General features: G+C 40.7%; 2 protein-coding genes and 1 long non-coding RNA gene across 7 annotated transcripts; 1 reads left to right on the top strand and 2 right to left on the bottom strand.

Annotated features, from left to right (window-relative positions):
- Positions 1-45,842: 45,842 nt before the first annotated feature.
- LOC132018176 (uncharacterized) lies at positions 45,843-48,513 on the bottom strand. Its single transcript, XR_009404470.1, has 3 exons — positions 48,332-48,513; positions 47,035-47,167; positions 45,843-45,997 (listed from the first exon to the last, which is right to left on the bottom strand). It is a non-coding gene; the product is annotated as an uncharacterized LOC132018176 (long non-coding RNA).
- A 69-nt stretch (positions 48,514-48,582) lies between these two features.
- Positions 48,583-104,122, top strand: SLC2A12 (solute carrier family 2 member 12). Of its 3 annotated transcripts, none has more exons than XM_059400752.1 (5): positions 48,583-48,916; positions 67,395-68,726; positions 86,958-87,080; positions 90,897-91,029; positions 100,961-104,122. In XM_059400752.1, the coding sequence occupies exons 1-5, from the start codon at positions 48,802-48,804 to the stop codon at positions 101,016-101,018; spliced, it is 1,761 nt and encodes a 586-aa protein (XP_059256735.1). In that variant the 5' UTR covers positions 48,583-48,801; the 3' UTR covers positions 101,019-104,122. The 3 variants fall into 3 exon arrangements, with proteins under 3 accessions (XP_059256735.1, XP_059256734.1, XP_059256736.1); XM_059400751.1 differs by having other exon boundaries at positions 99,783-104,122; XM_059400753.1 differs by lacking the exons at positions 90,897-91,029; positions 100,961-104,122 and adding an exon at positions 99,783-99,875.
- On the bottom strand, positions 103,764-139,713 carry TBPL1 (TATA-box binding protein like 1). 3 transcript variants are annotated; one of them, XM_059400756.1, is made up of 8 exons: positions 139,159-139,713; positions 133,797-133,879; positions 112,733-112,911; positions 110,430-110,512; positions 110,206-110,269; positions 106,472-106,575; positions 106,278-106,372; positions 103,764-104,297 (listed from the first exon to the last, which is right to left on the bottom strand). In XM_059400756.1, the coding sequence occupies exons 3-8, from the start codon at positions 112,865-112,867 to the stop codon at positions 104,218-104,220; spliced, it is 561 nt and encodes a 186-aa protein (XP_059256739.1). In that variant the 5' UTR covers positions 112,868-112,911; positions 133,797-133,879; positions 139,159-139,713; the 3' UTR covers positions 103,764-104,217. The 3 variants fall into 3 exon arrangements, with proteins under 3 accessions (XP_059256739.1, XP_059256738.1, XP_059256740.1); XM_059400755.1 differs by lacking the exon at positions 133,797-133,879 and having other exon boundaries at positions 139,159-139,709; XM_059400757.1 differs by lacking the exons at positions 133,797-133,879; positions 139,159-139,713 and adding an exon at positions 130,469-130,636.
- Between the last annotated feature and the right edge of the window lie 4,466 nt (positions 139,714-144,179).

Raw genomic sequence — 144,179 nt, 5'->3', positions numbered from 1 at the left:
TCTTTACCCATGGTTACTTCCAAATTTCCTATTCCAGACTCTTTTCTTGATTTTTCCGTTTTTCTCTAACTTCTCCTGAGATCTTTATTTTTTCCTTTTCGTATTATTGTATCAGAATCTATGCAATATTATAATTATATAGAAAGTTTCTGAGGCCCTGACATAGTATAATAATGCTAATATGGTGTTTTTTAATTTTTTTGGTGTTTCACTTTTATTTTTCCATTAAATTTTTGTGTAAAAATATTACTTCATTATCTGTCTCATCTCCGCCTCTCCGTAAATCATTAACCTTCTTCCTCTCTAACCCCTTAGGTATAGCTGGGTAAATGCTTCCAGGAAAAAAATTCTGTTTGAATCTTGTAAGTGGTCTGTATGTCATCATTTCCAGCTCTAAACTCTACTAAGGCTTTCCCTTTGCTCTTAGTATCTGCAAGACTGTCAGAATCTTTGGAACTTCTGGATATCTTTCAAGTTCTTGTCATTTTGGCTAGGATTACTACATGACCAAGTCTGGCTGAGAAGGAATAAGAGGAGGCTCGTTTTACCACAGAAAGGTCATCCTGATACCACATTTTATCCTCCTCTCATTGCTAACGAAGGACATAGGGAAGATTTAAGGTAAGAGGTGGGCTTTCCCAGTCAACATTGGTTTTCATTGAATATCTTTAAAAACTTAACTCATATGGACTTGAGGAAAAAAGATGAAAAAGAGCTTCATAACTTATATACCTAAAAAGGTCATCAGATAGAGCTTGAACCAGGAGCATAAAAAAGGTTCTAAGAATTCTAACACTGTGCTCTGTTTCTGGCTCTGAGGGCTTTTACTCTAACGCACAGTATCTCCCTGTGTGATGGAGATCCAGGTTTAAATGCTCTGAGCTCTAGGTTTCCAGAAAGCAGAGAACTTCCCCAAACTTCAAACAAGGGTCTTGGCCTTGATTTGGTTTGGATCACTTGCCTACCAATGAGCAAATTGCTGCAGTCAGAGAGCTGGGGTATTTGATGGGCTTAAGCTGGCCCTTCTCTGTGCCTCTCTCCTTGGTTTTCTGGATGTTTAGAAGAGGAGCAATATGAAAAAGGAAACCAGGGGCTCCCTGAAAGGAGGGGAAGAATACCATAATCCTCTCTCTTTGGAATATTAAGTTAAAGTTTTCTCTCAGGGTAGACAGATGGCCTGTGGACAGAAAGGTCACCATTGGCCCCACCTGCGAACAAATCTTAAGGGGAAAGTTTGGGCTCAACAGTAGAACCTGGGGGTTGGTGGCTAAGCTTTGGAAGCTCCTCTGGACTTCAGAATGCTTTGGGAATAATGGCTGAGCAGTAGTTATGAACCAATAGTTGTCCTTAGACCCCGTAATGAGCTGAATTGTGTCCCTCACCAAAATTGTATATGTTAAAGTCCTAAAACCCAGTATCTCAGAATGCAAACTTATTTGGAAATAGATCATTACAGATGAAATTAGTTCAGATGAGGTTATACTGGAATAGTATAGGCTTCTGATCCAATGTGACTGGCATCATACAGAATGAAGCAGTCTAGAAATGGATACACACATAGGGAGACTGCCATGTGAAGACTGGAGTTACGCCATCACAAGCCAAAGAACTACCTGGCCTGGAACAGATTCTGGGAACCTTCAGAGGGAGCACAGCCCTGCCAACACCTTGAATTTGGACCGCTGACCTCCAAAACTGTGAGACAAAACATTTCTGTTATGCTAAGCCACCCCGTTTGTGGTCCTTTCTTATGGCAGTTCTAGGAAACAAATACAGAGGCCAAAGTTGGGGTACCTCAGTGACCTATGAGAGACTGAGATTTAGAACCAGTGGCCATCACTGGATCTGGGGATAAAGGTCCTCTGATCTGTGCACAGTTGGTGCTTAACAGGTAGCATGTGACAGAGAATCTAGGGTACCTGTGGGCTGAACATCTGGTGTTTGAAAGACGGATGACTTCTTTTACCATTGAGTAGGTGAGGTGATTAAATATAATTAAATATATTAGATTATATTAATTGGAAAATTGCATTTCCTTATCAAAATGTTTGCTTGCTTGCTTATTTATTTATTTATTTATTATTGAAATCTAATTAACATATGGTATTATGTTAGTTTCAGGTGTACAACATGATTCCAATAATTCTGTACGTTACTCAATGCTCACCACAATAAGCAGAATCACCATCTATCACAAAAAACATTATTATAATATATTAACTATATTCCCTATGCAGGGTTTTTCATCTCTGTCACTTATTTATTTTAAAACGGAAATTTGTAGCTTTAATCCCGTTTATCCATTTCATCTCCCTTCCCACCACCCATCTTACAACCACCAGTTCGTTTTCTGTATTTAAGAGTCTGGGGTTTTGTTTGTTTGTTTGTTTTGGTTTTTGTTGTTGTTGTTGTCTTTAAAGATTTTATTTATTTATTTGTCAGACAGAGAGAGTGTAAGAGAGCACAAGCATGGGTAGTGGCAGAGGGAGAGGGAGAAGTAGGCTTCCAGTTGAACCAGAAGCCCAACATAGGACTTGATCCCAGGACCCTGGGATCATGACCTAAGCTGAAGGCAGACACTTAACTCACTGAGCCACCCAGCCATCCCAAGAGTCTGTTTCTTTGTTTGCCATCAAAATATTTCTTGAATATCTAATATGAACCAAACACTGTTCCACTTTCTGAGAATGTGGTTTAGAATAGCATCGATGAGGTTTCTACTCTGGTGATGCTTAAAGGCTAAGACCCTATTTCCCCAGCAAGTTATAAAGTAGGATTTGCAATCCATGGTCCCTCCAGCTCCATGCAGGTGATGCGCCAATGTCATTGTAAGAATCTAGAAAGCCTAGTTCAGATTTGAACTTGCCTCTTGATTTCTAAAAGTAAAGCCATCTATGTTAACTGTAATGTATGTCGTTTTTCATTTATAGATGGAGCATGGAGTTTTCATTCTTGGTTCCCATTTAGTTAAACCACCGTAATCAAGCAATAGTTTAAAAAAATTAAAGATTTTATTTATTTGGCACAGAGAGAGTGTGAAAGAGCATAAGCAAAGGGGATGGCAGAGGGAGAGGGAGAAGCAGGTCTCCTACTGAACAGGGAGCCAGACAGGGCCTCGATCCCAAGATCCTGGGAAGGCACTTTACTGACTGAGCCACCCACGTGCCCCACTTTTAAAATTTTTGATCTGGTCAAGTTATCTTTAATTAGTCTAGGCTAGTGGCTCTTAATAAGCAGCAACAGAGTCCTATGTGGACCTTTAGAAAGGACAAAATGCCCAAGTTCATTCTTAGGATTTGTTATCTCTTAGCTGGAGGCAAGAAGAAAGAGAGGAAACAGACATCTGTAGTTGTTAAAGCTTCACAGACAGGCTAAAGTTACCTCTAATTAACCATTCTTCTAAGCCTCACATCTCTACCTTGACTACATTGGAATTGCCTGGATTGTTGTAAAACCACTAATGCCTGGGCTCATTCCCACCCCAGTCTACTGCTGCAAGATTCTGATCTAATTAGATTGGAGTATGCCTTGGGTATCCGAATATTTAAAAGCTCTCCAGTTGCTTTTGATGTTCAGCAACACTTGAGAACCACTGTTTTAAGCCATAGAAATTCATTAAGCATTTTTCAGTTGTGGTTGACAAGATCAGAACTTGGCTTGAGGGAAATTAATTTGGCTGCACTACATATGGGGTGGATCGACATGCTGAAAGAAGTTTCAGGGAAAGGATAGATAGGAGACCAATGGAGTAGACTAAAGTTAGCTAGGGAGGCCTGTGGGGAGAGAGTGCAGCAGACAATGCGGATGGACAGAGAGTGGAACTTTGCAACTGGTTTCAGAGGAGCGAGTCTCATCATTTAAAGTCCTTTTTGATCCAACAACATTGCAATGACCAACACATCTAAATAAGAAGATGCTTTTTCAACTGATACACTGATGAGTATCTTCAAAGAAAATTTCTTGTTACTCTTAATGCCTAAGCGAATTTGATGTGCCCTAATGCAATTCAGAGAACCTGCTCCTCGTTTACTGTACCAGAACCGTACTGCTGAGCTCTCAGCTCAAGTCTACAAGTATTTCCATTGTAAGTGATGTGACTTATGATATGGTAACTATTAATAATCAATAAATAAGAATTACATAGACATAAATGAAAGATTATAATATATGCTAATAATAGCCATTGGTTTTTGTTGCTATGGACATTTCATAATCATAAAAAATAAAATAAAATTATTTAGCATTACTTAAAATTGAGAAATTATTGGGGAGAAATGCAGAGTTGGTGCTTAATGGGCATAAATTTTCATTTTGGCAAGATAAAAATATTCTAGAGACCTGCTGCTTGATAATGTGTATATGCTTAAAATTTCTGAACTATACACTTAGAAATGATTAAGATGGTAAATATCATATGTGTTCTTACCACATTTAAAATTTTTTAACTGAAAAAATACAACAAAATCTAAACTAAAATACTAAGCTTTTATATTAATTATCCTTCAATGTTAGAAAGAAAAATATGCCAATGTAAAGATAATTAGAAAATGGAAAATAGCCATTGGAGAAGAAAATGGAATTTTTTTATTATTATATTATTACTGAACAAAATTTTGGAAAAAAATTGTAAAATTTAAACTGCGGCAGTTAGGCTCCAAAGATGGCCACTAACAAACCACACCTCTTAGAGTTTTCTGCATTGTGTAGTCTCCCTCTCATATTAGTTCTGGGCTGGTCCTATGACTTGTTTTGACCTGTAGAATATGGCACAAGTGACACAATGTAAGTGATTTGCAACTTCTGCTTTCTCTTCTGAAGATGCTTCTTTTTGGAAACTACTACATACTAGCCACCATGTTGTAAACTAAGCTTAAAGAGCAAGTTAGAGAGGGTAACAAAGAGGAGAACAGAGGCCCCCAGCTAAACTCCCAACTGACGGCCAGCACCAACAGCCAGTCAAGGTAATGAGATCACTTTGGACCTTTCTCTCATCCCAGCACAATCTACCACAGCCTGCCTTCGATATAACGTTCATGTATCTCTTATGTAGAAACTTACTCCCTCCCTCTTTCTAAACTTTCTTCCCATCATGGTATCAGCTTAAATTCTAGATCTCGTCCTCTAAATCAAGGATCTCCTCAGGTGTTGACCGTTAGATATAGCTCTTCAGATGAGGTCTCTGGGTCCACATATCCCTGCGAACTTAATACACAATGTACATGGTGAAGAAGTGATGGAATAATTACATTGTATATACCCATTCAAGAAGAGGAAGAGGGATGGGAAGCACCTAGCTGTTACCATTCTAAAATTCAAAGAGACACATGCTGTCACTTCCTCTAACTGTGGGGACAGAAAACAGTTCTTATTTGGATCCAGTCCTTCTCCTTGGGAGTAGTTCTCCTTGACTCTTGAAGTTACCCTTTGATTTATTCTTCTGATTCTTAAGAAATAGCTTGTGTTTGCAGCTGAGTGATTCCCTGCTTCTCACTTGTACGAAGTTGGGGGCCCAAATGCTTCTTCTTATTTTGAACTGACTTTTTTCCTATATTCCAACTTTGTATAAAACTGTGGACTTGGGGCGCCTGGGTGGCTCAGTGGCTAAGCCTCTGCCTTCGGCTCAGATCATGGTCTCAGGGTCCTGGGATGGAGCCCTGCATCCGGCTCTCTGCTCAGCGGGGAGCCTTCTTCCTTCTCTCTCTCTCTCTCTGCCTGCCTCTCTGCCTACTTGTGATCTCTGTGAAATAAATAAATAAAATCTTAAAACAAAACAAAATAAAACTGTGGACTTTCCAGGACAGTTAAAAACCTATGTGGGTTTCCTGTATATCAAATTATAATGCACCCCTTTAGCAGAAGCCACGTTCACAAGTCTCTTTGACATATACTTCTCTCTCTTCTTTGGGCTGAGACTCAAGCTGCTAAATGAGAAACAACCTTCAGAATGTGGGAAGCCCTATTGTCTAATTGAGGATCTCAACAACTGAGAGGGTCTCATGGCTACACCTTTCATCTGATCTTTATTTTTTATCCTGAGAACATGCTTTATAGGGTACTCCATGAAGTAGAATTTTTTTCTTCAGAGATCATTTCTTAGTTCAAGAATCTTTTGCTCTCTAAACAACCTGAGATGAGTAATAGTTTGTTTCTAACCCTACATGTCCCAGGATGAAAATATTTTCTCTGAATTATTTTTTTTAATAATTTTTTATTTTTTATAAACATATATTTTTATCCCCAGGGGTACAGGTCTGTGAATCACCAGGTTTACACACTTCACAGCACTTACCAAAGCACATACCCTCCCCAAGGTCCATAATCCCACCCCCTTCTCCCAAACCCCCTCCCCCCAGCAACCCTCAGTTTGTTTTGTGAGATTAAGAGTCACTTATGGTTTGTCTCCCTCCCAATCCCATCTTCTTTCATTTATTCTTCTCGTACCCACTTAAGCCCCCATGTTGCATCACAACTTCCTCATCTCAGGGAGATCATATGATAGTTGTCTTTCTCCGCTTGACTTATTTCGCTAAGCATGATACGCTCTAGTTCCATCCATGTTGTCGCAAATGGCAAGATTTCATTTCTTTTGATGGCTGCATAGTATTCCATTGTGTATATATACCACATCTTCTTGATCCATTCATCTGTTGATGGACATCTAGGTTCTTTCCATAGTTTGGCTATTGTGGACATTGCTGCTATAAACATTCGGGTGCATGTGTCCCTTTGGATCACTACATTTGTATCTTTAGGGTAAATACCCAATAGTGCAATTGCTGGGTCATAGGGCAGTTCTATTTTCAACATTTTGAGGAACCTCCATGCTGTTTTCCAGAGTGGCTGCACCAGCTTGCATTCCCACCAACAGTGTAGGAGGGTTCCCCTTTCTCCGCATCCTCGCCAGCATCTGTCATTTCCTGACTTGTTGATTTTAGCCATTCTGACTGGTGTGAGGTGATATCTCATTGTGGTTTTGATTTGTATTTCCCTGATGCCGAGTGATATGGAGCACTTTTTCATGTGTCTGTTGGCCATCTGGATGTCTTCTTTGCAGAAATGTCTGTTCATGTCCTCTGCCCATTTCTTGATTGGATTATTTGTTCTTTGGGTGTTGAGTTTGCTAAGTTCTTTATAGATTCTGGACACTAGTCCTTTATCTGATATGTCGTTTGCAAATATCTTCTCCCATTCTGTCAGTTGTCTTTTGATTTTGTTAACTGTTTCCTTTGCTGTGCAAAAGCTTTTGATCTTGATGAAATCCCAATAGTTCATTTTTGCCCTTGCTTCCCTTGCCTTTGGCATTGTTCCTAGGAAGATGTTGCTGCGGCTGAGGTCGAAGAGGTTGCTGCCTGTGTTCTCCTCAAGGATTTTGATGGATTCCTTTCGCACATTGAAGTCCTTCATCCATTTTGAGTCTATTTTTGTGTGTGGTGTAAGGAAATGGTCCAATTTCATTTTTCTGCATGTGGCTGTCCAATTTTCCCAGCACCACTTATTGAAGAGGCTGTCTTTTTTTCCATTGGACATTCTTTCCTGCTTTGTCGAAGATTAGTTGACCATAGAGTTGAGGGTCTATTTCTGGGCTCTCTATTCTGTTCCATTGATCTATGGGTCTGTTTTTGTGCCAGTACCATGCTGTCTTGACTTTTAAAACATATCTCTGAATTATTTTTTTAAAACTAAACGTATCCTTCTTTAGCTCGCTAACCCTTCCTGTACTTTATCATTGGCGGCCAAAAAATATGAGTTGACATTTTCAACATTTTCTTTAACTATATCCACAGTATAGTCCATATTACTACAGAAAACAGCTTTGTTCATTTCTTTTGTCTGCATTTAATTTATATCACCCCTTTCTTGCCTCTGGTAGTAATTTCCTCAGTGGTCTTTTAGTCTTTGTTAGTCTTCTAAAGCCTCTACAAACTTCTACCCATTTGTTCAATCCCAAAACCAATGCCACATGTTTTAAAATTCCTTTATGACAAATTCAACTTTCAGACACTAATTTTGTTTTGGATATCCATTGTTATAACAATAACTGTCCCAAAAATTGAGTGGTCGACTACAATTTATTAGTATCTCTCACAGTTGAACAGGTGGATTAGATTTATTTGGGCTATTCTTCTGCCAGTCACCTGAATTCCTTCAGGTCAGATGCTGGGCTGGAGTTCTCTGAAGGCTTTGCTGGGCTGGGCGTCCAAGGTAGCTTCTTCAGTCATGTGCCTTGCTGCTCTTCCACATAGCCTGTCTCTTCAAGTGGCATCCCAGCCTCCAGGCCTCCATGTGTGGCTTCTTTCTCTTGAAGAATAAGTGTCTTCTCATAGTTGATTATTAAGAGAAAAAAGACCAAGTGCCAGACCTTCTTAAATGTTAGTTCTAGAACTGGCCTAATATCAGTTCTGACAGTCTGTTGATTAAAGTGGGGCTTAGAATCAGCCCAAATTCTCTGTGGAATTCATACAAAATGGGATCCTGGGAAGTGAGATTCACTGGGGGATGTATTTTGAGACTACCAAAAATTGAAAAGACTAAAACTACTAGTTTCAACAGCATGGGACATGCTATGTGACTGATGGGGCAGAATGTAAATTTACTTTTGCTTCACGTCAACCAGAAATGAATCTCAAAAAATTTGAGGGGGCAACACCTGAAGAATCCACTAAACTTAATATATTTTCCCCTGATCCAGTCATATAACCTTGTAACTGAAATAATAAACAATAGGATGTTACTCAGAAAACTAACTCTATCAGTCAAGAAAATTAATTCTTCCAAGTTACAAATATGATGTTTTAGAAACCTATTACACACAAATCTCTTAAGTATCCAGAAAACTACTACACTTGCTTTCTTTATTTTACCTCCAAATATTTTGCTAAATTGCAAATTCCTTGAGGATGGAAAAAAATTAACTGAAAAATAAGAATGTATAAAAAGATAGTCACCATTATCATAAAGTCTTAGTAATCATAAAGAAAGTAAAATGACTTAGAGGAAGGCAGAATTCTAAATAGTCTCCAAGTTTGCACCCTGGTGATATACACCCCCAGTATAGTCCCCTCTCCTGCCTTTGAGTGCGAGCATAGACTATGAATGACAGACTAGTTTCTCCATCATTAGATTACTGTAGCTGAATTTGGGGAAAGGAGATTCATTTCCCCAATCTCATCAGGTGAGCCCTTAAAAGGGACTGAGCTCTTCCTGGGGATGGAGATTTGAATGGGAGGGCCATTTGACTCATAGAAGAGTCTCTAATGATGGCTTTGAAGCCAGAGGGGACCACAGGCTAAGGGACTGAGAATGGTCTCTTGGAGTTTCGCATAGACCTGTGTAACAACCAGCAAAGGAACAGGGTCATCAGTCCTATGACCATAAGGAACTGAATTCTTTTTTTTTTTTTTTAAAGATTTTATTTATTTGTCAGAGAGAGAGAGAACGCGCAAGCACAGGCAGAGAGAGTGGCAGGCAGAGTCAGAGGGAGAAGCAGGCTCCCCGCAGAGCAAGGAGCCCGATGTGGGACTCGATCCCAGGACGCTGGGATCACGACCCGAGCCGAAGGCAGCTGCTTAACCAACTGAGCCACCCAGGCGTCCCAGGAACTGAATTCTGACAACAACCTCTGGAAGCTGGAAGAGGACCCTGAACTCCAGAGGAGAAAGCAGCCAGACAATAGCTGCTGAATGAATTCAGCTTTGGGAGAATGAAAGCAGAGAATCCAGGTGTGCCATATTGGAACTTCTGCCATACAGATCTGAGCTGATAAATGGGTATTGTTTTAAGCCACTTGGTGTGTAGTAATTTGTTATACAATGGTAGAAGACAACTCAAAAATTAGTTTTCATAAGACTTAAATAACAGTGGTATGTATTTGAAGTTAAAATCTGATTTGAAAACACATGAAGGCTGCAGAGACAATGAGAGATGATATTTGGCTATTCTTGAATATACTTACACACAACACAGAGTTTGGCAAAAAAAAAAAAAAATGTCCAACACAAGACACAAGAAGATCATCCAAGAGACCTCTTGAGTATGATACTGGGAATTTTATTCCGTTGGCAGAAACCATAACAAATTTGCTAACACATGGCCTAAAAGATGAAATGCAAAACCAAGCAATTAGAGTTATAGTAGATGAATGAATGAAATAATTTTGAAAAAGACAATGCATACTAAATATTGCTTAATTGTTTTTGATAAAACCTCTGATGTATGGAGGGATTAATCCAGATAATTACATCTGGATTTGTGGATTCCTTAAGCGTAAAAATTTCTATATTTATGTATTTAGAGAAATGTGTCTGGTAGATAATATGGTTTATAGTATAATGTTTTTATATACCTATAATTGCCTCAAATTTGTTGATTCCTTAGAAACACAAGACTCAATAGCCAGTTGTACTTGTGGCTGAGATTTATTGTGATAATAAACACAGAGCAAAAACAGCAGAGAAAAGGTGCACTGGTGGGATACAGTTATGCCAGGAAGGGCTTCTGAGTCTTTCCTCATCTGAGGCCACATACAATGTGTGATCTCTCTGATGGAGAGCTACAGTGACATGAATGGAGAGTGTCTACAGCCAAGAAAGCCTATCCAAGTTCCAGGGTCTGAGGAATCCATGAGGTGCTAAAAACATAAGTATACCCTGCTAGTCAACCAGTCATAGTAACTGAAACTCAGAACCTCAACAATGGAAATAGGTAAACCTTATCCATCTTGCTGTTTGTGCAAATCAACATGACCAGCCAATACAGGATGACCCACTGCTCCAGATATAAACAAAAAAAATCATCAATCACCAATGTAAAGAACATTCCAAGGGCCACATGCCCAGAGGTTGGCCAAGGGTCAATCATGATTCTAGGTCTCCTTGAAGGCATGCAGAGTAAGCAACCAGATCTCTGTTAACCCTTTCCTCATACATACTTATATATATGATACATACAAATATATAAAATAATGCTGTGTATATACGTTACATATATATACATATATACAGACACATATACACACACACACACAGAATGCTCGAACTGTGAAAGGGAATATATATATAATATATATGAACACACGGTATCTGTATCTTGCTGGAAATGTGAATTAAAAACCAGATTTCAATAGAAGATATATTTTTTTAAAGATTTGTTTATTTATTTTAGTGGGGGTGCAGAGGGAGAGGAAGAGAGAAAAATCTCAAGCAGACTCTCCCACTGAGCATGGAGCCCTATATGGGGCTAGATCCCACGACCCTGAGATGATGACAAAAGCCGAAATCAAGAGTTGCGTGCTGCTGAATCAACGGAGCCACCCAGGTGCCCCTCAATAAAAGATCTTTAAAAAGTATTAATTTAGGCTACAATGAAACTATCTGGTATATGAAAACACTTGTAACAAACACACATTTAAAAACTTTACTTAAGGGATGCCTGGGTGGCTCAGTTGGTTAAGCAGCTGCCTTCGGCTTAGGTCATGATCCCAGCATCCTGGGATCGAGTCCCACATCGGGCTCCTTGCTCCATGGGGAGCCTGCTTCTCCCTCTGACTCTGCCTGCCACTCTGTCTGCCTGTGTTTGCTCTCGCTTGCTCTCTCTCTCTGACAAATAAATAAGTAAAATCTTTAAAAAAAAATAAAAATAAAAATAAAAACTTTACTTAAACCACAAGAGGAAAGTCAATAAAAAACTCAAATAATAGCAGTATGCAACCATCTTTTAGAAGTTATTGATGCATTAATAAATTCTAGAATACAAGCAAAAAGTATATCTTTGAAAAAATAGATGTTATTAAATTCATCTTATCCGTATTAGTCTGACATGATATTTTAAGCAAAATTAATGTTATAAGCAAAAGAGGGCAGAAAACAGAATTCAGGGTAACAAAGCCTTTGAAATCATCAAAGGCCCTAAGAAAATCTTTGAGGAAAAACAAACTGTGTTTATGAGAAATGTGTAATTGGTATTAAAGGACAGAGTACATTGATATTAATGCTGACTTCTCCACATAGAAAACACTAGAAATATTAAGAAGATTTATTTTAGCTCAAAATCACAAGATTTGTCCCAGCTAAGAGCCAAAATCAAACTTCAAAATCAATTCTTTTCCTATAGTGGATGTAAAAGCACTAGTATTAAAAGAAAGGGTCACTATATCAAAAGAACATCATGGCTTTTTCAGTGCCAGATTACCAAAGTAATTTGCAGAATTACTGGAACATGTAAACACTTCTAATTTAAATAGAATACCAATCATAGTAAGAAAGGTGATCTTGATGGGCAACAATATGTTAAGTTTTTTCCTAAAATCTATTTTAAGTCCTATTGTAATCCAGCAAAATTGATTTGAGTTATGTTTGACAAAATTGATTTATGTTTGACATTATGTAAATTTAAGGGATACAATGTATTGATTTGATATATTTATATTGCTGAATACAGCAAAGTTTTGGAAGAGAATTTCCTGGATGTATTTCTGAAAACCTCCTTTGGATATTACAGAATATATGTAACTTTGCCAACGTTGGTCAGCAGTGGAGAATGTGGTTCCTCAAAATGAAAATTTATCAAACATGACATAATGTCTACAGAGTCCCATGAATGTCCAATCTACTAACTATTTCTTTAGGGAACCCACAGCACATAACCTCTAGCAACAAGCTTAGGAATAGTCAAGGTCAGGAAAGAACTGGGCACTGGGTAGTCTTCTCAACCCACTCTTCTGCTACCAGGACAGACTGAATATACAAACAGACAGTGGCCAGGTCATATTTAAATACAGAACTCTGATCCACAGTTTGCAATAACCTACCCAGGAAACCAACCTCCTTATCTACAGTAACCAGCCCAGGAAACCAGCTGGCTAGAAGTCGTACTGGGAGGAAGTTGGACTGCTATGTTTAGTAACAATCCAGGAAGTAGAATAATAACTTCTTTACCAATTGGCTCAAAATGTCTAGAACTTGAATAAGAATTGACCACTCCCCTAATTCTTATCCCATTTCCAACTTAGGATAAAGCAGAGAAAGCCAAATTCATACCCCCAACCAGTCACCTGGGATGCCCCACTTCTAGTTAGCCTGCTCATAGTTTCCCCAGTGCAACCACCCCTCAGCAGGGCACATCTGAAGCTTTCTCTCTCTCTCTCTCTTTTTTTTTTATTATAAAGCTTGCCCACTCCTCTGCCTTAAAATCGCTACCAAAACACACGTGTGGGTGGCTGATTCCCTTGCAGCTCTGAATAAATAGCATTTGCTTTTCTCATTGGGTTGATCTTCATTTAATTCCACAACCCCCAAACAGCTTTTGAAGAAAAGTGGGTGCTTACTTCAGAGAGCTCCAAGTAGGGACCAAGAGATGTGGATGAAAGCCTAAGCAAACTTTCCAGCTAACCACGGTCCCGGTGGGAACAAAGGTAAAGACAGCTCCCTCCAATTCTGGATGCTGTACAACCTTCAACTGAGAGAAGTCTTCCTTTGGCCACTGAGGGCTTCATCTTCTTCATCTTGCCTGTCGGGGTCTAGGAAGGTGTCACGAAGGTGCCCCCAGCCTTGGGCCCAGCCTGCCCACGTGCACGCACAGCCTGGGGACTGACCATCCCATGGAGAGTCTCCATCATTTATAATTCCCCTTTCAGTACTTTATCTTGGAAAGTGTGATGTAAAAATGAAGTAGGAACACTCGAGAATCGGTTACTTAACATTCAAAGTGTATTTTCTCTAGTCAAGAGCACACACTCCAGAAGTACTTAGTTAGCATTGGAAACACTCTAATCAGGAGATCTCACTCCAGAGGCCACAGCTCTGGGATCCCACTGTTTCTAGCAGTCCTGTAAGGGTTGTTCATCAGCGGAAGAGTTGTTAGGATTAATTTTACATTGTGAAAATGAGTGGTGTTCAAGTTTGGGGATTTGCTTAAACCTATTGCACAGGAGTGTTTGTCCCCATGTAAACTGGAATCCTAGGCTCAGATGAGCACCACAGCCCAGACCCTTGAAAACTCATTCTAAGCTTCAGATAAGACCGGGCCACCCCACTTCACAAAATCACCTGATCACCAAATCACCTGATCTGACTAGATCAGCTCAATCCTGCTGCCAGGATATCGTCACATCCCGTGAATCTCCTGGGCAAGGTAGTCACAGAGATTTAACAATAGACTGCATGGCTATTACTGTGACAGCTTGCTCAAAGCTGTTTGTGTAGCATAATTCAACCTGCATCTTGCTTTCATGCTAACATACACTGATAGCAAAGTTGCGGAGTGCACCCCTAACTCTGTCTTCTACCTCATCGCTGGAGACTACTGGTATGTCCCAAAAAAGAAGCTATTTCAAATGGACAGATGAGCTTAGACTGGTTTCAAGGGAGAAAGGAGTGCCTTAGAACCCTATCTGCACAACGTCACAGAAAAATCTATTCCATTCGTCAAATGACGAACAACTTTCTTAATTTGTGGAAATTCATAGAAAAACAAGGTTATCAGGCAGAAACACCCAGGTTTCTTTTTGCATTACTGTGAGGATTAAATCAGACAACATTTATCAAGTGCCTAGTGTCACATCTGTCCCTTGGTAAGTTTTCTGAGAGGTAATTAATATTTTTCATAATCAAGTGTGATGTCTGAGAAATAGTCAGCGGAGACTCTGAAGTTGCATTTACTCAATAATTCTCACACAAATTTAACATATTTTTGGAAATGCCTCCCATGTGGAGGAATGGGTGGTTGCTTCACCCGGCATGTGTGGAGAGGCCTAGCTGTGGAAGTGACATGTGAGCAGGGGCCTGACTGAGGTGAGGAAGCACATTGTTGCGACATCTGGAGAAGGGTATGCTGGGTGACTACCACAGCAGGTGCAAAGGCTCTGATGGGGGGAGTGTGCTGGAATATTCAGGAAGAGCTGCTGGCAGGTGGCGCCAGGCACAGTGATGGGGGTCTGGATGGAAATGAGTAAGGTCATCACCAGCCAGTTTCTGTAGCTAAATAATACAGTAAGATGCTGAAGAGTCAAAACAAAGAGGAGGCATGATCTGGTTTATATACTTAAAAGATCCATTCAAAGACATTTCAGTCGTCCCGGGAGAGAAGACTGGTTTAGCACAGGATGTTAGCAGTGGGGGAGATTTTTAAAAAGTCACATGTATTTTGAAGGTAGAGCTGGCAAGTTGTCCACGGACTAAATTTGAGATGTGAAAGAAAAGAGAAATTAAAATGTCTCTAAGATTTGGGGCCTGAGCCAGGAGATGAGAGGTGGTGTCATTGAAGACGATGGGTAGAAACCAAAGGAAGCTGCTGTGGGTAGGACAGGAGGACGTGTGGTAATGCAAACATCAGATCTGGATGGGTTTCAGGGATTCCCTGCAATTAGTGTTCAAGTGTTGATACAAAAAAATTGACTATTCAAATTGAACAAGAGTAACTGGCAGCAAAGGAGACAATGTGGGAGTCAAAAGTCCAGAGCATTGGATCCTAACAGGACTAAGGCAAAAACTTCTGGTAGCACTTCTACCAAGTCTCTGACAAGGAGGAACATGAACTATTGTTTAAACTGCATTGTATGTTAGCTGTGACTTATATGTCTGTGGCTGGTCACAGAGGCTAGCATGGAACTATCCCCAGGGCTCCTCCCCTTGACCTTCTGAGGAGAACTCTTCCGGGGTCTGCTGTTCTACTGGGCCTTTTTAATATTGATCAGGGTAATTGATGAAGAGAATATTTGGCAGGAGCTGAGAAAAGAGAGGCAAATTTACATTGGAAAGGGCATGAGCCTACAGAACAAATCTTAAAGCAAAAAAAAAGGGGGACAAGATACCTGTTGGCAGAAAAAAAAACAAGGTATACATGTCACAGTAGCCCTCAGTCAGTTCCCAATCCAAGAGAACACGGAATGACTCTTACTGCTTCCCTTCTGTGATAATACCCACATTCTAGACGTTGTTTTTAGTAAGTCTATGTTGCATTTCCAAAAGCACGACTCCTTTTTTATTTGTTTATAGCTTTCTTTTGCAAATTTTGTCACCATCATAAATTAAGTTTACAGAAAAATGTGAAAATTCAAAGCAAAACTAGTGCTTCCAAAAAAAGAAGCTGTCACCTGAAATCTCTCTCAACGAAGTAAATTTTAAGAGCTTGAATAATTTCAAGAGATGGAAATAAAAAGTTCAGTAACATTTGAGACTTTCTATTATGTTCTGCTATTGCAGAGATATTGAAACAAATGAACAAACAAATGAGAAATATCTTAGAAACCAGGAATATTCCTAGAAAGCAATCAAGAAGCTTTCATTCAAGTTTGCCTTAAGAAGGAAACAATAATAATCACTAACGTTCACTGAGCACAAGTAAGCCCCAGGTACTGTGCTAAGTAAGTCCACTCTATGGATGAGAAAAACCCAGGGAGGTTAACTTGCCTTGTTCACACCAGTGGGAAATAACATACCCAGCGTCCTTCGTCAGTAAACCAAATTGTGAAATTATTCGAAAAAGAAGAAGATTCCTTCTCTTTCTATGCCAGCTTAAATAAAATTCAGAAAATAAACCAAAGCGAAAGCAAACACAAAGCCTTGACCATTTATCAACCAAAATTACATTTTGTAAACTCCGTATTAACTTCACCAACAGATGGCAGCATTGGCTCGGAAACGTCTGACCAGCCCACTACAAAGGACCCTTAGAGAAAATTCTGGCGCTGGAGCAACAAGCAGCTCTTTATGGCTTTTTCAAAGAGGGTTTTGCTTTTGTTTATAGAGGGACGCTGTTGCTTTATTACTTTATGATTTCTCTCGAATCTCCAAACGTTAAATTTAAACTTGGAGCAAAGGAATATTCTAGAAACTTTAAATTTACAAGATTTCTGTAATAATACTTTGGTTGGACTCATTTTATCAGAAAGAAACCATGAATGTATGAAAATAAAAATTAGGTTTGTTTATCATTTTGAAAACTGAAAACATTTATTTTTATCTCATTTAGTTTAAAAGAGACATGAATTGTCCCCAGGATTGAAGAGCTGTAAAATCACAGAATGTAAAGACTGGGAGGTAATTAAATGTTAAATCCCTCATCGTATTGCAGATTTACTGAGGAGAAGCACCATAAAATAAGATAAATTAGATCATTTAACAAAAAATCCAGTAAATCCTTTGTCTTACATAAATATTGTTTGTAAATATCTACTTGCCTGATTGTCCCAAAGGACTTGGTTTTATTGTCCAACCTATATTTTTCACTAACAGTAGTTTAAAAGACTGTAATGAACACATGGCAACATTGCTGTAAATGCTGAATATTTCAGAGTCACTTCACCAAAATTAAAGGAAACTTCACTAAGCAGCTTTGTTTCAGGGCTCAAGTACTAATTTAAATGGAATTAACTACTGTTAATGCCCATCATGATCTTTTAAATAAGGAACAAGTTAGACATGGAATATTTCCTTTGACTTAGGAATAATTTCATTTTAGCTAATTACACCTATTTTGAGCTTAATCGCTCTACGGTTTCCATTACCTGTGTTGGTGCCACCAAATGATAAGCTTGCGGAATGACTCATCAGTTTCTAGTACACATTACAGTAATTCTTGGTTAATATTCCAAAGAGGATGTCAGGGAATTTAAGTCTGGATGTGACTTGATTTGTGCATTCACTAGTGCATTCTTTCATTCACTCACTCATTCAGTAAATGTGTACCAGGCATCTAGGTGCTAGGGTTACAGGGTTGAAGGAAACCGTTAAGGCCCTGCCGTCAAGAAACTTACATTCAGAGTGACTTATAATAAAAGCTAACATATATGTTTAGGGGAAGACCCATTTGCTATTATGGTGGAATTCTACTGGTTGCTTTAAGCAATACTCCACATTTCACAATAAACTTACGAAGTTGGTACTAATTTATATGAATTATGAATTGTGAATTGGCTTCATACCTAACAGCCTATTTTGACCTTGGAAAAGGCTATGGAATTCCTTTTTCAGTTGCCAAAAACCGCCAGCTGGGTAATTAAGGATCATCCATGATTTAGATCACACTGATTTTATCCATCAAAGAAAATTTGCTGAATGCAATGTGCTGATACTATGCTATAAATTAGTTAAGAGAAGCACAATCAGTCTCTGCCCATAGGTACATATACTCTGGCTGTATCACTGTATTCATTTGTAGTCCATAATTCAAAATGGCATCCGACAAGGATCCTCCAATCCGTCTTCTTTCTGCTTATTAAAATTCTTGGGAAAAGAGAAGTACATGAAGAAATATATGAAAGCTTACAACACTAAAAACTAAGACTAAAAGAAATTTTCCTTAATTCTATGGGAATTCCATTTCAACCTGGGTTGAAATGCCTTGCCTGTACCGTGTTGTTAGTACCTTCCAGATCATGTGCCCCCAAGCCAGAAAAGCAAGTCCTGATCTAAAAAAGAAATCTGGGCTTCTCTCCCTGTCCCTTGTGGCTTTTTTATCAGAAAGAAACCATCCTCCCCTCTATCCACCATTCCCATTCTCCATTCGGTGCCTTTCTTCATATATCTGTTTAGGAACCAGGGCTTGAGGTAGACAATTGGACAAGGAAGAAATGCATTGAATCTAAGGATGTGTTGTTTTATAACTCAAGTGCTATCAGTAGTGCCAGGTCCAGAGGGAATCACTTTTTATAATCTTTTTGTGTTCAGGGTCAGAAAACTGGTAGAGTAGAATAAAATCCCATCAGTTCCGCAGAACAAAGATAGATGAACATAATTTGTAAACTGCTAGAATTTGAGCTAGGAGTTGAGATTGCTAACCTATTAAACAGCCACAGATCTAAACAGAAAATTTATCTAACACCCAACTGTCAGAAATTGAAACCAAGGGCACCATCCACTCCATTAGGCAAATTCTAGATCTGGATACAGTAATTATCCCATCGTGGGACTTATGAATATCCAAACAAATAAATGAGAAAACATGATGCATCCATTAGCTATTATTGCATAAAAAACAGCCACAAAATCTTAACATGCACCAATAAATATTTATTCTCAGGGATCTGTGCCTCAGCTAACGGTTGGATGATCTGGGGTGGACTCGATTGAGTGTATTCCACAGAGGTGAATAGTCTTTAGCAATAATCGAATCTAACATATACACAAACAGAAAACATAGAGATTCAAGAAATGTCTTTCAGAATAAGAGAAGAGACTTGTGGTATTTAAGACACAGAAAGAAAAGAGGAAACCTGTGAAAATGATTTCTTGTCGAACCCACCCCCAAAAGTTGAGAAATCTGTTTGAAATTTTCAGTAAAATTCAAAATGACACTGTCTATGTCAAACAGGACGAGAAAGTTATAAGGAGAGGAAAATCTGAAATTTAAAAAAAAAAAAAAAAGGATGCTAGGATAATAAAAGTAGAAAAATCGTGAGGCATTTTAAATGAGCTAAAAAATGAAGAAATAGTTAAAAGTCCACATTTAAGCCAATAAAGAAGAGACTTGATATCAGGTAAAATCCAGCTGGTAATGTGTAGGAGCCTTTGTATAATGTACAGAAGGTGACAGAAAATAGACATTCATAATATGAGGTTAAGGGTTCCCTGAAGAAATAACTCAAGCAATTGAAATAAGAAATAATTATCCACATACCGAAAAAAGGTTCCTGAGTTGTGTCAATGTCCCTTAGTGGAAGGCTGCCAGGAATTCACTCACAGTTAAACAAAGTCTGTCTTATCTGTTTGTTGCAGGAGGGAGGACACACATGGTGGGGAACTGTGGTAAAAGGATAGAAGAAAAAAACTCAAAGGACCCAGGCTTGTGTTAGGTGATTCTGAGGAGAATTCAAGGAAGTAAAGTTTTGTTCTGGATTTGATTCTGTGGGGGAAGAGGGTTATTCTATGATTGGCTCTTCATTAGTTTCTAGTGTCGCCACAACAAAGTACTATAGACAAGGAGGGCTTAAACAAAAGAAATGTATTGTTGGGTCACCTGGGTGGCTCAGTGGGTTGGGCCTCTGTCTCCGGAACAGGTCATGATCCCAGGGTCATGGGATCCAGCCCCGCATTGGGCTCTCTGCACGGCGGGGAACCTGCTTCCCCCTCTCTCTCTGCCTGCCTCTCTGCCAATTGTGATCTCTTTCTCTGTCAAATAAATAAATAAAATCTTTGAAGGGGGGAAAAAAAAGGAAAGAAAGAAATGTATTGTCTCAGAGTTCCAGAAGCTAAAAGTCCAAGATCAAGGTGTCAGAAGGACCAGCTTCTCTCTGAAGGCACTAGGGAAGACTCTGTTCAGACCTCTCTCCTGACTTATAAGCAGTTCCTTGTCTTGAGACAGCGCAATACCAATCTTCACATAGTGTTCTCCCTTGTGTGCATGTCTGTGTCCAAACTTCCCCTTCCTACAAGAACACCAGCCATATTGGGTTAGGGGCTCGGCATGATCCCATTTCAACTTCCTTCCATGTGCAACAAACTCATTTGTGAACAAGGTCACGTTCTGAGGTGCTGGGGGCTCGAGCTTCAGTACACGTAGGGTGGCACAATTCCATGCGTGGCATCTTAGTGAATCTTACCTTGACAGAACAAGACAAGGAGGCTAAGGCTGTGCCTGGTAAAGAGGCAGCAGTCAAGTTCACTGATCAGGCTAGGAGGATGTTTGGTCATTTTTGTGGTTTGGAGAATGTTTGTGTTTCTCTGTGCTGAGGCATGATTAAAGAGCAAACTTGTTTTTCTCCTAATCCATCACCATCCCAGCTGGCCTTGCCTAGTGTTGATGTTCTGTGAATCTGCTGTCATTCAACAGTGAGAGACAGAACTTAGATAGGAGCACCAGCTTCCAGGGCTGGCGAAACCCGGATCTAATTAGTAGTCTGGGCCAGCTCTTTGCTCCAGGGGCTGCTTGCCTCATTCCCACTCTACCATTTTGGTTTGTTTGTTTGTTTGTTTGTTTTGTTTTAAAATATTTTAATTTTATTGTGTTTATATGACACAGAGAGAGAGAGTACAAGCAGGGCGAGTGGCAGGCAGAAAGCAGAGGGTGAAGTACATTCCCCACTGCGTGGGGAGCCCAATGCAGGGCTTGATACTAGGACCCTGAGATCATGACATGAACCCAAGGTAGATGCTCAACCAACTGAGCCACCAGGCGCCACCCTTAACCCACTCTATCATTTTGATCAAGGGTAGATGAAATGAGGTCACAGGACACTAATTTATGATTTCCAGATCTTCACCCTGATCAAAATTTCGCTGATTAGGAGGTATTCCCAAGAGCATAGTGCCTATTTCTCTATTTGAACTATTAAAGTCTTCAACATTAGCTCTTATATAACTCTCCTTTGAAGAGAGTGGAGTTCTTTTTCATTCTTGCCCCCAAAAGCTAACTTTACCCTAGTTGAAATTTTGCCAGTAGAAAGATAAACTAGAAAATGTACTATCAGAATATATGAAGTAGTCAATCCCCATGTTTTATATATAAAGGCAGATTCCATTCTATGGAGAGTCAAGGGCAGAGAGCTGTGCTAACTATCCCTTGGATATATGGAGCTTTTGAAAGCTCCATATATTTTTGTTTCATTAAAGAAGTTCTGAATTACTGTGACAGTGAGAATTTTTTCATTCTAGTGTTTCAGCAAGGGTGAATGGATAGATGCTAGGTTTGGTCATTATTGAGAAACTTTTAAATCAAAGCTGTGCAAAGCTCCAGATTTATCTGTGGCCGAAGGATATATAAATCTAGTCTAGATCAGAATTGTGAGAATGAGCTTTATTTTATTACTAAGTGCTAAACCAGCTGCCTCATCACGTTTCAGCTGTAGATTAGACAAAAAATACAATTCCTGACATAAGTCTTTGGTTTGATCATGAGATTTATCAACATGAAACACTTTATGAATAATGGCCAAGTTTAGGATTAAAGAACATTCATACTCAAAACAAGGTTTCTGAAGTAAACTTCATTGTTTGTTGAGTTGTGTTCAATGTTCCCTTTATGTTATGTATGTGTGCTTGTGCATAGAGTTGTGATATTTATATTTATGAATATATACAATGAACTTTATATATATATTATATATATATGTAAAGTGAACATATATATGTCTGTATATATATGTGTGTGTGTGTATAGTGAACTTCATGAGGCTCTAAAAATCAGTTCCCAGTCTTTCAGTTATGTTGCATTCCTTTCCCATTATTGCTAATTAAGAAGCCAGTACCACTTCAGTAAGATATAAAATAATGGCTTATCTGTTTAATCCCACTGCCTCACCCATCTCTCTAAGGAAGCTCCATGAGTTTAAAGAAGCCAGAGTGCTTTTTAGTCTTCTCAAATGTACTTCTGTGGCTAATGAATTTAAATTCCAAAAAAAATAAAATAAAATAAAGCAAGATTCTGCAAAATCCTAATCCCCACCCTTTTACCTTTAATTAATTTTTAAATTGAGATATTATCTGATATACAATACTACATAGTTTTCAAAGGGCCAGCTTTGAAAATTGCTTCCTGTTTCTTTCTTCCCCTCCTCCTCTTTCTCTTCCAATTTTTTCCTCTCTCTCCCCTCTTACCAAAATGTAATTGCTTGTGCTCTATTTCTTGAAAGTCAATCTTGTGATTAATTTGATTTAATCAACTTAAACCACCAAATTTGTGGTGGGAAACAGCTAAAGAAGTTACCATTTCTTTAAAAATTTTTCTATCTACTTATTAGCTCAAATAGCATGGGTCAGTGTAATTCAAAAGTTCAAAGGCAGGATAGGATCGGTTTGATTTACAGGTACAAAGGTGTTATAAGGAGCAAGCATCTCTCCTTTTATTATTTTAACTGCGTAAATCTGGCTCTGCTTTGTGTTGACAAGATGGTGGCAAAAGATATCTGGGCGACCTGCTTCTTCATCCATGTCCAGGGAAAAACTTGTCCGTGCTGTATTTATAGTTCTATTTCGATGCTGGCCTTCCTGGAGGCAGATCTGTTTGGAAAGACCTATTGACTCAGGCATATCTGTTAGCAGGCAGCTGCCTCCACCACCAGAAGGCCCACTTTGAAGGGGAACATTCAGAATTGATGACTTTGTAACTGGCCAGAGTTCCATCCTTCCAAAAAAAGATTTCTTTCCGTCACATACAATTTGTCCCCTCCCCCCACCCCCGCCCCCCCCCCCCCCCCAGCTAAAACCTCAATGCGCCTGAGGGGAAGGAAGTTAAACTTCACTATCTTTCATCTCCCTTAACAGTGTTGAATTTTAAACCGATCCACCAGAAATGCCTAGGACTTAAATAGCAAATACGATTTTTTAAAGGTGAAAAGAATACATATTTAGACCATTTATTTGCATTTTCTTCTTAATATATAGGAAAACTGAAGAAGGAGAATTGTTTTTTCCCCTTTCTCATCCTAAGAAACTAGATTCTGACTAGGGGTTCCATGACTTCAGGGATATTTTTATGGTGAATAGAAGGTAAGAGACACTCAGAGTTGGCCGTTCCCAGCCCTACCAACCTTTTTTGTTCTGGAAAATGGTCCACTGAAGGAGGCAGTGGGTGGAGAGCCAGGACCAGCCAGAGGAGCCTGCAGGAGTGCTCATTCCAGAACCAGAGGAGGAACAGGTAGTTTGGGGTTCACAGTGGGTGGCTGTTTGTGCTCCCAGGGGACATAGGGCCTCCCACATGAAGGGGATCCTACCTGAAGGAGGAACTGAATACTGATGTCAGGGGGAGCGTGCTTACTCCCTTTCTTCCCTTGACGAGAGACCTCCACAGAAGTCAAACCCCTGATCTCTCTCTACCACCACCACACACACACACACACACACACACACACACACACCCCTTACCCTCCCATCCTCCCAGGAGAGAAGAACTTGCTCTGGTGAATGAGATGGGAGAAAGAGAGGCCTGCACACCCAAGCTCTTCTCCACTGTTTTCTGATCTGTTTTGCTGTTTATTTTCCAGGCTCTGCCTCTACCGGAGGAGGACTGCCATTGCCCACAGCAGCCTTGGCTGGGTCAGTGAACCAGTCTAGCTTGGTGGGTAAACCAGTTGAGCTCTGGAGCTTAGTTTCAACAAACCATTTGGCCATTCTCTGATGTAGCTTTACCGTATCTGAAGTGGTCTTTCGATCTCCTTCTGCATGGTTGGTGTATCTCCCAGTTCGCCTTGAACTCAAGCGAGAAGAAAAGGGGGTCCTGGGTATTGACCCCTTCGGATACCAACAACTAAGAATCATGGCCTTGGACACTGGAGTTACAGAGCTCTTGCCCGCTTTGAAAAACCTTTCAAGCATTCATTCAAATTCACATCGGTATGCTAGGCACAGTTCTAATGGGGAGGGGGATATGGCAGGTGGGTGTCTCAACCATGGCGATGTTGTTCTGAAGACTAGAAACCTTTTTTCTATGTCTGAGGGTTCCATAAGAAGCTTCAGATCCTTAATGTCACCCCCAAAATATGACTGATGTATTTAATTTCGAGTAAATAATCCAACCTTTCTTACATGTAGGAACTATAGATCATGTTAATAACTGCTACTAATAATTTAAATATATTTTTGAAAGGGTGGCTGTTATTGAGACATTTGGAGGGTAGGATAGGAAGGGAAATGATGGGGCCTTCCCTCAGGTGGTATCAGGTGGTATGGCAGTTATACAGTGTAAAAGGAGATCGTCTTTTTGCATAAAGCTACTCTATTGCTTGGGGAAAAAAAAATCCTAAACTTCAGGTAAATTCGTTTCAAAAAGAGAAAGGTTGAATGTAAAAAAAAAAAAAAGGCCAATAAAAAGCAGCTATATTCTCTGTTCTTTCTATACCAAACAAACAAACAGACAAACAAAAAGTTCAAGTTATTGTACAGAGAAATAAATCCAAATATGTTAACCCAGTGGGTTTCCAGTTTAATGTAATCTGTACCTACCTGCGTGGCCAAAATACCGTATTTCTGAGGAGTGAATGTTATTTAATGTGACAGAAGAATAAAAGAAAAAAAATGATGATCCTTAAGACCTTTGAAAAGAACATTGTAGTCCTCGTACTTTGCTCACTTCCGAATCTCCAAGGGAAAAGTATTTGAAGACTGAAATGCTAATGATTAGTATTCTTCTCACTTTCAATTCTTATCTTTGATAAGGGCTAAATGCCACAAGCTCTTAAAATTTTTCCATTTTCTCCTCATTCGCCACATTCGCCAAATCCAAAAGTGGTGCGCAAGAAATAGCTTTAGCTTTTTTAAGATTTTTTTTTTAATATGATAGAAAAAAGACATATCACTGTGCCAATTCCCACCATGCGCTAATCACAGAAAGTTGGGTTTAATTTGTATAATAGCTGTCACAAAACTTGTTTCCTGGCAAGGTGCTCTGGCTTTCAGCAAAGTCATGAATTGGGCGAACACTCTTTGGGCTCATCCAGTTCAGTCTGTCTAAACCCGGGCCCCACTCCACCTCGGATTCCACTGAGGCCTCCTTCTCTGCTTCCTGCTAGGAAACTCCACATTTAGGGTTAGTGGCTCTCCCCTAGTATATTTTAATTTTATGACTATGCAGATAAGAAATGCAAATGAGCAGAATGAGCTATGAAGAGGCTTCCGTATAATTCTGGGACTACGTCTATAGTATGATATGACATTGTGCCCCAATTTGTTTATACACCTGACTCTCCCACTCGACTAAGAACTGTGCAGGCTCACTCTTATTCACATTTGTATCCCACATGCCTAGCTCAGGTCAAGGTGCACAGTAGGTGGTCCATTTATTTTTAATGAATTAATAACGAAAGAATGTTCTCACATTTGGAAGTTTCGGCAACGTACCAGCTGTTTCTATTCATCTAAACTGCTACCTCTCATTCCAATTTCATTTTTCCTCAAAAGGTACATACGAAAATTGGATCTGAGTGAGAAGAATGGAAATGTAATTTCCATGGCATGCAAGCAGAAAAAACAATTTTCTTCTTTCTCTTCGTTGCCCTTACCAACCTGCCCTTATAGAGATATTTCTTCTCCATCTGTTGGATAACATCTGAGGCAGGCCCCAAGAATCTTATAATAACTCTCAGAAAATAAAAATGACCTCCAGTTACTTCTAGTCATAGTAAAAGCTTTATTTCAATCATCAATGTATCTACTTCCCCGTGTTGTAAAAATTCCAGACTTTATTAAGTAAAGTCTTCTCTCTTAGCCAGCCCAGGCTGCCTCTGAGCTGGAAACCTGCAGTGAGAAAGAGGGACATGGTCAGATTCCTTTCTATTTCCTTGAGCTTCTTTCTCCTTTCTACCAACTGATGTGACACTCTAACTCAGGACGCTCTAACTCATTCCCCGTTCCAAGATGACCTTGTTGTTTCAGTGCTCCCATGGGGGTTTTCAGAGGCCCCTTATGAGACCTCACATCATATAGTCCTCTGATACGGGTGTTGCAGTACCTAACTGATCCTTCATGCCAACCCCTCCCCTTAACGCCAGAGCCAATGTGTTCCCTTGACCTGATACTGATGGCATTACCTCATTCACAGCTCTTCTGTGTGGGGCTCCTTCCAGATGCATCCAGGATCAGTCCCCACTGTCCACTGGGTCTGTGGTATGCTCAAGCATTCTTGACTGTACCACCTCCCCAACACAGCCCGTTTTCCTTTCCCATCTCCACAAATGGCTTCAGCTTAGCCTTTTAGCTTTGGTTCCATAGGAATGGCTCAAATTGATTCCTAAACTCAGAAGCACCCATCCAGCTTTCCAAATGTGTCTCTGAAACCGTTGTCACCAGCTTCAGTAGAGAAGAGGCATTACTAGCTACCTTACTAGCATTTTTTCAAAGTTACCAGCTACCTTACTAGCATTTTTTCAAAGAAACTTCTTTTGCAACCTCTACCTCTCATACCCTTTGCTAGATGTTAGGGTAGAAGGGTCATGAAAACAGCTTTTGATCACCAACTTTGCCAGCCCTGCCTAGGAGGTGCAATACCTCTCTTGAGAATATAGAACCATTTGCTGCAGATTAGCCTCTACTCAGCCTTTTGAAGCTGTAGCCAAAATTGAGGGCAAGTGTCTATTTTAACATCCTGTACAAACACAGAAGGCAGAGTTCATAGTAGCCTGTTAGTTCATACCCAGAGTCTTTAAAATAAAGGTGTTGGCTTTCTTGTTCAAAGGTTTGGACGAATGTATGTGCTACAAGAAATACAGAGGGGAAAACAACCACAACAGGCAAACCACAGTGGTGGTTTTGACTGATTTCTGGAAAATGGAAAGAAGGTTGGGGAGTTCTTTCCAAGCACCCCCAGGAGAAGGCTGCAGGAGAGGCGGCAGCTGTTCCCATTTGCAAGCTCCAAGGAAGTGCTAAGCTTAGCATAGGCAGGTTCCAAGGAGTGGGAGGCCTTCATTTGTTGGAAGGCTTTCTCCAGAACATTAGTGCTAGTGGCTGCCTTCCCATCTATCATCCCTCACCTCACACTTAACAAGTAATTGGCTGCTGTCTTTAGCCCAAAGGGGGAAAAGCCACAGAGACATGGTAGCTAAAGAAAGGGAGTGATCTGCTACACAGAGTTAAGGGCTCCAAGAGTGGATGTCGCAAATCAAACTAAAACTTTAGCCTTTTTGTTGACAAAATGAGCCGTGGGGCTTCCACCCAGTAGTAAACCCTGTCGTTCAGTCATGTGTATGCATGCACAGATGTGCGTGCGTGCACACACACACACTCACTCACACACACACACACACACACACACACCTTCACCTGACCATATGCTGGTTTCAGGAAAATTCTCATTGGGACAATAGACCTAGGCAATAGCTTTGGAAACCATGCCAGTCTCCTCCATTAATTAGTCTAGCCCTGCATGCAAAAATAGGAAAGGGCAGCCAAGGATCACCAGACCATTGCCACAGAGATCTAGGCAAACACCAGAAGCTATTTGTGAGGCCACTTGAGAGGATTGTGGTCTCTGACACCCTCCAGGGAGGCATGCTTGATCTGGGAGCAGCGGAACACGTGGTGGGGCTGGTCTCCAGGAGGAAGACCCTAATTCTTGTTGCTCTTGTTTTGTATAAAGTGAGCATGACAGTCATCTTGGATGAGGAAAAATAAACATTATGGTCTAGGGTACAAAGAAGTCTGAGCCTAGACATCAATGATTTAGGACCCTCCTAGGAAATGCAATTATTCTCATCTGGAGATTTTGAGGGTGCCTGTAATTGTGAAACATTGAATTTCAGTACCATTCCTCCTTGTGAAGGCCCTTGATTACAAAGGAAATTTCAGACTGTGCCCCTGAGAGGCGTGAGCCATCATTCTCAACTAGCTTGTTGCCAAGGAACCAAGAACAATTTCCCAAAATTAGTCATCAGGAGAAGGACCAAGAGGAATAAACAGTATGACTAATCCCAGAGAAATCAAAGTTTACCCAAGAAACCCAAAAGGAAAAAAAAAAAATAGAAAAGATATTGTGCCCACCACACTCCCACATTAACATCTGCCCACCTACCTGCCTTCTGAGTAGAAGTGTTGAATTGTCAAAGCAAACTCACTTGAATAATAGAGCTCACCCAGCAGCAAACTTCACTGATAATTTGAAGACTATGGGCAAGAACTAGGCACACATGTGGCATTTCTTTTGGGAGGAAGGAGGAGCCCAAATCTGTCAGACTCAGCTTTTTAAAAAATGTCTCTTTCTCCTTCATCAGAATGCATTTTGTTTTCAGATCAACAATTGGTTTTGGAACAATGTTTGTGGTATTAGGGCACTGTCTACTCCCCACCCTGTCACTAAGCAAAATTCCCTGAAGTTCCAGGCTTCTTTATAATAAGCAATCTTGATCTGATATTTGTTTCTTTCTTGGATTCACTGTACGTTTGGCTGAAGTATAGCTTCAGTGTTCTTTTCTCAGAAGGGCATATGTAGAAAATCTTCTGAGGTACCCATGTCTTAAAAATGCCTTCATGTTGAAATAAGAGTATGGGTTGTTATATAACTAACTCTATTGTCATTGTCTTAATTGACCACCTTGACATGGGGCAGCTCTCTTTCTGTGTGTGTGTGTGTGTGTGTGTGTGTGTGTGTGTGTGTCCATCTAACAGTAAACATCGTTAACATATATATAAGGGGTGTGGTTAACATATTTATAAGGGGGTGTGGTCCACCTGCCCTGTCTCCTCAGTAGGAGGAGGTCACAAGGTCACATTCCTAGGTACATTTCCCTTCCCAAGCTTTAATCCTGCTTTTTACTAAAAAGTCTCTACACTGCTGTTTAAGGCAAACCTTTCCACTTGTGCATCAGATCCTGTTGTCTTTTATCTGTTAAAAGCTATTGCTCTAGTTATTGTTCCCTTTCTCTCCTGTATCCCTTAATATTTTTCTCCATTCTTCCAGATCACTGCCACGAGCACAAAAGCATGCAGTAACTTCTCACATGTTAAATAATCTCAATCGTTCATCCTTGTCCACCTCCTGCCCCATTTTCTCAGTTTCTCTTCATAGAAAAACTCCTCCAGGGGTGCCTGAGTGGCTCAGTCTGTTGAGTATTTGACTTCTGATTTTGGGTCAGAGCATGATTTTGGGGATTGAGACCCTCATCCATGGGCTCTGCACTCAGCACGGAGTCTGCTTCAAGACTCTCTCTCTTCCTCTGCCTCTCCCTCTGCTTGCTTGCTCGCTCTCTCTCTCTCTCTCACACAAGTAAGTAAATAAATCTTTAAAAAAGAAAAGAAAAGAAAAACTTCCCCAGTATATCAATTATTTCTCAATAAAATTAGGAACAAACTTCAAAGAAAAAAAAAATTCCATAGAGTTGTCTAGTTCCTACTCTAGTTCTTTCCCTCCCATTCTCTTTTGAACCCACTCCAAATGGCTTCTACCTTTATCATTCGACCATAACTGTTCTTGCCAAGCTCACAATGATGCCATGTTGCTCAATCCAATAGGGAAGTTTTCAGTCCTCATTTTTCTTGACTCATTAGCAAATAAAACATAGCATTGACATTGTTAATCATTCCTTTCTTTTAATCATATTCTTCACTAGACATCCAGTACATCACATTATTGTAATTTTTCCCCCTACTTCATGGGAAGTATTCTCAGGAATAACAGGCAAATAAAGAAGAGGAAATCTTAAAAAGCATAGATTAAAAGATGAAAAATATTAACAAATAAAAACTGCAGGAGAAAGACAAGGCAGGTGAGGGGTGATTAAGAGACATGGGATGCAGGGGACAAATGATAGGGTGGCTCTTCCATGATCCCCACTTTCTGGTGTTCATTCTCTGGTATAGTTCTCTCCCCTTGAGTGTGTACTGGACCTATGACTTTCTTTTAGTGACTTGACTATAGCAGAGTTGACAGATGTCACTTTTGTGGCTACATTACCTTATATAAGATCTTTTCTTGCTAGAAGACAAATGCTAGGGATTCATTCTCCCCAGCTGGTTTGAAGAAGAGAATATTTGTGTTGGGAGGCCTATGTGGCAAAGTATTTGAGGGTGGTTTTGGGGAGCTGAGGGCAGTCTCTAGCCAAAATCCCCAATAAGCTAGGGCCCTCAGTCCTATAGTTGGAAGGAAATGAATTCTCCTAAACTTGGAAGCAGATTCTTCCCCAATCAAGGCTGCAGATGAGACAGCAACCTGGTTGATACTTTAATTACGGTCTTTTGAGACCATGAGCAAAGGACTCGACTGGACTGTGCCTAGACTTCTGAACCATGGAAACCATGAGATAGTAAATGTGTTTTAAGCTGCTGAGCCTGTGGCATTTTGTTGCACATTAATAGATAACTAGTACATGAGAAATCAACCCAAAGTCTGGTAAAGGAAAGTTCTAGAAATTAAAAAAAAAATACAGAAAATAAAGGGGAGGAAGTAAATTATGCAATATAAGAATTCCTAAAATATAAAAAGATTAACAATTCTGACTGAAAACTGCTGAGAGGGATGAATGGGTACAGAGGAAAAAAGATTTATACCAAGATAGGAAATTTCAAAAATCCAGGAGTAAGTAAAAGAGCTTAAGAGATTTTGAGAGGAGGAGAAGAATACAGTTTCTCTGGAAAGAATGAAAATTAGATGGCCAGCCTATTGCTGGATGCCTTCAGAGTTCTGAGGAAGAGTCATGTTAACCTAGAGTTATATACCAACCCCCACCATTACGCCAACATGAAGGCAAAACAGAGGTATTCTGAAACATGCATATCTGAAAAGTCTTTCTACTATTTCTCTTGGGGGAAAAAATGAGGATTTACTTCAGAAAAACTTAAACTGAATCCAAGAAAAAAAAAGTATGAGGTCAAGAGACAGGAGACTAACCCATGATGAAGTTTATATAGCAGAGCTGAAATGCAACATGTTCATATTAAAACACGAAGTCAAAGAAGGTCAGTGAACTCAACTCCAGAAATATCTTTAAGAAGCTAGATGATCTTAGTGAAAAATATGGTATCTGTTTCTTTTAGGAAAATAAAAAGGCAATTAGAGACTTAAAAACAAACATCCATAAGAAAATCAAGGTTCAAATATGAAGCAATAAAAAATGTACAATTTCAAATAATTGGTAGAGTATAAGAAAATAAATTATTTGATTTTAACATTTGGACATATCTTTCCTTTTAATATTACAGCTTTTAGTGACACATGAGTACATTTCTGTATGTATCCCACCGCACCACTTCAGTTAGTTTTGTAGTGAATAATGTATTTACAATTAGTATCTTGTTATAAACGTGGTATGGTGAATAGCAGTTTTTTTTTTTAAAGATTTTATTTGTTTATTTGACAGACAGAGATCACAAATAGGCAGAGAGGCAAGCAGAGAGAGAGGAGGAAGCAGGCCTCCGGCTGAGCAGAGAGCAGAGAACCCGATGTGGGGCTCAATCCCACGACCTGGGATCATGACCTCAACCGAAGGCAGAGGTCTTAACCCACTGAGCCACCCAGGTGCCCCGGTGAATAGCAGTTTTTAAAAACAATCTATAGGTTGGGGCACCTGGGTGGCTCAGTCCTTAAGCCTCTGCCTTCTGCTCAGGTCATGATCCCAGAGTCCTGAGATCAGTCCTGGGATCAGTCCTGGGATCCTGTGATGAGCCCTGCATAGGGCTCCCTGCTCTTTGGGAGGCCTGCTTCTCCCTCTCCCACTCCCCCTGTTTGTGTTCCCTCTCTAGCTGTCAAATAAACAAAATCTTAAAAAAAAAAAAAAAAAAAACTATAGGGAAAGTATGAAGAAATTAATTAAAGCCAAAGAGACTATAAACACAGATGCTATAAATATTGAGCATGTAAAAATAAGTTTAGTTTTAGAAGTTAGAAGGTGCTATAGTGAGAATTGGAGGCATGTGGAAAAATCCAATCAAAGCATAAAAATAACTCTAATGAATTGGGAACGGAGACTGGTACTGACAGGTTTGTCAGAGTGAAGGAGCCAGTAGGAACTAAAAGCCATTCTGCAGTCTGTTCATGAACCCCTGTGTGTGAAAGGGACAGCTGGGTCCCAATTTCCACAAGGACTGGGTAGGGAGAGGAGGAGCCGCCTCTTAGTGAACCTAGAATCCGTTCCTCTGAGCTTTCGGACAGTCCTGCTCCAAAATACTCAAGACAGTGTGGATATGTTGGGACGGCAGAGTTTTGCTTCTCTAGGTATAGAAATCACAAAAGCCCCCATTTCCTTCTCAGTTCTGGAGGGGAGCTCTGGAGAAATGTTCCTCCCCTGTAGTTGCCTTGAGTCTTTTCAATCCTGAGCACTCACTTCTCCTGATCTCCCTCTTAGGCAGCATAATTCTCCTCCAGCAGCTGAGGCCTCCGCAAAACAAAAGCCAGGATGGGGGGTGTCTTCTGGGTGCCTGGCAACCGCCACTTCCTGCCGGGAGGCACAAAAGCATTGAGTCTGGCTTGGAACACAAAGGCCTGGCGATCTTCTGGGAGGGGGGGAATAAACACTCCCTAGCAGCAAGACAGAAACACCAACTGATATTTTCCAAGAATGATCTTATAACATTCTTGTCTACCTCCCATCTCCCCACCGGATCTTGGAGTCTCTGAAAAGAAAACATTTCCCTGTCCCGTGGTCCATCCAAGAGGACCAGGTCTAGGTTTCCTAGGAGGTTAGCTCCCCGGACTGAAGCAGCTTCTCAGTTGGTGAGGGATCTTCCCCATGTTCTCTGGACTACTATCAGGGGTATCCGGGTCTCCAGCAAGTGGATCAAGAAGCAACTCCCCAATTCATTATGTGCCTGATGCATAGAATTTTCTTAGGCTCTGAGGCCCCTAGTAAAACCTTAATTTTGGGAAGCGATGTTTGGCTCAAAGGCAGCTGGAGAGGAAGAGAGTCCATTTTTGACAAAACGAGATCCTGTCTCCTAACTGGGGATTGTGCCCTCTTCTTCCTCAGTATTCTTTCTCTCATTTTTATGATATCTGTAGTGTGGAGTAAAAGGGAAAACCAAAGAAGACAGCTTAGCCTAATTTCTTACTGTGTGTAGTGTCTCCATTCTTTGCTCCCTCCCAGATTCTACACAATTAACACAAACACACCCTACTTTCCTCTATTTAGTTGTACATTCACTCCTGGGTACAGCCCACCACAAGAAAGGCAAACACAAGCCCATTGGGCTTCCCTAAACCCTCAGTGGCTTGCTTTGGATCTTCCTACCATGGGGGTCCTTGTCTCCCTGGGAGCCACGGCGGGGGGTGGGGGGTACTTCATGTTTCAATGGCTTTGTTTTGGTTCTAGGCTCCATTAAGGACCAAGTAAGACCCATTTGATGGGGTACCAGACCAGAGGGTACTCTCTCTAGGGTGCTTCAAGACCCACCTTTCTTTTTTTTTTTTTTTTAATATTTTATTTATTTATTTGACAGAGAGAGATCACAAGCAGGCAGAGAGGCAGGCAGAGAGAGAGGAGGAAGCAGGCTCCCTGCTGAGCAGAGAGCCCTATGCAGGGCTCGATCCCAGGACTCTGAGATCATGACCTGAGCCGAAGGCAGCGGCTTAACCCACTGAGCCACCCAGGTGCCCCAGGACCCACCTTTCTAAGAGGGCATCCACACCAACTTCCCCAAAGCCTGCCTTTTGGGAAGTCAGGGCTTTTTGTTGCTGTGGTAAATTTCCATCTATTATAACAGGCAAGATATGGGCCACTGAAGTCAACCTACTCATGCCTTGCTCTTGTACTCAGGTAACTGAACAATAGCTTCCTCACTCCTTACCTCCCCCCTTTCCTTCACCCATTTCAGTGGGTAGGAGAGCAGTTGGGGTGGGAGATGGAGCAAGGTGAGGCCCTCTGTTTTGCACATACCCTGTTTTAATGAGCAAATTCCCAGCTACAGGTGTCTAAATCTCCTGGGCCATCTCCTTCTGCACCAGAAACTCTAATCTCAGTATAAAAACAGACCCCAGCCTTTTCGACAGCCTTCAGGTGGGTGTTTAGGAAACTGACCTGCAGTGTCCTCTGGTTTTCAGTGGATTCTAAATCCTCTTCTGAAGTTCTTTGACATTTTAGTGCAATATCTGCAGAAAGGTTGCTCTGAGAAGAGTTCCTGTTGTGTCCCCGTCCCCAAATTAATATACTGAAATCCTAAACCCCAGGACCTCAGATGTGACTTTATTGGAAATAGAGTCTTAACAGATGTGATTAGTTAAAAAGAGGTCCTACTGGAGTAGGGTAGGTTCCTAATCCATGATGACTGGTGTCCTCTCTTTATAAGACGACAGACACACAGGGAAAACACTAGTTGAGGATTGGAATTACAAGCCAAGGAACTGTCAGAAGCTGGCAGAAAGGTCTGAACAGAGCCTTCCCTAGTACTTCAAAGAGAGCATGACCTTCATCTTGGACTTCTAGTCCCTTGAACTATGAGACAATACATTTTCCTTTCTTACGCCCTTCAGTTTATGGTCCTTCATCACAGCGATCCTAGGACACTAATGCACCTGAGCTATTTCATAGGTGATATCATTTCCGGCCTGGGACACCTGTCACTGTGAGACCATTTACTTCCTACCCCTACTTCTGTCAGACTGGTAACTACAGCCACTCACTTACTGATTGATTTCCATCATGGGCTGTCCCCACCCAAATTCCAGCAGCTCAGCCTGTAACTCAGGAGGCATGGCCAGGTTGGGTTACACTGGGATGTTCTTAGAATTCATACAAGGTGGAGGGAAAATGAGTTCTTGGATGAATCTTTAGATGTGTATTTTTCTATCTCCAGATTTATTTGAAGCCCGCATATCTGATGTCATCACCCACTCATGACGGCTCAAACTTGGAAATAAGCACCCAAAAAATGACTTGGGCTACTCAAAAGAGATCTCACCAGGAGAAAGATGGAGTTACCCCTTCCTTCCTCAGGCACAGAGCCTATTAAATTATATAAATGTTTTCTGGGGAGCTGTTTTCCTTAGTTCCATCCTAGATTCCAAGTGGAGATGTAGAGAACCTGTGATGTGGGAAAAGAGGGGGTGAAGAGCCACAGCCTATCAGGTCCCCCCAGGAACTCAGCAGGCTGGTCACAGATCAGGATTTACGAGGAAGGAGAAAAGACTGCTCCCCTTTCTCTGTGTTGGTCCTAAGCAAGTGCACAGATGATTGCCTCCACTCCTCCCAAAGTAGCTGAGACTGGCCACTACCGTTTGCCAAACCTGTGGACAATGTAGACGCAAAGAACAACAGCTCAGAGGCTCAGGGCTAGTCTGATGTTAAGTTGCCTGCTGTGCACCGGCCTGCCTCCAGGTTCAGGTGCCAACTCTATCCCCGCTGGGCCTCCAGCAGGGTTTCCCCTGGGGTATCATTCCTGAGCCCTTCTTTCTTAAAGCCCCAAAGAAAGAACATTTCCTTACCTCCCTGCCCAACCTCATCCCAGTCCTCCAAGTTGTCGTTTTTTGGTTTCTAGATCTGCCCCTTTCACAGGAGTGATTGTGGAAATTTCCACTTGCTTCCTGGAATTGCATTCCCAATCCAGAGGGGGTGGCTTTCTTCCTTGACTCTGGCAAGATAACAGTATCCAGACACAGCCAACCGATGTCAGCATACTTCTCCAGGCCAGAGTGATTTAGGCTGGTAGCACAGCACCTGCCAGACACACACATAGGTCAGTTCAGACTGAGCTTGGTCAAATCTAGTCCAGTTGCCTTTTTTTTTCTTCTTCTTCTTCTTAAGGCTTTATTTTTTAAAGTAAGCTTAGGTTCACTGCAAAATTGAGCAGATAAAGATTTCTTTCTTTTTCTTTTTCTTTTTTAAGATTTATTTATTTACTTATTTTGACCGAGAGAGATCACAAGTAGACAGAGAGGCAGGCAGAGAGAGAGAGAGAGAGAGAGAGAAGCAGGCTCCCTGCTGAGCAGAGAGCCCGATGTGGGACTCGATCCCAGGACCCTGAGATCATAACCTGAGCCGAAGGCAGCAGCTTAACCCACTGAGCCACCCAGGTGCCCCGAGCAGATGAAGATTTCTTATATTCTCCCTGGCCCTCCCATCAACATCCTCCACCAGAAATGGTACATTTGTTATGACTGATAAACCTACATTAACATCATTACCACCCCAAGTCCATAACTTACATTAGTCGTCAGTCTTGCTGTTGTATATTCTGTAGATTTCGACAAATGGATAAAGACATGTATCCATCATTATATTATTATCATACAGAGTAGTTTCACTGGTTTAAAATTCCTCTCTGCTCCACCTGTTCATCCCTCTCTCCCCTCAACCTCTGGCAACCACTGATCTCTACCATACTAGCTTTTCCAGTATGTTATAGTTGAAAAAGCCTGTTTTTATGGCTTCTTTCACTTAGTGATATGGGTCTAGGGTTCCTCCATGTCTTTGTCATGACGTGACAGCTCTAGTTGCTTTTTAACAATATCTTTATCAGGAGATGGGTGGGGAGCATTCCCACTCCTCATGCAAACTTCAGGTCTCAAGTTCCAACTCAAGGGAAATGCTCTTTTTTCTTTCCATCTATCATAAGTCTATTTTCCAACAAGAATTCAGAAATGTGAAGACCGTCACAGAAAGGTGAACACTAATGTGGTTATTTGAACTCAAAAATGAGTTTAAATATTTCCTGGTGGAAAATAAGTATTATTTGACTGTTCGGTTTGGCATTGAGGCCCATCATGGTATGTGACAGGTGTTATTCACAGATTGAATCTAAATAGTTCCTTGCTTTTAATGAATATATCCAAAGAGTATATATATTCTGCAGTATCCTAGAAAATACAGACTTTGCAAGGATTTAAATTCATGGTAAAACATTTAGACGTCAGCTTAGAAATATATGAAGAGCTACTGAATTTCTCAAGAGTTTTTCAAATTCTTTTACAGTATCCTTGAGCAAAGATGTTTGAGGGTCACAAGCTCGAAGCAAATAAGTAAAGGAGCAAAGGCAGCTTCATATTTTCACGTTAGTTACTCTTCAGGACGTCACTGCATGACAACTGAACATAGTCATTATCCAGGATAACCCAGGAAACCTTCCATCTGGTTTCTACCCTATGTCAGCTAAGGCAGGGAAGCATATAATACAAAATCGGCCTGATGATTCAAGTGAAATATCTTTCAGAATGCTCATCAAGAGCCTCATTCATCATCTAATTGCCTAGCCACCTCAAATCTGGCCATTCTTTAGGTTTCTTTCTTTCTTTCTTTCTTTTTAAGATTTTATTTGAGAGAGAGAACTTGAAAGACAGAGAGAGCCCAAGTGCATGAGCCGGGGGAGGGGCCGAGGGAGAGGCAGAGAATCTCAAGCACATTCCCCTCGGAGTGCAGGGCTAGATACCAGGACCTTGAGATCATGACCTGAATCCAAACCAAGAGTTGGATGCCCAACCAACTGCGTCACACAGGCCCACCTCTTTGGATTTCTCGTTGCCCTCCATGGTGTTTAAATGTTTTGCAAGGTAGAGAAGGAAATGGAAAAGAAACCCCTTGAGAGACTGAGGACAAGGAAAGTTCTATTTACTAGGGCTTGACGTGAATCTTCGTCCTGTTCTTCACCTGCCCCTTGGCCTTGGATAAGACTCTCTCCTTGTCAGTCCTTTGCCAGGGGTGAGACAATGGGAGAGTGGCATCCACAGGGCCCTGAGCACAGCAGCCTGTCTTCGGGCACAGCACCCAAAGTGACCCCAGGTTACTAATGGTTTTTGATAATTATAAAGATCAAAGATGACATGAAGTTAGTAATTCTACCATATAATAATTAATGGCTTCATTTATATACTAAAGCGACTGAGTAGGTTACAACATGGTTAGTTACTTAAGCACTTAAGGCCTCAATTTCTCTACTTGTCAAAAAGGCACCATGAACTTGATAGTCTCTGAGGTCGCTTTCAGTTCTTACATGTTGTGGTTCTTAATGATGTCATTATAAAGCTGAAGAGAAGAAATGGCCAGGGATCAGTTTACTTATTCAATGTCTGTGCATCAGGGAGATCTCTCTAGAGCCCAGAAAAGGTTAAGCTGTGGGCAGAACCCTTTAGAAAAGTGCAAATCTCCTAGTCTTCTAGAAATAAATCAATAAAGACATGTGAATGGTGCTCATCTTGTGAAAGATGCTTGCTCTTTGAATTAACATCTCTGCTAATTCAATTTTATTATGTTTCTTAGACATACAAATCTTCAAACCTGGGTTTTCTTCTCTTTCATCCTCAAATCTCTGCTTTAGAAGTAGGGAATCCATTGAAGACTCTTGAGTAGGTTACGTGGGTTGTGGAAAGATTTAAGTTGAGTTTGTGATGCACCATTTAAGATGAGTTGTGAACCCGAACTCTGCTTGCTGCTGAGTATGGTGCTGGTAACAGGGTCCGGGGAGGGGAGGGGGGTACCACTGCTGTCCTGCCCATCAAAATACACAGATCTTGGTTCTTCTACCTTTTTCAGAGGGCAGATATAAGTTCTGGCAAAAGTTCATAGAGCAATAAAATAGAACTATTTTCTTCCAGCCAATGAATGATTGAATTACCATACAGTAAGGGTGATTGAAGTGACAGTGTCTCAGCCTATCTGGGCTACTCTGTGGTGCTCTGCAGGGGGGCAAGACACTAGAATTTGCCAGTAGATTCTTTATGTCACTTAGAAGTTTCTATGAGGATAGAGGTCCAGGAAAGAGATGGAGGGGCTAGAAACTGCCTCATAAATGTTCCTTACAGAGAAAATTTTTTTTAATTATTCCATTTGCTGTAAACCATGCTCAAGAAGATGACACATGTATCTTAAGAATTCCATTTGTATTTATTCCCAAAGTGAATACCTTTTCATGACCAGGGTAGCTTCAAGTAGACTCTGTGACCCAGATCCTGCCTCAAATATCAGTACAAAACAGAATAAAATAAGAGTTCTGGAGACAGTAAAAATTATATGAAACTAAGGAGGTCATTTATGACGAACCAGCAAAATGCCCTTACAAACATTAGCTGGGATCTGAAAAACTGAAAAGATGGCTGTTTTCTGAGATAAGAAAGAAGTCCCTATCGGCAGCTGCAGTCTGAGATTCACAGAGAGAAAGGAAGGATATTGGACACCGAAGGAAGGTCAGGTACAGGCACAATGAATCCAGTCACACAGCCTGGAAAAGTCTTTGTTACTCCCACAAGAGTGCCTTGTTCATGGTTCTATCCCCATCCCTTTGTACCGGATTATCACTGTTGTATTAGTAAGCACGTAATAAATATTTGTATGGATGGATGAGTGAGATTTTGAGATTGCCCATATTCCTTTCCCTCCGGGGCCCAAGGACACCTGAGGAGGCACAGATGTAGCATGAACCAACAGCTTACCAGAGTCACAAAAACCACACAGAGCAGCTGTCAAGACCAACTCCCACCGTTGGTGAGGAGCTCTCTCTTTTCCTAGCAGACCCTGGGGGCAACTTGTTTCAATCTCTTCAGCCCCTCAAGGAGGTAGACCTGCTCTTCCCTCTACCTATCAGGAGGGGGCAGCAGAGAAGAGCAAATTCTGGTCTGAGGCCTCTGGACGTAAAGCCCACCCCAATCCCACAGATAGTTCAATGTAGATTTTCCAAGCTGTGTTCTTCTAAAAAGTAATGGTTTTGTTTTGTTTTGTTTTGTTTTGTCTTGTTTTGTTTTGTTTTGTAGAGAAATTACAGATCTAAAAGGTAGCAGAAATCTACGTTAAAAGTGCTTAGTGTCTATATGGAAAAATTTCTTAAGAGTGTGGGTGTTCTAAGAACAGCATACCCTATTGGACAATTTCTCAAATCTCCGGATAATGGAAGACACCCCCCCCCCACATTTTTTAAATTCTTCAGACTACCTATTAACCTCTCAGAGGACACTTTGTAGAAAACAAATTAGGAAGCTCTGTCCTAGCAAATCCGTTCTGTCTTGATGCCCAGGTTGACTCTCTGAGCTTTAAAGGTGAGAGAACTTTTTTTGGCAGCAGGGAGGGAAGGACCACAGGGCTGCCCTTGCTATTTCTTAGAGTGAACTGTCTAAAGATGGAGCTTGAAAAATGTAGATACACCTTCAACCCTTTATACTTGGAGCTTTCCCTTCTCACTTTTCTCCTAGGAAGCCAGGCCAGCCCCCATATTTTCATGTGAAAGGTAAAGATCTCACCCAGGGCCTCCAGTTGGGTAATGTGGCTCTGTGAACTGTTGAGTCAGGTCATGCTATTGTAAAAGCTGGGGATTCGTAGACTTTTCTGGTTTATCACCACTGTATCTCTTGCCAATCTACCATCATATGCTGTTTCTGTCCTTATTTAGAAATGGAGTGCATGATCTGGATGGATAAACAAATAGCTTCTCTTCTACAGTTACTGTTGCTGTGGCATTGGTGAATAAATTGTATTTAATGTAGCACCTTAACAGTTTTAAAAGTGCTTTCAAATTCTTCATCTGATTTTATCTTCACTAAAATCCTTTCAGAGAGTTCATGCTCAGAATTTTGGACTCTGGCCAGCATTAGTCAGAAATGAATCTGTTGCTTGGTTTCCGGAGTGGTTTGGTTTGTAGAACTGAGGGGGGCAATTGGGAGAACAAAGTCATGGGGACAACCAGGAAAGTTCTAGAGAAATGGGTAATAGGAATTATTGCATGTTCTTTCATGAATTCTGCCATTGGGAATGACTGACTTACAGTCCCTGTGTCACCTCTGAAAACCTACATTCCCAAGACAGAACATCTCATTGTCACGGCAGGCAGTTACGAGTCTATTCCTTGACTAAAGGGTGGTGTGCATTAGCTGGCAGGTCCATCAAAACAGCATATAATTTTCCCAAAAGAAAATTACAAGGGTATTGCCAAAAGAAGGGAGCTTGGCCACCTGGCAAAAGTAGCTTTGGGCAAAGAAAATATATGTCTCCCTATCCAGATAAGGAAACTGAGCCTAGATGGATACTGTGAAATGTCCAAAGTCATCTGGATTAAAAAAAAAAAAAAAATCCAGCCTTAGAGTTTATATTATCCTACTCTTGAACTAGTATTTTTTTCTCTTATTACTCTTGACTATTATACTTTTCTATTATTCTATTATTTCCTATATTTCTGTGGAGTCCCTTGGATGCAAGTAATAACAACGGCTATGACTTATTAAGGATCACTGTGGTCAGATATTGTTCTAGATACTTTCTGTATATGAATTCATTTCATTCATATAGGAAACCTAGGAGATGGATGCTATTATTATCTCATTTTAGAGACAAGGATATCAGTCTCAGTTCCCAGACTTCCTTGCAATCAGGTTATAGATTGTCAATTACACGCATCTGCACGCAGACAGATACAGATTTTCTCTGTCTCTTTGGGGAGTTTCTGCTAGCCTATGGGATCAGGCAGTTGTGAAATTTTCCTGAGGCAGCATTCCAGCATCAACAGCTTCCTGAAGAATGCAGTGGTGGTGGCAGTTATGGTCTGATCCCTAGATTTAAGCAACACATTCTTGAACTCACAGATCTATTAGGTGGCCTTGGATACAGGAGCTCAGCTAAGTCAGCTCTGTATTATTCTGGGAGTCATTGCTTCTTGCTTGGAATCTGATCTTTCAGGCCTTCTAATGATTTTATAAGCATTCATTTCCCTGTGTTGAGTTTCTTCCATCTTAAAATTCCAGCACTGAACCCTGACTAATACCAGCAGTCCGTAACTGAATTCAGAGAGGGAAGATGTGAAAGGCTCATCCTGTGGGCTCCCTGGGCAAGACAAGTCTATTCCTGGTTTAGTGAGTTGTGCTGAGTTAGGACTGGAACCTCCACAGTGATGACTGAGACAAGACCCTTTGCAAGGGGAACCAAGTCAAGAAGCTGCTGATTGGGGGGCCCCACTGTAGAATCTGAAATGGGAGGAGATTGCAGAGTTCAAGTCCAGCAGGGACAGGAGATGGGTCTGAATATGTCAGCTCAGCTAGAGTCAGACTGTTCAGGGTATCTTAAGCCTCATTAAGAAACTTAAACCAATCCTCGGAACACTGGAAACGGATGAAAGGTTTAAAAGGGCTGGAATTCATTTAAGGGTCTAGATGTGAGAGAAGAAGTCTTTTTGGTGCCCTATGGAAATAGCCCTGGGGAGCAAGAACACAGTCAGGGGAACCTATTAGAAGTTCTGCCCACAAGGCAGGCAGTCAGGAAGCCTGGATTCAGAGACCAGCAGCGGCAAAGAGAAGAGAAGGATCAGAAGAATGTTTATTAAGCATGTTCATCTGGAGAGAACACTATTTCTCAAATTCAGAGTCCGATCCAAATTTTGTGGGGCCAGAAGGTTTTTAAATTTGGGGGGCTCTCACTTTTATAAAATAAAAATGCAAAATTAAGTATGAAAGGAAATATTCATTTAACTAAATTACAAATACTAAAAAGCTGCCAAGAGTTCCAAACATCACAGTATCCCAGATTGCCTGATACACCTCACATTACTTTTTCCCCATTTCCTCTTCATACACATGTTTTTGGTGACATTATTTCCTGCAGAGAGAATGCAAAGAACCCAACCCATCCTCTAGCGTGGCCCCTGGTGCCAGAAGCCGTAAGACAGATTCCCATCGAGAGACACCCTCTAGGTCTGGCCCTTTCCTCATTGTGCCCCATGACTGACAATGTGGAATACGTGCCACATGAGGTGGCACCGTGGGCAGCAGGAGAATTTCTGGAAGTCCTTTTACAAGGAGAGCCAGCAGGAGTTTAACTAGACACAAAGTGCCTGGGAGCCACAACGACCACCACCATTATGGCCTGGACCCCTGTTGTTTTTTTTGCCACTGTCTTCTGAAGGAAAATCCGGGCTGTGTGAGCTGAGCTTGTCAGCAGAGCCTGGCCCTATGTGTAAAGGAAGCCAGGACGGGGCCTTCCCAACTTCTGTGCAGTTGATTTTCTATTCATTGCCCTCCTCGGTAATATAAGGACCATGTGAATGTGATGTAGACCAGAGCTTCCAAACCAATAAAGGCTGCTGTTGTCACACAGGATGAGCAACTTTTTCTGACATCAGGGTATGAAGGAAGGATAAACTAAAGGAAAGGCTGAGTCATTGAAAAAAATTTGCGATGCCTCCATCCAGAGGCCATGTAAGAGTAACGGAGGAAGATTTAAATATTAGAACTAGTTTATTTGGGAAAAAAAATTGAATGAAGAAAGGGGCTCATTTATATAGCTAAGCAGGACAAAGCAGATATGAGCTGACAAATCAATCAGACAATGTCATTTAAAGGAAGATTATAAGGGGTACAGCCCTCTTCGTTGTTCAAGTGCATCATTGTGCAAATTAGAAAAAGCTGCCCCTGACTCCTGACATTTTTAGTATCATTTTCTGGAAAATTGTTTTACAATTAGTTGTACAATGTATAAATCGTACAGTAGTGTATGGTAGCACTAACTTTGAAAATTTTTCTTCAGATTTATACTCAGATATACAATATTTTAACAACATTAAGGGAACATTTTTTTTCTGAAGATCTTTTTTCTGAAAATACTCTTTTACACGATTTACACATGATTAGGATTGGTCTAAATTTCTTAATGTGGACTAAGATTACCTTTCCAACATTACTCATGATTTTCAATTTTTCCAAGTTCCCTTCTAGTGTCTACTAATATGCACATATATTTTGAAAAATTATCATAATGGTAGTCAGCATGCAATTTTCTACTCTGATTTCCCATTTACAATAATAGAATAACATTTTTATTGCTATACTGTCTTTCTTTTAATAATCTACTCTATCATTTTATATTAAACAGACATATCATAATAAATTCAACCATGCTTCTTCTGTTACTGGAGGAACTTTAACCCATATTTTATGACTGGCTATATTCTACATATAGGAAACAAAGTTACACTGAAATCTTTTAGAGAAAGAAGTTATCTAGATAGTATAAATAGATAAAATGATAACTACCCTTCAAAAAAATCATAACAAGATGAATATTTCATTGGATTATGGCTAATGAAGAGCTGAATTTATTTTTCTTTTCTTTTTTCTTAAGAGGTGAATTTCTATCTGGATTTTTTTTTTTTTTTTTGTCTAAAGATCAAATTTCCCCATTTGTGTTCACACTGTAATGAACCATTTTAGGATTAAAAACTCTGGAGGTACATTCCACATAAACAGAGTGCTGGAAGATACACCACAGAGAAGCAACGGGGTGTAGTGGAAAACATGTGGGTTTTGGAATCAAATGGACTTGGACTGCTGTGCTTTGAAATTGTACATTCCACAAAAAAGACTTGCATAAGGCGGCTCATAACGGCTTTATATATAACAACACAAACTGGAAACAGTCCAGGTGAACATCAATAGGAAAACGCATAAACTGTGGTATATTTGCCCATGAAATAGGATTCAGCAATAACAGAATGAACTCCCATTACACACAAAAACATAAGTGACTCTCAAAACTCTGGTCAGAGAAAGAAGTCTTACACAGCGCCACATACTTTATGATTCTGTGATGTGATGAGCTAGGACAGGTGAAGTTAACACACACACACACACACACACACACACATCAGAACATTGGTCCCTTCCAGAGGTTGAGGTGGGAATTTGCACAGGGGAGACAGAAAAGAACTTCCAGGGATGAAGGGCATTTCCAGTAACTTAATGGGGGTGGTATGTGCTTTTCTGAAATCATGTCATGGGACCTTTAGGATTTGTGCTCTTCATTGTATGTAACATGTCTCTAAGAAAATAAAAGAACTTAAACAAATATTAAACTCTAGTTAATGATACACATACCAAAGTATTGCAACTTACTTTGAAATTCATAAGTGCTAAGATGGATTGATGGCTAGATAGAGGGATTGAGGAATAGACAGGTAAATGAACGAGCATTGATTTCAGACTCTCTGTTTTCCGGTGTTGTTGAAAATGTTTATGATAGAACATTGGAAAGCCTTTTTGGATCTTGAGCATGCTCGTTAGAATTTGAAAGCTTCTCAAATTCAAGTTCTGCAAGAGGGGGTGGTCATATATACCTGATGAAGTTGTGAAGGTAAAAACAAAAACTGCCACAAAAATAGGCCTATTGTAAGGTAGACGTTCATGTGCCTGGCAATGCTGTTTGCCTTCTCTCTGGCCCCCTCTTATTTGTCTTGCCAGTTTATAGTATGTAAAAGATATGTCTTCTAGGATTCCATAGCACTGCCTATGAGCAGGTGGTCTGAAATGGCCTGTAGCGCAGTTACTGGGGTGATGGGGGAATGAACTGTGTGCTGTCCGTGGATGATCTATTTCTTGAGTGGAGGGACAGCTTTTATGGATGGCAGTGGCTCAGACTCCATGAAGGAGGGACAGCCTGTGGTGATATTTGCTCTGAAGAGACTGATGGAAGAGAGAGGGATGGACAGAGTATCACAGGCAGTCATCAAATGGGTTTTGATATTTAAAAACTAAATAGTTCTTCAGGTCACTAAAAGCTCCATTTGTGAACACACACGTATTTCAGAAATACTTACCCAGGGGCATCTGGGTGGCTCAGACGGTTAAGTGGCTGCCTTAGGTTCAGGTCATGATCCCAGCATCTTAAGATCAAGCCCTGTATCAGGATCCTTGCTCAGTGGAAAGCCAGCTTCCTCTCACCCTGCTTCTCTCCCTGCTTGTGTGCTCTTGCTCTCAATCTCTGTCAAGTAAATAAATAAAATATTTTTTAAAAAGAAAAGAAATACTTATCCAAGGTCTACAGCATGCCCGATATTGTGCCAGGAACTGGGGCTGCAGAGATGAACGAGGGCTCACACAGACATCGGTGCCTGTCCACTTGGAGTTGACAATCTAGCAGTGCTAAAGTTGGTCAGACTTACAGGAATCCGTCTGCTAGCCAGCAAATATTTACTGAGTACTAACTCTGTGCCAGACTTGATACCATAATGAACCAAACATACTCCACACTCTCACAGAGCTTACTCCCTAACAAAAAAGCCAAATTTGATCAATCCACACCAAAAAGTCCGCTATACATTGGAAATGTGTAAAATACTATGAAGGAGAAGTACAGGTGACTTCAGAGAAGTACAGGAAGAGAAAGTTATTCCCCTGTCATCTGGGTGAAAAGAATTTTCCCACTAAACTTTGCCTGGAGTTAGGAGAGTAAGCTGAGCAGAGAGCGGACTGGGAGAGCCATGCCACATGCCACGTCGACAATGGAACGAAGAACAGAATTCGTTACACCAGGAGACAATGTAGTCAGTCACGCTGTTTGCTCACTCTTTTTGATTTTTTGTTGGTTTATGCCTTAGAAGTCCCAGTATAGTTCGGCTACAGAAAGTAAAGTAAGAATGGCCTTTAGCCGTACCGAGGAATTCTAGAATTAAGTTTGTCTTCAGTCCGATCCGAGACTACAGCAAATACCCCAACACTTCCATGGTGCCAAAAAGCTGCTGGAGGAGACACAGGGTCTGGGATCCTTAAATGAAGCAATTACACGATTGACCTACTGCAAGGACATTTTCCCTGCACCCCAGCTGAGATCACTGGCTCTGAGCAGAAAAGGTAGCAGCAAAGAGAACATGGAGAACTGATGAAAGGTATATGTGTGTCACAAAAAATGCTGCTCTTACAATCATAAAACATTCTGGGAGCAAATAAACACTAAAACATCGTCGTACTACACATTCTTCTGTGGGGACAGGCTGATCTGGGGGATTCTGGACCACTCACCTCTGAACCAGGAGGGGGCTGGGCTAAGTTTGCAGAACTTCCCTTTCCCGGCACCATCCACAGACATACAACAGGTGCGCAACCAATACTAGTTGAATTACTCTAGGTTTCTTTGCATTTGCTCCACGATTTCCTGGACGGAAAAGAAAAATATAGAAGTACCCAGGATGAGCAAAGGAAATGTACAAATGATACGTTCATTTAGAGCTGTGTTTTGATCCAGCCAAGAAGTCAAAATAGGTCCTGAATGGTTCAGCTTCTGCCTACAGCACAAATCTGCCTCTCTGTCTAGGGAAATGACTAGGACAAAAGGGCATGTTTCATGGCATCCTCTTAAAATCAAGAAGGGCTGAAAGGGAACAAAGTCAAGAAAACTAAAGAAGAACAAGGCTGGGAAGTTAGGCTGTAGGAGAGCTATGGCATTAGACTGCCTTAGCTTCACACTCTCATCTCCTCCACTAACTGCCAAGCTATGACACTTAGGCAAACTGCTCAGCCTCCATGGTCTCTTCTGTATTATGGGGGACCTGCTCACAAATGTGTTTTTGTTTGTTTGTTTTTAATGCAGAAGAATCATCTTTTTTAAAAAATCATCTGAGTTAATGCCCTAAGCACAATTTCTGGCACATAATAAGTACTCTGTAAATTTTAGTTTTCACTCTTAGTGATTTTCTAAAATAATTTCAATTTCTTCTCTAAGGTTTTTCACTAAACATGATTTGTTAACTATATAACTAGAGGTAAAATGTCACAAATCTCAAAGAGCTTTGGTATAAATATATTCACAAATCAGGGGAAAAATATTCTACTTCTCACTCCCTGATTTGTGAATATCTAGGGCCCCTCACGCCCACATACTGGGGTCATTAGTCTGGTCTCTCTGAGTTGGAAGTAGCCTCCTCCCAAAGGCTATCAGGCTATCTGTACACCCTGACAGTAGATTGAGGGTTGGTTCCTCTCTCAAAGACAACGATGCACAGATAAACTGGATTGCTTTGCTGTAAAAAGCCAAAGAATCTCATCGGTCTGGGGCTGTGCATGCTTGGTTTCTGGCCTGGATTGGTCCGCCAGGCCTTGCAGAGAGAGAGGGAGGAAGAAAGAGAGAGAGAGAGAGAGAGAGGACAGACCTCATCCACCTAAAACAAAATCAGGCTGACACAGGAAAGATGGCTTATGCTTTGTTTAAAGGCAAGTGTCACGACTTTTGGAATAACAGTCGTGCTGAAAAACTGACACACTTTTCCTCCTGGTATGGCTTTGCATAAATTGTTCCCCTCCCTGCAGGAGTAACCGATACCATCTGTGAGCGTTCTGGGCCCGTCACTCTCCTGATTCCCTTTCAAGCTGCATATTTCTCTTCTTTGCCTCTTTTCAAAGGTGTAGTTACACAAGAGTGTCCTCCGCCACCCCAACCCCCCACCCCAAGCTCTTGGCCAAACACTGGGTCTGAGCGCCTTCCCCAAGCCTTTTAACCCCTTGCCTCCAGCCCGGCATCTGAAGGCGAAAACAATCCTCGGAGCCCGGCCCTCCCACTGCCTGTGATAGGCTGCCTGAAATAGCAACAGCCCGTGTCACCGAAAAGGGCAAAGCCTTCGGAAATAGAAACAAAGTTGGTTACAAATCACACTGGTGTTTCTTTCTTTTTCTTTTTTTTTTTTTTTTTCACCCTTCTTTAGCAGGCGACCATGGGGAAAGTGACCACTGCCGTCAGAGCCGGCAGCCCGGGTGGCTCGGGGCCGCGGGGGCGCCTGTAACTTCTTCGCGACCATGGTACCTGTTGAAAACAGCGAGGGCCCCGGGCTGCTGAGCCCCGGGAGGACAGCAGCCGAGACCGAGGGCAGCGGCGCAGCGAGCGGCAGCCGGCATCCTCCCTGGGCCAGAGGTAAAGCGAGGCACAGGCCGGCGGCGGTACTCGGCTCTCGCTCGTGTGTGTGTGTGTGTGTGTGTGTGTGTGTGCGTGTGTGTGCGTGCACGCACACGTGAGCCGGCGAGGTGCGTGGAGAGAAGGGGACAGGATCCGGTGGGAGCAGGAATGACAAGGAGCTGAAGTGTGAAGATCCAGGTCCCACTCCTGGCGGGATGGGTCCATCGGTTGTATTGGCGGAGTGGAGAACGCTTACATTTTGGGAAAACTGACCCACCAGAGAGTCCCGTGTGTAAACACACACACACACACACACACGCACACACTTTTTCATTTATTGGCCCAAATGGGCAATCTGTAACAAGTGGACATTTAGAAACCCCGTGTTTTACATCAGTGTTTTCAGGAGGCTTCACATAAGTATTAGTTACGTAATTAATGAACACAACTTTCTTTTTTACGCTCCCAGCCTCCATTTGTGAAGAAGACTTTGTCATGAATTCAAGCCTGAAACCGCTGCTTGATTTGCTCCTGCTCTCTTTCCAACAGGCCTTTCAAACTGAGGTGCCTTTAATATTCTTTCCTTTCTGAGGTGAAATCTGAAAAAGTTTTAATTCATTTCAGTGATCTTGGCTCTGCGGAATGCTGTTCTTCACCTCCACGTTGACAAATCCCACAAACACGCTGCAAGCTCTTGGCTGTCCTTTCCTACTCTTCCAGTTGGTTCCCAAAGGAATAGAAACCAATCATGATAGGAATAGAAACAAACACAAATAATTCTCTCTCTAAGGTTTTCCTCAGCTCTTCTCCCCTTCACCATTCGATAGGTTCCCAGGCCAGAGATTGGAATTTCATGAATAATCCAGAACACTAAACGATACAAAAGGCACCTACCTTTCACCTTGCAGTGGATCTATAAAGTTATGTTTGCACCCTGGGTTTGTCTGACCTTGGATTTGAATCCACGACCCCTCTGTTGGAGGCGTGGATTGGGTCCTCGGCAATGAGAAGCTATCGGCCTTCCCTTCCCTGCTCCCTGCTCAGCTTTTCTCCTGCTTTCCCACTTCTGGTCAAGAATGAAGGTCTGGGGTCGTCCTTCAGGATGGCTGAGTCCCTCTCTGAAGCAGAGGTGCCCCTTCCTCCACATGTGTTCTCTGGCTCATTAGTGTCAGAGCAGCCCAGGGAAGCTTGTATTTGAGGGTTCAGGGAAAGAATCGCAATGTTCTCTCTGAGTTCCTGAAAGATTGAGCTGCAGTGTTTGCTGAGGTGGCCAAATCAACAAGAGTTCACTAAATAGTCGTGATAATGTCACAAAGAAGAAAAGAAACTTTGTCCTGAGGGGGCCTCGGCAGCAACAATTAAAAAAATGTACTATTTAATTTTGATACAGCTTTGAAAGCATGGTGTACTTTTAATAGGTTAAATTGTGCAAGTGCACAAGTATCCTGAAGTAAGGTCACAAGTATGTGTGTTTGGAAATATTGAATATATTCACAAAATGAATTTAAAGTACAACTGTTTGTGTTCTAAAGAAATGATAAGTGGGTAAGTACCGTAAGTTATTTTTTAAATTTAATTCTAAATGAATCTCTGTTATATAGAAAAGGAAGCCGAAATGTTTCAACTAAATCTTAAATAAATACAACTGATTTGTGCTATAGTTTACATTTAGATGAATACATATATTTTAGTGTCACTTGTCAATTTTCCCAAGTTGTCTGACACATCTCTTGGTCCCCAAAGGCAATTATATGTCTACCGAATTCATAGTACAGGCTCGCTGTGTGGTTTGGGATGATACTTTAGTCTGTTTTATGAAGATGTTGAGGCGTCATACAATAATGCTTGCCAGATACCTCTTTTGACGTCTTTATATTTCAAACTTTCATAGTTTCATCCAGGAAATTCAGAGTATTTAAATATGCTCAATAATAATCATTCTAATCCTACCTTTGATGATTGAAGTTTTTGTATATTCCTAGATGGGAAAATTAAAGCACAAGGAGGAACTAGTCATACAACCCAGGGGAAGATAATTAAGTCATTCGAGAGACCGAAAAACAAACAAACAAAAAATTCCCAAACTCCATGATTGCACATCCAAATGCTTTTCTGCCCAATGAAGAGTGTTGGCAGATCTTGTTTGGCCATCCTTCCTTCAGCTGGTGAGAATGCTTTATTCCAAGAAATTATGACACAAAGTGCATATATCTTCAGTAAATTTTTTAGTTTATAATCTACAGACATGTTATAATTGACCTCATAGGAAGGGTTGAGCTCAATCCTGGTGCCGACCCTAACATACATGTTATTGGAAAAGTGCAGTACCAGAACATCTCACACAAGAGAGCGAAGATGCGCAGTTGGCTTGAGTTCACTCAGTGCTGGTGCACAACTGAGTGTGGTGTTTCTGGCTCGGGAGGCCAGATGCCTGCTCTTCCATCTCAGGAGATGGGTCTCCCAGGCTCTTCTAATTTCATGTTTCGAATGACTGGCTGAGGGGATGGTTTCCTTAAGGCCCCCTGTACCCCAGCAGCAACTGCCCCAATGTTCCGAAACCAAGAACAATATTCATTGTATGAATGCAGGTTCTCAGCACATTAGATCCAGCTATCGAATGCACTGGAATTCAGGTCACTAGAACTGGACTCACTGACCCAGCAGAAAGGGCTGGGCTCCATCCTCTTAAGACCCTTCTCAATCCAAAATGCCACAGCCTGAGACATAAGAAATGCATACTTGGGCTAATCAGATGAGTGTTCGAAGGCATTTTTCTCAGACTTGTTTAAATCTGTGAAACTCCTTTTGATAAAGGAGAAGCTGAATAGGTGATCGATATGTAAGAGAAGTCATCATGTCGCTTCTCTGGAGATAAGAGGGGAGGTAGAGAAAGGAAAAACTTGAGGCCGGGGGCTTCCTGCTCCCTTCTCACCCCTTGTATCCCCGAGCAGACTCCTGGGTGGGACCACATTAGCAAACCACAAGTCCATCACCTCTCTGCTCATGCAGGCCATGCTTAAAGAGGTCAGGGCATTCTTACTACGCTCCCACTGAGTCTTGGAGTCCCATGGTTAACCTAAACCAGGCCTCCTTGAATTCAGTCAGGCCTAGTTTTCTCAGGCTTCTTTAGGCAGCCCCATAGGAAGTCTACTTTTCAGAGAGCTGAGGAGACTTTTAGAAGCAAGCTCATCCCCAGGGAAGAGTAAGTCAGACCAACCGGCTTGACCTCATAACAGAGCCTTGGTTGTGAGAGGAACAGTTCTAACAATGAACCAGTCATTTTGGGAAGACCCAGGGCCTTAGCCATTACCATTCCTCCAGGCTTTCCATGTATCAAAGAATGACAAAACCTCTGACAAAAATTATTGTGTTTTAAAAACACACGTATTTAATAAATTAATGGCTGATAACAACAAAAAGTCATTGTATGAAGCTTGATATTGCCAAGGGAGGGCCAGGATTTATAGACATGTGAATCTATGAGGTGCTGTAGACTCTTTTGTCTGAAAATAAGACCAGATTTAAAGATAACCACCTCTCTTTTCTCTTCAGTCAAATTTTCTCTATGATTGTGCATAACACATCACTTGGAAATGACATCAAAAGTCTTAATTTGAGGCTTTTTGTGACTGTGAGGCTCCAGCAGGGGGCTTCTCCAAGATCTAGAAAGAGAGAAGGCTCTAAACAAACATGGCGGCACGGTGTTTCACCACAAACACTGGGTGGTGTGTCGCTCACACAGCAGGGCTCTTGTTTCCTCTGGAGATCAGTCTGACCTAGAGAGGGCAGAGAGGTTGCCACTTGCCACAGACTAGCTCCCAGGGGCCACTGCGCAGCAGACACGCATTGGTGGGAATCGGCGGGTGGCAAGGCCTGACAGACATCGACAGAGCCTTTATGCAACGTGGCTGACCTGGTGGGACTGAAATTAATCAGTAGGCACCAGTGTGCCCGAGCTGGTTTTACAGCTCATGTCTCTTCCAATAGGTCAGTGCCCCTTTCCCAGCTGTTAAACATTTGTAATATCACCCTTCTTTCTGGTAGGACTGCTGTCAGGAGCCAAGGTCTCTGAGATCCCAGGAACAGGTCTAATGGTAGCCCTTTACTTACGATGTTTGTGAATTTTCAACGGGGTACTTTTTAGTGGGCTGGATCTTCTATTAGCTGGTTAAACAAGCAAAAAGAACAACCAGTCCCAACAAAGAATGACTCCACCCTGGAGGTGCCTAAGGAAACTTCAATTGACATGTGGAAATCAAAGGTGATTTGGCCAATTTTAAAATGTTATTTTTAATTGCTGTAGATATGTGGGATTCTATTTTTCATTCAAAAATAGTTCTTGAATATGGTTTTGTAGGTAGCATTTTTACAATAGTAAGAACCTAGATAATACTTAGCCTAAGGGTGTGAAATGTTCTAAGAGCTCCCAGTGGCCCTCCATTAGTGTGCAGTTGACTTGTGCCTCTAAGCATTGAAATGGCTCTTTACTCAGATTGGGTGGGAAAGCACCGATTGTATGCGATTCTTAAAGATCCAGAGTTGGGGCTCCCTAGTTCATTTTTCTTCTCATGCACAGTCTTCCCCAAGAAAATGAATTATTGAATAAAATAGGGGATGAAAGCCATGTAAAAAGACACCGAATTTTGATGGGGAGGAAGGGGGAAAGTCCACATAGACTTCTTCCCAAGGAGCTATTTGACCAAACTCCAAATAAAGATATTTTCTCATCCATCTTCCTTCAGAAAGTACCCAGTCTCTGTTAAAGGCAAAACTTGAAATCACCCCAGATATTTCCCAGCTGAAACTTGGAGTCAAATACATAATCTTTGTAGTAAATCATGAATTCATAGGGTTCTTTTCAATTTATGTTTGGTTTGTTTTGGCTCATTGGTATCATTTTAACCTCCTTTGTCACAAGAACAGTCATTTATGCATTTGCTAAATGGCTATGCCTTGGTGATATACTAATATTTTATACAATTTAGTAGAAGTAATAATAAGACTCAGATAAATGATCACATAATTTTAGTTTTAGTAGCGTTCATTCTTTTTTGAACAATTTCTCACATTATATTGTTCTGCCAAAATACAAGGGAGAAAAACGCCATCCTTTGTTTGACTTTTAGGAATTTTTTTTTTTTTCAAAGATTTTATTTATTTATTTGACAGACAGAGATCACAAGTAGGCAGAGAGGCAGGCAGAGAGAGAGAGGAAGAGAAGCAGGTTTCCCGCTGAGCAGAGAGCCCGATGTGGGCCTCCATCCCAGGACCCTGGGATTATGACCTGAGCTGAAGGCAGAGGCTTTAACCCACTGAGCCATCCAGGCACCCCAGCAGTATTTTTTACCTGGAGTAAATCAAGTGTAACTCACCTTGAAGCTGTTATCTGGTGCTTCCCCTGGAAGTAATTGTTTCTCAGGAACACTCATGACTCAGGTCTGCCTGGCATAATGAGGGTCTGGGGGCTGTTGGTTACATCCATATTATTTGCTTCAAAATGTTATGCTCCTGCCTGCACCTGCTTCCACACTTTGTGGAAGTCGGAGTTGGTAGCAATGTGCAGTGCTAATTTAGAAACCTGCCCGAAGTGATATTTCAGCCTCAGATGTGCAAGACTTTAACGAATGGAGAGAAAAGTTGTGATTAAGATCAATTTGTAAGGTGAGAGGGCATTCCCAAACTAATGAAATATTTCAATTCCACTGGGAAACAAAATTGTTGAAACCCCAAGGCAAAATTATGGGAAGAATTTTTCACGAGGTAAGCCCGATTATGTAGGTACTGCCAAAAACGAAGGAATTCAAGAATTTATGGAAAGGCATAACTGTTATGCTGGGATCAAGGTATCATTTTACTTCCTGCACTATCAGTAAGGGAGACTGTTTCCAAGTTTTACTTCCATGTTATGGCGATTTTACCCCACAGATTCAGGCTAAACAAATCTTTATTGAACGATTATTGTGGGTCAAAGGCTTCTATTACTATTATCGCTTCTTATCTTTGCAACAACCTCAATGAGATATTATCCCCAGTTCACAGATAAGCAAACTGAGGCTAAGAGAATAACAGCAAACATTACCATGCCCAACGCAGTTTTCATTCTCATGGATTCTCGTAACAACTTTATGAAGTTGGTAATGTTGTTATCTACATCTTGGGAGTGAGGACACAGAGGAACAGAAAGGTTAATGGACATGTCACAAACTAGCTGGTAACTTGTCAGGCACTCTGACTCCTGACTGTACCTTCACCCTTCGGCCCAGGCACCTCCAAGGGGGAAGAAAGGGATGCTCTCCAGGAAGCATGGGTAACGTGTGCCAGAGTCTCAGTATCCTAAAATCCAGTCCAGGGTTTTGCCCGCCTGACCATTAATACCATCCAGCACTGATGTCTCTACTTCCTGCTCTGTTCTGTGATCTGATCTGGGATTTGGGGTCTCTGTTACAATCATTTCAGAACTTTATTGCTTTTTTATTATAGCTACTTCCCTAATTTTCCATGCAATATGTCTTTGGCTATAAGGTTATGGGTTTCTGGGTAAAATATATATTCTGGTACCTATCAGAGTTCTGATTGAAGGTACTGTGAGCTTGGGCAACTCACGAGGAGTATCTTTCCTCTGTATTTCCGTCAGGGGTCACAAGCACGTAGTTACAAGGAAGCACCATCTTGAGCCATCAAATCCAGATATAAGGTAGGAAATCTCTCAGCGCAGTGCTTGCGGTGACCACCATGCCAATCGCACTATTTATCCAGATAAACCTCTCACCATCTGTGCCCAACACAGTGCCGGCCCGTGGTCCATCCTTCATCGTTACATGGGTAAATGAATTAAGGGTTTGTTCAGCTAAACTAAAGAACATTTTCCTTCAGCAAGACTAAGTGAGCTGGATACTTCAGAGTGAAAAAGGCCACAGAAAACCTTACCCATGGTTACAGATTTTTCCACCTCATCAGAAAGATAAGAATCTAAGTAATTACAAGATGATTGCTTAGCCAATGTTGAGTCCACTAAAACTCAGATATGATGCTAGACCCTAGGTCCAGTGGTGAATAAGAGACAATCATGTGATGTAGATGCTTATTACCAACTGGTGGAGAGAGAAAAGAGATCGGGGAGCCCACGATGGAGAAGGTAGCCGGATGAATGATACTCTGCTAGGACCCAGGTGGGGGGCAGTGTGGGCAGCTCTACCAGCTTTTAACGGATTCTGGGAGATAGGAAAGCGAAGCTGAGTTAAGAAAGCATAACTGAGGTCAATGCATTTGCAGAGAGCATTAGAAGCAGAAAAAATAGCTTGTGCGCCAGTTCTCAGAAGAGAGAATGGCACATTCAGGGACCTACGGATATTTCTGTATGACGAGAGCACAGAGTTCATCCAAGGGCCAGAGTATGGCAGAGGAATCTGAAGATGTAAGCAGGGACCATATCAGGAAACTTTCGTGCTAAGCACCACGAGAGGAAGGATTCTTCGGAAGAGGCTCTATCAGTTTAGAGAAACCAAGCCAGTCTCCGCAGGTGATCACAGTGGGGACAGCATTAGGCACCCCCAGAGAGCCTCACCTGCATGTTGAAATCCGCTTCCTGGGGTCACCATTCTTTTAATATTTCAACAGACAGAGCTCCAGCCCCTCTAAGGTTAGATCCACATGCCTCCTTGCCCCCCACCCTTCTCTGCCCATCCTCAAACTCACACTGTCTCCCTTAGGAGCCTTGTGATCCTTCTGATCACTTTTTGTGCCAACTTCCGGCCTCTACTGATTGTTAACTTTCACCTTGTGCAGCGAGTCCTTTCCTCATGTCATTGCTCTGATCCACGTGTCGATCACCACCCCTTTTCCTTCCCATTCTCAAATCCCATTCATAGGAGCTCTTTGTGGATCGCTATAGGACAATTAAATATTTGATGGGCACATTAAAATTCTCCTATCAAATCCACTGTAGGAAATTTCTTGTAAACTGACATATGTAAAACACATATGGCTGTGACCCTGTTGTTTCCTTATGTGGCTTTACAGCCCCCCAGTCCCCAAAACCCGACAATGTGTCCGTTCTTTTTCTTCCATTTTTCCTCTTTCTGGACATTCTTCTCCATTCTTTCTTGAACTCTCTTTCTCTTGCTCTCTCTGTTTCTTTCTGTCTGTCTCTCTCTCTCACACACACATCAGAATTTGTCCTTTATATTATATGAAACCTCTTGACTTTTTTTTGTTCTCTCCCCTTCCCATAGTCCACCTGTGTATCATCAATGTGTCCCATGCTCCTCTCCCTTAACACCAAGGGAGCCATCCAGGTATTTACGTTTGGTAAATAAAGTGCCCTTCCTCAGAGTTTTGCATCCATAGGGTTTACAATCTTATTTGTTTTTTCCCATTGTATTTCCCTAATTTAAACATTTTAAATGCACTAAGGGTTATTCGCTGTCATTTTCAAGTACGTAGATTCCTTTAACAGCTCCTTCAACAACTTTAAATACTCACATCATAGTCTTTGAAGTTTTATATTTATTGATTTGAAAATATGGGCTGACAGAAACTTACTGTGAAATCAGGGGACCTTTGCCTTTTTTTTTTTTTTTTTTTAATTTTTCATCATGTCTGCATACATCTGAAATCTTAAAGTTCAGGTACGTGTGTTACTATTTTCTTTCCAACATCCACTAACCATTGATGGGATGAAGACCCTTTTAAAATATTTTATTAATCCTCCAAGGTCCCTAGCTCACCCCAGCTTGCACACATTGAGAGCCCCGCCCAGGAAACCTCAGAGGTCTCTAGGTAAGATTGTCTGCTGGTTTGTTTTCCTCATTCATCCTCCCACCCCAACTGTCTGTTAAAAATATCCATAAAAACATGGAAAAGATGGAAAGAGATGCAAAATCGCAAAAGCATGAAAGCCAGATATAGTCATCAGTGAGTTAGGATTTAACCCTAAATAAGATGCAGGCATGGACTTAATTCATAAAAGCCAGTGAAATTTTAGCTTTGCACAAACTCGCACGGGGCATCCCTAATTGAAAGACTTTTCAGGAACCAGCTAAAGGGCAGTCATTTCCACAGACCCCTGGAGCCGCCCTGGCAGAGGGTCGAAGTTTTGCTCCACAGCCTGATCTTCCCAGCCATCTTGTTACCATTCCTTCTCTTTCTCTCTCAGGAACTACAGTTTCCAAGATGTCCGCACCTCCGGTCAGGTAGGAAGGACAGTGGCTTATTGAATTCAGGGACATGAAATCAGTGTTAAGAAAGGACAAAGCCCGGAGGAGCCACTGGAATGGTGCCTTCCAGAAGTTGTAGTTTGGCAGGTACTTGTTTTGACAAGCGAAGGACTATGGGCCCCTTTAAACCAAGCAGGAATGATACCTCTTATTCCTAGTCAGGGGCCCAAAAAGTGGAAGCAAAAAAAAATTCCATTCTCAATCCAGTGGAGTCACACCAGAAGAATAACTGACAGACATCAGAAACTTGGCTAGCAGCTACAATGTAGTTTTGAATGTTGGGGAGGTCCAGAGTTGACAGCCAAGAAAGAGTTCTTGAGACATCTTTGGTGCAAAAAGGTGGTTTTATTAAAGCACGGGGACAGGAGCCGGGGGCAGAAAGAGCTGCTGCATCTGGGTCATGAGGGGTGACCGATTGTATACTTGGGAGTTGGGGATGCAAAGAAAAGGGAAGTTTTCTAATGAACTTTTGTATGCTGAAGATGACCTACGAGACACTGGAGGCCTTGCCATTGTCAAGTTAAGCATTAACTTGAAGATAGTTGGGAGTTTCCTTCTGGAAGTTAGGTTATGGATAAGAATACAGTTTTCTTGTAAATCACTAAGACACTTTGTAAACTGATAGAGGCTTCTGTCGTTTTTGGACTGTGATCTTTAGTAGTTAACCATTTGTTTTTGTTTTTGTTTTTGTTTTTGTTTTTGTTTTTGTTTTCCCCTTCCTTCCCTTAGTTTTAGGGCAGCCAGGAGTGTCTGAGGAATGTCACACATATCCCATCTGGGGCCATGGGGTGTCAGCTCACACTTGGCCCTCAGCTGGCCTTCTGCTCCCTCATCAACATTGCACCTCCTGGCCTAGCTAAGAGGGAAGTAGTGGCTAGAATGAGGTGCGTCAGACACTAAAAACCCACTCACTCTCACTCCCTTCTCATTTTTGGCCTTTCCTAGCTGCGGAACTAAAATATTCCAACGCTTGCGTCTCATTCTCTCTTGCCAAGATGGACCATGGAACCCAGTGGTTCTGGCCAATGAGACATTTGGGTGAGTCTTCAGCTGGGTCTGAAAATGAAGCTGCCAAAGACAGATTAGAGAGAAAAGCATCCAAATGTATTTAATGTAGGTTCTGCACGTCATGGGAACCTCCACTAGGAAATAAAAACTGTAAGAAACGGCTAAGTGTGTGTCCACTCGGTCTGATGATGAGTGGACAGGCATGGAGTAACATGGCAGGTCAAGCTGTATGAGGTTAAGCATAGGAAGCTAGGGGACGCTTGGCAAGGCTTGTTTGTTCAGATCCTTCGCGGTCTCTCTGTGTCTTCAGAGATAAGATTGCTCCTTTCCTCTGGGTGTAGGGAGGGCATCTCTCATGTGAGGGTTTGCGACCTGCTTCCAGGGAGAAGGGCAGGGGGAAGGTCAGAGGGATCCTCCTGCTTCTGCTATTTTCTCAAACTCCTTCAGATTAAAATACTCAATAAGCCAAGGTACGTTTTAGGGGTAGCATATCCTGAAATCCATCAGGTACTTCCGCGGTACTTCTAGACAGTTTCCTCCCTGATAAAAGCAAAAAGGCCTTGCCCCATGCCTTCTTCCATTGTCACCTGCCTTTGACTTTGGCTTTTTATGCGTGGAGCTGCCACCTTGCACATATGGTGGGTGGCAAATCGGGGACAAAAGCCAATCCTCTGAGGAGGCAGGAACAGAAGGATGGATAGAGTGTGAATCCTTGGAAACACCAAACTCAACTTGGTATTCTCACTAATTAAACCGTAAATGCCATAATGTTTTTAATCCTTGTTTTTTAGGTTTTGGTTTCTCACAGTCAAAAATATCATAACTGCTCTGGGGGCTGGGTAAAGAGAAGACAGCAAATCTGGCCATTGGCAAGTCCATTTTAAACACAAAGGCAAGGAAGGGATGCATTTTGAGATTTCTTTTTTAAGGGACCATTTGTAAGTTTTGGAAAGCATCTGATTTCTGTTCTCTGTAATTTTGTAAAAGTGGACTCTGAAAAAAGAGATTAGGACAATGTCTGACAATGAGAATAAATTGAGGTGATGACGGCGCTGAGGTTGGAGGTGCAGACAGACCCTTCTGAAACTTTAACGAGCGTGAGGACGAGAAAAACCGCAGGCGTAGAATTATCTGGAATCTGTGACACGGAGGATAAATGGGAGATACTCCTCTAGTGTACATAGAGAGCACAAGAAGATGGAGACCGGAAATGAGATGAATATATACGATGAACACCTACATAATTATCACTAAACAAATAAGGGGAGCAAGAGCCAGGGACAGACGAAGAAGCCCACATAAGCAGTGTCCCCTCTGTGCACCTGCCCAGACTACAGAAGTCAGAGAAGATTGGTTTCCGGAAAGTGTGTCCGTACAAGTCCTACTGAATCAAACCTGAGATTTGAAAAATGAAAAAGAAAGCAAAGTTCCTATCCTTCTGTTTTAGAAAGGTCAGACCCTAGCAGGTGTAGAGGGAGGCCAAATTTTCCACTGGGCTGAGTTTCATTGTATGCTAAAGAGGATTAGGGGGCCGAGGAGGGGGAGAGGGGTTAGAAGAAGGCTAGAGCCCAGTGTTTGCCACCACAGGGGGGCCCACACATGGCCTGGGGCTGGGAGGCAGCATCTGGGACCTTTTTGGCTGCTGTTGGAACCAGCTCTGCTCTCATGGGTCTGCGGGAGCTCTCTCTGGTCAAGCCAGTGCTCCTCCATGTGACATCCAGTAAGCCTAACGAGCTCTCGTGTCAGGCCCTGTGTGGGTCCCTTGAGGGTGATACTCCTACTCTCAAGGCACTCCGGATCTAAAGTGACTGGCATAACTGAATAAAATGCAGGGTACTATGAGGCCACAGGAGGAAAGGCAAGGGAGAGGAGAGAGAGCAATGCTAACCAAAGAGAGGCCGTCTGGAAAGGTTTTGCAGAGAAGGGCAGTTTCAGACTGTATCTTCAGAGATGACTCAGATCTCCCTAAGCTCCGAAGTTAGGGGAGAGACATGCCATGAGGGGGAGCAGCTCCAAGAGAAGCACAGGCCCGGGAATGTGCATGGCATTTTCCAGAAACAGCAAGTGGTGAGGTTGGGCTGAAGAGCTCGTGCCTGGAGACCACTGTGGGGCCTGCAAAACTGAGTCCCGGATGGGCCTGCTGCATACAGTCTGAACATCTAGAGAACAAGGCCATGCACAGGGCTGCTATTTCATAAAGCAGAAATATATGAGCGATAATGAAACAATTTATGGTCTCTACCGCGGTGCTGTATTAACAGGCTAATAACAGTGCTGAAAGCTTTATAGAAATGCTAATGCTGTGCTGCTCAGACGCTAAGTATTTGTGTAAATACAGAGTTGTATATGTTCACTGTTCCAGGATATTCCGCATTCATCTTTTAGTCTACTGACAGGAACTTGGGAGGAGAGGACCAAGGATCCCTATTCTGGAGTGCTGTTATCATTCATTCATTTATGCAATCACTCAAGGAACATTCACTGAGTATTTATTTACCTTGTGCCAAAGACCAGAGATGAGAATACAGAGATAAAGAAAGCGGAATTCTTGGCTTTAAGGACTTTCGGTTGAACAGAAGACAAATGAATAAATAAATGAGCACCTTGAATGACAGGCGCCCTAGAAACACACTCTGGTCAGGAGGACCACCCAGGGCTTAAGGGTGAGGCTGCAGAATAAGGCGGAGCTGGGTGACTTTACTGGGAGAGATGGCACTTGAGATGACTCCTGAAAGACGAATTGGGATGAAAGATACTCAGAAGGAGTGGAGAAAGGGGGAGACCACGTCTGCAAGGACATTTGGGGGTCACTGCAAGTTTTTCTTGAGCAAGCCATGAAGTAGGGGATCTTCTCCATTTCTGAGACCTTGGCACAGGGCCAAGTGGTCTAATCCCTTGGCTGCCTGCCAGAAGGACTTGCGCGCGCACGCTCTGCCGGGTGTGGTAGGGCTTGGTGAGCGGGCAGGTTTTCACTCTGTGTCCTTTATGCGCATAGGCTATAGTCGGTGTACAGGGAAGAAAGGAAAGCAGAGAGCCGGCAGCAACTCAAATATTATGGAAAACTGAGTGTCTCGTGCGCGAGCCAGTTAGAACGTGGCTTCCTGTGAGTCACCGTGAACAGCAGACAATGCAGCCTTTGTGACCTCGCCAAGGCAGCAGAGGCTCCTGCCCTCTGTGTCTTCCGTGTGGGTCTCGGGTATTCGTGTGAAGCACCTTGCTTGTGAGTGCCTCTCCTGTGAGCGGTTTTACCTTCTTACCTTGTTATAGAATCCTCATGACACCAGAAGGCACACTGCTGGTCTTCCGGCAAAGCAGCCAGACGCAGGGGGAGATACGAGCCAAGGGACGGCGGGTGCCACTTGCATGTGGTTTCTGTGATGTCTGAAAAAGGCAGAGACGTCTCTGTGGCCCTTTTGGGGAAAATGAATGAAGGAAGGGCCCCTGTGAAGCAAGACCATGAACAAAACGGAGAGAGATGCTCAATTTCACCAAGAACGTAAAGTGCAAAGTGTTTGACTTCATGGCTGGATGTTCTTTGAAAAGGCATTCATTGGAATTCCTTGTCCTGCCCTCTCCTTTAGCTCTGGCTGCTTTTTCTGGGCACAGCGAGCTGCCTAAACTCTCCCATCAGTGTTCAGACAAACATAAAGCCCACCTTCCTGCCACATGTTCTTTCATTGTTCATGCCCAGATCTCTTGGAAAAGAGATTTCTGCTTTCTGATGCCCATGGGATAATGCCTTGCTTTTATCATCATCAACCAAAAGTAGGTAGGGGAAAAAAAGCCCACTTTTTATGTTTCTCTTCATTGTCTTTATATGATCAAATAACTCCAGGAAATTGTCCTGTGGTGGAAGTCCCACAGTGGCACAGGGCCACAATCCCAGGAGCATTAGGCACTAACCTTCTACAAGCTGCTGGAATTCAAAATCCCAAATGGGCATCGTGAAACGTGTACAGGAACATCGGCAGTACTAAGTAGCAGTATCGAGATGAGTGGAAGTTGTGTTGGTCGGTTTCCCTTAAAGCAGATCACAAGGAAGACAAACCCCTCAAATAAGATGCAGACAGTGAAGACCTTAGCCTAATTCTGTGGCATATAACGCATGTTGGTAGGCCCCTTGTGTGGGAATAAGGCCAAAGAATGTCTTAGTGTACATTTTTAGGCTTTTAAAGGCCAACTCCCTAGATAGAACTTGTAATTTTATAAAAATAATTTTTAGTAATTCATATAGAAATAACTTTATTATATTTTTTAAAAATTTTATTATCATATTTTAAAAGAATTTTTATTATGATATTTTGAAAGGTTCTCATCCTTGTGCATGATAATTTATTATATTTTTAAAACTCTTAGCTGCTGGGTCTCCAGAGGGACATTGACAAACCAGGATGGGTTCCAGACCCTTGGCACACATCCCAATTTGGCAGTGTCCCGTGAACACTGACAGAAAGAACAAGGCATATGAACCTGAGTCCCGAAAATGGACAAAGAAGCAGGGTCTCTCCCCTGTCAGGAGCATTTCCCCCACAATACAAGAAGCAGGCTTGTGACTTGCCCCTCGCCTCACACCCACTCCTCCTTAATTCACTACCTCAGACTCTGTCTGAAGGAGAATGATAGAGCATCAAAGGAAGGGACTCTTGTATCTCAACGGGTCTTTCTTTTGGTAGGAAACCCTATTTCCCACCCAGCAAAGTGGGAAAACTCGGAAGGTGAAGGAGAAGAGCAGAGTGGCAAGGACAGTCTTCTGCTATTCAAGCGGCTCCAGCCTCTGTTCTGCCATGTCCTGGACTCCGTATCCCCATGCTGCCCTGTGTCACTCAAAATCCCCTCCTGGGTTGCCTCCCTCAAACTACCTTTTAAGCGTTTCATTCTCCGATGTTACTTATTTCTTTAATCTGAATATCGGTGACCAATTGCCCAAACACATAGAAGCTAATCAATATGGCAAACAGAGATAAAATGAATGACAAGTAGAGATACCAAGTAATAGGATATTCTTATCCAAATGTGAGAATTTGACCCGATTCTCCTTGTGGTAGAGAAATATGTTGTTTTAACACTAATTTTGGTGTGTGTGTCTATGTGTGTTTGTGTATAGTGAAACATGAGGATATTAAGACCACAATGGGGAAAATATGTGGAAATTTAGGACATGAATGAACCTATAAGAGAGTGCTTTCAAGTCATTTTACAAGTAAAGATTAAAGCAGTGCATAATAAATGATAGATAATAGAGATATCACCAGAATGTTAAGTTTCTTGGGGGGCAACTACTAACTACATCTGGTTTCTTTCGTTGCTACAGATATGCCTCCCATACCTAGGAAAATGTCTGCTGTGTACTGGTACTAAATATTTGTTTTCTAATTCACTAGATAAACCACTGATTTAATTTTCACTTAATGGTTTGTGTTCACTATGCTCATGAATTAAATTCTATGTTATTGTGGATTCTTGCATTTTTATTTGTTCCTCCCTCTAAATAGTCGATCTTTTTTAGATTATTTTTTTGAAGTCACCTATGTCCCAGGATCCTGGAAATGTAAAATGCGTTGGATATTTCTTATGGGAGGAAATTCAGACCAACTTTATTTGACCTGCTCTTTTTCCTAACCCCCTACAATGTCAGGGTTAAAGGGCCCTTGCTCAGCCTATGATAAAAATGTGCCCGCATACATGTCTAGTCCAGTCTATACACATCTCAGGTCTTTTCTTCTCCATCTCCCTTGCTGTTTTCTCCTCCTGTAAATGTTGGCATTCCCTAGGTCCCAGTCCTAGTCCTGCTTCTCCTGCTCCTGCTCCTCTGTTTATTCTCCCTAAGTGATCTCATTCATTCCCATGATTTTAAATCCCAGATGCGTGCTGCTGAATCCCAAATATATATCTCCAGCCTTGACTTCTATTTTATTTATTTTTTAAATATATATATCTATATTTTTCTTTTTTAAAGAATTTTAAATAGAAAACTGGGTTTTAAAATCACAGAGTGTGCATCACACATTTGCTGTACTAACATTAGATTATAAAACTGGGTGCAGTGTCAATTTAATTGCCAGCTGTAGAGAGACCAGATACATGGTAAATGATCAGTATTCATTGCTCGGTTTTCTTCATGTCCAAGATGCCATCACAGTTGTTAAGACCTTAAAAGATAAACTTAGGATTGGCAATTATAATTATAAGATGCCATTGAAGGTAAGATACAACTCTACTTCAGAGTTCCCAAAATGTAAAAAATCTGTATCTGGAGATCAATGAAATATGATACTGTTATTAGCCATTAAGAAATACTTACTGAGGGCCTTCTATTGTCCATAGTTTTAGCATTGGGAACTGTTAGGTATATAAAAATACTATACATACCAGCCTTGACTTTTAAACTCCAAATCTGTATATGTCTGAATTGACATTTTTTAAAAGATTTTATTTATTTATTTGACAGAGAGATAGAGAACACAAGCAGGGAGAGGGAGAGGGAGAAGCAGGCTCTCCGGTGAGCAGAGAGCCTGATATGGGACTCAGTCCCAGGACTCTGGGATCATGACCTAAGCCGAAGGCAGCTGCTTGACTGACTAACCCACCCAGGCACACTGAATTGACACTTTTAACTGAAGGTCTTATAGATAAAACAACTAAAACATTTCAGTAAATCTAAAACAGAGATCTTCTGATTTCTACTCCTTCTTTTACCCCCACTTATAACCAGTTGTCTTCTCAGTCTTCCTTTGGTCAGTATATTTCCCTGAACAATATATAGGCCTGTACACAGGGTATTGAACATTGTAAAATCACCCAGCCAACAGCTCAAACTATGGAGGCATTTTAGGTTCTGACCCACCTCTTCACATTCTAACTCCAATTCATGAACAAGTGTAGTCATTCAATTCCCTTGAATCTGTCTACTTGTCTCCAGGTCTACTCTGAACATCCAAGTCTAAGCTACCATCATTTCTTGTTAACTCTAAGGCAACATACTACTCTTTGTTATCAGTCTTGCTCCTGGAAGAGCTAGTCTGCAGCCAGCAGCAAGGAACTCTGAAGTCAATGCCCCCATACCGCTCAGTGTGCATCAACCCCTTTATACTTGGAAAACCATAAAAAGTTGTCACTGTGACTTGCAGAACGCTGTCTGAAGCATCCCCTCTGCACCTCTCCAAATGTAGTGGATCCTATTTACCTCTCCAAGCTGCTGTGCCCCACATATGATGTACTGGCTGTCCAACAGTTCCAGAAACATGCTTTCCTGTGTTACACCTTGCAAACTATTGTTTCCTGTTGCAGCAATGCTCTTCCGTTGGTTAGTTTTTGTTTCATTTTGTTTCTTTCTTGACAAGTTACAAATATATAACAGACATCCACATACCTCTTTCTGAAAATTAATGACTGTTTAACTTTTGTTATTTTTCCTCAGTTTTTAACATTAAATTATAAAACAATATGAAGTCCCGTTTGTTCTTCTTCCCGCTAAGTTCCATTCCCCTGCCTCCTTATTCGGAACAAGTAATGGGTGCTATTAGTTCCTTCCCTTGCATCCATTTCTTTCTTCTTTCTGGTGCAACTTTAACTTTGTTAAGGCACACATGCACGCACACACGACCAATATCCTCATATGTTTTAGCAAGAGCCAATTGTGGCCGGATGTGGCCAAGGAGATATGAGGTCAGGTTTCCTGGAGGCTGTGCTTCATTTTTCCCCAGGTTATACCAGGGGACACCTGTAGCACTTCTTGAGGGTCCTACCCTCTCTACTCTGCCTCAGAGGTTTGCCTTTAGAGGACAGCCTGCAGCAGGATCTGAGGAATTGGGCTGTCTGAATTTCTGATCCAACGCCAAAGCAGGAAATAAATGGTGTTCTTGTTTGCTCAGTCTTCATATTTGTCATCTGCTTATCTTGCATAGCTCTCTACTAGTAACTAAAAACAGCATCAGCAACACGAACAGAAGGAAGTGACTTCCTAAATGTATCCCCTCTCCTCCCAAAAATGAAAGAAAAGGATTTTTCTTTTTACATCTGATCATTTTTGTTAATATATTATTTTATTACAACATGTTTTAATACATTCCTTATATATTTATTATTTTATTATTATATATTTATTTTGATATACTTTAATATGTTTATCTTATTTTTATTATTATATTTATGTGTGTGTTTCTACTCAGTGCTCTGAGAAACTTCCTTATATAAGGTTAAGTCTCCATTCAGACATAAAGTGTTTAAAATAACAGTGCAGAACTGACCTCTCTGTCTCTTCTCTCTGCCTGTAGGTTGCGGCATGTTTACTCTCCTGTCATCCGCCACAGCTGCTGTCAGTGGCCTCCTGGTGGGTTATGAACTTGGGCTCATCTCTGGGGCCCTTCTTCAGATAAGAACCTTATTAAACCTAACCTGCCATGAGCAGGAAATGGTTGTGAGCTCCCTCCTCATTGGGGCCCTTCTGGCTTCCCTCACTGGAGGGGTCCTGATTGACAGGTCTGGAAGAAAGGCTGCCATCATCTTGTCATCCTGCCTCCTTGGCCTCGGAAGCCTAGTCTTGATCCTGAGTTTATCTTACACAGTTCTCATAATAGGCCGCATTGCTATAGGGGTTTCCATTTCACTCTCTTCGATTGCCACGTGTGTTTACATCGCAGAGATTGCTCCACAACACAGAAGAGGTTTTCTCGTGTCCCTGAATGAGTTGATGATTGTCACTGGCATACTTTTCGCCTACATTTCAAACTACGTGTTTGCCAGTGTTACCCATGGATGGAAATACATGTTTGGCCTTGTTATTCCCTTGGGAGTTTTGCAGGCAATTGCAATGTATTTTCTTCCTCCAAGTCCCCGGTTTCTGGTGATGAAAGGACACGAGGAAGCTGCTAGCAAGGTTCTCAGAAAGTTGAGAGGCGTCTCGGATACAACGGAGGAACTCACTATAATAAAATCTTCCCTGAAAGACGAGTATCAGTATAGATTTAGGGATCTGTTTCGATCAAAGGACAACATGAGGACCCGGATAATGATAGGCTTGACACTGGTATTTTTTGTGCAAGTCACTGGTCAGCCAAACATACTATTCTATGCATCAACTGTTTTGAAGTCTGTTGGTTTCCAAAGCAATGAGGCAGCCAGTCTCGCCTCCACGGGGGTTGGAATCGTCAAGGTCATCAGCACCATTCCTGCCACTGTCCTTGTAGACCACATTGGGAGCAAAACCTTCCTCTGTATCGGTTCCTCGGTGATGGTAGCTTCACTGGTGACCATGGGCATCGTGAATCTCAACATCCCCATGAACTTCACCAGTATCTGTAGAAGCCATAGCCCTATCAACAAGTCCCTGGATGAGTCTGTGTTTTATGGGCCAGGAAATCTGTCAGCCCGTGATGACTCTCTTAGAGAACTCTTTAAGGGGATGACTGCCCACACCAGAAACTCCCTAATGCCCACGAAAAATGATGTGGATAAGAGAGGGGTGACGACCTTTCCAAGTGCTGGACTGAGCCAAGCTGAATACCAGACAGTCACAGACCCTGCGGACGTCCCAGCTTTCTTGAAATGGCTTTCCTTAACCAGCTTGCTTGTTTATGTTGCTGCTTTTTCAATTGGTCTAGGACCAAGTAAGTATTTTATTTTTTTATTCCTTCCTTCTTTGCCCTTATGAATGTTAACAGATTGCTTTTGACCATCAGAGCATCTTACGGCTATGGTACATTTTACATAAAACTACTAGAAGTAAGATGGGGATAATACTGGCCACCTGATGTTTCTGCTAATGTGGAAAGTATGCTTGGCTCATACCTCCTTTGTGAATGTGCAGGGCTGGTATTCAACAGAAAGATTAGTTTTCCATTATCTGTCACATGAGGATAATTTAAGAGCAATTGATTGGAGTAAACCAGACCTCGAAAGATACATATTGCCCAAGAGAATATATTGTTTTGTGAAAGCAGTTTACTGGGATAACATTTTCTTCTGTATCATTCCTGAGTTCTTTATAAATGGAAGAAAAAAATCAATCATTCAGATTTTCTTAAAGGCCCACTCTGGGAGGCATTCAGTAAAGAATGAGGGACAGGAAACAATGAGCTGGGAAGGAGGGTGGATTATTCCTTTAAGGACCATGTGTTTTATCACCAGAGTAACCTCCCTGAGCACTTTACTCATTAAGCAGGAGAATGGGAGTCAAGGTACTCCCATTCAATACAATATAAACAATTTACAGGGAGATAGCTACACAGTTGTCTTATTTTATACAGCCAGTCTACTCCAACGATGAAGCTTAAACACTTCTCTTGCGCAAACTCTCTAGAGTTTTCTAGAACAGGTTGTTGCAGTTCCTTGTCTTGCAGCCTCTTACCCAGTCTAAAACTCTTTAGCGAAGTAAAGTGCATCTCTTACACCTTTCTTTTATTCTCTCAGACTTCTCTCCCCTTCTCCCTTTCTTCCCTCCTCCCTCACACAAAGTCTTGTTGTTGTTTACGAGGATCAAGGACCAAACAAATGTGCTCAAATAAAAGGAAATAGTGGAGCTTGGGAACATGAGAAGACATAGGTTATGCTGAAGGAGAAGGAATCTCATGGACAAATTTTGGTTTCTGGTGTCAGTGTTTCCAGAAAGAAGGTCACTTTAGGGCTTGCTCTGGTGATGTACAGTTAAGTCATTAACTCTTCATTCAGGTGATATGTATCAAGTGGCTAGTTTTTCCCAAGAACAAAGAACTATGCCAGATGTTGGGGAAATAGTAATGAACAGACAGACACTGTCCCTGTCTTTAAGGAGATTACACCTGACGTCACTGCGCTATATTCCCTCTGTCTGCTGCTTTCTGGTCGGAGACTGGTGGGTTTGGCCTGCTTAATCTCAGTTATTGAATAACTGGATTTGCACAGGGCGGATCCGGCCTCTCCTGCAGCTCTGTTTCCTCACCGTGCAGTGGGCTGTGAGATCAGCCTCTGGATATTGACTCTTTCAAATTCTAGAATGAGAGAAGGAATCTTATTGACTCTGCTCTTTGCTATGCAGAGTCATAATTGGTTGTTCACGGACACCTCTAGGCCACATAGTCCAAACTATGCATGACCAGAGCTGGCCCTTCCTCTGGCATTAAGAATAGACGGGTCTGCTTACGAGACCTGTACATGGACGGATAGAGTAAATACTACAATACCATCAGCTTCTGATCTCTCTGACTTGTTTCTGAACCCTGACCCACCTTGTTAGGACTTAACAAAGACAAATATTATTAATGAACAGTTTCCTAGAAACAGGTTTCTACTATATTTCAGGATTTAGTTATCTTGGGTGTGTACCTGGGAGACATTTGTCTTAATCAGTTTGGGTTGCTATAACAAATCACCAAAGACCATGGCTTAGACATCAAAGGTTTATTTCTCACAGTCTAGAGGCTGGCAAGTCCAAAATCAAGGTGCTGGCAGATTTGGTTGTTGGTGAGGGCCCTCCTCCTGGTTTGTAGCTGGCCATCACTTTCTTGGTGTGTCCTCACATGGCAGAGGGATGGAGAGAGAGAGACCTAGCTAGCTTTATTATGTCTCTTCTCACAAGGGCATTAACCCCATCATAGAGCTCTACTTGATGACCTAATGACCTTCTACAGGCCCTACCTCCAAATATCACATGGGGAATCAGGACGACAACATATGAGTTGTAGAGAGGACACAAACATGTAGTCCAGACAAATACTTACGTCGTTACTCTGGTACAGGAAGCTAATGAACTTTGAAAAAGCATCTTATACTTTTATTTTTAGAAACTCTTTAAAGTCTACCAGAAGGGCAAGAAAGAAGTGTTGGTTTGTACCAAGGAACAACTTAACCTTCTTTGTGAACTTTCCTGTATTGATAAGTACAGTCAGTTTTGCTCATATGATAAAAATCAGGTGATAGTGTCCTCATTGATTTCCTTTGCCAGCATCTTTTTTTCTATAGATTTATTATAAAACAAAATATTTTTTACATCAATTTTCTTGATACGATTTTTTGAAATATCAAGAATCAACTAAGAATCTAAGGAAAGCTTAGCAAAAAGAAAAGGATGCTTTCTTTGTTTTAAGTCAGAGACGTTGATCTTAAACTTCAGAACCCACCCATTCATGGTCAGAGTTTTCCCCAGCTCATACTCCCCTTCTCCCTTTAGTTTTTGGGTGACTTTGAAAAAAATGCAGCAAATTCTCAGCACTAATGTATCAATCGATGCATTATTTTATTAGAACAAGAATTCCTCTTTTCAGGAAACTTTAGGTCGATTTTGGGAAAAAATATTGGGGGCTGTTAGTTATGTGCCTTTTAGGATCCTTTAAATAGTATTCTATGCTAATTTTTTAAAATGTGATTTGGGCTTTAGATTTGACTAATATTTATTGACACTTCTTACATCAGATACATAAGAGGAAGGCTTTTCATACTTTGGAGCATTTCATTTTACTTTCACCACAAGCCTGTGAAGAAAGAGTATTCACCAAATTTTATAAATGGTGGCACTCTATCTCAGAGAGGCTAAATAACTTTCTCAAATAGTTGAAAATATCTCCTGTCTTCTGAAATTCAGTGGTATTGCCTCGTCGAGGACACGAATAGACAGTCCAGTGTTGGTCTTGTTAGTAATGTTAATTCCTTTTAGTTCCCTCTGCCATGAAAATACATTAGAAGTAAGAATGAATGGAAATAGTGAATCACTGTCCACTGTGCTTTGGGCCACTCTGCATTTTATGCAAGAAAGAGATAGTCTCTCTTTTCTGAAAATCTGCTCTGTAAGCGAGCATGTCTGTTTATGAGGCTGAGCTATACCGGATAAGAGAGGGAGGATAATGATAAGTTTTGATGTGTCTTCACTTGAAAAACTGAACTTGATTCAGATAATGTTTTATCTGATAATGTGTATTTGGTTAGAATTCAAGCTCAGCCATAACAGAGACCAAAGTAACAGTGGGTGAACTAAGGTAGGAGTTTGTTTATCTCTCATTTAGCACCTGGGTAGTTCTGGGGGCTGTGGAGGCTTCCAGGGTCAAGTGCCAGAAGCCTATCGATGGTGTTTCAAACCTCCCTGTAGCCAGTGCTTTACTGTTGGTTCTCTATCATGATGACTACTTAGAAATACTAAGATGCATTTTAAAATTTCATCACCCTTTATGATGGCTAATGGGCCCTTGGGAATAATGGAAAGGCAAGAAGTACAGTCAATGAAAGGGAGGCTGGGTGTAGAAGGGCCTGGATAATAAGGCACTGTGAGCAATTCCATCAGGGAAGCAGAACCACTGTGAGGGATGCGGGCAAGGAATTTCCTACTAGGGTTGCGCCTCACACTGGGGAAGATGAGAAGGGAAGACAAAGGGGACGGTGAGAGGAAAAGGAGAAGGTTGTTTCTCAGGGTCACAAAGGGAAACTGGTGAAGAAGCCTGTGGAAGCCTGGGGAAGCCTGTTGCCTCTGCCTCAGGCTGTGGCCTGAGGTCTCTGCAGGTCAGCAGGGTACAGGGAAGAAAAGCTGGACTCAAAGCCAGGACAAATTGGAATCTGTGAGAAGCAACTGGAGCCCGTATCTGTCTCTCACCGGATCAACTCTGAGGACACTGGTCACCTTCAGAAAAACAGGTGTCCTTCTCCACAGAATCCTGACTGTGTGCCTGGTCTAGTAGTAGGAAAGGCTAGAGGAGGGGACCCATTCACTGGCTGCTTCCCCAGACCAGCGAGGAGAGGCAGCATGTCACAGCAATGTGATAAGCTGCCGTGATTTCTAGGACCCAGCACGGGGCTGATGTGTCACTTTGGCCTTCCAAGTTTCTTGCAAATATATTTTCCTACCAGCCCTCACCAAAAACTACACAGAGGAGGGAACTCTGGGAAATGTAGTTCCAGCTCTGCTAAATGGACACAGTATAGAACCGCCCAAGTAAGAAATTCTGGACTCAGAAAGAATAGCTGTAAATATGGAAGAAAAATATTCCAGAAGGTCAACGGCCCTGAATTCTCTCTTCAAATGCTGTGATAGGTATTTATTTCTTTTAATTAAAACATTAATTGTTAAAATGGATGACTCGCTTCCATTCCATCTCTTTCTGAAAAGAGATGAGGTCATTAAATTAATGTCTCTTGGCTTTTGTTTCTCTAGCTATAAAACAAAAAAACACTCATTTGCTAATGCACTGTAAAAGCCTCCACATTTATTTTCTCAGGGGCGTTCATGATCTCCCTTGAGCTGATGACTCTCACTTATCTCTCCAATTCTATGGTGTCATATGGCTTCTAGTTCCTTTTCTCCTAATGAGTACTGGATTTTTCTACTTGTATGCTTTACTATCAGCCCAAGGTGATAATTCCATAATGTTGAATTATTTTCTGCCTTATGCCAGGGAAATGTCCCTTGCTGTCATTCAGTCTGGTGTCCTGGGCCTTTTCTCAATCCAGTCAATGACCAAATGTTCTTGCATTTCCCCTCACAAATGGCTCCTATGTGTATCTTTTCCTTCATTTCTGCCATCCTAGTCTACTCCATATAAGCTCATGCCTAGATTCCTGGAAGACCCTTCTTGTAATTCTCTAAACACTGCAGGTCCTTCCCATGTTCACCCATCCGCCATGGGAGAGCACCTTTGTTACCATGTTCCTCATGTCAGCACGGCTCTCGAATCTTCCATGGCCGCCTATTTTCTACCAAATCAGAGAAGTCAAATAACTTTCAAGATGAAACTAAGATGAGAAATGATCTAGCCCAACATATTCCTTTTGTAGAAAAGGAAGAAGTCCAAGAAAAAGAGGTGACACAGATTTAGGACTAGAACCCCAGGCATCTGGACCCCCATTGCATCCTCTTTCTACAACTATCTGACCCATCTCTGAGGGAAAGAAGGTGTGATTTTCAAGGCCCATCATCATCTTACTCAGCTCTGTCTGCATGCCTGCACATCTCTGGGGGCACCATTTACCTTGTAGTCATTGGCTTTGTGCTCTGGGGCTACCATTCGTACAGAAATACATGTAGACGCCTCCTCATGCCAGGAACTGCAAAGTGAGGGATGCTCCCTGCCCATGTGCAGTGCTCTCTGTGCTGCTTTATCTCCACTGCTCCACACCCCAGTCAAGGTCAAGGGACACAGGCCCTGGTGGCCCTTCTCATTCCCTTCTACTCTACCCAAATCCTTCCTATCTTTAAGATTTAGTAGAAGTCTTAATCTCCTTTATGAATTCACCCCGTTTCTTAGAGATCTTTATTTGTATGAACTAGGAAGTATTTCTAGTGTAACGTAGTTCAAGTCTGGGAGACCAAGAGCCTGAATTTAGAATCAGAAAAGCCGGGTTCTTCCAATTCCAGCCTTCCTGCCTACTGGCTGTGTGATCTTTAAGTTAGCTATCGTCTCTGAAGCTGTTTCACATCTATGAATTGTGCATAATAATGCTTGTTCCATCTCATGGGGTGTAGTGAGTGTCCTATGAGCTGATGCACGGGTGTGTTGGGGTTGCTGTTGCATATGGTGGGAGTAGAAGTCACAACCGGTGTGATAACACGACTTAGTCCTTCATGATGAAATGTATTTCTTCTGTATGTTTGTTTTGGCTTATTAAACAAATATTAGAATAAGCTCTTTAATGGAAGAAATGACATCTCATATGTTCTTCCTTCTCTGCCTCTAAGTGAGCATTGTGAAAGTCTGTTTGGAAACCACGAAGGAATACATTACTCTTTCTAAAAGGGAGGTTGGGGAAGAAGGGGTTTAAAAACGAGATGCGAAAATAAGAAAGATCTCGAAGTGTGTTTTTACGTGGGTCAAGCTGTCCAGGGCAGGCCAAGTGCCACATCAGCTGAAAATTAGAAGTTTCTGCACACACTACTGTCCCTGCCAGTCACTGTCATGAGGCCTTTGGCAGAGCAATCCATCACTTGGCCATAGTTCCAAAAATCTCTTTCTACTTTTGCTCCAAAGATAAAATGTTGGGAAGTCAGGAGTGCTCAGAAATAGGGCTTTTCTTCGTTAAATTGTGAGGAGTTCTTTGGGAATTTCAGACTCAGAGTATCTAAATGTAGCTCTGGGTTTGTCTTGGATACCTCTGCTTTTTCCTGCTGTATGGACAGTTCTTTTTTGCAAATGAGATGGAGAATCTCATGGTTGAAGGAGGCTTGGGTATGGGAAAAAGAAATGACCCTTCATCTCATGGTTTCTCCAACTTATAACTGCAGTTCCAAGGACTGAGCTGGATTACATGTAAGTAACAAGGTATGGGTTCAATTTTTTAGAAAAGGGAAAGCATAAACTTTGAAGCAGAGCACCTCCCAGAGTCGAATCTCAGCAATGCCACTTACCAGCTGTGCAACCTTAGGGAAGTTAGTTAACTTCTCTGTGCCTTATCTTGTATCACTTATAAATGTGGTTACAATTCACAGTTATCTCATAGTATTGTGAGGAGTAAGTCAGCTCATAACAAAGTCCTTAAAGACTGGCCCTAAAAAGTGCCATATAAGCACTTGTTGAGTAAAATAAACAGGACTAAAGAGCTGGGTATTTACATGGGAGACGGGGAGGCATGAGTCGGAGACAGAATCCCAAATCTTCCCCTCTAAAGAGAAAAATCAGTTATTTCACACCCATAGTTTGGGGCTGTTGATTCTTCTAGAGTATTTATAAGGGATCTAGTAATTGTCCTTGTTTTTCTTGCCAAGAGTCAGTCGTTTATGTCCGTATTTATGCAGTTTTTCTATTGTAAAAGAAAACATATCCTGGGAATTCCGATCCAGTCACCAAAATTGTATTCTCGAAGATTGGTATAAACTGCACAAACTAGAGTTTAAAGAAGGTTTTTATTAGAAGCAAGGTTTTCATACCAGATCTTGGATGCATTATAAAACTTATAAACCTGAAGTGATTATTGCCCAGGTATTTCATTTACAGCGTATATTGCTTGTAACAGACGCAAATCCTTTGCATAAACAGTAGTATAAAGGGAGAAGTACTTGCTTTTATAAAGTAAAATTGAAAGCAAGACTAAGACCATTTTTATTAAACCTTCTTAAATACAGGTTGGCTTAGAACAACATTCCTTCATCGTATTATATCACAACATAGTTTCTCCAGCCAAAAAAAGTGTTTCTACTTTTAGGTTAAAGCATATGTCCTACATCATTTTACTTTCTGGTCCTCTGGTTCCCTAACTGTAAAATAATAAGGTTGTTTTAGAATCTAAATCCAGGAGGAGCCATGAATTCGACTGGTACCAAGTAATCTCACATTATTTTATTTTATGCATTTAAAATGTTATTCAAAGGAATCCATAGTCTTTGCCAGCTTGCGAAAGGGCTCATGACCTGAAGAAGTTAAGAGCCTCTGCCCTCCATTTGTCAGTCACTAATACAAAAACTCCTCCATCGAGTGAAATCAAGATATAGACTCCATTGTTTTTATTAGAGACCTTCCTTTATTTGACTTTCCATACTTCCTTTTTCACTTTAAAATATGTCCAATATCTTAACCTTACCTTCCACTGTGTTTCTGGGGGGCTCCTGATCATCAGTTAGCTCCTTTTACTAGCTGAATATTCATCCATGATTGTTCAAACTTCAGGGTAGAACCAAAGATTCCTGACATTGTGGGTACATGGAACTACACGAAGATTTCTCTTCTACTCATGCTTCAAAAGTAAGACACAGAAGAGCCCAAACCCAAGGCATGCAATTATTTTCTCATGAGTTCATCTGAGGTGATATTTGTAGAGAAACCCAGCCCTCCTTAAGTTAACCACTGTGACATAGAAAAAGTGTGTGGTTATTCTTTTCACAATAATTAGGGCTTTTCAAAATCCAAACATTCTTATGTTCATAAATTAATTAACCAACCTCCTCTTCCATCTCATGACTGGAATCTCTTCATGAAAGCAGATGAAAGGAATTTGTCCAACGTCACATGTCAAGTTCAGTAATGAGACCATGACGGTTATCTTTTAACTACCTTTGTATTCACTCATTCAAGCAGAACCTCACCCTGGAGGCTGAGAGACAGGTACCACCAAATCACCTCCCTGAGTTCTTCTACCAAACAGACAGGAGTTCCAGCAAGAAAGCAATGTGGGGGGGGACCAACAGGAGAGGGAGGAAGTGGTGGGGATTCGTTCATTCACTCAGGTATGCAGCGTGTGTGTATTGCTGGCCCCAGTGTTCAGTGTGGCGATTCAGGAATGGGTGGGCGATTCGGGGACGGGTGAGTGGGGTCCACAACTTGCCCTCATGGAGCCAGTGGTGGGAACAGGCAAGAAGCAAGAACATGAATACCTGTATAATACAGTGTCAGGAGGGGCGAAGTGTTCAAATCTAGGTGGAGGTAAGAGTGGTAAAGAAACAATGGAAGGATAAATGAAGGGGCACCTGTGGAGGAAGTCGAATGGTCACAGAAGGCCTTTCTAGGGTGGTGACATTGGGCCATGACTTGTATAGAGAAAGCAAAGTGAAGATCTTGGAGCAGGGGGTTTTAAGCAAGGGTGATGGCAGGTCAGGTGGCATTGAGGGGACACAAGCTTGAAAGTTTAGAGGCACAGTAAGAAAGCCTGTTGAGGCTGTGACACAGAATGCTTGAATTCTGATCAGGCTTTGGCATCTGGCTGCCTGGCCTTGAGTTCCAGCTCCAGTGTGTAGAACTTTGGGCAAGTGAGTGCCTCTTTCGAGTTTTCAGTTTCCTTACTAGAAAATGGGGCAATCCTGTCCGCTTCACAGAATAATTGTGGGGACAATTGAGGCAATCTGTATAAAACATTCCTAGTTCATTGCCTCATGTGTGGTATGGACTCTGTTCAGTTAGTTATTAGTGCTAATAAATGTCAAACTTTAGTCTACACATGACATGAATAGTTCTGATAATGCCAACCCTGACCTCAGCAAGCATTTTGCTTAAGCCGTGTCAGGACACGCAGGAAGTGCTCCATGACCCCAAGTTGAATTATGATGCTGTAGTCTTCCTCACCTCCTTCCCATACACTATTCCAGTTGGGTCAAGACTAAAAAGAATAGATTTGTACTTTGAATTATAGGCTAATTCTGGATTACTTACACTCAGGAGATCTTCCTAGAAAATCAGACAGATTTTTCAGAAAGCCCTGAGGCGTTGGGGAAGGATGAAAGGTGTCATATAGCCTGAGAAACACTCTAATGTCCACCCTTCTTAGTTGGTGCAACTGGTTTAGTTGTCCTGTGTGTCCTATGTGCACACAAACTCTGCCTTTTATTATTATTATTATTATAAACAGAGATCTCAAGTAGGCAGAGAGGCAGGAAAAGGAGAGAGAGGAGGAAACAGGCTCCCTGCTGAGCAGAGAGCCTGACTCGGGGCTCGATCCCAGGACCTTAGGATCATGACCTGAGCTGAAGGCAGAGGCTTTAACCCACTGAGCCACCCAGGTGCCCCCAAACTCTGCCTTTTTTTACTGCTGTTTCCTCCAGCCCAACCTAGAGCCTGGCCCACAACAGAGGCTCAATGGATATGTGTTGGATGGGTCAAAAAAGTGTTTCGGGGACTCTCTCAGCTTCTTGACTAGTGGTTGATATATCTTGATCCCCTGGTATATATCTGAGTCAGTATATAGGGAATTAGAGATAAATGTATGGTGTGGAGAACTCCGTGTACATTAACCAAAAGTTGTAGCTGAATAAAGTTACTCAATTAAGGACACAAGGCTATCTCTAGTATTTGATGACCTAAAGTTTGTGTTTTTTAAATTTCCTAAAATTAAAGTCATTTTAAAAAGTTTATAGTGTTAAACAAGATCCATTTCCAGATTTCTATTTTATTTCTCCAAATACAAAACCCAGCCCTTCCCTTGAACACAAAGATTGAGATTAGCAATATCATGGGTTAATTTTTCATACCTTGGTTTAGTAATTAGATGTATTTGAACCTGACTCTTTACAAAAGAAGACTTGAGACCATTTCTTCACAGTTTTCCTAAGAGAAATATGTGAAAATCTGAACCTGACATTTGGGGTTTGCTTATTTAATTAATATGAGAGTTTTAGAAATATTTCAGTGGATTATCTCAGGCTTACCAAGCCCATCAAATCCCTCAGATGTAAATGGGCACTCTGTAGTTAATAATGATAATAAAGGATCTTTGCAGGAAAATCATACCATAGCCACAAGTAATCAAACTCTCAAGAACTGCAAACTGGCTAATATTTTAGCTCACTTGCAAGCTAACAAGTTATCCTGTCATAGTTTTATGGATTTTGGAAAACAACAGAAGAGTTCTTGATCAGAGACAGAGAAAATTTATTACCCCCCAGAAGAGCAATGGCCAAAATATCAGCATTGCCCTGTCTTCTTAAGCCCCAGTACCAATAGGGCAACATGAAGGGAACCAGATGACATCTGCACATACACTGGGTCACTTTTGAGAAGAGGAGCCCCAAGTCTAGGGAACCCAAATGTTTTATAATAGACACTAAGCCACCCTGATGTCCTCTGTGGAAGAAGATACTAATTTACTGGTTAGTAAACAAGCCTTTGTTCCAGAGGAGACACTATTTCTGTCTTCCAAGGCAGTTTGTTCTACAAACATCGTTAGAAAAAGAGCCCAGAAAAAAACAGTCCCTGTTTTTGTTCCTAAGACATGCAGAACTGCAGGAGAGCCATGGAGAATTGTCTCACAAGTCAAGCATCCTAAAAAGGCCACTCTTCCTATTTTAAATAAAAATCTAGCATTTTTTTCAAGGCTCAAAAACTGTAGAATCTAACTTTTTGTTTGGTTTAGATTTATGGAGTTTAGCCAGCTTTTTGGAGGATGGGTATCAGTAGGAATCAGAAGACTCATCTGCCATAACATTTAAATTTAGATTTTATACCCAAATAATTCTAGCTCTTCAAAAAGAAATTGTTTGTGTGATGGTAGCACAGCTAAAGATTTTGACAATTCCCAGGGATATGAAACAGCAGGTTCTAATTTAGAGGTTTACTTAGCTGCTTTACTCCAAGATATGCTGGGTTTACAAGGGAGAAGCTTACAGACCAGAAGTACACCCAATGTTTCAAAAATGATTTTGATATTCTCCATATTTTTTTCCTAGAATCTAGGTCTTTAATTTTCAGAATCATCACAGTTGAAGTTAGTTTTTGTGATCATCTTTTTTACCCCCCTGCCATTCCTATGGGATAATTACATTCCTTTAGAGAAAAGGCATACTACATAAATTATTATGCTTTATTTTATTATTTTAATTTTTTTAAAAAGATTTTATTTATTTATTTGACAGAGAGAAACCACAAGTAGGCAGAGAGGCAGGCAGAGAGAGAGAGAGAGGAGGAAGCAGGCTCCTTGCTGAGCAGAGAGCCTGATGCGGGACTCGATCCCAGGACCCTGAGATCATGACCTGAGCCGAAGGCAGCGGCTTAACCACTGAGCTACCCAGGCACCCTTATTATGCTTTAAATATGAGAGTTTCAGTATCAACTGTAGCCATTAAACAATCACATTCATACACTGGTTTGTGTAAGGATAAGTTAAGTGTGTAAGTTTAAGATCTTTCACATTTTTTCTTTTAAATTTTAGGTTTTAGTTATCACCCATATTCCCATCCATATTGTTTCTTTTTTCCAATTAATGAAGTTAAAATCCATTTTCATTGATTAAAGAGATGAGTTATTCAGTCCTCTGATGTTAACCATTAAAATAATGTGACGTAGATAAAAATTAGTGTCAATAGTTTTACACTAAGTTTGTATCCAGGCAAAGGAGGAAAAACTTAAAGACATATGTGCCCTTACCTAGTTAAATCCTCTTTTCCTCTTTTGAGTTAGATGATGGAGCCGGCCAGTACCTAACAGAACCAGTCTAAAAATTGCATTTTTGTATCCTGAGCACAACTCAACACACAGTGAAATGACACCATCAATTCTGTTACCATGGGCAACTGTTCACATAAAACAACAGTGTTGAATTTTCCTCTCAGTCCTGTGCCCTTGAGAACTGTGAATATCAGACAGTAAAGACATTAAAGAAACAGACAAAGGTTTAAAACACTATAGTAATAAACACAAGCTTTCCTTTTTTACTTTATTGTTTTCCAGAACACAGTGTTAAGAATTTTTCCAGGGAACATTTCTAACACTAAAAATTATAATACCTTTCTGATTAAAGTGAAACATCAATCATCAAAAAACACAACATAACATACCTGAAGCATGACATTCCAGTTATAGTTTAAATAAGAGAAGGTTAATTTCTTGGAAGACATTTATTTTTCCATTTTGAATCCAAGTTCAGTGGTCTGAAAATTCAGATATTTATGCTCCTGAGGGTTGATTTTGCAGAGTACTGCCTCAAGGATATGTCAAAGAAAATCAGCTTCTTGATTTTTAGGAAAAATCTGTTTCCTACAATTTCTTCTTCCTCATCTCCCTAGTGATAATTGTTCTTCCACTTAAAGTGGAAGAAAGCACACCTATTATCCATTAGAAAACTTACAATGATACATGTTCCAAATTATAAAAACCTCAGGAACAATAATCAAAAAGATAATTGGAAATATTAGTGTAGGTGTGGTATTGAAGAATGATTCTAATGACTAGATAATAATCCTTTCAGAGGCCTACATATTGCCAACAATTTGCTTTCAGCAAAATTAAAGGATGACCTAACCAAGTGATCAGCTGATAAATCATTACAAATAACTTTTTTTGTTAATTCAAAGAATTGAGTGATTCTTGTATCATAAAATTTCTTCAACTCCCCATCTTTTTTCATTATTCTTGAGAATAATAAACTTCATCTAAAGAGTAGAAATATATCCTGTTATTCTAGAAGTTACATTCCACCCACACATACATAATAAACAAAAAACTCCCTGTCTGTTAAGAGAGGTTTCTTTCAATAAATTTCTCTTTTTGTATCTCACAGTTAATTCTAAAGATTTATAATATATTTCTATAATTTTGACCCATTTTGTGTTAATTATTGTGTTAATAGTTGAGAAAAATTACCTAAAAGTTTTTATGGAACATTAAAAAAAACCTAAAATTTCAGTTTATGTTAATTTTTGTCAGAGCACTTATGATGGAGTGATCAAAAGACTTTGAGTTTAAAAATGCATTGAAAAAAGATAAAATTCTGAGTTCAAGTGAAAAACAATATAAAACCTACTTTAAATATCTTATTCCTGTATTTTTTAAGTGGATGATGACGAATATCAGATAGGTATTGTGTTTCAATTCTACCGGAAATATTTAGAAGAGTGAAAAGTGCTCTCTTTTATATGTTAGAGCTTATAATAAAATAGAAATTGCATTATTTGATGTCATTTATATTTACAGTGAGAAGAAAATTTGATGTTGACTTATAAATGAGAGAAAGTACTTAGTTTTTCAAATTATTTTAAAGCTACCCAGTAAGAAAATTTAAAGACCAACACCAAAAGCTTTTACTTATTCTCAACAGGTACTTGTTCACAAAAGAGTTTCATGATCAATTCTGACATTTTTAAAAAATTGAGAGTTATTCCATTGAGTTCAATTTTCCCTAAAATGTTTTCAAAAAATTATTTCAGTTAGTGTTGACTAGAAGTCATTAAGAAAGACTGGGGAAGATTGAGGCTTTATTTTGTTGCTTTTCTTGGTTTATTTAAGTAATACAAGACAATATTGTTGAATGAAATATTTACTTTAGAAGGGGCCAGGCATGAGCCCAACTCAGAGTAACTGAGAGAAAGGGGAATATGAAAAATAAAAATAAGAACAAATGAAAGCTACCACATCATAGCTGATGTTGGAGATGGTGGTCCATGGTAGAGTGTCTTTTATTAAAGAGCATCCCTTTGCCACTTAGAGAACTTAATGAAGCCAGGATTTAAACATCTGTTTGGAAGGAAATGGGCATATGTCCCTTTCATATTCACATTTAAAGGATCTCTTGGCAGACAGAGAGCTGGGTGTGCCGTGTACCGCTTGCCTAGGCAATAAAAGCCATGGGATTTGGCTTCATTTTGGCAAAGTATCAGAACACTGACTCCTCTTCAAATCAAGTTGTTGAAAACTCTGCCTCCAGAGTTGCTAGGAATTCCCTGGCAAGAGTTTAAGACCTCCGTGAATCTTTCATACTTGGAGCTAGCATGCCAGGAGGTTGAGGAAGACTCAAATCAAGGCAAGACAAGGGCTTAAGTGACCGCCTCAGTGGCTTATAAGGAGGGGCCGAGGACGAACGTGGCATGTTACCTACCTGTTGACAGGTGAGGTCTTCCACATGGATTGCCCCTACTAAAGCAAAGCCATGCCTTCCACATCACATGGAGACACCTCAACATATTTGTCCTTCACATCTTTTCGTGATGCTCTGTGTGTCTATAAGCGCTGTCTGCAGATTTCATCTGGATCAGGCAAGTTCTGACGGGTGGCCCTGGAGATTTAATACCATGTGAAGGAAAGTGCCAATATCTGTGGGCAACTTGTGTCCTGGCAAGTCCAAAATGTCCTCTATCCTTGCAGCACAGGGGAGGCCTTAACAACATGTGTGGACTCTGACATTTACAGAGGGGCATGCTGTTGAGCTCATTTTGGAGTGCCAAGGTAAAAGGTGGAAGGATGGAGGTCAAGGAGGATTGTTCCAGGGCCAGCTACACAGTTGTGGTGGCCCTCCCTGGAGAAGAGGTCACTGGGTCTCTGAATACTCCATGGATCCCTTACAAACAAATAGCGCAAGCATTCCCTGTGGGTCTGTCATCAGGGCAACAGAGAACGAGGACACCCAGAGAGCCACCACTTCTTCACCGTGGCGGTGGAGATAGGTTGATTTTCTCTGGGGGAGAAATGAGACCACCTCATTGGAAAAACCAGCAGTAATTTGCAGAAGTCTTCCACTTGTCCCTGCAAATGTCAACATATGAAATCTCCATGTGATGGTTTCCATCTCTGTGCTCTTGACTTATGAGTTGAAAGAGAGCTGCTGCGTTTTTTTCTACGTTGGACATTCCCAGCACCTTTCCAGGGACCATGGACGCCTGTCAGATTCTGGCCTCATCTTGCTCCTAAGACAGCCCTGGGAAGACTCTTACCCTTTCAGTCAGTTTTATCTTGTTGTAGGAGCCATTTCAGAACTTTATTTCACTTTCTGGATTTGACAATCTGTGATTTGGGGCTGCTGAAATCATCGTTAAATAATATTCTCTTTATTTTTGACTTGACAGACTCCTTTTTGGGAGCTTGGACCATTCCTGTCAAAACCCTTGTCAACTGCTGCAACACCCAGTTTGTCAATATTAGATAAACCAAAACATCAATTCTTGAATTCTTTCTATTAGATCAAGAAACAAGTAGAAGCTTTCAGCAACGATATATTATTTTTAGAAACGTCAAGTGCAAGGTTTGCCTGACAATGTCTCATCAAAGATGGAGGGAAGTCTCTCTTTCAATGTCCAGCTCGTGGCTCACTGGCTGGTTCGAGTGCCCAGTTGAATGATGCCTAGGACGGGCTTTGAGTGTAGACTGTGGGTCCTTTTAGGCAAGCCTTTGACAGTTTAAACTGAGTGCTTATAACTCGAGATTTGTGATACAGTCCCATCTTCTTGTGGGTGAGCTCCACCACTTTCTGTGATGGTAAGATCAGCACATTCTCATCTGATGCCAACATGGGTCTCATGACCCCAGCAATGATTTTCCAAGATCCCACCAAGTAATTCCAAAAGGTGGTCACGGTGAAAGGTGGGGAAGGGAGGAAGAGGTTTTGGAGCTAATGAAGTGGGAATGGAAGTAGGTTAAGAAAACCTCTATGAACTCATCTAGAAAAGAAGGAGTGACACTTCCCCAACCTCCTCCTCATGGCTACTAGAGTAAAAGGTGATGAGGGATTCCCCACAACACTGTGACAGATACCAATGGCAGACAGGGGCACAGGGCACTGGTCAGTGGCATAGACTATTTAACTTCAAAACATTGTATTTACATAATTTTATCTTGCGTTTGTCCAATAGTAGGTCATTACAAAGGCTTCCACAGAACTATACGGCTGTCATTCTACTCAGACAGAACCAGATCCCCAGTTTCACAAAACTCAAAGACAAGTTTACCTGAGCACTGCATGGGTCTCATTAAGAGCAAAGTGATCCTACCAAAGATATAATCTGCAAGAACCTAATATGGTTTGGGTGGTAGGAAGTGGAGCGGAGGGATACAGAATTTTCTTTTCTTTTTCTTTTTCTTTTTTTTTTTTTTTAAGATTTTATTTATTTATTTGACAGAGAGAGATCACAAGAACGCAGAGAGGCAGACAGAGAGGGGGAGGAAGCAGGCTCCCCGCTGATCAGAGAGCCTGATGCAGGGCTCAATCCCAAGACCCTGCGATCATGACCTGAGCCGAAGGCAGAGGCTTTAACCCACTGAGCCACCCAGGTGCTCCTGGGATACAGATTTTTCATTTTGAATTCCCTGTCAATTAGAATAGTAATAAACATGTTCCTTTTGTTACAGTTATCTTCCGTGCCCTAATGATAACCCTATGGTGGATTCACTTGGAAAAAGATAATCTAGAAAAAATGTTTATTCAACTCTCTGCTATAATTAATTTATTTTCCTTACTTTAAAAGAACAAATTTAGTATGAGCAGATGTTTTCTGTCCGGAGTCTGGTCTTGTCAGGAGAGGTGAGTTGTTAAATTTGAGGCACATCTGACAGCCCCATACCCACAAAGGCCCATACCCACAAATGAGTGGTGGCTGGCATTGGGGGGGCCCTCCCCCACTGCCTCCGGTGGGCTAGGACACTGCAGCTGGTCTGTAACTGCTGGCTTTCCAGCACAAGGTGACTTCACCAGCAATGAACGAGGGCTGAGACAGCTCCTACGTCCATCCTTTCTGCAGAACCAAATGCTTATGTTCTGCATTTACTTATTCATTAACAAATATTTATTGAGCTATCACCAAGAGAGCACCATGATTAAAAAGCATGAGTTTCATGGACTGAGTGCCAGGACTCAGTGCCCCCTCAGCCACTTCAGAGCTCCGTTGACCTTGGCAAATGATTAACTCTTGAAGCCCGAGTTTCTTCTCCTCTAAAGAGGGATAATAATAGTTCCTGACTTGTAAGATTTGGGGACGATCACTGGAGGTAAGGTTCATAAAACACTCTACCCCTTGTAAGAATGTGTAGCTATTTTATTAGGGTGCGTTGGGCTGGATGGGCTGGAAGCAGAAGACAAGTGAGTTCTTGATCCCATCCGGCAAGTCCTGTAATGTTCCCTGTCACTCTCGGATAATGAGAAGTGCTCTGATCAGTTTCGGTGCCAACAACAGTCTCCTTTCAGAAATTCAAACATTCCATCAAGTATCATAATCGAATTTTGGAGCTCTGTTTAATTCAGAGCTACAGTCCACTCAGCTTGACCCCCATCAGGAAGACCGAGTGGGAGAAGAGAGAGCCGTGGGCCTCCTTCCCCGTGCCTTCCTGGCTCCATCTCCTACCCACTCATTAACTGTGATGTTGGACTTCTCCATGGGAAGGGTGGGGACACACAGCAGGGGGAGCTCTGGTCTGGTGTGGGCTCTGAGCCGGGCAGAGGTCCAATGCTGCCCCTCTCGCTGCTCCCCAGCGGGTGACCCAGCCACCACCCTCACCACTTGCATTCTCAGACCTGTGTCCCACACCCCGCCTTCCAGGATTATTGTCAGGCTCTGTCAGTGTCCCTCACAAATCCTTTCTCACTGGGCTGGAGATGAGAAGGAAGCACATTTCCTCTCCCCTCCTGCTGAGGAAGGACCCAGCCCGGCTCTCCAGCCACAAACCACGAAGGCCTGGGGCAGAGGGCAGAGGACAGAGGGCTGGCCCTCAGTTTCAACGGGTTTTTATCATTTTGCTGCCCCACACCCACTCTTCCCTTTCTTCTAGTGCACTGGCTGCTCCTGAGCGAGATTTTTCCCAGTGGAATTAGAGGACGAGCCATGGCTTTAACTTCTAGCATGAACTGGGGCATCAATCTTCTCATCTCTCTGACATTTTTGACTCTGACCGGTAAGGACTTGTTGTTTTCCTCTAACACCTTTTGTGCTCCTAGGACAAATATGAGGGAAGCAGACTCACCTAAAGATCATTTTACTGTGGACGAATTCAGAACATTCCAAAGTAAAAGAAGGTACCTGATGCACCGACCACCCAGTTTAAAGTTATGACTCTTAATTCATTTTTAACCGCACCTGTTCTTTCCCCAAATTATTTTGAGTCACATCTTGAATATGATGTCATCCCAAACATGATTTTGTCTATAAAATTTCCACATGGACGTCTGAAAGATAAGACATTTAGAAACTCTACCTGTCATATCATGATCAAGACCCAACATATTAATAGTCATCCCTTGGTATCAAATATCCAATCTGTCTTCCCATTCTTCCAATTGTCTGATAATTATTTTTTTTATACTTTGCTTGAATCACGATCCAAAAACACAACTTACAATTGATTATTTCTTATAATTTGTAGGTTTTATCTTCATTTCTCCCTCTTCTTCCCCATCTTTATGTTTTTAATGAAGAAACAGAGTTATCTGTATCATAGAGTTTTTCCCATCCTGGGTTTTGCTGATTATAATCCTATCACATGACCTTCTGTCCTTTGTATTTCCAGTGAACTACTATCTAGATCTGGCAGTTTGAACAGATTAAGATTTTCTCACTTGCTTGTTTGTAAACTCCTTCACAGATGATGGCGTGCATCCTGCCACAAGGACACAAACTCTCTGTCTCCCACTTTGTCATGTAGGCTTCCGTGAGGATCATCGCCCAGATCCGTTATTTTTATTCCATCATTGCTTCTAAATTTTGATCATAGCTACTTCTCTAAGGAGAAGTTCTTCTCCTTATTTATTTGCCTGACCTTGAAGTGTGAATCAAAGGAAAAAGGCAAGAAAATCGCTTGAAACTTTCTCTTTATTTTCTAGTTTTCCAAATAATGAAGTAGTTCCCCAGCAGTCTCCAAAATTGACTGATGAGCTCTTTCCTTTCTTTCCTCTTTCCTTCATATATGCATGTGATATGAATATTAAGTAATACATATAATATATAAATTTGGAAAAGTGGATATATACTCAAAAAGGCATAGTACTTCTGAATTTTATCAACCACTTCTTTTTTTTTTTTTTTTAGTACATCTACTTTGGGAAATAAACTTTCAGAGTTATTAATTAAGTATGGTTTGGGTTCTTACATAAAATTTCAAATGTTTATGTCCTACATTTTTAGAAATAGACCCAGATTAAAGGAAATGAAGGAATTGGTTATTAGCACCAACCATACCGATATTACTGAGATCACATGCATAGACCTGTGCCTTTTACCTTTCTCTCTCTCTCTCTCACACACACACACACACACACACACACACACACACACACACACACACCTTTATCTGCTCTTTGATATGGAAAAAGAGAAATATAAGAGAAAAAAATGGATGGAGCACAGCATAATGTATAAACCTGACAAATCACTATGCTGTATATCTGAAGCCAATGTAACATTGTGTGTCAACTATGCTTAAAAAATTTTTTTAATTAAAAAATAGAAGAAAGAATGGAAATGATCAGGGGTGAAAAAAGAGGACACAAATCCCTGGGAAGGATCGCTAATCTACTGGAGAGTTAATGCACATTGAGAAGCACTTCCGCGTTTAGAGCAAATTTTCAGAAAACACGTTCACCTAAAAATCCTGGAATGAACCTGTAGATGACATTTCACTAGACTAAGCTTGAAATTCAGTACAGGTTTCTCTCACTGTCTGAAACTAGAGCGTCTCTAGGAAGCTTTTCAGAAGCCAAGAGGGTGTGATGCAGAGGAGCAACTACCACTTTTGGAGAGCGAAAATCCTCTTGGGATTTCTCTCAGTTAGCAAAAACAGATACTAATGTGGATCTTTGAGAAAAGCAAAGTGGCATAACGCAAACTTGCCGAGAGCATGGAAACCTGTACTTACTTTAAAAAAATCAATTACCCAAGTAGAAGACGTAAGGCTTCTGCTTGGCAGCAAGCCCTTGGACACCGGCCTTTTCAGGGCAACTTCAGCCGTATCAATAAAAGCAGTGTGTTCTGGGGAAACTGACCCACTGGGTGGTGGTCAGGATGCAGCTGCATTGCACTCAGCTCTGAGTAAACTATCCTAAGAAGATTGCTTAGAGATTTTCAGAGTGTTGCCCTGTGTCCACCATGGGGGTCGGGGGTGCACCTGTGGTCTGTGTGGGCAGTTGCAAGAGTTCAGGGTGTTTGGCTGGGGGGAGAAGGTGTTCAGGGAAGGGAGGGGGGCAGGCAGGGATCTGCATGGCTGTGGGCTGTCCTGCTGTCATGAAGAAGGGATGGAGAGCAGACCGGAGTGCAAAGCAGAACCTCTGAGCTAAAGCTCCTGAACGGGAGACTTGGGCTTCTGAATCAGGGAGGAGGACCTTTGTAAGAGGCAGGGCCAGCCCACCCTGCAGTGAGAATTTCCAAAGGGGTAAGCTCCTCGTTACCGAAAGTACTCAAATGGACCAAAGGGCAGGTTTGATGAGGTGAACTTTTGTTTTGTTTGGGTTTTTCCTCTGTCTGTATCCTGGTTTCCTGTCCCAGAGAGGAAAGGAGGAAGGAGGACCCTTTCTACAAGCACTTTATTAAGCACTCACTGGGGCAAAAACCTGTGCCCGCAGCAAGAGAAGCGCAGAGGGACAGGGCTTTCATTAAAACCACCCTAAGAGCTGTCCTGCAGTCCCTCCTTCCCGCTTTGCCTCACCTCAGCACAACGGATGGACAGGTGGCTAATATGCTTAGATATTTCCAGGCTGTATGTGCCGTGCCACCTCACTACAGACCTGCTGGGTCAGTTCTTCTGGCCTCCGGGGGGGATCGGTGGGTGCAGCTGTGAAGTGTGAAGGGCTGTTTGCCCTGTTTCTGGCTGTGGTCAGTCAGAGCCTGTGCTTGTAAAGACCCGGCTTCTTCCCCGCTGCTCCCCAAGGCTGGACTTCCTGCTCCTGAGCCCCCAGGGTGGGGCACGATGCACCCAGTGCCTGGGGGCGGGGGAAGGGGGGTTACTTCTCGCCACTTCATGTGACTTGACCAGGTTCAGGAACCGCCAAGGGACTGTACCTGTGGCCAGCAGCGGTCAGAGGCCACTCTAGGCTGTCAGGCCAGATAGGACAGCACCTGAGGGTGTGACTGCTTGCAGATGACTCTTAGCAAGTGAGTGCCTTTCCTTAGAACTGTTCACACTTCTTCCTCTGAATCCAGGAGGAGGCATTAAAACACACTGCCAGCTACTAAGAGGAAATACTGCCAACATGAAATGATTTATTTGAATAATAAGGGTAAAGAAGGGTGAGCTCATTTCAAGAAAAGTGCATCTGTCTTTAAAAATGTCCACCACATAGAAACCCAATTGCCACAGTCGTTTCTCCTGAGAGGGGGACATGCGAGGGTAAGGAGCCAGAGGAGATATTTGACCTTCTGCTTTCAATGTTTCTGCATCATTTGAGGTTATTTTATTTTTATTGTATTTTATTTTATTTGTTTGCAATGAGCAGGCATATTACCATTTCAAAAAAGAAAGGCATGCTCACAAAGAAGATGGCGTTGGGTTTAAATTGTGATTGTCACAAGGCTGTAAGAGAGAAAGCTGCGTTAGTCTGTAAAAAGGAAACTTACAGAGATTGGCTATATTTTCAGCTTGTGGTTGCTACTTCCCAGGATACTACCAGCATGTTTGAAAATACACGTGTTTTTATTTATACCCCAAGAAGCAGCTTGTCCACAAAATGGGGTCAAAGCAAGGCAAAGCACATTTTTAATCAGTCTCTCTTGTCCCTTGTAGAGCTCATTGGCTTGCCGTGGGTTTGCTTTATATATGCAATCATGAGCCTCGCATGCCTGGCTTTTGTCGTTGTGTTTATACCCGAGACAAAGGGACGCTCTTTGGAACAAATATCAGTGGAGCTGGCAAAAGCGTAAGTATTATGTTTATGCTCTCTGAACAACGCTCCAGTAAAAAAAAAATGAGGCTTTTATATACAACCAAATGATGACCCAACATCTGAAATTATTTCAGGATATTCCCTTTGGCCTGAAACCATATCTTAAAGCACAATTTCAGTTTTGTTTTGTTTTTTTTTTAAGATTTTATTTATTTATTTATTTATTTATTTATTATTTTTCTTTTTATTAAAAGATTTTATTTATTTATTTGACAGACAGAGATCACAAGTAGGCCGAGAGGCAGGCAGAGAGAGAGAGAGAGAGATTGAGAGGGAAGCAGGCTTCCTGCGGAGCAGGGAGCCCGATGCAGGGCTCGATCCCAGGACCCTGAGATCATGACCCGAGCCGAAGGCAGCAGCCCAAACCACTGAGCCACCCAGGCGCCCCAAGATTTTATTTATTTACTTGACAGAGATCACAAGGAGGCAGAAAGACAGGCAAAGAGAGAGAGGAAGAAACAGGCTCCTTGCTGAGCAGAGAGCCCGATGCGGGACTTGATGCCAGGACCCTGAGATCATGACCTGAGCCAAAGGCAGAGGCTTTAACCCACTGAGCCACTCAGGTGCCCCCACAATTTCAGTTTTTGTGCCGTGTGATGAATCTAGGTGACTAAGCTAAGGAATTAAAATAACCAGTGCTTTCTAGCAGGTGAACCTTTCAAAGTTCTTTTCAGTAAAGCCCGAAGAACCTCTTCTCATCTCCCTAGGTGCCCCACGAAGGAGGGGATTTTTTTGTTTGGGGTTTCAGGTAAATCTTGGAATGTCGTGCCCCTCCCCCCCTCCCCCGCACCTCATGCCAGAACCATGGGCCTCCTTCCGCTCTCAAACGTGTAGGTCATCTTGAAGCCCTAACCACCTGTGAAGGCTGAGATGACCAGGAACACCTTTGGGTTCAAATGACGGCATTTATTCCAAATACGGCACAATCAAGATGAATTTCAGAAAGCTGAAGAGTTTCTCCTGCAGATGGCAGCTGGAAGATGGTTAATACATCTCACAGAGAGAGATTGTTTAAGCAGCTTAATTTAGGCGTGGGCTGTAGAAAACTCTTTCCTTTTGAGTAACAGAGCTCAGATCTCTAAGTGGTGAACTGCAGGGAAGGAGGGGATGCTCAGGGGCCCGGAATGAAGCAGAACTTGTTCTTCTTCCTAGCAATAAATCATTACACTCGACAACGTAGGGATACTGGTTCTTGGGTTTTAATGGGAGGGTGCTGTTTATCTACAGTTTGGGAATTTCTTCTAAAAACACTCTCAGTGGGCCAGACAGAAATGATTGTTACGGGAATCTGATGGAAGAATGAACCTGCGAGGTGATTTCATGGTCACTCTACGTGGACATATTTATTCAGAGTAGGATTTGGAAAACTTCTGCTTTGTATTTTATGCACTTAGACGTGGTTTGCATTTTTTAAATATTTCACTTTAGCAGGCAGAAAGACCTCTCTTAATTCAAGCTGTGAGTTAAATATCAAATTGTAGTTAATTTTTAATATAGATAAAGCCCTGTTTTTTAAAAAATACAATGAAAATGAAAGTTATTCATTTATGGGGAAATCTAATTGTCAGAAGGCTGGCTAGACCCTTGGCCTGATCAGCACATTGCCTGGCTCTATGCAAGTTGAAGCCAACTGAGTTTCTTGGGGGAGCACAGAATCTGAACAAGACTATGAACTACTGATACACGATTCAAATAACTGAGAACCTCATTTCTTATGCATCCATTTGGGGCCTTGATTTAGATTCTAGGCCTTTGCCAGGACTAACACGCCAGGACTCTGAAAACTTCCAAACCTACTGTCCAGTCTTCATTTCTCATTCTGCTCTGTGTTTCCCATCAGTTGTCTGTTGAAGTGTAGCACACCATCTCCACATGTCATGACTTAAAATATACTACTCCCATTTCCCAGGATGCTTTGGTTTGTCTGGGCGGTGCTCCTGCTCGTTCTCCTCCTGGGCGCCCTCATGGGTTGACATGGCAGGAGGGCCAATCAGTCTGGACGGTGTAAGAGAGCCTCACCAAGGTGGATGAGAGTGGGTGCTGATTCGCTGGGGTGGTTCTGTTGTCCTCCGCAGGGTCTTGCTCCCCAGAAGGCTGATATGGCTTCCTCACATGGCAGATTCTGGGCAACGTTCCAAGGCAGTGGAAGCAGGAGCTATAAGGCCTGTAAAGTGTACATTCTAGAAGTCACACTGCAGTACTCCAATTTTTTTTCCCGAGACCGGTCCAGAATGAAAGGGTGTAGAAATTGACTTAAGCTTTTGATGGGATAAAGGAAACAGAATTTTTTTTTAACCACATTAATCTACCACCCCTGCTCTTTCTTGAAATTTTCTTTTCGCTCCCGTGAAACGATTTTCTTTCCAGCAATTTACCTCACACACACTTATCTCTTTATCTCTTTCTATTACGACATTCTGTATATCATTGACGATTTAACTCAAAATCCTTAAAGACAACGCAAATCCTCGTCGTTGAAGTCCTGCATAAACTTAGCCCTGGAGCATATTTCTTTCTCCTGGATTTTTAATATTTTCTCGTTCCATTTTCTTCTCTACTGCCTTAGCTAAGACCCTGTCAGCTTCACCTCCTTAACGAAGTTGTAACATATTGCTTTCCAGGAATGGTTTCTGCTCATTATCCTTCCTATGAAACCTCTCTGTGCAGTGCCTAGTATAATACTGATTCCTAGCAGAGGATCAAAAAGTATCCACTGACCAATTTGATAACTTGTAAACAAGGCCAGTGCTAAATTCCTTATTGGGGCAGGGGTGGGATTTATTCATGGATAACGGTGCAAAAGCACAACACGTTTTGATCCGGTCTCAGGATATGAGTTAATCTATAGTCTAATACAGCCTGTGCAACGGGAGGAGGAAGAGGCATGTGGGCAGATTAAGTGAGACAGTCTGGCTTTCCACACCTCTACCTTCCCCTCCACTTCAGATATTGTTTAACTAATTCTTTTATGATCATGTGTTAGGCACCCAACACTGTACTAGGAAAGAACTGAGAACATAGGAGACAAGGAGTCCCAACTTCTTCCGTCGAGGAGGCAGGCAAGAAAATACAGAGCATCACAAAGATTTTCCATTGTTGGCAAGCACAAAGGAAAATCACATATATTCGAGGATGTCATTTATAACATCTTCCTGAGAGAGAGAATACCGAAGCAGAATCCTGAAGGAGTGATCTGGGCCAAGAGGAGTACATGGGAGTCAGAGGAGAATTGCACTCAGAGGCCAGTGTGCTCACTAGTGGGGTCTGAAGAGGACAAGTTCTGGGTGGGGGACTGAGAGATGAGTCCAGAGCACAGGGCAGAGAGCAGTCAGGAAGGGTCTCGTCCGTCTTGGTAAAGAGTTTGAATTTTATGCTGAAGGCAGTGGGATATATTTAAAACAATAGGGCAGGGGATAAAAGTTACCTGATTTTTTACGGAGGACTCTGGCAAAATATAGAGATTGGAAGGGGGGCTGCTGAGTGAGGGAGACCAATGGGAGTCTTGTGAAGAAATGGGGTAGAGAACTATGGGGCTGGATGGCGTGCACGGATGAAATTAGATGACTTGGAGCTGGATTGGAAAAGACAGTTGAGGGAAAAGAGAAAATCAGGATCTTTCTCGAGAATAGAGAACTAACCCCATTTGAGGACATCCACTGAAGTAAGACGAGGAGGAGGAAGAGCAGGCTTGGGAGGCTGAAGTCTGGCGGGGGCTCCCGTACCCCACTGAGTTAAGTTGGTGCGTACTGTCTGTGGGCTCCTATAGGACACACGAGGGGAAGGAAGAAAAGACCAGTGTGCGTTGGAAGCTAGTCCTGGACATATCAGTGTGTAGAAGGAAGTGCGTATGAAATCCGGGGCAGACCCACATTTTGTGAAGCCTAAGCTTTTCAGGGCCTTGTTGAAGGAAAAAAAAGATACAAATTATGAATGTAAAATTAGGTGTGACTGTGTGTGTCTTACAAGAAAGAGGCTGTGAAGTGAGGGGCCCCGGGGTTGAAGTGTCATTGCCCTTATGGTAGGTCCATCTTGAGCCTATGCACTTTTTAACTACCTGTTTATTAGCTGGGGGAGTGAAATTTCTTTAAAAATAAAGGTTTGCTAAAATTCTTGTGAACAACACTAATTGCAAAGTTGAGCTGGAGAGAAAGCAATTATGAATGAGCTGAACAAAACAAAGGACCTACTTACTCTATTATCACTCCCTATTGCATTCTTTTTTTAAAAAAAAAAAAGTCTAACTCGAAACCGGAATGAATAAATAATTTGGAATTAAGGTTAAGAAACTTTCAGGTCTATTTTTCATATGGGGCTGTTGGAATGTATCAAATTGCCAACCAAATAAAAATATGAGGACAAAACTTGAGAAAAGCCAATCTTTCTATCTAGTAGACCCCCAGAATAAGACATTCCTTAGCAACCTATCATTTGGCTACCTAAAAACGCAGCAAAACTTATTCAGAAATAGGGTGGGGAAGGACTCTGTCTAAATTCGTAAAACTCTGAGTTATGAAATGTTTTTGAAAGAATCACATTTCTGTGGCTTTTGAGTCATGCGGTTACCCAAATTTAAATCCAAACCTTCAGTGATAAATTGCAAAGTAAGGGAAATCTGAAAGCCCAAATCCTGGTCACCCTAGATGTACCACACTTGTGCTAGGTGTTGAAGAATAAGAGTAGATACGAGGTCTGATATAGAGAATTATAAAGGGTGGGGGATGCAGAGTAATACTGCAGATGAAATTCCCAGTGGCAGTGAAGGCATCTCCCAGGGTGTGAGTTGTGGAGCAGAGAGGAAACCGTTGCTCTCAGAAACCTTGGCTGACTCCTATTTCTGTAGTACTATAGGAAACAATTTTTTTTTTTTTTTTTAGATTTTATTTTTTTATTTGAGAGAGAGAGAAAGCATAAGTAGGTGGAGGGGCAGGGAGAGAAGGAGAAGCAGGCTCCCTGCTGAGGCTTGATCCCAGGACCCTGATATCCTAACCCGAGCCGAAGGCAGACACTTAACCCAGGTGCCCAGCAAATGTTTCTTTTAAATTGGAAATATAAGTAGCCTGAATTTTGTCAGCTGTCTAAAGTACGTATGGAGTATGTATGTTAAACCCGGTTCCCAGCAGGAAAATGTCAGAGACAAAAATAAAAGGAAGATAAAATCCGTGATGGTATGGAGAAGTTATGTAATCAGCTCAGTGCACTCAGGTGGGCGGGAAGCCCAGGGAGCTCACTGGCAGGCGGGAGCTGAAGTGAGCTCGGAGACGGTGCTAAGGGAGTCTTCTCAAATTTAGGAGTTACTGAAGAAAATGAGTCCAATTTTGTCACCAGGGAAAGAGAGTGTCCTGACATGTATAGCCCAACGAATCCCTAAGGAGGAAGAAAGGAAACGATTTCTAATGTGAAAATGACTTCAAAGGTGATATTACAGTGTTGCTTAACATTTTCCTTTCTCATTCAATATTTTTATGGGGCATCTGGGTGGCTCAGTGCATTAAGCCTCTGCCTTCATCTCTGGTCATGATCTCGGGGTCCTGGGATCAAGCCCCGCATCGGGCTCTCTGCTCAGCGGGGAGCCTGCTTCCCCTCCTCCCTCTCTGCCTGCCTCTCTGCCTAGTTGTGATCTCTGACTGTCAAATAAATAAATAAAATCTTTAAAAAAAATTTTTTTTTCCTTTTTCCTATTTGGCGTTCAGTTCTTTTACTTCCATTACTGCAAGGCTGAGAAAACAAATATTCTTCCAAGGTTATTAGGTTTCTTATAAAATAAACAGTGATTCAGCTGAGAGGTCAGAAAAGATTTCAGCAATAATGTAATTTGAAAGGATTTTATTCTGAACTTCTGCCCTGCCAGCGACCAACTCAAGATGGGGTGTTGGCTGTATTTGCTATTTCAGCTGTGACTTTTATGCTTTTCCTTAGTTTAAGTGGAAACAAAGAGAAAATGAACAAGTTGACATTTTGGAAATATATTCATTCTGAGACTTGTTATTTTTCCCTTCTAGCAAATTTATTGTATGTGGTCATTCCTTCCTTCCTTCATCCAAACTCACTTGTTCGAGAAATATTTACTGAGCATCCAATATGTGCCAGGCACTCGCTGTTCAAGGTGCCACAGACAGTACTCAGTGAGCAAAAATGCCTTGAGAATTAAAACATGTTGATAAGAGAGGGAGTGAGTGGGGGGCTACTTTTGATCCGGTGATCGGAGAAGGTTACCTGAGAGGTAACACTTAGGATAAAATCTGGGTGATAATGAGGAGTCGACAAAGAAAGGACAAAGGAGAACTGGAGCAGAGAGAACAGCTAGCACAAAGGCTAATCCGAACACACCTGACCTGTTCCAGGGGCAGCAAGAAGGCCACGAGGTTGAAATTTGGGAGATTCAGTTAGAAAGTCAGTGGAGCCCTGCAGGTCCAGCAAGTTTGGATTTCTTTTTTCTTTTCTTTTCTTTCTTATTTTTAAAGATGTTTATTTACTTATTTGAGAGCACAGTAGCTGGGGTGGGGGTGGGTGGGGACAGAAGGAGGGCAGGGGAGAAGGAGAGGGAGAAGCAGACTCCCCCGGGAGCAGGGAGCCTGGATCATGACCTGAGTGGAAGGCAGACGCTTAACCTTAACCGACGGAGCCACCCAGGTTCCCCTTGGATTTCATGCTAAGTGCCATGGGAAGCTACTAAAATATTTTCACAGGGTGATGTGAGCTGATTTACATTTTGAGGTGTGCCAACTGAGCCTCTGCGGTCACACAACTGAACATGGCTGAGAAAGCATGTAAACCCGGTGTTGGGTTTTTCTCACTTTAAATCATGATCCTCGGGGGCGCCTGGGTGGCTCAGTCAGTTAAGAGTCTGTCCTGGGCTCAGGTCATGATCCCAGGGGCCTGGCATCGGGTTCCTTGCTCGGCGGGGAGTCAGCTTCTCCTTCTCTCTGTAGCCCTCTCCACCTCCTGCTTATGCTTTCTCTCTCTGTCAAATAAGTTAATTTAAAAAAAAATCACGATCGTTGACCTCAAGTGGCCTTCAGTGCTGCCTGACAGTCACATATGTCCCAGGCCTATGGACTGGAAACCTCCCCGCCTCCTTAGCCCTGTTCACTCCCACTGATGACCTTGTCTCTGACTTCACTGAAGAAAATGAACACAATCAGAAGGCAACTTCTGTACACAACAACCCACATAGTAGTGTTTGTATCTAAATACACCATCATCCTTCCGGGTTCTCTCTGTTAGTTCTGTCATTCCTGTGTGAGGCCCAGCACTTCACGCTCTCCTCCATCCCTTTTCCAGGACATTATCCAACAGTTGTCTCTGTTCAGTCTTGCATCATGAACATTTTACCTCTCGACTGGATCCAACTTCTCACCAGAAACTGTGTGATTTTTCTTTCCCCCATCTTAAAAAAAATGGTCTTGATTCCATTTTCCTCTTTAGCTTGTGCTGTTCCTTTGCTACCATTTATAGCCAAGTTCTGGAATATTCATTGACATCAATTTCTCTTTCTCCATTCTCTCATGAGCCTGCCCCAATGAGACTTTTAAGGCTACCACCCTAGCGAAATTGCTCTAACATCCCAGTGACCTCTACATTGCTAAACCCGGTGATCAGTCTCATTCCTAGATGCTTAGGATTCGTCCATGATAATCTCTACACCACACATCTGCACTAAGTCTCATTATATCTGTTAACAAAACATACCGTGAACCTGACCCTTTCGATGAGTGCCATGCTCCATCCCAACCACCACCTTTTTCTTGGACTAGATTAACCTCTACACTGTCTTCCAGCCCCTGCCCTCCTCAGTCTATCCTCGAACCAGCAGTTTGATTGAACTTCTAAAGATGTCATTCCTCAGCTCAAAATTCTGTGGTTCAAATTACATTTCAAATAAAATGCGCACTTCTGTGGCTGCCACCTACTTCTCTAAGCTCATCTCATCGTTCATGTACTAGCCATGCTCTGACCTTTCTGGAAACACAGTGCTTCCAGTTTTTCACAGGGTTTCCTCCTTAACTTGTCAGTTTCTGATCAAATGTCACTTCTTTAGAGTGATGCCAGCAGTGTGATAGTCATCTCCCATCTGTTTCCATTTTTTTTCCTGTTTATTTTTCTCACTAACACTTTCACTACTCAAAATTATATGCTTATACACTTGTCTCCTTTATTAAAAGATAAGCTCCTTGAAGCAGAAGTCTCTATCTGCCCAAGTAACTGGTTCAATGCACAGGGAAAGATCTTTGAAAGAGGGTCAAAGGTGGCCTTTGTTTCTAAAAAACGTAAACTACCAGGGCATATTTTTATACTGATGGGAATAATCCCGTAGAAGAGAACTTCTTAATGCAGGAGCAAGCACATAAGGCAGGAGGCAGACAACACAGACGCCAATAGAGGCATACTGGTAGAGTTTAAGAAGAGGAGGAAAATAAAATAGGATCTGGGACACTATCTCCATTAGTTCTATGTAATACTATCCTAGGACTTCGCAGGTAGGAATGCCTTGATTTACTGGGAAGTCGCCCTCCCCACCTTACCCTTTGCATGAGCTTGACCAAAGTTCGGGGTAAATCTGAATTTCATGATACATCAAGGCTTTGCAGTAAAAACGTCTTTTCGGGCAGGCTAAAACCTTAAAGCCCCAGGGTGGTTTAAAAAAAAAAAAATAGCCTGTACTTTTTTTTTCCCCCCAAGTACTATAAACTACGAGTGACATTTTCATTAGTGCCTTTCTCTTTCAGGAACTATGTGAAAAACAACATTTGTTTTATGAGTCATCATCAAGAGGAATTAGTGCCAAAACAGCTTCAAAAAAGAAAACCCCAAGAGCAGCTCTTGGAGTGTAAAAGTCTGTGTGGTAGGGGACAACCAAGGCAGCTTTCTCCAGAGACCTAATGGCCGCAAACCTTGCAAATGTTGGTAAAGTAGGACAACAATTAGAAGGGTGTCTTTGTACCAAGACACATTGGCCACTCCCATGTTTTCTCCCTGGTGTTGTGGAGGTAGTTTTAGAGACACCCTGAAATTATAAAGGCAAACTTTAACCTCCACCTCTTGTAAGGTAAAGGAGGTACAAGATTCCGTGATCCCTTTCTTACTCTGCCTAGGACTCCAGGTGAAACAGATCCTGGCTGGTTCAATACCTCACACCCTTTTCACAGAGCAGCCTTTGAGAAACGATGAACAAGTAATGCGATCAACTTTTGCCTTAAGGTTATGTGTGTGCAGAGGCCAGTTGCGGCTTCATGATCCAGACACCTCAGTGGCCTGAACACAAACTCACAGGTTTTTGCCCACTATGACAGTACTTGCACTGGGCCTTCTTGTGAAAAAGAACCGGGACACAACGTGGAGAGTTGCACCTATGTTCTAGATTAGGAGAGGATCCTGGCTAGGATTTCAGTGATAATCCCTAATTATAGTTCAACAAGTACAAAGATAATGCAGCTTATTTTATGAACTACAGTGTAATAGAAAATTCCCTTCTATGAATTTTATGTATAAAATATTACAAGAAACAATTCTGCAATAGTTGAGAAAAGTAAAACATTTTTTCCATCCATTTGGAAAAACACGACTAGAAAGGGCTATTTCAAAATCCGGGGACCATTTTTACATAGTTGTACCTGTTACTAAAACTTTAGAAAAGGGTCAGGCCATCAGGTGATTGATCCCAATCTTTATAATCAATTAGGTGTGAGTTATTAAGTCCAGCTTATGAAACTCTCTCCTTGGACGGCTTTCATGATGACTTACTAGCTATCCATAGCTTCCTGCAATCCTCAACGCTCCTCAGGACTATCACTACCTCAGGTGATGGCACACGAGCTGTAACCAATGCGGCCTTGCAGACAACGGCAGATGCAGTGAGTGACATTCAGACAGCAGGACAGTTCCCTCACCATGTGTTCTTCTCTAGGATGAAATGGAGGTCACCGACTGTAACAGGAACTTGGGTTTCCCCCACACAACAGTGAACTGCTCTCTTCTGTCTCTCCAGCTGAATATTGGGACTCGGTGAGGTGTTTTTCCCAACTCGGATATGATGACAGAAAATCTACAATAAAGAATCTCGATCTATTTAAGTAGTGACCCATTAAATTACTATTATAAGCTATGGGAGACACATGAAAACTTAAAGTATGAATAATCTAACTTGAAAAAGAATAAAACATGTCTGGCCTGAAGAATAGAGAATCCTAAGAGCCAAAACCCATTTGTTATTTAGACTGGAATTTTTCTATTGGCCCCTAACAAACTGTGCCAGTTTGATGAGGGTACATGATCTAGGAATTCCCCTATAAAATTGAAAGACTATAAATCTACGTAACAGTGACACTGTATTAGCAGAGACTCAGAAGAATGACTTAAAGTCCTGATTCTGAAACGTATTACATAATGAGAATTGGCAGAGAAAGTTCTGAGGAAGGGAGATTTGAGATTTTACTTCTACCACAGCACATTTCCTATGTAAGTTGGAGCACGTTTTTTGTGTTTTATTTTGGAAAGAGAAAGAAAAGTGTGTTCTGTAAAGGATCAATTTAAGAAATTTATTATGAATCCTCAGCGGAATTATATGCGGAGATGATTTAAAAAAAATCAAGACAGGTAATTGATACGAATTTTCTTTGTCAAGCACCCCAGATTGTAAGATATTTAACAAAACTGTTACATGTTCCCTTCCAAGTTCAAAACTGTATATTTACATTAGCAATTTCTTGTTTTAGCCATTCATCATAAATGGATAGGAAACTGTTCATAAACTTAGGTTTATCACTAGTGATTTCAACTGCAGTATCTTAAACACTCCTGTATTTTTCTTTTACTGTCCTGAGTATGTAACTAAATAATTCTGTCTTCAAACAAATTTTTACCCAATACACCCTTAACCAGAGATTTTTGATTTCCAAAAATAAAAAAGGGGGAAAACTTATCATTTGTATGTATATATTCACAGTTTTTATTTATAAAAAAAAAATTTACAGCACTTGTGAAGAGCCAGCAGAAGACATCAGACGCGCTCATTCTTCCCAGCTTTGTTCAGGTTAGCGGGTTATCCGTGACACTTCGCCAGGCGATGCTCACACGGCAGCCCTGACACCTGACCCAGTTAGATTGTCTTTCTTCCTTTTTTCTGAGAGAGCATTTTGATGAGCTACTGATTACCTATTTCTTAAGTTACTTGAATACTGAAAATATTATGGTATCTGGATCCGCACCTTGGCCATATAATCATGTCCCCCCCACCCCCTTTTCTCTTTCTGTGAACATTACCAAACAGGTTACTTATTACTGTTAGTTAAAGCTAAGTGGAAAATCTCAATTTTTAAAAGTAGTTTCCCAGAACCTGTGACTTCTTTACTGAATTGTATCTTCTATATTTCATGAGGTTTACCCTATCCTACTGGATCTTAAAATGAAGCAAAAAACACAATGTAAAAAAAAAAAAAAAAAACAACAAACCCCAAAAACAAAAACCAAAACAAAACAAAACAAAAAAAACCAGGAGAGAGAGAATAAGAGAAGTTTGAAAATCACAATTAAGTTTTTCACAAGAAAGAAAATATAAAAGCGAGCCTTTGTCCCCTGACTTAAGAGTGAGAGGCACCGCAGGGGAGGGCATTGAGAGAAAAGGGGATAAAAAAATAAATGTAAAAATAAGGTATATTTTTCAGTGCAGTATGTAAGCTAGATTTGGAAGACTTTATAATATAGTAAGGAAAATGAACTAGAACATGGAGGATTAGATGTTGTGATTTTTCATGAAACTTCTAAAACATTTTGAAAACTCAGGTTTTAGTGGAAGATTGTGTTGGAATATTGTCTCTATTAAGTTACTACTAGGAAGTTAATTAGACTCTCCACTCAGCTTTATTTCTAAGTGAAATTACTGTTGGTTCTACTCAACTCCTAATCCCAAGTGGTACGGCACGGGTGCAGCCTGATCGTGTACTACCCCAAGGCTCCTGGGTGAGCCAGAGGGCCAGTGTTTCACAAATGCACATTTATTTTAACTTTAAGAGTCGCAATCCCAAATACTGAATAGTCACTCTTCAGCTCCATTAAATAAGACACAGCAAGGGGGAAAGACCTATCTTGTTAAATGGCTTTCAAGTTCAAGTTGAACTGTATTATAATTATACTGTGGCACAGAGGCAGCTTGTGGGCACTTCTTGTTAAAACAGCACAATGTATCAACTCCTGACAAGACTCTTAGTATAGCCTTCGGCACCAACCTAAGATTACTACTTTCCTACAACTAGAGGTGAGTCTTAACCAGAATAACACAAGTATATATGAGGTACAACCCATCATAGCTTCTTTCTCATATCCATCTTGTAGGTAAGAGGTTTTGCTTCTTAAAACTACACCTTTATAACTTTTAAAAGATATTTAACATTTTCTATCATATTAAATTAGCAACATAAAACATTATGCTTAATCTATAAAGTTCTACTCCGGTTTGCTCCCTAGAGTTTATATACATACTTTTATTTCTAATCTGCAAGAAAAAAAAATTCCTATTTAATATTTGGTAACAAGAGCAGTAAAAGATACTATACACATGTGGCATATATATATTTACAAAATACACTTCAAAAAGAAGCCAACACACTTTAGCAAAAGTCTAAGCTTGCATAGATTAAAAAGAAAAAAGAATTATGAATACAATTTTTGTTAAAATAGAAAATGGGGAGTAAAAGTTACAGAATGAAGAGAGATCTTTTCCAAACTTTTATTTGTGCACATTCAATTGAAAAAGATAACTTTTACAGGTTCTTTGGTGCCCATATTCAGCATACAAAAATGTAAAAGATTATTCACAAATAAAACACATTAGCTCAAACTGGGAAGAAATAATGACAATAACGCAACAATTTAAGGTAGTGCACACTGTGACAGCTCTGCTTACGGGGACATGAGAATTACTGCGAAAATAAATAGAATGTCCTTTTGTAAAAGCAGCAATGTCATGTCTTGTAAACTTCCTTTTTATATTACAGCAAGGTTTGAAATAAAATCCAAAGGGCTTGGAGCTTACACTGTAGCCGTGAATGAATAAAAGAGTCTATTTCCTCAATTACTGTTGGTCCAGTTTTCCTTTTGTTTTGAGTCCAATGTGCAGCAGGTTTTAAAAGGTGCTCAGTTAGGAATTCTAACCAATTACATGATGAATTATAAAATTTCTTTCCTGCTTTCAAACACAAATGGGTAAATCTGTTCCACAGCAGTCGCAACAGCCTTTACGTTGGGCCCTGAAACGGAAAAAGGGGTGAGAAGAGCGCTAGGAACGTGCATTTCCCAGAAGGGAAGACATTCACATAGTTTAACTATCAGACTGACTGTTTAAAAAAAAGATCTGCACTTTACATAATTATACAGCCAGAACACAAACCAACAGAATAACATTTTTTTTTTTTTTTGGACAATTCAAGGAAATCTGAAACACAAAATGCTGCTATTCACCTCGTTTTAGGGCAGTGTGAAGACAGTATATATAAAAATATAAAAATCTGACAGCACTGTTAAATGCTGATTAAAGAAGAAATGATGAAAGGGACTGACATTTTGGTCACTATCCTCTTGGTCATTGTAGCCTGGCTTTTGGTTAGGATACTGCTGATGCTCACAGCTCGCAGGAGTACTGAGGAACCCAGTAAAGAAGACAAAGCTGCTTCCAAAGTACTGGGAAACCAGAGAGCTGTTATTAACTAAGTAGTCTAAACTGTCCCCCCACCCAGATTTACTAGTCCTCATTACCCACCACCTGTTTAATATTCATCTGGCCACTCATCTCACAGCTTACTCAGTAAATTAGGAAAACACACATGCAGGAAGGGGGTGAGGGTATATGTGAATTAATCCATATAATGCTTGGGATAACTTTTTAAAAAGGTAACCTTCCATTTAAATAGCTAAAAAGAAACATAAAAAGAGACAATGGAAATATTTTCATAAAACTTATTTTGAATAAAAGCAGTGTCACTAAAGTACACTTAATTCTTTTGAAAGATGCTGAAAACGTACATATTATACCCACTATGAACTCTCTGAAGGTACTGACCACGTGTTATCCAGGTCTGCTCCTTCCTGATTCCCCTTGCCTCCCCCACACAGGATAGTGCTTTCCCTGTAGGAACTACTCAGAATCTGTTCACTGACTTGTTAATGTTTCATAGAATGTTACAGATGTAAATATGTAATGTATACTAATTAATCCAATTATCCTCTTTGTTATTATGTTAATTATCTATTAACTCAGTAAATATAGATTTATAGGTACTTATTGATAGACTTTGGGGCTTCTCCGAAGTCTGGGCTCCAAAAGAAAGAGAGTTGAAAGAAGGGGACACATGGATTTATTCCGTCACTCCATTTTAAGATTCAGATGCTGGCAGGAGGCTTTAAAAGTTTCCAAGGAAGATGTGAAAACCCACGGGATGAGTCAAAACTAAGCTTACCTGTTGAGAGTCTAAAGGTGTTAATAATGTGTATTTTCCTCTAAGGACTAAAGGAGTACAAAGAAAATTCAAGAACCCCAAAGAAATTTTCCTGAACTTATTTTAGCCAAAGATTGGGCCTGACTCCTAAGTGATGTTTCTGTACCATTTATAAATACAGTATCTTTAAAGCCATCCTGTGTGCTAATGCTCTCTATGCCTAGTTGCTTGAAACCACCACTTCTAAATACTTACGACTCAAAAGATATAGAACAAAATACATATGAAATATGACAAATAGTTACCAATGATATTTGACTATTTTACTTACGTAAAACCTCTTCTCTATTAAGTTTATAAAATGGGTTTCTCTTGAATATTTTAAATGCAAGATATCACAAATCAAAAAAAAAAATCACACTATGAAAATATATACTAAAATATTCTTAATAGCTCCAAACTGGGAACTATCCAAATGCTTATAATGGACAGTGTAATTCAGATCCTGGATACTACATGGTAATAAGAATGAATGATCTCTAACTATATAGAATAATATGAATGAATCTCACACTAAAATAATGAGTGGAAGAATACAGACCTAAAATAGCAACTATACAATTTTAAAACAGTATATAAAAGTAGGGAAAACTACAGTGTTAAAAGTAGAGACTGGTTCCCCTTGAGGAGCAGAAGTGACTGAAGGGGACAAACGAGACATTATTTCCATTTTGATATAGGCACCTCATTCAAACCATAACTGACCATAAGCTTGGGTTCAATATCATAAAATACCTGTTACTGTGATACTTCCTGTTGAAAAAATCTGTAATGTAGCTCTTAGAGATTTTATCCGATAGCACACAGCAGGATGAAGTTCAGGTTCATAACTATACAAAAAAAAAAAAAAATCACAATGAATGTAAATATTTGCAGGCTGACAAGTCATTACAAATTTGGTAAGTTGTCTTGACTCGGCAAAGACCCACCTGGCATGAGGTCTGTTGTTCTTCGTGAATTCCGGCAAACGGATTTCAAATGGCATGTTACACACCGCCAAAACGTTCACAACCTTAAAATCTGTAAATATTACCTGCAGGAGAGAAGGACAACTTAATGAATTGTTTTGAAACAAACAAAAAAAATTATCAGGAAAAAGAAAACAAACAAAAACCCCTGCTCATCAGGGCAACTGTAAATAACTGTTTCAATCCTCTAGCTTCCTGCTCAGCAGGGAGTAGGCTTCTCTCTCCTTCTAACCCTCCCCACCAGTAGTTCTGTCTCTCTCTCTCTCCAATAAATAACAAAATCTTAAAACAAAACAAAACAATTAGAGCACATGAAAAAATGCTCCACATCACTCAGCATCAGGGAAATACAAATCAAAACCACAGTGGGACACAACCTCACAACGGTCAGAAAGGCTACAGTTAACAAGTCAGGAAATGACAGATGCTGGCAAGGATGCAGAGAAAGGGGACCCTCCTACACTGTTGGTGGGAATGCAAGCTGTGCAGCCACTCTGGAAAACAGTGTGGAGATTCCTCAAAAAGTTGAAAATAGAGCTACCCTACGACCCAGCAATCGCACTACTGGGTATTTATCCTAAAGATACAAATGTAGTGATCCGAAGGGGCACGTGCACCTGAATATTTATAGCAGCAGAGTCCACAACAGCCAAACTATGGAAAGAACCTAGATGTCCATCAACAGATGAATGGATAAAGAAGATGTGGTATAGAGATCTACAGTGGAATATTATGCAGCCATCAAAAATGACCTCTTGCCATTTGTGACATGGATGGAACTAGAGGGTGTTATGCTGAGTGAAATAAGTTAATCAGAGAAAGACAATTATCATATGATCTTACTGATATGTGGAATTTGAGAAACAAGGCAGAGGATCATAGGGTAATGGAGGGAAAAATGAAACAAGATGAAACCAGAGAGGGAGACAAACCATAAGAGACTCTTAATCTTGGAAAACAAACTGAGGGCTGCTGGAGTGGAGGGTGTGGGACTAGAGTGGAGTGGGGTGGCTGGGTGATGGACATTGGGGAGGGTATGTGCTATGCCGAGTGCTGTGAAGTGTGTAAGAATGACTAATGAATCACAGACCTGTACCCCTGAAACAAATAATACATTATATGTTAATAAATAAATAAATAAATAAAGACAGTGGGGGGAGGGGAAGAATTAGAGCACACAAGAAAGAATAAGCACATCTTAAACATCGATACGATATAGTATTTTAGATTATGAGTGATTTCTTAATGCCATGCAGTTGACCCTGAACAACAGAGGGATTAGTACCCTGACCAGTCAGAAGTCCACCTGTAACTTCTGACTCCCCAAAAACTCAACTACTCATAGCCTACAGTTGACTGGCAGCCTTACCCATAAAACAGTCAATTAATACATACTTTGCATCTTATATTATATATTGTATTCTTACAATAAAGCTAGAGAAAATAAAATGGTATTATAATTGTAAAGAATGGGGCGCCTGGGTGGCTCAGTGGGTTAAACCTCCGCCTTCGGCTCAGGTCGTGATCTCAGGGTCCTGGGATTGAGCCCCGCATCGGGCTCTCTGCACAGCAGGGAGCCTGCTTTCTCGTCTCTCTCTGCCTGCCTCTCTGCCTACTTGTGATCTTTCATTTAAATAAAATCTTTAAAAAAAATAATAAAATTGTAAGAAAGAGAACATATAATATTATACTATGTTTATGGAAAAACATCTGCATATATGTGGATACACATAGTTCAAGCCTGTGTTATTCAAGGGTCAACTGTAATTAAAGGGAAATAAAAGGTCAAAAACTTCATCAAAAAATTAAATGAAACCTGAGATAGTTGCATGATTAAAACACCTGGGTCTCTGAATCTTATGTTTAACTTTTTTAATACTTTAAATGGGATATTTAATCTACAAGGATAGGATAAAGAAGAGTGATTAAAAATTTAAAGCAGAGTTCTCTTTTTAGAGTCAAAATGGAAAAGTTGCCACTCAAAAGTCAATAAATACTGAGTGTACTCTGAGCTCCAAAGGTCATTTTCTTATATGCAGTAGAATAGAATGATATTTCTATGAGTTTAGTTAGTTTATGTTTGTTTTTGGGGGGGGGTAGGGTGAGAAAACTGTGTTTTTAACTGGGATTTTTCTCAACACTTCCAATGTTATGCTAAGACAAGAAGCTCCAAGGCTAAAAAGTAACTTCAGCCACTCCTACCAATAACTTGAATACCATAATATCCTACTATGTTTTGAAATGTTCCCAGTAAAACCACACTTCTGGATTAACTGTTCTCCAGCTTAGTACCTGCACAAGGCAGTTGATGAGTCACAAAAATGTCCAAAAGGGCACCACCATCAGTCAAGACTCTCAATATCATCACTTTCCTCAAGCACCAACCCTCCCTCTACCCACCAGAACTTCGGTACCTTTCTAGCACCTTCCACCTCAAGGAAGACCAAAGAAGTCAAGACAGAAGCTCAACTTTTCATCAGTGTTCATTCCATACAGCCTGGACCCACCTCTTTGGGGACCACAGCTCATCTTTATCTTTCTTTCATTTACTCATCACTTGCAAGTGATGTAAGAAGTTCATAATACGTACTAACTTTACTCAAATTTATGCCTCCATAAAATTATATTTGATAAAGTTAACCTGCTAGCAACAGTCACTTTACATGTGAGAGCCCGCCAACCAGTGTGTACTTTTTGTGGACCAAACCACAGATTTGACACGGCAAGCCAATCTTATAAATATCCCTTTTTATACAATGTGCATTTTGTTTAGAATTTATGTCATTTTTAATACCTCTGATTTTTACAGAATGCAGGCTTTTCTGACTTCTTATATACAGGTGTATAGCTGGAATTAGTTATTCATGTGAATTCTTTTCAACTTATAATGTAGTTATTTCTAAAGCACAGATTACTTAAGTTTGGCATATTTTAAATAATCACAATATCCTATTATAATGGTAATGTTCTCACTAACCATAATACGAAGGAACACTGTTTATTCTTAGCTATTAAATGCCTAAATCTATGCAGGTTCCATTCTAGTATCTTTTTTCTTCTTTATAATTTATGTGATAGCTATCTACAAATAAAAACAAAGACACTTTAACTAACTTTTTACACATATGCCCTATTCTCTACTCTCACCATCCCGACATTCCAGTCTTGAGATGATCAAAAACAAGATCTTTTTGGTGAGAAGTGAACAGCCTAGAAGAGTTGCAAAGGCAGTTCACTTGTAAGGCAGTAAGTCTCTCAGTGAGCAAGGGGTTAGTGAAAATGCCAAGGTCCTTTACAAGTACTCACATGGTTTAGAGTTTGCTACTAAATTTTTGTACTGAAGGACAGTAAGAAAAAGGTTAATCATGAAAAGAGTTATTTGTGTGATTTCTTTTTTTTTTCCTTTAAAATTTTTATTTATTTGAGAGAGAGGGGAGAGTGAGAGCATGCACAATCAGGGGGAGTGGCAGAGGTCTCAGAGGGAGAAGCAGGCCATCCCCAAGCAGGGAGCCCCGAGGCAGGGCTCAATCCCAGGACTCTGAGATCACAAACTGAGCCAAAGTCAGACATTTAACTGACTGAGCCACCCAGGTCCCCATCTGTATGATTTCCTTAGTTTATCAAATTAAAAAGTTTAACTCTATAAATTAAATCCTTTAATATTTGTAGTTTGGATTTTTTTTTTTAAATGTTACCTGAAAACCTAGTTTCTGAAGACTGCGGGCTAAACGTCTGGCACCAAATTTAGCTTCTTCTTCACTATGGTTTTAAGGAAAGAAAAAGATTATCAGTTACACAGGAAATAAATTTTATACTGAAAAATATGACAAACTGTACACATGATTTCAAGTCTAGGAAAATATCCTTTCCATGAAGGAAAAATCTTAAAGTTAAAGTAAGATATCCAATTAAAATTTACCTTGTTGCTCCAGTGCAAATAATTTTTCCTGAGGACCAAATTGTAGCTGTAATTCTAGGTTTTCTCAGCTTCATTAATACTTTCTGCAAAAGAACAAAATAAAACACACGTTTACATACTAAGCATTAATTTTCACTTACGCTCCTGCTCCATATGGCCATTTCAATAAAAATGTAAATAGTACTCGATGCTTACCCAAGACTGAAATAAGTAATTGCTCTCCAAATCACCCATTCTGAATTTAAGTACCACACTGAACACAAAGGACATATTAATTTAAAAAGACATTTAATTAATTGAACATATAAGGTCTATATCAACCTCTTACTATATACTTGAAATCATGTACTACAAGCATGCAAACTTTTCAACTCTCATTCCACCCTGGCCACGTAACTGGAATTTGCAATTTGCATGGATCCTTAAAGATGCCAAACGTATTCAAACCTCAGGGGTTTTGCAGTAATTGTTAATATTTTCATGTGGAATAGTCTTCCCTCAATATTCTCACTTTCATTCAAGTCTCTCATCAGATGTCAGATAGAGGTCTTCCCTGACCAAAAAGCACCCATGCCCTCACTGCTCTCACCTCGTATCCTACTTTATTCTGCTTCACGGTACTCATCATTATATTATATCTTACAGTTGAGATGACTACTACTACAGATTCAAGTTCAATATACAAATCTTGAGCATAGGACAAATGTTGGAGCTAGAGATGTAATTTTCCTTAGATATGAAAGGCATTTGAAGGCTGTGGGTTTGAATGAAATTATCTACAGAGTGAGTATAAATCACTCAAGGACTAAGGTCCAAGAGAACAATGTGAATTTAAATTTTTATTACCATTTTTCATTTATGGAAAATATCATATGCCCATTATGCATAAGAGATAAATGTTTACTGAATACTGTAACATATAAATGAATTGGATATTTCTCCTTAAAACTTCTGTTACTTTTCAAGTTTCACCCTTTCTTTGTCATATGTCACATTATCAAATGAGAAAGCTATAAAGTCTGGAAGGATAAAATTTAACAAAGAGCCAAATTAAACTTCAATTAAAAGATATTATCAAATTTCATACACAAGTGGCTGAGAAACACTAAACTGAGTTTATTCTGCATTTAACTATCTTTCACCACCACCTTATCCATCAATTCAGCTTTTTCAATTAACCTCCTACGAAAAATGACTTCCCTATCACATGGCATGCTCAAAATCCAAAGCAGTATTAGGCACTTTATTAACCTTCTTAGCAGATATCTTCATTCCTTTATTTAGGTGACGATGGCAAGACTGATGAACTTGAAAATCTTTAATTGTAGGTCATTGCAATTTTTAATTGAATTTAATTCATCTTAACTTAGTTTCTAGAACTAAGAGCTAATGATAATTTACTGAGGTATACTGGCATCGAATTTTTAGAGCTTAGAGCCTTCATATACATTCATAATTTTCATAATAAATGTATAAGATCTATGTCTCAACATCATTTGGTTTATAAAAGCCAGTGAAAACACACTGTCCTTTGTAATATTAATCTCAGTAAGGTTAAAAGCAAGTTATCAATGCTTTTATTTTAAATAATACAGGTCTAACAAAAACTAAAATTAATACTGTCCAGGTTAGGATATGAACCATATTATTTTCAGCAATTTATTCATAAAGAATACCAACTATTTTGGCTAAATAAAGAGGGGTATTAACATATACTACAAAAATCACAACATACATATTATAGCATCATACATATCATACATCATTCATGTAACCAAGAAACTATATATATAAATATTTTTAAAGATTTATTTATTCGAGAGAGAGAAAGTGAGAGAGAGTGGGGTGAGGGCTAAAGGGAGAGAGGAACTTAAGCAGACTCCAAGCTGAAAGCAGAGTCTGACGCGGGGCTCAATCTCAAGACCCTGAGATCATGACTTGAGCTGAAACTGAGAGTCTGACACTTAACCATATGTGCCACCCAGCAGCCCCTAAAAAATTATATTTGAATAAGTATACGCCACATATAAATGTCTCCTTCTTCATTTAAAATAAATTGAGAGAACAATCAAATTCTAGTAGCCTTTGAATTCTTTGCTGAGTCCTGGAGATGGGGAATATCCAAAAGCTGACACTTCAGGGGAGGAGGGGCCACTTCTACAAGGCTCAGTGTTGTATTCAGTACAACTGGCACATGGTAATGTGCTCATAAACTATCTGTATAGAGAATATGTTTTAGTATATGATTCATAGCACTATAAAATTAGTCTATGCAGCATACATACCAAAATTTAGATACTTACTCCAACATCACGCTTATAAATTACATTTGCTCCCTCCAAAGCAATCTTCCTTAAGTTCAAATGACATCTTGTTCTAAAAACACAGACTACATTTGTAATTAGAATGTCCAATGCAACATCACTGTCTGCATCCATTGGGGTAGTTTAAAAACTTAGCTTCCCACCACGAAGATCACATCCTGAGAAATAAAACAAAATAAAGTAATTAAATATTCTGTTAATTTATTTTTCACAAATAATCCTGAAAATAAAAATATAAGAAATTATTTATTTTTTAAATGCTACTCAAAGCAAATCGTGTTCCTTTTGTTCCCCATTAAAGTCATTTTTAAAAAGGTAACAAACATGTCATATAAAATCTTTCAAAATTTGGGACTAACTTGTATTCCTTACAATTAATAAGGAACTTTTACATGCCAGGAGCCTACCAGACTCATCTCCTGCTCCTTGCCTTTACAACGACTATGTTTCAGGTGTAGCACAGTTATGGCAATTCTCCAAATATACCAAGTTCAAGGGCTGGACTTTGTGGTCCCAATGTCCAATCATTAATGGTACTATAAACCACCTCATACAACTTGCAAGGGTTTAAAAAAAAAAAAAAAGGACCCACTTTTCCTCTATTTTAGGTAATTGGCTTACTTAAAGGAGAAATATTAATTACATTTGTTAACAGATTTTTCTCATTTACCAGTCATTCATTCAATATTTACTTATCAAATATCTTCCATATAGTGAGGACACCAGAGGATGAAAACGAGTAAGACAAAATCTTTTGTCTTCAAGGAGCTCTGGCAAACAGCACAGCACAATTTTTGTCAAGATTTCAGTCTTCCAAAATGTACCTTTCAAAACTATGAGATGAGCATTTCTATAAACAATCAAAAGTGAGCCATAGTTTTTACTACGTATACGACCCTTATCCAGCTAAAAAATGCTCTTGGGCTAGGATTCTATGTTTATTTATTTATTTGAGACAGTGCACATGAACACGCATGGGAGGGGCAGAGAGACAGAGAGGCAGAGAGTCTCAAGCAGACCCCGCGGAGCCTATGTGGGACTTGATCTCACAACACTGAGATCATGACCTAAGCCCAAACCAAGAGTCCAAAGCTCAACTGACTGAGCCATCCAGGTGTCCTTGATTTCCACTTCTTACAAAATAAGTAACAGTAATTCAGCTTAACTAACACGCAAAGAGAAAACCGGAAAATACTAATATTACCATTATAATGACCTTTAAAGAGTCGTTGAAACTGCAATATGAAAAACCAGTATTCTTTATAAGGATTCAAATTATTATATGATGAAAATAATGCAGATGCCCAGAGTCCCAACGAAGAAAATTCAAGCTTGTTTTCCTGTCTTTTATTTAGTATCTGATAGAACACAAGTCAGACCCAGCCTTCTAGCACCTCTCTGGGACGATGGAGCATTCAGCTCTGTGGACCACTTCTATCTAAGCCTCATCAGGTTCTCTCATGATTATGTTCCCTTCAATCTGCTTATCTTCTTATTTTGTTGTTTTCTGTTTGTCTGGGCAACCTCAAATAATTTTTATGTGCAAGGAGTGGGGCAGGGGTAGCAGTGGATAGCTATATGGGTAGACAGATGCATAAAGAGGACAGAGGCAGTTATCAATACTGATCTTAAACCGTGGGATCAATAACTGACTTATCACTTAACCAGTTATGAGAACGCGACAAGTTATGCAATCTCTCTGGGCCTCGGTCTTCTCATTTGCGGCATGAAATACAGTGCCCTACCACAAAGTGTTGTAGGGATTACAGAGAAGGTATTAAAAGTACTTAGCGCACATATCTGGTAACAATAACACAAAAGTGATGTTACTATAGATCAAGTAAGTTTAAATCAGCAGGCAGAGCAGAGATACCTTAGTATCATTTCCCATTATTCTATTAGAACCCAGATATTGAGCCACCTAGACCTCACCATGTCTCCTATGTTGCTAATAAAAACTCTGCACTAACCGTGAGGTGAAGCAGCTCTTAGCTGCTCACCTCAACACCCATCCCATCCTTCCTTCACAGTGAACAGAACCCAACAGAATCTAGCTGGGTACACTGTGGGAGAAATGAATACTCAACACACTTCCAAGGCTCCCTGCTAACGGATATAGCCCAGAGGCCACATGGCCCTGTCATGGTTAATGAAATGTAAAATGAAATGGTTTTGTGTCTTTTGGGAAGAAAAGACTGCTTAGAGTGATCAAACTAAGCTAGCAAAGACCCCGTTGTGCTTTTCTACCCTTCTTCACTTTTATTGCCTGGAGTCTGGATGTGAGAGGTGGAGCTCAAACAGGCATCTGGGATCATGAAACTATGTGATAAGGACAGTGGAACAGGAAGGAAGACCGAAGATGCCTGAATGGCCGATACAGTGAGACTCCTTATTATCACTGCACTTCCTAATTCCAGACTTGATGACTGTGAGAGAAAAATCAATTTCCATACCAACCCCCACACATTTTAGACTTTTGTTATATGCTGCCAAACCTAATCCTAATGGATATACATCCCATGAGAGAGGCTACAGAAAGCACTACTTAAAGAGAAACTATGAAGACACTATGTCAAATTTACTGTTTCACACAGATTTTTTTTACATCAAACAGGTTAAAACAAATTAAGGGGAGAATACAAAGGCAATATATAGGGTAAAAATAAGACTGGGTATAAAACAAACCTTGGTGAATGCAAAGGAGCCTCAAAATTAATACAAAATAGGTGATTATGTCTGTACTTTAGCAACTTAGATTCTAAAAATGAGGTTGCAGGCATAGTTCATCTTAAGCTGTTCAATGTTCATATTTTACGTGAATATAATCTGGCAAGAAGCCTCAGAAAATACTATTGCTCTCATAGGTTTTAAATCAAGGATATAACATGAAGTCAGTACTTAAAAAAGAAAGCGGCATCCTACATTTTTGAAGCATTACAAACAACTGAATGGTGAAAAGCTCAAAGCTTTCCCTCTGAGATCCCTCTGAGATCAAGAATCAAGGATGCGTACTCTCACGACTTGTATTCAACATAGTATTGGAAATCCTAGCCAGCATAATTAGGCAAGAAAAAGAAAATGCATCCAAAATGGAAAGGAAAGAAGTAAAATTGTCACTTCTTGTGGATGACAGGATGTTAAATACAGAAAACCCTAAAGACTCCACCAAAACAGCTATAGCTAATAAACGGATTCAATAAAGTTGCAAGACACAAAATCAATATATAAAATCTGTTCTGTTTCTATATGTTAGCAATGAGCTATCAGAAAGAGAAATTTTTAAAAACTCACTTTATAACTGCATCAAAAAGAATAAAATACCCAGGAATAAATTTAAGCAAGGAGGTGAAAGACCAATATACTGAAAACTGTAAGACACTGATGAAAGAAACCGAAAAATAAGTAAATGGATATACCATACTCAATTGAAAGAATTAATATTATTAAAATGTCTATGCCGCCACAAAACAATCTACAGATTCAATGCAATCTCTATCAAAACTCTATTGGTATTTTTCAAAGAAATAGAATGAACAATTCTAAAATTTGTATGGAACCATAAAAGCAATCTTGAGAAAGAACAAAGCTGGAATCTGATTTCAAACTATATTACAAAGCTACAGTAATCAAAATAAAATGATGCTGATATAAAAACAACAAAACAAAATAGAGTTTGGAAATAAAACTCATGCCTATATAGTCCACTGATTTATGAAAAAGGAGATGAAAATATACAATGGGGAAAAGACAGTCTCTTCAATAAGTAGTGTTAGGAAAACCGGACAGCCATATTCAAAAGAATAAAACTACACTATCATATACCATACACAAAAATTAATTCAAAACGGATTAGAGACTTAAATGCAAAAGCTGGGAATTATAATACTAGAGGAAAACAGGTGGTAAACTCCTTGATGCCAGTCTTTGCACTGAATTTTTGGATCTAACTTTATTTTTTTTTAAGTTTATTTATTTATCTATTTACTTATTTGATAGAGGGGAAGAGAGAGAGAGAGAGACTGTGCCCACAGGCTGGGGAAGGGGCAGAGCGAGTGGGAGAAGCAGACTCCCTCTGAGCAAGGAGCTGGGCCTGGGGCTCAATCCCAGGGCCCCAAGATCAGGACCTGAGCCAAAGTCAAATGCTTAACCAACTGAGCCCCTGATTTTTGGATCTAACTTTATAAGCAAAGGCAACCAAAGCAAAAATAAACAAGTGGGAGATACACCAACCTAAAGAGCTTTTGCTTGCAAACAAAATGGAAAGGCAACCTATAGAATGGGAGAAAACAGTTGCAAATCATATACCCAATAAGAGGTAAATATCCAAAAAATATAAAGAACTCCTATAACTCAACAGTAAAAACCAAAAATACGATTAAAAAATGGGTAGAGGAATTGAAGAGACATTTTTCCAAAAAAGACATACTGATGGTCAACAGGCACATGAAAAGATATTCAATGCCACTAATCATCAGGGAAATGCAAAATCAACCACAATGAGATATCACTGCATATGTGTCAGAAAGGGTGTTAATAACCAAAAAATAACAAATGTTGGTGAGGATGTGGAGAAAATGGAACCCTTGTGCACTGTTGGTGGGAATGTCTATTGGTGCAGCTTCTATGGAAAACAGTATGGAGTTTCCTCAAAAAATTAAAAACAGAACTACCATATGATCCAGCAATTCTGCTTTGGATATTCACCTGAAGAAAATAAAAATGTTAAATCGAAAAGATATATGCACCCTATCTTCATCACAGTATTATTTACAACAGCCAAGATACAGAAACAACTCAGTGTCCCTCAGTGACTGAATGGATAAAAAAAAAGATGTGGAATAGGTATATATACAATGAAATACTTCTCAGCCATAAAAAAGAATGAAATCTTGCAGTTTGTTACAACATGGATGAATCCCGAAAATATTATGCTATGTGAAATTAATCAGACAAAAATTTCATTTATATGTGGAATCTAAAAAAACAAAACAAATAACTAAAAAATACAGAGAAGAAACTGGTAGTTGTCAGAAGGGAAGGCAGGGGTTGGGATGGGTGATATGCAAGGGGATTAAGAGGTACAAACTTCCAGGTATAAAATAAATAATTCACTGGGGTTAAAAGTACAGCACAGAGAATATTAGTCAATAATACTGCAGTAACTTTGTATAGTGACAGATGGTAACTACATTTATCATCATAAGCAATTTGTAATGCATATAAATGGGGAATCACTATGTTGTACACCTCAAACTAATATAATATTGTATATGTCAACTATACTGCAATTAAAGAGGAGGTTAAAAACAAGAAATACCTATTGGAAAATAAGAAAGGAAACATAAATGACTTAAGCATTTGATCCAAGAAATCAAGTACATAACAATCACAAATATATAAGGAAGAAAATAATAAAACTAAAAAAGTAAACATGGTAGAAATAAAAATTCAACTCAAATCTTAAGATTCTAATAGTTTTTTTATATGAGTATCAATAATTTTCCATTTTTTTTGTACAGTGTAGTAAAACACATATATTAGTTACTATAAGAAAAATAAAGCTAATTCTATTTTGATTTCAATTATTATCAATAACTTTCTCACTGCCCATTGTTTAATCAGGTGTTCTGTCCTGTGTCTCAGGTAAATGCCTACTATGAGTTGTCAAATATTTTCTTCTAATAAAAAGCAAAGTTCAAAACTACCTGTCCTAACTTCAGGAAATGTTATATTTTTAGCTTTTTATTAAATGCATTCTAATTGTGGTCGAAAGTACAAACTTCTGGTATATAAGTAAGTCCTGGGGATATAATGTACATCCTGGTGACTAGAGTTAACACTACTGTATCCTGTATTTAAAAGCTGATAAGAGATTTTAAAACTTCTCATGACAAGAAAAGAAATTTGCAACTATGTGTGGTGATGAATGTTAATGACATAGTGTGGTGATTATTTTGCAACTCATACATACATTGAATCATTAAGTTGTATACCTGAAACATAATGTTACATGTCAATTGTATCTCAATAAAAACTTTTAAGTCAGTCTTAGAAAAAAATGCATCATAGAAGTGGAAGCAGCTTCTTCCTCACTCAACGATTTTAGGGATAAGAACAAATTTATGTTTTAGGTTTTCTGACTTTCAAGCAGTATTTAAAAACAGTACTCAGCGAACCATCACAAACTGCAACCTTAAAGCATTACTTGGAAAACACCGCCACCTCCTGGCTCTTAAGACAAAGTGCATCAAAGACTACAGGTACACCTTGCCAATATTGTGGATTCGGTTCCAGACCACCATAATAAAGTGAAGAACTCAATAAAGCAAGTCAAAAAAATTTTCTGGTTCCTCAGTGTATATAAAAGTTGTGTTTGCACCATATTGTAGTCTATTAAGTGTGCAACAGCATTATGTTTACAAAAATCACTATATGTACCTTATTTAAAAAGTACTTTATCGAGGGAGAAGCGGGGTAGGGTTATGGACATTGGGGAGGGTATGTGCTTTGGTGAGTGCTGTGAAGTGCGTAAACCTGGCGATTCACAGACCTGTACCCCTGGGGATAAAAATATATGTCTATAAAAAAATAAAAAATTAAAATAATAATAAATAAATAAATAAATAAATAAATAAATATTTGCTTCACCTAGGGGGGAAAAAAGTACTTTATTGCTAAAAAATGCTAACCATCATTTGGGCTTTTAGCAAGTCAATCTTTTTCCTGGTGGAGGGTCTTGCCTTGATGTTGAAAGCTGCTGACTGATCTGGTGATGACTGCAGAAGGTTGGAGTTGTGGCAATTTCTTAAAATAAGACACTAATGAAATTTGCCAGATGGACTGGATCTTCCTTTTACAAAGAGTTTCTCTATAGCATGGGATACTGTTTGACAGCACTGGGCCACTGTTAGAATTTCTTTCAAAATAGAGTCAATCCTCTCAATCTACTAAACCTACTACTTCATCAACTAAGTGTATGTAAGATCCTACCTAAGTCCTTTGCTGTCGCTTCAAAATCTTCACAGCCTCTTCGCCAGGTATAGACTGCATGTCAAGAAAACTTTTTTGCTCATATGTAAGAAGCAACTCCTCATCCATTCAAGTTTGCTCATGAGGTTGCAGCAATTCAGTCCCATCTTCAGGCTCCACTTCTAATTCTCATTTCTCTGGCTTTTCCTACCACAGCTGCAATCACTTCCTCCATGGAAGTCCTGAGCCCCTCATCATCCATGAGGGTGGACAAACAGGGTCTTCCGAACTCCTGTTAATCTGGGAATTTTGATCTCTTCCCACGAATCACAAATGTTCTTAATGGCATCTAGAATGGTGAGTCCTTTCCAGGAGGTTTTCAATTTCGTTTGCCCAGATCTACCAGAGGGATCACTATCTGTGGCAGCTTTAACCCTATGGAAATGTATTTCTTAAAAAGTAAGATGTGCAAGTTGAAATGAGTCCTTGATCCATGGACTGCAGAACGGCTGCTGTGTTAGCGGGCATGAGAATAACATTAATTTCATTGTATGTCTCCATCAGAACTCTTGGGTGACCAGGTGCACTGTCAATGAACAGTAATATTTTGAAAGGGATCTTTCTTTCTGATTCCTCAACAGCGGGCATAAAATAGTCAGTAAACCATGTTGTAAACAGATGTGCTGTCAGCCAAGTTTTGCTGCTACATTTCTAGAGCACAGGCAGAGTAGCTTTAGCACAATTCTTATAGGCTCTCGGACAATCAGAATGGTGAATGAGCACTGGCTTCAACTGCAAGTCACCAGCAGCATTAGCCCTTAACAAAAGAGCCTATTCTTTGAAGCCAGGCATGGACTTCTCCTCTCCAGCTATGAAAGCCTTAGATGGCATTTTCTTCAATCTAAAGCTGTTTTGTCTATATTTAAACTCTGTTGTACAGTACAGCCAGCCTCATGAGTGAGGTGAGCTGGATCTTCCGGGGAGCACGTTGAGCTTCTTCACCAACACCTGCTGCTTCACCCTGCACTTCTCTGTCATGGAGATGGTGTCTTCCCTTAGACCTCATGCACTGACCTCTACGAGCTTCAAACTTCCTTCAGCAGCTTCCTTAGCTCTCTAGTCTTCACAGGCTTGAAGAGAGTTAGGGCCTTGCTCTGAATTAGTCTTTGGCTAAAGGGAATCTGGTGCCTGGTTTGATCTTCTATCCAGACCACTCGAATTTTCTCCATATCAGCAAGAATGCACACGTTCATTTGTGTGTTTACTGGAGTAGCACTCTTAATTTCCTTCAAGAAATTTTCCTTTGCATCCACAACTTGACTACCTGGCACAAGAGACCTAACTTTTGGCCTACCTCAGCTTTTGACATGCCTTTTTCACTAAGTGTAATCGTATCTGGCTTTTGATTTAAAGTGAGAGCTGTGTATTTCTTCCCTTCACTTGAACACTTAAAGGCCTAGTTTCAATATTGTTGTGTCTCAGGGAATGGGGGGTGTGAGAAGAGATAGAGGAAAGACCAGTTGGTGGAACAGTCGGACATGCACAATATTTCCTAAGTTTGCCATCTTACATGGGTATACTTTGTGGTGCCCCAAAACAATTATGGAGGTACATCCAAGATCACTGATCAACATAACAAATATAGTAATAATGAGTTAAGTCTGAAATACTGAGAGACTTATCAGAGTGCTGGAAAGATGGTGCCACTAGATTTGCTTGGTGCAGGGCTGTCAGAAGCCTTCCGCTTGCCAAACACACAGTATCTGTGAAGTGCAATAAATCCAGTTATGTCTGCACTTCATTTTTATATCTTCCACGCCAGGAAAGATATTTAAACTGAAAAGGCTACAATAAACATTGTCATCAAAACAAGGCAAAAATACCCCTAAAATCCAGTAAAAAGCCAAAAGAACCTAAAAAGCCAAAACAAACCTGAGGATATAGAAAAGTAGATTCTAGCCACTTCAAGTGTATTCGAGTAGCATCTGAGGTTACTGAGGGAGGGGCCTCCAACGCTCTAACCACAGAATTACCATCCATGATTTGAGGAATGGCATAAGTAGGGGAAGAAGGAATATAGAGCAATTTGCAAACAACTCGAACCCTCATGGTCTCCTGGAAATTGGTCTTTTCTACAAGCGAAGCAAGCCATCCAAGTAATCTCTTATTCTTTTTTTTTTTTTTTTAAGATTTTATTTATTTATTTGACAGACAGAGATCACAAGTAGGCAGAGAGGCAGGCAGAGAGAGAGAGGAGGAAGCAGGCTCCCTGCTGAGCAGAGAGCCCGATGCGGGACTCGATCCCAGGACCCTGAGATCATGACCTGAGCCGAAGGCAGCGGCTTAACCCACTGAGCCACCCAGGTGCCCCGTAATCTCTTATTCTTTATGAAGCTCTCAAAATAGCACATTAGGAAGTAGACATTTTGTGCCCAGATTCAAACAGATTACTTAACAGTCTCTCAACACATGCCTGTGACCAAGCTAACATTTAGCCTTCTAAAAGACAGTGTTTTTTCACATCTGTTTAATAGCACAGGAGATCCCTTACTTATTTTCCTCTTCTGGAAATCGGTGGTATCATTGCAACCTCTCAAGGTGCTTTTAGGATTAAATACAGTTATGTATGTCCAGTACATAGCATACAGTATGTGTTCATTAAATGGGAGCTATTACTGTTTGATGGATTCACAGGTAGTTGAATTTTATGGTCAGATAGTATTATTTAATGAACTGATACAAAACCTTAGAACAGTCAAATTAACAGATGGAAAGAGTTGAGATCTCAACAGATTAGGCAGGGATCAGCAAACTATTGCCAATGGGCCAGTGGCTATTTTGTAAAAAATAGTTTTATTGGAACATGCCATGCTCAAGTATTTACCTAATGGCTATGTGACACAGCTGAGCAGTTATGAGGAAGACCAAATGACCCGCAAGTCTAAAATAGATACTGTCTAGGCCTTAAAAAAAAAAAAAAAAAAAAAAAAAAGGTTTCTCAATTCCTGGGCTAGCACAATGAGGCAGTATCAATAAAATAAAATGTAACACTGACAAATTTTAAAGCCCACATTTTTATTAAGATAAACAAAATATCTGCTTGTCATGGTCCTTGACTGAAGGCTGGTTTGAACAAACCAGCTGGAAGAAATATCTGAGAGCAACCAGAATGGATCTGAGTGGTAGATGATATTGGGGCATTACTATTCACTTTGTTACATGGAATGATAGAGTGCTGATGGAGACAAATATGCTTATATCTTAAAGATGCATACTAAAATATTCATGGAAGCATGCCATGTATATAACTTACATTAAAATACATGAATTTTTCATTGTCTGAACTATGAGTAACACTAGATTTGGGTATGGTTTCAGATGGCCCCCTAGATGTTGGCACCTTCCCACAGGAATCAAACAAATTGGGACGACCTACTCTGAGGTACAGAACAGATATGGATAGTAGATATAATTGTATTTTAGAACCAAAAAATACTGTGCTACTATTTAATCTCAACAACTGTTAAAACTAGGGGATAGATATGGGGGTGCCCATTATACTATTCTCCCTACAATTCTATCTGAAAAGTCTTTAATAAAAATACTTTACATCACACTAGGTCATACTAAGCCAACATGAAATTGTAATCACTTCGAAAACAAACAAATGAAAGAGGGGTTAGATAGGAGTGTCCAGAGCAAAGGACGTGCGATAGCCTTTTTTTTGTGACTGAAACATCTAGAATGTCCTAACATTATCATTTAAAGAGGGCAATGATAACCAGATATCCAGAGGAAAGTAGAATGGTATGAAATATAAAAATAGTGTGTGAGGAAAGTCTCAGGACATTTAGCACAGGAAAGAAAAGACAGCAGTTGTTCTCAAATACCTGAATAAAAAGGAACCTGAGAGAACTAGTTAAAGTCACATAGAAGATCTCTCAAAGCTACACCAATAAACAAGTACCTGCAAAGCAGTAGGCTCTGCAGAACAGAAGTGTCGAGACAAGGGGCAATGGGGCTAGAGAATTAACCAACAGTTAGGAATGTTACAGGAGTCTTCCATTCAGTGGATGAAGAGATTAGGTGGTTTCTAAAATCCCATCTAATTTTAAAATCCCAGATTCTAACATCGTAGAAGCAGACATGCTATAGACACACTTAGGAATTATACACTAAATTCCGATTTTAGTTCTAAAGCTATTATGTTAGTTTAGTTAAATTAACATCCCAATTCTCAACTTACCATTTTCCCTTCAACATTCATTTGTGTTCAAAGGGGCAGTAAGGAAGACAGGTGTTAGTTAGCACCACTAAGGGGCAAAGCATAGGCACATGACCCAAACCCCAGTCCTTCACTCGTGTGGCAGCGTGCCATTCCATCAGAAGGACATAATCATGCATGGCACAAAAACTTAGATTTTAGGGGGCCATCCTTAGGGTTGGCATTTTTGTGTTCTATCCGCAGGAAGAAAATTTTACTAACAGTAGTCCTGGCCTCAAAAATGCTTGTACTTTCCAAAGGAAAGGAGTATATATTACGCCACCTGTATTACATAAAACATTTAACCAAATACTCAAGTATGAAGCAAAAAGTATCTGATATACAAAACCATTATCATATTAAGTTAAACAGAGAGTTAAAGCATCTTCATTACTTTTGCCTCTACCTACTATCTATGACTTAGTCTAAATACCAATTCTGAAGACCAGTAAGCAGGTAGCATTCATGTAAACAGCTTGCATCAAAATGAACTGTTAAATTTTTTTAAATCCATATTAAGAAAACTAAAAAAATACTGTTTTTTTTTCTTCCTGGAAATTAACTAACAACAACTGGGGCTTTGTCAGCAACTATCTACTTTAAAAAATAGTTAAGGAAAAAATATTATGCTTCGGTCAACAAAAATATTTGTAATGGTGCCTAAAAGGTAGTGGAAGAAAATTTAAACAATGCTGATTTTCTGAATGAGTGCTTAGTAAAAGATATGCCAATGGTTTACACTCTTGTGAAAAAGTTTCAGTTAAAAAGAGATTTTGTGATTTAAGAATACTGGGGTGTCTGGGTGGTACAGTTGGTTAAGCGTCCAAACCTTTGGTTTCAGCTCAGGTCCTGATCTCAGGGTTGTGAGATCGAGCACCGAACTGGGTTCTACATTTAGTGCAGAGTCTGCTTGAGATTCTCTCCCCCTCACCCTCTACCCCTCCTGCTCATTCTCGCTCTCAGTCTCTAAAATATATACCATGATCCCAGGGTCCTGGGACAGAGCCCTGCCCAGTGGTGATCCTGCTTCTCCCTCTTCCTCTGGCCCTCCCTCTGCTTGTGCAGTCTCTCTAATAAATAAAAACTTTAAAAAATATATATGTATATAAATACATCTTTAAAAAATAATCTAATATCCATCTCATATTAATGCTTAAACAGTAGCCTGCTTGAATTTCACTATTTCATTATGTACTAAAACCTACTTATAAAGAAAACCTGGATCCTCAGGGAAGCTATGTGACAGTGGACTCGCTCTGAACTGTTCTACACTTATTTGTAAAATGTACACAACACCATTTACTCATCACATGATTGTTTTGAGGAATTAATGAGCACCTCACAAATCATAAGCTCAATTAAAGTAATGCCATATGAGTCAATGCTAATATTAACTTATGTATTATTACAGAAAAGAAGAGAAATAATGTATTTTACTGAATACAACTTGAAATTTGGGGAATCAAACTCAAAAGATGAGATATCAGGTGCATCAATTCCTTATTTTAGATCCATTTCTTTCTTTCTTTCAGATTTGAGAGAGAGAGAGAGAGAAAGAGAAAGAGAAAGGCATACAAGCAGGGGGAGAGGCGGGGGAGAGAATTCAAGACTCTCCACTGAGCGTGGAGCCCTATGGCAGGGCACAGGGCTCGATCTCAGGATCTGTGAGATCATGACCTGCACCCAAACTGAGTCAGACGCTTAACCGACTGAGCCACCCAGGCACACACTGGAGAGATTTCTTAGTATTTCAAATAAATGGTCTTAATGCATCATTTTTAGGTAAGATAGCATGTCATTTTCTGATTACATAAAAAACACTCAGAGAAAAGTCATTCACAGTTCTACCAAAGTGATCATTTTTTCCTATGCTCGTATAGGCACATTTCTAGGCTGCTGAATCCTTTTACTTATCTGTATATTAAACAAGATTGAGATCACATGTATATGCGGTCATGTCTACTGAACGAAGTATTTTGTCAAAGTCTTTGGCAATCTGAGATATGAGACAAAGCAAAATTAAATTAACTGGTGAGGGTGAACTTCTTAAATACTAATGAGGGTGAACTTAAAAAGTATTGCTCCTCATATTTACTCTGTGTTAACTGTCTCGGATCCCTTGTTCATTTTCCTTCTGAGATTCCTTACTGATTTATGCAAGCTCTTACATGTTAAAGAATATTAACCTTTTGCCTGCTTATACTATTTCTTCTGCTAAAATTCTATTTGTTCTATAGCTCAGCATCACCTTCAATCAATTCTATAACAATGAACTAGAAATCTAAGCATTAGGCCTCCTGCTAGGGGACGGGGCTCCAGCAAGAAACAAGACCTTGTAGAGGGAATAGCAGGTATTCTCAGCTGTGAAGTGAGCTGAGAGTATGAACTAGTCATACATGAAGAAGGGCCCGCATGGCTAGAGTGGAAAGTATGGCAAAAGATCAGGCTGCGAATGCAGGGAGGGGTCAAATCATGCCTTCTGGGCTATATTAAGGATTTTCACATTCATCCCAAGAGTAAGGGGGAACTAGAAAGAAGGAAGAAATGACATGACGTATTTGCTTTTTAAAAATATATCACTGGCACTTTTGTAATGGGAGAATGGACTGGATGATAAGAATGGGCAGGAAACTCAGTCAGGGTCTAGTGGAACAGTCCTGGTGAGAGAGGACAGCAGTGGAGAACAGGATGGATGAAGATGAAAAGTAGACAGAAGACTGACATTATGGGAGATGAGGGAACAGAGCTTTGTGGCTGATATGGGGAAAAGAAAACGGGAGACGGAGGATGACTCCAGGTTTGTGGCCTAAGATACTATGTACTGAGACAGAAACACTGGAGGGAGAGTAGGCTGCAGGAGATAGGACAAGGAGGAGGAGTAAGGATTCTTTTGGAGAAATGTTGAATTGAAGGAACCCGTGAGACATCCAAAGGGAGGTCCAGAGCAGACAACCAGATAAGAGATCATCACTCAGGACAGTTCAGTCCAGATTACAGGTAAAAATTGGAAAACCCTAGTATAGAAGGTAACTAAAACCATGATGGGTAAAAAAAGAAATTAAAGGAACTAAGACATCTCATCCCTAAGACCAAGCGAGGATATCCCTACTCTTGAGTCCCATTACCATGTTGCTATGTAAAACACTATCCCAGCATTTTCCCACACTACAATAAAATTTCTTATTTATTTATGTTTCCTTGATAGACAACAGACTCCTCAGAGACATGATCAAATCTCATTTATTTTTGTACCAAGCCTTAGCACAGGTCCTGAGATACTAAACACATTCCAAAAAATGTCTGCAAGAGCTTAACAGTTTGAGATCAAAAAGCAGTATATACACACTCACTCATTCTCTCTCTCTCTCTCACACACACCCTAAAGTTTAAGAGCTTAGATTCTGCAGTAGATCACTTGGGTTAAATCCAGACTCTATCATTTACCAGTAGTGTCATGTTAGGCAAGTTATTTAATGCCTCTGTGCTTCAATATCCTGATCTATAAAAAAGAGGTAGGTAATAGAACCTATCACAGAGTGTTGCAAAAGATGATGTTTCATGCATAACACTTAGTACAGTACTTGCACATGGTAAGCATTCATATTTAGCTATTCTCATTGCTACAATTATAATCTCCTTGCTTCATCTTCCATGAATAGAGAAATGCTCAAAAATGGAAAGGATTTCCAATTATTCGTTGTGGTCCTGAAGCTCTGGAACACAAAAACAGATCATGTTCCTTCAAGTCTAAAAGCAAGGGGGTAAAAACAAGGAATATAATTTTGATGTTATCTAGTAAGCAAAATTAGTATTTCAAAAAATAAGTTTAGCATTTTTTTTTTAAGATTTTATTTATTTATCAGAGAGAGAGGGAGAAAGCGAGCACAGGCAGACAGAGAGGCAGGCAGAGGCAGAGGGAGAAGCAGGCTCCCTGCTGAGCAAGGAGCCCGATGTGGGACTCGATCCCAGGACGCTGGGATCATGACCTGAGCCGAAGGCAGCTGCTTAACCAACTGAGCCACCCAGGCGTCCCAAATTTAGCATTTTTTAAATCCCCAGTAATTACAAAACCATTTCAAACCAAGTGTTGACTGTGTGGGGTTTGGGGCAGAGGGAGAGGGATTAGGAGAGAAAGGGAATAGGAAGAGAGAGAGAAAAAGAAACTGACCAAGTTTATTATGTATAGGTAGGTCTAGCTGTTCCCTGTGTTAGCTAGGTACAGCAAAAACAGACAGAAGAGTGATATTTAAAAGTCAAATTGTAACACAACTGTTTATCATATTCATTTCTAAGTGTAAATTTATTATGTTCATTTTATTTTATTTGTAAGGCATCAATTTTCTCTAGCAGGTCTTACATGTCTGTATTTTCCCATATTATGGGCTATCATTTTAAAAACCAGTTAGTTTATCACTTTATAGAGAATCTTGATATTTGTCCTAACTTATGTCCATAAATAGCTATAATTTCTGAGACTAATTAAGCCATTACCTGATAATAAGCTAATACAAGTGCATACTTTTAGAAAGGTTATTTTTTTCTTTGTAAGTGTACATGTTAACTCACCAGGTGGCTAACAAACCAAATAACCCCTCTTTCAGCTTGGTTGGTATTAGGGTTGACAACGCATCAAGTTCAAACTTCTCTGTATTCTGCTTTTTATTCAGGGGTGTGAATACAGGGTGCAAACTCGAATGCTGACAGCTCTTCAAGAATTTAATCAAGAGAAAGAATAGCCAGGTGAAAACACAACATGTACAATTTTCTATTTTGGCAGTTTCCTTGCAACTGCTTTTACAGGTTTACCCCTCATGTAAACCATGTGCTCTTGTGCAGACAACCCACCTAAGGTCTATGCCATGCATGACCACCATTTTAAGAAAAGAAAGGTAAGTCAGCTGGTGGGAAAATAGTATACAGAGTGCAAACTTTCTGGCTAAAAAATAGTTTTTACTATTTAGTGAAAAAAAAAAAAAAGTAACATACTTAAATAAAAGCAAACAGGATTAGAGAATGAATACTAATTCCACATGTAAGCACCATTAAGAATTCCTTATTTTTCTCAGAGCTGTCAGGTTGTTTTTTTTTTTTTTTTTCTTAAATTTATTTGACAGACAGAGATCACAAGTAGGCAGAGAGGCAGGCAGAGAGAGAGGAAGGAAAGCAGGCTCCCTGCTGAACAGAGAGCCCGATGCAGGGCTCGATCCTAGGACCCTGGGATCATGACCTGAGCTGAAAGCAGAGGCTTTAACCCACTGAGCCACCCAGGTGCCCCAGCTGTCAGGTTTTTAATTGAAGGGGGGCTGCATCACTCAAAAACAGTATGGAGAATGGAGCTGAAGAGTAGAAGAAAATTCTAACTTTTTTAAACTGGAAATTAAGATCTTTGAGAAAGTAAAAAAAAATTTAAAACAGCACAATATTAAGCTGAGTAATTAGATAACATACAAGTAAAAGAAAGGATTCTTATATAGAACATAAAACAAAAGCGATAACGAAATTTTCTGATTGGAACACCAGTTCTTAACTATTAAGAAAAAGATAAAACAAACAAAATGAAAACTATGAAAAGCCTCAATGCCCCGAGATATTGTTTAACTAACCTTCATGGGGCTCTAATTTTTTAAAACCTTTCCGAGTTGTTTCTAATGGGCAGCCAGTAGAGAGCCACTGGGCTGAAACGCCACAATAGGTCATCAAAATAATGGAATTTCCCTTTCAGCAGGTCCTTAAAATGGGCTCTATTCTCAGATCAGGACTGTTTATCATTAAAGAACATCAAGACTTCTGCACACTGTTTACCGTGCATTGTTTCCTTAACTGGATTCACGCATGAAACCTTTACAGTCTGCCTTGTCCTCTGCATGCTATGAGATGTTTACGAATGTGTGGCTCACCTCTGAATCTGATGTCACAGCTGAAACTCCCTCCTACTGGGCCTCTCCAGAAAATAAAACACTAGGCACTCCTGATTCTCAAAATTCTCCGTCACCATCCCCTATTTATTGGCTTCTGAGGCACCCTTCCTACATTCTCCTTCCATCTCAAATACTTCTGTCTCCTCCTTAAACTTGAAGACCTTCACTGAAATCCACGACAGTCCTGAAAAGCTCATCAACAGGTTCCAGAGGTGAGGGACCCCTTGAAATTGTATACATAAAAATTTGGGTGCATATATGAGGAGGCCCCCTTTTTTTCCCCCCATATTCTCAATGGATTTAAGATCCCTGAAGGTTATAAATCACTCCCATAAATCCTTTTTTTTCTTTAAGCTTTCCAGGCTTCAACTGCTGTCTCTGAGCTTATGGCTCCTACATCAATCCTAACCTATCAGAGATCTGAATCCATATTTCTAACTGGCTGTTCGGCATATTCATTAAATTAAACCAACATATGCGAAATTAATCAGTTCCCTCAGAAATACTTGGGGTTTCTTAACTCCCACTTTCAGTCAATGGAGCCACCCTCCAACACTCACACACCTGAGTCAGAGATTTCAGAATCATCCTTCAGCTCTTCTTTTTCTCTTCCACCCCATGAATTTTTCATCTAGCTTCTTTTCTGCATCCAAAGCATTGGCACTTTATTTTAGGCTTTCTCATGTTCTTATGGCTACAGCCTTCTAACGGAGCTCTGCCTGCAATCCCCGTGATCCAGTCCATCTACCAAATAAGCTGCCAGAATTATCTTCCTAATTGTGCCACAGCCCTGCTTAAAAAGTCTCTTGGCTCTCTTGCACGAACAAAACAGAACCTCGCTTGGTTGGCTTGGAATGCAGTGAGCTCCAAGTCCCCAATTTACATTTTGTAATTAATCTTCCACTTCCAACACCCTTTAACAATCTCAACTTTCTACCATTTCTCCTGCAATAGCAGACCTTTTCCTAATTTTGTATTTGCTTACGATGCCCTTTCCTCACTGCTTCAAGAGACTCATACTTTTCATTGGATTCACTGAACATGCAACTGATGTGAACCAAGCACCGTGGCTAAACACTGGAATTACAGCTCGGAACAAAATGGTCAGGTAAGGCACCTTCACAGCAGCTGCAGAATCTGACAACAAACAGACACGCAACTAAAACAATGAGAGAATGTGATTTAAGTTATGAAAGAAATAAGATGACAAAAGAGAAACTCTACGGGGAATGATGCAGGCAGGCTTCTTACCTTACTCAGAGAAGACAAATTATTAAAATCAGATCTTGTGGAATAAATAAGGAGCCAGTCATGAAACTCTGAGAGAGGGAATCCAAGCAGAGGGTGCTGCAAAGGTACTGTCTGTATCATACACTGTGTGCAAGACTGTAGGCACCACTCTCCTTGAAGACAACCATTTAATACAAACATGTGTCCTTAGAATTTGGCTTCGCTGGCAAATGGTCATTGACTCAATAAAGAGTTGCTAAATTAAGTGAATAAGAACAACTGAAAGAGAGAATGGTGGGGCTGGGGAATAAGTAGGAAGGGCAGACATCTTCCATGATTACAAGTAAGCTCTTAGTCTCCCCCAAACCACTCCAGTTCTCTAGCAGCATCCTATTATTTCCTTATTTACCTTGTCGCTATGTTCTGCTTAGTGCTCATACAGCCTAACAAGTTATTCTTGGTTTTCGTTTAGATCCCCAAATCCTGAAAAGTAATTGTGTTTTAGGAACTTTTACAAATACAGGAACATGTTTCTGATGTTAAGGAAAGAACTGTTTTAATTGAAACATACATACGGATCCTCAGCGTTTTTGATATATATATTCCCTTCCCTGTCACCCGAGAGTTACACTCTCCATTATAACCCCAAGGGTCCTTACTCATCCGTATCCTAAATTCATTCCAGGATAGCTGGTCAGAGACTAGCTAACAGGTCAGTTACTTTTAACACACATCAATTATCAATTGAATGGGTATGGGTATGATAATGAAGCCATCCTTCCTCTCTTTAGGAAGTGAGAGTAAGGATAAGTAACACAAGACAACTTAAGAATGTAACTTCAGGGGCACCTGAGCGGCTCAGTGCCTTAAGCCTCTGCCTTAGTCGGGTTGTGATCTCAGGGTCCTGGGATTGAGCTCCACATCGGGCTCTCTGCTCAGCAGGGAGTCTGCTTCTCCCCGCCTCTCTGTCTACCTCTCTGCCTACTTGTGATCTCTGTTTGTCAAATAAATAAAATCTTTTTTAAAAAAGAATGTAACTTCAAACATTTGATACTCTTTCAATTTAACAGGCCCCAAACAAAAAGACTAGAAAGAGTGAATTAAAAGGCACACTTTCTTAATGGACACACAAATTAAACAATTATCCAAGCAGTACTGTATTATGCACTAAAGCAGAAATTTCAAGATCACTAGTCAGCCGGAGGTTTTTTCCGCTATACTGACATCAAGATTTACATTAACAATATACTGCTGAGAAGCTGATAAACATATTATTCACATGGCTTTATAAGTTATACACTGTTGAGCTCTGTCATATACCTTACTCTAGGTCCCCCATTAAAAAAAAGAAGTAGAGAACTGCATTAGGAAATCTGGTGTACCTTTGAGATTAGCATACCAAGTTCATGCTGAGGAAGGTCTAATGAACAGGTGAATATGCCTTCATCTTGATTGTGCCTTCCACATCTACCCTAATGTGACACCAGCAGGGATTCTGGGACATGGTCAACCCATGAGCAATTAAAGGATGCTCATTACAACGTCACTAGGTTACACATGCATACAATAACTGGAAATAGCCAAGAAGCTCACTGGCTCACTGTAGCCATAAGCTGGTAAGGGGCAAAAAAAAAAAAAAAAAAGGCTTTGTTGCTCAACCAAGTATGTGGGAAATTTAAAAAAATGAGAGGGTTCTTTTTCCATAAAAGCTTCAGGTTTCGTGAATCTTAGCTAAGGTTCAAATAATGATAGGTTCTATAAATGTTGACCATAGTCATAACCAAATTCCCATCTTCATATTTGAACCTCTGGATTACACATTAGCTTTATTGTTTTTGTATCTCAAGGGCAGCAACACCTATCCCTGAGAAAGTTTGGTAGAAAGAACTCTAAGGAAACATTAACAATGTGTCAGTCAAACTTTTATTTCAAAACAGGCTTTTATTCTGGGCAATACTGACACCTTAGAGACCTATTTTTGTAAAAATTTCCCACTTTCGTCCTTCGAATATCTAAAGCTAAAGGATATAGGTTAAGTGTGTATGTATACATCAATATTCTATATCCATATCTATAAAGATATCAGTAAAATAGCCATGACCATTTCTTTGCTTATTTTTCAGATCCACAATTCATGAAGGCTATAGGAATAATGTTAACAGTACTCTATCAATACAAAATCTATCTGGCCAATGTAATGACTACGCAACTAAATCAGCAAGATCAACTAAACTTCATTCTCTTTAAACAGGAAAACAAAAGCCACATCTCCAAATACAAGCATACTGGCCAATTTTCTTAGTATAAAGCCCAACTAAAACAAACAAAAACAGCACAGCATGGAAGAAAGAGTTATAAAACTCTACTCCTGTACATTTGAAGTAAAACACATTTTTAATAGCATGTTTCTGTAACACACATTTTATAAAAATATTCTATCAACTAAATCCAAGAGCTGGATATTAGCCAAAACGGGAAAGAACAGTTTGCCATTCAGTGTATAAATGAAACTGTCAGCAGTTTCAAATGCCCATATAACTGAACTAAAACACTTGGATTTAACTATGAAAAGTTAACCTTTCCGATAACCCCCTAAACAAAGCCACCATGATCAAGTTATTCCCCTGATTAGGTAAGCCTCAGTATATGGTGCCAGCCTTACCATAAACAAATACTGCTCCAATCGTATGCAGTCACTCTTGAGCCACCTGAATCACTGGAGCAGAGCAGCAGTTTCAGCTACTTCTAAAATTACAAGAAAGCTACTATGTAGAACATTTATGGTGACACAGAAAACTCAAGTTAAATGGCTTGACAAAGACACCAACAAGTTTCAAGTTTACCACCATTTCAGGTTATACGAGCAAAAATAGTGCCCTCTAAAGAAAGACGAATTCTGCTAAATGAAACCATTGGGTCTATTCCCTTTATTCAGAAGCACCATACAGCAAAATAAGCGGTCAAGTCCACAGGGTAATAGCATTTCAATAGCTGCAATGTGGTGCCAGACCAGGCTTTGTTGGCCTTCCTTTTCCAAGAAACAGAGATGTCTCTTTTTACTTAGTCCATCTGCCCTAAGTGATAACCAGATGCCTGTGTGATACTTCAAAATTTAAAAAGTGCTTTCTTCCCCGCCAAAACCGAATGGCAGAGATGAGTCCAACAGTCAGTGATTGCAAATCAAGAATTCCAATGCTTTAACAGAAAGTCCCCAGAGGGAAGAAACAAAGCATACAGCTGGTTCATCTTTAATGTGCTGCCTAATACCGCTGCTGGGAGGACCAGCTCATAGTTTTTTAGCTCACTATGCTGAGCATTGTTCTGGTACTTTACACTTAGCTCTCACAGCAACCCCCACAGGCATGGTGCTAGTATTAACCCCATAACGCGGTTGAGGTTTTTGATAAAAAATGTTCTGTCTCACAATGAAAAGACCCCTAATTGATGGGCAAAAGGAGGTTAGCACATGATTCTTTGGAACTATTTAACTAATAAAAAATTTCCGACTTAAAATACTAAGGGTCACCCACACATGTCCTAAGAAAACACAACATTGACTCTGATTTGCAGTACTCTTGCTTGAATGAATTCCGTGTGGTCAAAGTTGCCAGCCAAACTTTTGTGCTGCATTTTCTTGGTGAAATTTTAAACAGTTTCACTATTGACTCCTACATGAAGGCCAATTTGAACTGTCCCCAAAATCACCTTAGTGTATTTTTTTAAACATTTAATAGGATCCCTAGCAGCATGTCTCACATACAATACAAGCCATTTAAACCAAACTTTGAATTTTATCACCAGTTGCAAGATGAAACCAGATGAATACAATTTCTGATATAACCTGATTATTTTTCATTTATGACATACCTCTGGAATCGTGGTTTTTCCACAATTACACATACATACATTCCATCTCCCTACCTAATAAAAGGCTGTATCAAAAGTCAAATTTGCGTCTATGGCCTGGAAAGACCTCAAACATGCATATACTCTTTCTCCTTTTTGAAACTTCCCAAGGTGGTATTCAGGGGACAAGAGAAAAGACTGCATCTACTCTAGGCAGTAAACCATTATTTTTATTGTCTGAATTGGTTTCAAAACAAAAACAAAAAACATGCCCTAATCATGTCAGAGAAATTTTTGCTGCTTTTAACTTGTAGCCAGCATAAAAAAGTTGAAATTTTAGGCATCAAGAATTAGATTACTAATTAGATCAGATGTCTGAAAGACTGCCCTCATCTACCAGAGAGCTTCCTGAAGTGAAAGAAAAATAAATAAATAAATATATATATATATATATATATATATATCCTTTTATTAGCATGTTAATCTTCAAACATGCACACACACTTACATGACATTAATACACAACAGGATGCCAACTCACAGTCCTGATCCTCAACAAACCTCTAATTTAGCAGGCATGACGAAATCTGTACACCAACAGCACCAGGCAGTACGTAACAAAGGATTTAAAATTCAGATTTGTGTGTCATGTTTTGGTATTCAGGTACAGTGTTTCTCTGCTATCTATAAGGTCACAAAAAACACCTGAAGAGAAACATCTTTCATCCTGGTGTCCATACCTGATTTGGCATCAGGCATCTTGAAGGTGCAACAGATATGAATATAAATTTCAGGAAATCCTTGTTTTTCAATTCAAATGTCACAACACAGCTAAATTTTCAAAGCACTACAAGTTTTCAGTTAGAGACACTGTAGAAATACTCTACTATAAATTCTTCTAAAATCAATATAATTTTATTTTTCAAAGCAATAATAATTTCATCACATGGTCGATGATGCAACAGGAGGAAATCAATCATCAGATTATTACAGACCTCCTTCGCCTAAAAACACTGATACCCACTCAACTAGATTATACAACATTTATTTTAAATGATGTGATAGATTGTAAGAAATAACACTCTCAAAAATTCAGTTGCATATTTCACATGTATTTGTTCTACTTTAAAGCAAATTCTGCACATTTTATATACGTATATAGTAGTTCTCCTTCATCTGTGGCAGATATGTTCCAAGATCCCTAGTGGATGCCTGAAACTGTAATACCAAACCTTATATATACTAAGTTTTCCTACAGAATTATGATAAAGTTTAATTTATAAATTAAGCACAGAAAGGGATTAACAACAATAATAAAACAGAACTGTAACAATATACTGCAATAAAAGCTACGTAAATGTGGTCTTTCTCTCTCCCAAAATATCTTCATGTACTGTACTTACCCTTCTTTTTGTGATAATGTGAGATGATAAAATGTCTGTGTGTTGAGATGAAGTGAGATGAATGATGTAGGTACTATGACCTAGTGTTAATCTACTATTAACATTTTGACGACCATCTGCTTCCAGACCATGGTTGACCAAGGATAACTGAAACCATGGGAAGCAAAACCACAGATAAACAGGGAACTACCATATATCCACAAAAATTTTGAGACAAAAATTTTCCACATAAAGAAAAACTTGTGGAAATCACTGAAATTATTTCCTCAAATTTGGGAAAATGTAATTTTAGTCAAATATTCACATGCAAAATAATCAGAAATGACTGATGTTACGGAAACTTTTTTAGACTAAGAATTATGAAAATCTTAGGTTCAATTAAAAGCACACAGTAAAATCTACAATACTGTCTTACCTTTAAAAAAGTGACTATGTCTAGAGTTTTAATACTACCCTTTGAACTTCTAAAAACACCTTTAATTCGGCAAAGTTACAACATTTTGTACATGCCTTATTTCAATACAGTCTTTTGAGTCTCAGCATGAGGCTCTTAACCTGTTGTATTGCACAAACAGAATGAATACAGACATGAGGCATGACCACTCCAATTCTCCAAGTAAAGGGGAGGGATACAGAAGGAAAATACAACAAAGTAACATTAATGGAAAAGATATATAGGCGAACCACATATGTTGAAAAATCCATAAGAAACAAATAATACAAATAGCACAAAAAATCATTTTGATTGAGACATGATTAAATAAGGAGAGAAACTAAAACACCACCGAACACTGAAAATGTTATAGTAAAGAGCAGGGAATGCAGAAACTGGGACTGTTACTAAAGATGGAAGATAGGGCTTGACCCCCACTCTAACACAGAAGGGACAGAGGTGAACACAAATAGGTCTGGGTTAAGTCAGCATGATGGCAACCCTGAGATTGAGGAAATATACTAAGTTTCATAGGCACTATAAAAATCTTGGGACACAACAGCCAACAGCCTCGAGTGTGGTCATCCCCCAGGATATCCTTCACAGAAGAACAGCTTTGTGAAAAGATTAAACAACAATCCTTGATTCTTTAACCTAAAGGTGACAATACTGTGTTTTTCCACTGAAGAGTCCTAAAATGCAATTTTAAGTTTCCCAATGTTTATACTTCCCATTAAAGGAAACTGCCCACCTCTTTGCACATCCGTGAACTTCCTTTAACAAGAGACACTGAACCTCAATTCATCTCAATTCCATGAAAATGCCTGAGTTAAAAGCTCTATTCCGGTACCAGTCAACCAATGAAGAACACTCAGTAGCAGACCATTACAGTTTCTGATTTTGAAGGCAGAGAATATGAAAAGAGGGGGCTGACGATAAGGATGACACATTTTAAGACAAGCCAGACTTAACAAAAAAAAAAAAAAAAGTGGGAGAGAAACAGAGGCTGTGGTTGACATAATTGCTTCTATGACTTATCAGTTTTATTTTCATCTTTAATCCTCGATTTAATAAAAGAGCTTTATTCTCACTGGACACAAAAATTATATTCTCTAAGAGGTATATGTAGCCTTTTCAGTATGCCATAGGGAAACCTCAGTTACTGACCTGGAATGATTTGGGAAGGTATAAAACCATTAAACAGAGATATAAAGCATAAAGAGGTAATATAAGCTGATAAATATGTAACTGGACTAGCCGACTGTGAATAATTCATCAGAACAGATAGCGATAAAAGTCCCTTCTCCATTTGTATGAACTGCCATTTTCTCAAACTTTAAGAGCAGATTATGCTCCAATAGCTGAAATTTTTCCTTATATTTCTCTTTTTCAATTTTCTCAGGGATTCTGTAATTGGGTCTTTACACAAAAATCACACCAAGCTTGTTTCCTTTTTCTTTTCTTTTTTTTTTTTTTCCTCGAGCCCATTTTAAAGCACTGTTCTTAACCCTAAATACACAAACCCACGCTGGTTAACTGCTGGTGTCGCTTTGGAACTGCAGGTGACAGATGCAGCCAGAGAGCTCACAGATGTGGACTGGCTGCACTGTGAGTCTTATTGCAATGAGCACACTGACAGAGCCCGCAGATGCACATCTCCGCAGAAGGAGTCTGAAAAACCGTCATTCCGAAACACATTTACTTTTAGGGCTCTTACTGGCTATCATTAAGCGCTTATCCTAATTCTCATCCTTGCTTAGCCCTACCCACAATTCATTTTTCTTCCTTAGCTCCAGACCCTTCATCAAACCTAATTTGGTTAATAACAATAATAATAAAGCGGGGCTGTGGGCATTGCCAGCACCAGGAACCGGCGAAGGGGCTACTCGGGAGCCTTCCCGCCGCGGCACAGGCCGCTGGAAGTTTTCCGGGAAGCAATGGACCCCCTAGCATCTCTGCACGATCCTTCTTTCTCCGGGTGAGAGCTTCATACAGGCAGATGGGGAAATCACCCTTCTCCTGCCTTCCCCGGGGTGGCTAACACGAAAAATAAAAATACCTCTTTTCTTATGCTACACCCCGCCTGATAACGCTCGAAGGCACGGACGCCCCGCCCCCACGCCGTTATCCCTGATGAGCTCCCCAAATATCACCCTGTCCTCCTAAGAAGTGGACCCTCCCTCGGCCCCGGGACCAAGTGCCCCCACCTTAGTTCCTCTCCTCCGGTCGTCCGCCCCCTCACCTCCCACCCGCAGCGCGGCCGGGCTCGCACACACCAGCCCCGGCACTCAGGCCGCCCAGTCGCCCGCGCTCCCCCCGCCCAGGGTCGCCTCCGGGGTTACCGTGGGAAGAGGGGGCGGCGGCAGAGAACGCGGCGGCAGCGCTGCTGCCGGTTACGTCGGACGCGAAGGATAAGCTGGAGGACAAGGATGATGAGGAGGCGGGCGCGCTCCCCAGTCTCCATGGAACTCCCGCCCCGGCCCGTTGCTAGGAGCCCCCGAGGCTCGGGCTCCGTCTTTCTCGCTTTGTTGTTCCGGGTACTGGGCGGCCGCTTCTTCCCCGCGACAATAAATAGACCAGACGCAGGGGGAGCATAGAGACAGGGCGCCGGGGCTAGAGCGCCGCCGGACAGGGTGCCCCTGGGTTCCTCGCTAGCCAGTCATTTCCGGCTCTCACTGCTCCCGTCACTTTCGCCCCCGCCCCTTTCCCTACTTTCCCTTCCTCCTTCCTGGTCTCCTCAAAGCAGGCCCCTCCCGCTCCTGGGCTTGGCGACGTCCGGGTATTGGGGACAGGGACTGCTCTTGGGCTAGACTTTTTTTTTTTTTTTTTTTTTTTCTTGAGGACCACCCAAAAAGATTTTGAAAAACAAAACAAAACTGCGTGACCGTTGTACCTTTTTAGCTGATATTTAAACATGAGTACGTAATACCTGACATACAGTGTAATATAAAAGGACTTTTTAGTTTTTTGTCAAAACCACGGAACTTTCTCGTGAGCTCATTCAACTTAAAGGTCCACTATTTAACATAGTTAGCAAAACTAGTTCTCAACAACCGAATTTATTTTCTAAGATACTTTCTGTCTGAAAAAGTCCTATTGCGCGTTTTCCGTTAGACGCGTTCCGATAAGGGTTTCATTAAGGACTTCTAATTGTGGTCCCCAAATACAGCGATAGGCGGTGATGGCGGACGGAGGGGTGGAGAGGTGGATGGATGGATAGATGGACAGACAGAAAGATAGGGCAGGGAGTTTAGGTCACACTTCCGTCGCCTCGCCCTTCGCTATTCCTTACTCAACTTGGGTTTGTGGTCGCGGCTCCGCCTCGGAGCCCGAGCACTTCGGGGTCTTTCACGCGGTGCAGCCAGATCCGAGAAGGATGGACGGGGAAGAGCGCGGCTTCAGGCTAGGGCTGGAGCGTGGGTCCAGCCGAGGCTCAGACCGGCGGGCGCAGGAGGGCGCTCCCTCGCAAGCTGGGCCCCTTGGGGGCTGAGACCCTTCCACGGCTCTGCGCCCAAGCAGTCCTGGAATGATCCGGGGACCCCGGGAGGCGCACACCCGCCAGTTTGAACGGCCGCGCTGGGGCCAGATGAGCCCTCGGGGGGTGGCCTGAGAGACGCTGCCGGCGGGAGCGAGACTCGAGTAACGGCCTGGGGAGCGCCAGGCCGTGCAGAACCCTGAGCCGCCCCCGGAGCCCTACTCTCAGGCAGGCACGGGCCTCCGTTCCCGAGCTCAGCTGCTGTAGTTCAGAAGCCTCGGCCCCTGGTTGAGGCCGGGGGCAGCTCTGATTTAATAAAAGGCCGCAAGGCGGGATCATGGGGTGCCTGGCCTCTGATTGGTGTGACTCTTGTATGAAAAATGGTAAAGCCACTGTCCTTTGGGAAGAAAAGAGGAGGGCTGATTTCAGGGGATTTGGGAGGATGCGACCATTTGCGTATTTTATTATTTACTGGGTCTCAAAGAATGCCTTTGATCTTTTGCTTCCCACTCTGTTCAGAAGACTAGCTGAGCATTTGAAAGCCCTGTAGATCTATGGAATTTCCATTTTGTTTCAATTTCTGTACTAATTATTTTAGGATAATATAAAATAATTGTAGCTTGTGTTAGGTGTAAGCGAAGAAAATAAACAAGAAGCTTGATTGGAAAGTTATGTCTGTGTGTTAGTGGGGAGAGACGACTTTTTGGAGGTAACGTCAGCGGTTACCGGGAAGGGATGGGAGTGAAAGGGATGTTCATAGTGCTACCGGCAGAGGGAGCAAGAGGCTAAAAGTTTGCTATGCTGGAGCGTTGGGGTGGATGGGGCATCCTGATCAAATCCAGGGAAAGAGTGACATGAAATAAAATTGGAGAGAGACGAAGGCCTTAAACCTTTAGTGCCTTGTAGACATAGAAGAGAGATTGGATTTTCTTCCAAGTGCTGGGAGAAGTGAAGCGTTTTAATGTGCAGCATAACGTGATTTACCAAGGGAATGGGCAAGGGAAATGCCGTAATCCGATGATCAGTGCCATTGCTGTAAAGTCAATTTTCCTGCAACAGTGACCAATTTTAAGGTCTTTATGAGGCAACTTTCTCTCAGGGGACTAGCAGGCGACCTGGTATAAAGCATGTCTCTTACTTTGGAATCCCTTTTGTCATACATTAGTCAACGATTTGTCTTACAACAACGGTTCCACATTCTGGAAATGGATTTTGGTTTTGCTGCAAGCACCATTCTCCATAGTCCTATTGAATGTCTGTACACTGCCACATTAGCCCATACACTCTTCCTCTGACCAAGAAATTCACAAGATAAAAGAAGTAAGGCAATGAGATACAGTCTGTGGACTTCATTGGTCTTAGAATATGCTCCATTATTTAGGTGCCCAGTAAGATTATAATATCATTCATTATTCAGGTGGCAGGTGGGGTTAGAATATACAGTATATGTTCCAAACTAAGACTGTCCATTAACACAGAAATTGATAACTTGGCTGGGAAAATAGTGAGATTTATCTGTTAGATCAGTACTACTTAAAATGTGGTGTATGGACCAAAGCCAGTTTGCAAACTGCAGTGAAATCAGCAATGAAATAGCTTTAGAAATTAAGAGGAGACTTTAAAAACTTCTAGTAATTTAACACTAACATGGAATCTAAGCATGCAGTTTTATATTTACAAAAGCATTTGCCTGCATTGGGTTGCTAACTAAAAACAATCAGACAAACAGTAATCCTTCACAACAGTTAGCTATGCCCACTAAGGCTTCTAGCTTTATTAACTTGGTTTTTAAAAAATCAACCTATTGGAATATATTGGCTACTTCTTGTTCCCTTAGTGCTATGATACAGACAACTGGTTCAGTAGAGCCCTTCTGAAAAAGATGAGCAGTGATACAGGATGATACTTATGTAGCTGTTAAGAGGCCTTTCTGCCAATGGATTTACTGATGATGATTATATAGTATCTACTCTGCCAATTGAAACAACTAAAATTTCTGCCATAAGGTTCATACACTAACCAGAACTGTAGATCCCCAGCAAGGCAGTGGAGTCAGGGATATCTCATTCCTCACGACTCTTCTCAAATATCTTCCACTATGCCCCCTTACCAAATAAAAGTAATTTCTCGCATTATTCCAATTGAATGGTGCACAAATTAGGGGATCGAGTCTGAAGCTGTAACCTGCCTTTACAATCCCAGCCTGTTTCTCTCCCTGTCATGGATAGTCTGTGGCAAAGACCGTGAACTAAGATGCAGGGTGATTGACAGAGTTGTTAGGCCAGTTTCCAAGAGATAGAAACAAGAAAGGCAAAGTACCTACTCAAGCTTACTGTCTCAATGAGATTTCTGATAACAATCAAATGGATTTCCCCCAAATGACATTGACAGACAGCCAAGGAAATTTTAAGGGATTGCCAGAAAGCCTTTATCCTTGCAAAAGGCCTCTACTGGTGTGCTTGTCTAAGACAACATCCCAGTCTCGGTATCAGCAAAGAGGTGACAACAGTTGCTGGAGCTGTCCCTGGAAACTCCTTGTCGCTACTCCTGTAAGGAAGGGTCTTTGAGGATAATAGATAAAGGAAATCTTGACACTTAGAGTGGCTGACCAAAGATCTTAGTTCTCTGCTGGAGAAGAGAAGCCCTTCTTACCCTTATTCTTGTCCAACAGGATGCAGTATATGCTCAACTTTTGCACAGTGAGTCTCCTTTTTGCCCTTTCTTTTTAGTTTTTGTTATCCTTTCCCCCATCCCCTTATTATATATTTGTGCATTGGGGAAAAATGCATTATTTATTGTTTAGCTAGATGGGGACCTTATGAAGACTGACTACACTTAAAGATCCTGAATTTGGGCTGGATGTGACTTTGAGTTTTCCCCTCCCACTGCACAGGAATTAAGCACATTTTCAATTACATAAGGTATAGTTGCTTTATGTTAAGAGAAACTATAGGTAAGTAAAAACCAGCGTGTGTGTGTGTGTGTGTGTGTGCGCGCGTGTGCGTATGTGTATGCATATGTGCACTGAACAGCCAAAGGATAACATGTAGGAAACATGTATACTTTTGTCAGCTCAGAACACCTCTCTTCCTTTGGGAAGAGTACTCTCACCTCTTATTTCGGGAACTATGCATACTCTTTACCTTTCTCCAATCTAATGTGCATCCTAATGGGAGTTGCCATAGTGATAATGATTGGCAGAGAGGCGGATTTCTGAACTAAGCTGGGGCAACTGTATTGAAATGGAGTTGTCACTCCCACTGCCAAACTCACCTTGTGTCTGCTCTGTGAAGATGGATCTTGATCCTAAATATTCTTGTTTGCTAGCTATCAGAATGTTAAGTTTTATCAATAGAAAAGGCTGGAGAGACACTGAAGTAGGAAAGTGTTTTGCTTCCTGGTTCCAGTGTTATCCCCCGGACAGGCTCCTGAAGCACGGAAGTCTTCTCTAGAATCTGCCTCCTACAGCACAGATGGATCCCCTTGCCCACTCAAGGGTCTGAAGGACAGTCAGTGGTAAAGGAAAATCTTCCAAGGGGGCATAATTAGAACAGTAAATTTGTTTGTGCACCATGTCTAGAGTGAGGGGTGACCAGAATGGGCAATTGCTAACAGTTTTTCTAGATGTACACGGACTTGGAAGGAATAAGATTGGAAGACTGGTGACAAGGAAGTGTGGGGAAGAGACAGATAGATCAATTTCTCTAAATGGGCACACATTGGGAAGGTATCTGTGTCGCATTCTGCTTCACACTAAATGTATCCATTGCAGGAGAGACTGCTAATAATCAGGAGAACGAAATGGCTATCTGTGGCTGTCAACCAGCCTCTTACCCAGTCATCCAGGGCTTGTTCAATGGGCCCTTGAACAAAATGGCCATGGCAGTA

The sequence above is a fragment of the Mustela nigripes genome, chromosome 5 (assembly GCF_022355385.1).
Source record: "Mustela nigripes isolate SB6536 chromosome 5, MUSNIG.SB6536, whole genome shotgun sequence".
NCBI classification, from domain to species: domain Eukaryota; kingdom Metazoa; phylum Chordata; class Mammalia; order Carnivora; family Mustelidae; genus Mustela; species Mustela nigripes.
Note: the sequence above shows the minus strand (reverse complement) of the source record. Positions and strands in the feature narration are given on the sequence as shown.

Bases quoted from the DNA above. Each gene is read 5' to 3' on its own strand.
- SLC2A12 (XM_059400751.1), top strand. From the start codon at position 48,802: ATGGTACCTGTTGAAAACAGCGAGGGCCCCGGGCTGCTGAGCCCCGGG. The intron at 48,917-67,394 runs GTAAAGCGAGGC...CTCTGCCTGTAG, and splicing joins GCATCCTCCCTGGGCCAGAG to GTTGCGGCATGTTTACTCTC. The intron at 91,030-99,782 runs GTAAGTATTATG...TTTCTCTTTCAG, and splicing joins TCAGTGGAGCTGGCAAAAGC to GAACTATGTGAAAAACAACA.
- TBPL1 (XM_059400756.1), bottom strand. From the start codon at position 112,867: ATGGATGCAGACAGTGATGTTGCATTGGACATTCTAATTACAAATGTA. The intron at 106,576-110,205 runs GTAACATTTAAA...TCTCTCCTGCAG, and splicing joins TTCAGAAACTAGGTTTTCAG to GTAATATTTACAGATTTTAA. The intron at 104,298-106,277 runs GTATTTTATGAT...TTTCCGTTTCAG, and splicing joins AGGAAGTATCACAGTAACAG to GGCCCAACGTAAAGGCTGTT.